Below are 136,989 nucleotides of genomic sequence, written 5' to 3'. Positions count from 1 at the left end.
CTTTCTCCAGGTTGATCATTCAGAGACCGGTAGATCATTATAGGAAACGTCTAAGTGAAGGTATTTCAGCCAAGGGGAGGAATAGCAGCTATTACAGCATGGGATGTCCTAACTTGTTCCTCACAAGACAATTTGCAGTTCTATTATTTTCATTTTACAATCCAGTTACATTTCTTCAGTTTCATTGGCTCTGTTATTTTACCTCCATTTTCAGTATTGTTTACATACTCAAGATCAAATGTCCAGATGTTTAAAAATATTAAAAATGACAAAGGTTTCATACAGTGTCCTAACTTTTTACATGGCTGTACAGTTAGCCAGTTGGCGACCTTCTGAATTAGATTAGCCTAGCATTGCCTTTTGTTTTACCATGGAATCAAAGAATAGCCAAAGGCTGACAGAAGATGTGTTAATTCCCTCTGTGATGGTTTTGTAGAGCTACAGCTTCTGGGATGGATTAGGTGATTTTTTTTTTTTGTCTTGAGTTGGCAGACGTGTTAGCCAAGCTGCAATACATTCAGATGCTGGCAGTTTTTTGTGTTTTTTTTTAGAGATGGTGATGCCCAGGGAAAAGGCCTGAAGCATCTTAACTACTGTGACATTGATTTTCTGTTGGGGTGATTTAGGGTGTTTTTTTTTTGCAGAGATCCATTATAATTTTCTGGTGGCTTTTCTGGTTGTTTAATGCACAGGAAGCTGCTGTACAGTCCCACCTCTCTTGATCCCATTTGTGATTAGTGATGTTGAATGCTGCTATCACTAGAATTCTTAGCAGGAACAGTATTCTCACAAAGGGGTCACTTGAGGTATCACCGTGCGACCTGCATGGTCAGCACGGGAAAGGTTAGCATAAAGGACCGCTATCCGGCCTAGCAGGCGAGCATATAGGCAAGTCAGGTTTGGCGGCCATGTATAAAGCCTAGCAAAAGACATGGGGAGATGTACTACATGTCCAAATGTTTGTGGACACCCCTTCTAATGAATTAATTTAGCTACTTTAAGTTGCATCCACACTCACCTAGCTTGTCTAGTTCCTGTGGAGAAGTACTGCCAATAGAATTGCACTCTATGGAGTAGATGGTGGTCCATTGTAGATGCCTTGTAGATGCCTTGCCTTGCAAGTAAACTGATACCCATGAACCTATTGGCACCATGACTAATGGAAGACATGGGCTAAAGGGGTATAAAGCCCCCCAGCATTGAGCTGTGGAGCAGTAAAAGAACTGTGTTCTCTGGAATTACGTTCATGGTTGATGCTCTATCCAATGCTTTTGGGATGAGTCAGGGAGTTGAAGATGAGGTGAGGTGGTGATCATCTAACATCCTGACCTCACTAACGCTCTTGTCACTGAATGCAATCTAATCCTCACAGCAATGCTCCTCCAGAATCTAGTAGATAGCCTTCTTCCCTGGAAAGTAGAGACAGTTACTCCAACAAAAACAGGATAAACTCAGAAGACATAACAAATAAGCAGGTGTCCCAATACTTTTGTACATATAGTGTATGTTTAATTTGACTTTTTTTAAATGAGGCCTAAATGACTGCCACTTTATCAGAAGCGGATACGTGTATACGCCTAACGCCAACAACAGTTGGCTAGGCCTGATAGACTTCCTGTGCTGTATATGACTTATCAGTAATTGTAAATATAAATGGCAAACACTGTAAATGAAAAAGAGCTGTTGAATTCCATCACAGTGCCACAAATGCAATGTGAAAATGAGAAGCCTTATCTATCTAAACTCTCACTCCCCATCTGAAAGGTCTTATACTGGATTAAGATCTGGCAACATGGAAAGCCACAGAAGAACATCAACCTCAATTCCATTTTCATGGAACCAGTTTGAGAGGCTTTTGCTTTGGGCCATGGTGCACCATCATTCTGAATGTAGCCGTTAGAAGTTGGAACAGATGTGGCCATGAAGGGATGCGCATGGTCAGCAATAACAGTCACTCAAATAGGCCCAAATCCAGCCATGGAACACATTCCCCACACCAATACAGCAAGACCTCACCTCCACCAGCCTGGACTGTTCACACAAGGCGGGTTGGATGCATGGATTCATGCTCTTGGCACCAAATTCTGGCCCTACCATCTGTTATGTTTCTCCAGCAGTCTTCAGCAGTCCAGTGTTGGTGAGCCTGTGCTGAGCCTCACTGCAGCCTCAGCTTTCTGTTCTTGACTGAAAGACGTGGAACCCGACGTGGTCTTCCGCTGTTGTGGCCCATCCTCCTCAAGGTTGTGCAGTACGAGATGCTCTTCTGCTCACCACGATTGAACAGACCGGTTATCTTGAGCTTTTCTGTCAGCTACAACCAGGGACCCCTAGCTTCCGTCTATGGAACCACGGCTGCCTGGGTGTTTCACCTTTATTGTGCTGAAATTCCCAGGAGATCAGAATATTGCTGGTGACCATTCCTCACCTTTTGTGGAGTTATGACATCATTTATACCTATTTACACTACATGGACAAAAGTATTGGGACACCTGCTCATTAATTGTTTCTTCCGAAATTAAGAGTTTATCCTGCTTTTGTTGGAGAAGCCGTCTCTACTGTCCAGCTAAGAGGGCTTTCTACTAAATTCTGGAGGAGCACTGCTGTGAGGATTTGATTGCATTCAGCGACAAGAGCGTTAGTAAGATCAGGGTGTTGGATGATCACCACCCCACCTCATCCCCAACTCTCCAACTTAGTTCCACTGCTCCACAGCATCAATGCTGGGGGGCTTTATACCCCCACTCTAGCCCACACCTTGCATTAGGCAGCACGGTGCCAATAGGGTCATGTTTATTTATCTGTTCCAGAGAGGCCTAATCTATTGGCAGTACTTCTCTACAGGAACTAGACAAGCTGCGTGTGGGTGTGCGTTAGCATCATCTGTGTCAGTACTGCTGAATGCATTCATTAGAAGAGGTGTCCACAAATATTTGGACACAGTGCCAGTTTATGCTCACCTAAATGAAACCAGAGTCATTAAGGAAGCGGGCAGTAAAACCAAAATGACCTTGCCAGTATAAACACACGGGCAGCACGCAAGAGATTAGATACAGTGAAATTGTAGCAAGTGACGTTTGTAAATAATGTATTTTGGTGAGGGTGAGAATAACTTAAGCATCCGGCAGTATCCGCTGGCCCCGGTTTCTTATCGCATTAGCAAACTCCCTATTCCACAGTGCTTTTGTGTATGTACAATGCACAATGTGTGTGTGTGTGTGTATGCAAAGTCCACACATTTTTGCCACTGCTGCTTCATAAAGGTAACTATAGTGAATTGTTTGCACACTGATTGCACTGACGGCTAGGGTACATTTCATAATCAAACCATGATCAAACAGGGTTTGAGCTCAGTGCAGATTTGGAGCAACACTGGAACCTGGTTAAAGCGGTAGATTGCTAAAAAAAAATGTTCTAGAGGGGTTAATGTAGAAAGCACCAATGTGTAAATCCTACATTTGGGGTCAGCTTACCATTGATAATCACTCTGTACAACTGTGATGAGCAGAAAAGCATCTCAGAACGCTCAACAACTCGTCCAACTGCAGAAGACCATGTCTGGTCCCACTTTTTTCAGCCAAGAACCCAAAGCTGAGGCTGCAGTGAGGCTCAGCACAGGCTCGCCAAAACTGGAGAACGCTGAAGATCGGGGAAACCAAGCCTGACCTGATGAATCTGGATTCCTGTTGAGGTCCTGTCACAAATGATGAGTGAGATTTTGCCACCAACAGCAGGAATCAATGGATCAAACATGCCTGATGTCAACAGTCCAGGCTGGTGGAGGTGGTGTCAGGGTGGGGAATGTTTTCCTGGCACACTCACTCACTCGGCCTGCTAATACCAATTTATCATCTGTTGAAGGCCACAGCATGTTTGAGTGAGTGCTGTTGCTGACCATGTGCATCCCTTCATGGCCACAGTTTACCCATCTTCCAACCCATCGTCAACATGACAATGAGGTCAATGTTCTTCAGTGGTCTTCCCATTCCCTGGATCTGTGTCCAGTAGAACATGCGATCTTGTCATCATGAACCAGAATCTCAAACATCTTCTGGAATCCATGCCATGAAGAATTGAGGCTGATTTCAGAGCAAAAGGAGGTTCTACTATGCTTTACATTTTTCCCCTGGTGACACAGCCACAAAAACATCGAACAGCTAATATTAAGAAGCTATCCAGCTTCGGTTAAGAATTTTCATTCCACCTTAAATGGCTCAGCAGTTCCATTCTGGAGCCTTTTAAGGTGGAACGAGCAATAAGAAGCCAGCCTCAGCTTCATCCCAGCACCATAGCTGGTGTAAAAACCACCGTGAGGGGCCCCAGAAGAGGCTGATGCCCAGAAACCCTTGTTCATGTGTCCCTAAGCAACAGCGTGTGTTCAATGCAAGAATACACTGCAAAACTAAGCCAATAGGCAGTTAAATGAAGACCACAGCCACACAGATAACGCTGTGGAAAAACAAATAGTTTCTTTTCAGCGTCAAAATGTTTCGCTCAGGCTTGAATTATTTGTTTTTCATTCTTCTCATGGCACCAGCATTTTCCAGCAATCTGAGTTTGGTCAGATTAAACTTCGGCTGACCCAATTTACTGTCCAAACAGCAGCATAAAGTGGGAAGGGGTCAGCGGACATCACCCAGGCTCTGTTCGCGTCTCAAGAATGCCTCAGGACCAGTGTTCGAGGAAACGGAGCGGCACGGACGGCAATTGCTGAAGCGGCCCTGTTGTTTCCAAGCAGCTAAAGCGTCTTTTAACCTTGTTGTTGTTGTTAAACAGAGGCTTGAAACATGTTGTGATAATGTGCAAGCCAATAGCAACCCTCCCCCTCCTCCCACCACCACCACCACCACCACACACACACACATACATAATACCAGCTGCCTGGCGGGCCCAAAAGGTGCATTCTGTGAGAAGAGGAAGTGGTTCCTGGAGCTTATTATCTAGAATGGCTCGGCCTAGGAATAAATCTAACTAATTGTCCATTAGCCCCACAGTCTTATTCTTTAGGCGAGCAAGCAGGCGGATCAGAAAGGGTCCCATTGACCCACTGAAGGGGGCTTATCACCAAATACAGGAGTGAATAGAGGTGGCAATGAGGTGTGAACCAAACTTACAGAGACTAATGAGGGACAGAGGCTGGAGCAGAGGAGAAGGGGGGAAGGGTGAGCGAGAGAAAGAGAGAGCAAGAGAGAGAGAGAGAGAAAGGGTGAGGTTGTAGGGTTTAGACAAAACGACGCTGAACTAAACCTTAAATAGTGTTTCTCTGTTGCCATGGCAACAGCAGGGACATTGCCATTAGGGACGTTATGAATTAGAATGCTTTCAGGGATAGTATAACCTACCAATACTATGCATTCATATTGTCCTGTGAAATCAATATAAATTGACAAAAGTATTGGGACACCTGCTCATTCACAGTTTCTTCCGAAATCCAGGGGTATTAAAAAAAAAGTTGATGTAAAGTTGATGAGTTGATGTAACTGTTACTGTTACTGTTCAGGGAAGAAGCCTTTCTACTAGATTTTGGAGGAGCACTGCTGTGAGGATCTGATTGCATTCAGCGGCTAAAGCATGAGTGAGGTCAGGGTGTTGGATGATCACCACCCTTCCTCATCCCATACTGGATGGAGCACCGTCCATCATTCCAGAAAGAACACTTGCACTGATCCACAGCTCAACGCTGGGGGGCCTTTATACCCCTCTAGCCCACGGCTGGCATTAGGCAGTACGGTGCCCCAGAGAGTCCTATTACACTGCTGGCAGTGCTTCTCTACCAGGACTAGACAAGCTGTGTGTGTGTGTGTACATCTGTGTCAGGAATGGGTTGCCACTTGAGGCAGCTGAATGCATTGATTAGAAGCGGTGTCCACAAATATCAGTTGCCCAAAGCTTGTCCTGACTCCATATATAAAAATTGGACTCTGATACGACATGTGAGTCATTCTGCAAAACTGATGCCAAATGGACATGCTATTTATTTTCTTCCCCAAGTCAGAGACCCACAAAGACAGGCTTTCCCTCCAGGAAGGCCTTGTTCCAGTATATTCAGAACAAATGCGAGTTGGTTTCACTTGGCGAACAAAGACCTTGGCGAAGCACGAAGTCTGAAAATCAAAAGTTGTCTCGCCGGATCAAAGTGAAGCGCTCGCGTTCAGCTGTCATTCCCAATCCCTTCATGCTGAGTAGCGCCAGCGTCAACACAAAAAGCGCAATGGATCGGAGCGGTCTCATCTGTTCGCCATATTACGATCCATATGAACTTATGTTCGCATGCTGACGTCTGTTTCTGGAGTCCTCACATGGCTCTTTGATACTGAACTCAGCGCCGAGCCGAGCCGAGCTGAGCTGAGCTGAGCAGAGCTGAGCAGGGCTGAGCTGCTGTGCCTTTGATTGCTAACGTGTGTGGTGTGCTGAGTGATGCTGGTAATGCTTTTCATCAGCAGACTCCACATGTAATCTTGGCTGTCACTAAAAGAGATGTGAAGACGCCATGAAGAACATCTCTACTGCTCCAATCAGGCCTACGGACCAGTGCTTCAGAAGTGCGCTCCATAGCAGCAGGCCAGCTGTTGGGAATGCCTCATTCGCACAGGCAATTTAATGGGACTTTTCCCTGCGAATATGACATCGGCTACTCACGTCCAGAAGCGCTGCCATTGCAAGCTAGCATGCTAATGCAGCTAACACTGTTAGTCTGTTGAGGTGCAGAGTGACAATATAGGTTTTAAATAAAAAATGCCTTATGAATTTTACAGATGTATTTAACCCATATTTCCTTTCTTGGCTAATGGTGGCTAACGCTATATAGCATATAGCATCATATAGCATCTTTAAAAATAGCATTTTCTAATGCATTTCAGGAACCAAACCCTTCAAATAGCACCACAACACCCCCCCACCACCACCACCTCACGCCACCCAAAAAGGCCTGTTTACACCTAGTATGCAATTTCCGAGATCCGATCCCGTTCGGATTTCACTTGCCCACATGAGAAGCAGGATGTAAACACCCCCAAGATTCCCTGTGATCCCTCAAACCACATTCGGAGGTGGTCAGAGACGGATCTCGTCCTCATTTAATACCAGTGTAAACGGAAATGCATTTTCTGTGATCGGATTTCATCAGGGAAGCGGAAAAATACCAAACACACAAATACGAGTAAGAAGTGTTGTGAATTCAGGCTTCTCTCGCGTCCTCTTGCTCTCTCTCTCTCTCGCTCTCTCCCCTCGCTCTCTCTTTCATGTGTGTGTATGTGTGTGCCGGTAGATGAGAGCAGTATTACAGAGTTTGTTCCTTTAAAAAACCTCTCTCACTGCTGCTGTCCATGTTGCCTTCTCCAGCTGGATTAACAGAAAAGTCTGAAAGTATGAATTCCGATCTGGCCGTTCAGACTCACTCAGTCTCACTGTCGCGCATCGGACATGTATCGGATTTCCATAGTACAAATCAAAGTGGCTCAAATCGAAAACTGAAAATGTCTGATTCTGTGTGTTTTTGGCCGTCCAGGCTGCTGCACAGGTAACACACCTGGGTCACAGATGATGAAAAAGGTCAAATTTGGGCCACTTTTACCTGCTGTGTTAATGTAGCCTAAGCTACCTACTGCCAAATCATGATGTCATATGTTCTGAGCCCACCACCTGACTCTGATTGGTCATCATAGCTACCTCGTTTAGATATGAGCTGTCCCCCTAATTGGTCCGAATCATTCCCTTCTTTGTACTTGAACCTCCCCTTGCCTACGATTGGTTCTGATCACCATATGATTTGTCCTAAGCCCTCCCCTGGACTCTGACTGGTCCTAATGACCACATTGTTTGTTCAGGGACCTCCCCTTGACTGCCATTGGTCCTAATCACTGCTATGGCGGTTCAGAGACCTCCCCTTTACTACAATTGGTTCTAATCAGTGTCTCATTTGTTATGAGAACTGCCCCCCCCCCCCTTGGGATTAGTCCAAATCATGGACTGAGTCCTCCACCTGACTCTGATTTTGATCCTAATTAGTGCATCGGTTTAGCCTTAGACCTCCCCCTGATCATGATTGGTCCAAATCGTGATGTCATATGTTCAGAGATCTCATTCTGATTGGTCCAAATCACCACATTGTTCAGGGACCTACCTCTGACTGCAACTGCACCTGTCAGCTGTGACTGATCCACATGTCTCATGATTGGGCGCTGCACACAGTGGATGATACTGTAAATATATATATATTTTTTACAGACTTATTTTAATTAACTACATTTATTACAGCAATGCTATTATAGAAATGCATATTTTATGATGTATTATGAATTATTTAGTATTTATTATTCATTATGATATTATATGTATTATCATAGTGATACTTCAATTTTGTTTAATTCTTTGGTCATCTGAAGCATAAATAAATAAATAAACAAATAAATAAATAAAAACTTGCAATTCTAGGTTAACTTGGTCCTAAAGTTCTGGCTAATCTGTTTTATGGGCTGTAAAAGGGGCAGAACACAAAGCGTTTGCTGTTATCTGACCATTTGAAGCAACATCTCACACATTCTGCATCTCTAATTGCACGTTTCCATTCTGGACCAAACAGCTCTTGCACTCAAAGTAACTAAATGGGTGAAAATCGCTTTAGAGCCAAGGGCCTCCGATAAAGACTTGGTTAGACACCCACTGGAGAATTTCATTTGTTCCACAACATGGCTCGGATCGATCAACATTATTGACCACAGAACAATCAGTGTAAAAGCAGAAGCTTTCCTCTTCTCACAGCTTGGCCTCATGCCTGTTGTAATGAGAACGGCGGAGAGTCAGAGAGTTTTCCAAGGTCAAACCGAGGATGTAGTCATTACCTAATTCGATTTAGGAGGCCGTTCATTTGAATATCCACGTCCATCAAGTCAGACTTGTGTCTATTAGAATGGACAAATGGCACAATGCCACACCATTATCCTCAGCAGTAGTAGAAACAGTAGTGTTTGTATCTTTATTTTATAAAAAATGTCACATAACTATTAATAATAATATTAATATAATTAATCCGATTGGTGAAAAAGGCTTGACGAATGGTAATAACCTAGCTGACATGTCCATGTGGTGCCGGTATGGGTAGCCCAACTGTGAACCAGAACGTTTTGTCCTCGGGTTCCAGGTTGGCCCCTCATAGGCATGCCCACCAGGGTCAGTCAGTGGGTTGTACACTGCATACTGGGCCTACATGAGACCCTTGTGAGATTAAGGTGGGCTGTAACAATGGAGCCCCACTGAGTCCCAGTAAAAACATATGTACAAACCCAGCGGAACCCACCTGGCCCACATTCCACCCACATGTAGCCCACACGATCATGCTGGCTGAGAAAGTCCACCTTGTCACACCTCTGTATCAGTGAGAGGAAGATGAATGACTATATCAGACCAGCTACAGCTCTGACTCTTTGAGGCACTGACTCCACAAGACCTCTGAAGGTGTCTGTCTGTGGTATTAATCAATGCATTCAGCTGCCTCAAGTGGCAACCCATTCCTGACACAGATGTATACACACACACAGCTCGTCTAGTCCTGGTAGAGAAGCACTGCCAGCAGTGTAATAGGACTCTCTGGGGCACCATAAGACATTAGCAGCAGATCCTGATCCAAGTCCTGTAAGTTAAGAGGTGGGGCCTCCATGGATCTCATCAATGAGCCTTGGGCACCCATGATCCTGTTGCCTTGGAGCACTTTCTGTAGGTACTGACCACTGCATACCGGGAACGTCCCACAAGACCTGCCTGATGTCCTGGAGACGTTCCCACACAGTCGTCTAGAAGATACAAACCGTTGCATCTTCGACTTTTGGAGCCTTGGGAGCAATTCTATTGGTCCATTCATATATGCACTCTATATGTCCAAATACTTGTGGACACTGCTTCTCATGAATGCATTCAGCTACTTGCTGACACAGATGTGCAAATGCACACACACACAGCTTGTCTAGTCCCTGTAGAGAAGTACTGCCAATAGAATAGGACTCTCTAGAGCAGATCAACATGAACCTATTGGCACCATGCTGCTGCCTAATGCCAGGTGTGGGCTAGAGAGGGGTATAAAGCCCCCCAGCAGCACTGAGCAGTGGAGCAGTGGAAGAACTGTGGTATCTGAAATGATGGTTGCTGGTGCTCCATCCAGTACTTTTTGGGATGAGATGGGGAGTTGGAGGGGATAAGGTGGGGTGGTGATCATCCGTGAACATCCTGAACGTACTAATGCTCTTGTCGCTAAATGCAATCAAATCCTCACAGCAATGCTACTCCAAAATCTAGTAGAAAGCCTTCTTCCCTGGACAGTAGAGACAGTTACTCCAACAAAAGCAGGGTCAGCTCTTTTTAATACCCTTGATTTCAGAAGAAACAATGAATGAGCAGGTGTCCCAATACTTTTGTCCATATGGTGTGCATATATGCAATGTGCTACTAGAATGAAATGACAGAAAGAAGCGACACATTAATTTGCTATTAACGTCTCTGTGTCGCCACATGAAGCTCACTGACAGTTCAAACACATTCTTCAATAACCCGCAGTCACATGAAACACTCACACGAGGCCATAATCTGCCCTGCGTATGTGTGTGTGTGTGTGTGTGTGTGTAATCAGCCTCAGAGAGACCATACACAGGCAAACTTCTAAAGTGCACTGCCTGCTGCTGCCTGTGACTCATATCATGTAATAATAAGTCACGTCTTGTGCTTACATCCTCAGTTAAATATTCCCAAGATGAGATTCCTTCAGTGTGAGTAAACGCTTGTATGACTCCTGCAGCTTGATTTAGTGACTCAGATATGAAAGTCTTGAGGCTAGAAAGTGAACAGAACCACTGACACTGCAGGTGATGCTTTTCAGACTGCAGCGTAAGCCAGGTGTTGAGGCAAGTCAGACAATCCCAGCAGTGCTCTGGCCCAGGGTAAATAACCTTACACTAATTGCACTCAACCAACACACAGCGGATGGGGGCAGTCATTCAGCCATCACAATGGTCGCATCGCCTGTGCACACGTGTGTGTGTGTGTGAGTGTGTGTGTTGGTTTTTATATATTTGCAGGATATAGAAAGTCCTGATTTGGTAGAACCAGAAAAAAAACTATAACCTACACTGCATGTCCAAATGTTTGTGGACACCCCTTCTAATGAATGAGTTGCACCCTTTGCTAACACACATGTGCAAATACACACACTTGCACACACAGCTTGCCTAGTTCCTGTAGAAAAGTACTGCCAATAGAATAGGACTCTCTGGAGCAGACAAACATGAACCTGTTGGCACCATGCTGCCTAATGCCAGGCTTGGGCTGGGGGGGTATAAAGCCCCCCATTATTGGTAGGGGCTCCATCCAATACTTTCGGAATGAGTTGGGGAGTTGGGGATGGGGTGAGAAAGCCTTTCCAGGTCAGCAGAGGCAATTACTTCAACAAAAGTAGGACAAACGGAAGAAACAATGAATGATGAGCGGAACGGTGTCCCAATACTTTTGTCCCAATACATTCTGTCTCATGCACACTTATATATCTACACACACTACATCCACTACTAAGTAAAAGTATTGGGACAGTATCACACACACACACACACACACACACACACACACATATATATATATGTATAATAGAGAGCTAGCGAGAGCAAGACAGTGAGGTGTGTGTGTGTGTGTGTGTGAGAGAGAGAGCGAGAGGGACAGAGACAAATGGCTCAAACCACGGGGGCATGGTGTCAGGAACAATGAGATGGTTCTGGGTGGCACAATAAAGCTGTGTGGAATTTTGCAGAACAGAACAAAGACCTGAGCACGAGGAGGCTTTTACAAGCTGGGAGAGAAACTGCAGAGTGGGTGTAGTGGGTGTTAATGAGAGATGACGAAGACAAGGGCACCATACACACACACAAAACAGTATAAAGAGGTAATAAAACAGAAAGCTTTGTATTATTGAAAGTGTATATAATCCTTGCTTGTCTGACTAATGGTTCAAACAAAGACTTCTCTCTTCTCGCTCACTGGTCCAGTGTCTTTAAAGTGATCGTTTTCGGCAGCCTTATCCAAAGACTGGTCCATCAGCCATGACGTATAGTTGCCTGCACTGAAGTGATGTGGCTAATGTGGCTAACAAGTTATGGAGGCTAATATCTAGGCAATTAGCACTGTACAAACTGTATGCCACCTAAATCTTCACACGTAACTAGAATTGCATCAAGTTGTTAAGTTATATATATATATATATATATATATATATAAATATAGTATCTCAAAGTAGTGATAAGGTTTATAGTGATAAGGTTTCTTAAAATATCTATAACAGACTAATGACTTATTTTAAAACTTAGCATCTTAAAATGTAGTATCTCAATACAATACAATAATATATTATCTCAAAATAATAACTTAGTATCTCAAAATGATAGTATCTCAAAAATTGTAACTTGGTATCTCAAAAAAAATCTTAGTATCTCAAAATAATGATAGTGTCTCAAAAAAACTTAGTATGTCAAAGAAATCTTATTATCTCAAAACAATGAGACAGTAACTTATTATCTCAAAAGATAGTACTACTAAAAGATAGTAACTTAGTATCTCAAAATAATGAGATCATATATTAAAATAATGAAAGAGTATCTCAAAATAATATCTTAGTATGTCAAAACAATCTTAGTATCGCAAAACAATGAGATAATATTTCAAAAATGTAACTTAGGATCTAAAAGTAATAACTTTGTACGTCAGAAAAGATCTCAAAACAATGAGATAGTAAATTTAAAACATGAGATCTCAAAAGAATGAGGCAGTTCCTCAAAATAAATTCTTTTTTATGTCAACATAATGAGATAGTATCTCAGGAATTTACTTAGTTAGGTGCTAGATTTCTTTCTTTTAAGTGGTGGGAATGGGCTTCCATACATATCATACACTCTCATCTGTTTTTGGATTCTGACTGTATGATACTTTTTAAGGCCCCAAAACTTTCACTTGGACTTTGATGACATTTCAATAGGCCAAGAGCCTTTTCACTGCCTTTTCACTACAAACACCTGTCGCCAGACTACCGTGCAGTGCTACAGGCGTCTCATTAACCACGCTTTCTTTTCAATCGGTCTGTTGATCTTGCTTTGCCTCATAATAACTCCAACTTCCACAGCTGGATACCTTTCTTTCGCAGCGAAAGGGCATTCTCCGGATACTAGTAAAGACAGGAACGCTCTCATCCGTGACGAGGGAAAGAAGAGAAAGCCACAAGTTGTCAGCAGCGCAAACAGAGGTGGGCTGGAGGGCCTTTAACGCCTATCCTAAACAATGTGGCTGACTGAGATTTGCATGGAGATTTTCATACCCTGCTTTACCGACTAACTGCTTGTGATGTCTTTCGTATTCTCATGCTGCTCCCGCTGTTGACAATAAAGGAGCCAAACGAGTTCACTGGAGCTACTTCTTTTGAGTTTCCGAACAACCTTTCAATGAATGTTTTATAGAACCACCACAGGGTTCTTTGGGGAACCTTCTTTCATGGCATTACCAGAGGTAGGTTCAGTTCTGCAACATGGTAAACAGACCAGTACTGTAACTTTCAGTGCTTCATTTAGTTTGTATCCCACCTGGAAGTTAAGCGAACTGCTGACTTGAGTAAGGCAGGCAGAGCTGCTGTTATTTAACAAATAAAAGTGAAGAGTTTCATCCAATGTCATCACTGAAAACCCTCATGAAGCTGGCTTACTCACTCACATCCTCACGTTTAGCAAGCTGAAGATTTTCCATAAGAGGGCGCTGTTAGTACTCAAATTGCTTTTGGTGCTGTGGTGCTTCACATCAATAACACTGCGTTGCCACAATAATTGCCCTTTACATAATGTGAACACTTTATGATGAACTGACCAATAGAAATGCTTAAAAAGTACATAATAATAACAATAATAACAAAAATAATAATAATAATATGGCCAGATTCATAAAAACACTCCAAAAAGTAAGGGGTTGGGCGATATGCTAAAACTATTATGTCACAATATTATATATTGTAAGGCATTTCCATGATACACAATATTTATTGTGATATTTGGACACAGATTCTTAAAAACTGCTATCCAAATACTATCTCATACTCCACTCCATCCAATTAAACATTACATTCATTCATTGTAAAGAAATGTGCAGTCGGTTGGTGTTCTTCAAGCACCGATGATATCTGTGACTTAAAAGTACATTGTGTATCACAATAACAAAATGTATCACAATACGATATAATATTGTCATGTCGCCCACCCCTACCACCAAGCCATTTACACTTATGATCATTGTACAGTGTTTTTTTTTTTCATTTCTAGACAAGGATGACTGACCTGTTTACCTTTATTTTTTACTTTTTTATTTTTGGTAAACTACCCCCACTCTTTTTCCTCTGCTTGTGTCGTTAGCGATTCATAAACAACACTATCATGCAAAAAATCACCAACTGAACACGTAAACATACCCCTTTCCGCAGGATCCTAAGCAGTCTACATTTCTGCCATTTGATTAGCTTTTTTCCTGTTAAAAATGTAACCCTTCTCTGATGTTGCATTTACTTCATATGCAAGAAAAAGCGATCTGTCTGAACATTTAGAGCACATTCAATAAACAATGTTCAAACTGTGCTATGAATGAACTTGTGTGCTCACTCAGGAAAAACATAGTGTATCCATCAAGAACATAAACCTCATAGATCTTTTACTTTTTATCCACAGCAATCAAAACAAAAACAATATTATTGTGATGATTCTTCAGGCTGATTTCACGGATGAAATGGCCTGCAGGTACAGCCTACATGATCTGATATATAATGCATTGTGCTTAATACGATCAGGGTCATGAAGTTAAGAGATAAAAATATGCATATTGAAATTTTGTACACAGTGTAGAGTGTAACCACATAGGCTTTATAAGGCTGAAAACACTGATTCCAAAGGTTTGAGGGGTGCATGCCATCCATGGTGAGGAAACCATTAAAAAACGGATTGAATAAAAGCTTTAGAAATATCAGTAGATCTAAAGAAGAGCGCAGTATACTTTGCTTTACAATAATCAACAATGGACAACTGAGCTTCCATACAGTTTGAATGGCATTTGCTGGTATCCGAGATGAATGAAGAGCTCATATAGGTTTCCATTAATCGGCTTCCTAAGCTGCCATGCTGCTACCTTGGAGAAAGAGAGCGAAATGAAGTGGTGTTTTGTATTCAGCCTGCTTAATTTGATATTTGGGAGCACAGAGAATGGAGATTATATCCTTTCAATGGCAGCCGCCATTCTGCTGGATTAGACGTGGTGTGTGCTCATGCAGGCTTGGGCACGACCTGTAACATCCCTTCTTACTAACGGCTCTGGGTGTGGGCCACTGTCTCCAAGTTTAGCAGCTGGAAAATGATAGGGGAGACTTTATACCATAGCCCCAGGCAGACGTTTTCAAAAGAGGGAGGGTTGCAGAAATGAAAAGCTTGAAATATGCTCTTTGACATTGGCCCTGTACGCTGCATTAGAAACGGTGGGAGGGTGGATGCAACCGCAGTATGCAGACGCGCTGTACAAGGAACTTTGTTACATGCAAGAAAAGGAGAGAGATAGTGTAAACAGGGGTGTAAACAGATAGCCTAGTAAACAGAAGCACAATGGGAAAGAGGTAGATGTTCGTACAGGGCGCGTTTCAGGTAGGCCTGTCACGGAATCGGCGTTCTTAATGAAATGGAAATTCCTGGTGGGCAGCTGGATGGTGATACTGCATATTTTAAACTCACCTGCAGGTCTGTTTTACAGTATGGAATAGAGACCTATTAACACACACTTCTATATGAATTTGCTTTTATATACACTAAAGAGCCAAACTATTTACTGAATATTTCAAACTGCTGATTGACGTATAAACAGCAAATACTGTTGACTACTGACTTTTGTTTAGGGGGAAATAATACAAACCCATTTACCACCCTGTTACTTTACCTCGGAATTAAACACACAGATTTTTCCTTTTATTGAAGACTTTTAAAAAAGCTCTATCAAGACCAATAGCCTGCATAATTATAGCATAGTTTTAATACTGTCACAAAAACACAGATAGTGCTGCTGTCCTCTCATTGTGTCCTCTCAGCGCGCAGTTGTGTAGAGATTGTAGCCGCTTAGCTTCTAGCCTTGCCCTCACTCGCCGGCCATTGCTTTCTCTTTTGAAGTGTGTTTAGCTCCAGTTTGGCTCGGCTGATTTGGGCTACCCATCAATATGTCCCACTTACTGGCTACAAGCATGCGCAAATCCACAATTTTGAATGTTTTCATGTGTTTTTTAAGATAATTATTTTTCTTAGGTGTATTGTGCAATCTGAACCATTCATAAAAAAATGCTCACTTCGATTACCTGATATTTACCCTGATATAATGATTAATGCTATCCTAATATCTTTCCTATACTTCTGCTGAGAGCATTCTCTGATATGGAGCCAATAGCCCATCGAAATATCCCACCTACCGGTTTATTTAGGCAGCTTTACCTATAGATATACACTACAGTAGCATGCTTTTACAAGTTAGCATTTAATAAACCATATTGTTCTGCATGGGTGAACCTAGGGTGACCAGACGTCCTCTTTTTTCTGGACATGTCCTTTTTTGGGGATGTGAAAAATGCGTCCGGTTGGGATTTCTAAAAAACACCTGTTAAAGTCCCTCCTTCTCATCACCACTGTTGGTATATATGTACCTGTATCTACATCAACCATTGGTCAAACTGCTTAAGTCCCGCCTTCTCACCGTTGATATTGGTCTATATGTCCCTGCATCAATTTGCAGCCACTCATATAACTGCTTCCCAGCACAAAAGGTTGGCCATAGCCTATAATACTTGAACGCAAGTGTGAATAAACACAAATCAGTTCGACTTCACCTGACTGTTTAAATTTATTGATGTATTTATTCATAATTCTTTACACTGGCATGTAAATGTAAAAAAAATAATGTAACAGGGTGGTAAAAGTAAAACTTAGCTGCTTTATTATTTTACTGGTGAGACATTCAAGTTGAAATGAAAGGAAATATTTTTGCCATACTAAAGTTATTGAAAAGTTGTGGTAAATTAGTCAATTTTAATGTACTAATAATGATTTACATAGTTGGATGATTTTAGAGATATGTAACTCCCTCCTTAGGCCTACTTGAAGGTGAAAAGGTGCAAGTATCTGTCACTGTACAGCGAAATATGTCCTTTGACCCATTTGTGATAGTAAACACACACATGCTAGTGAACTAGGGGCAGTGAGCACACACACATGCAAAGCGGTGGGCAGCCAACTCCAGCACCCAAGGAGCAGAGAGAGTGAAGGGCCTTGCTTAAGGGCCCAACAGTGGCAGCTTGCCGAGCCCAGGTATCGAACACAACACAACCCTGTCATCAATAGCCCGGAGCTCTAACCTCTGAGCCACCACTGTCCCAAGAGCCCCTGACCAGAACGGACACCCATGTGTCCCCAGTCTCCTTTTTTAAATACCTACAATACACTGATAAACCCATATGGACATCGAGACAATCATGAGACAATCATGAGACAATCATGAGACAAACTCGACTTTCTGACCCCTTGGGTCATGAACATCATTTCAGTGTTCGTTCAACGGGTGACTGGGTTTGCTGGGAATATTATTGTATTATTGCTGATTATGAGGAGAGTATGCCTGTGGGTCAAGAGAGGACTGAGGCTACATCGCTTCTATGAAACATACAGGCCTCGGATTACATTCCCATAGTCAATAACATTCCTGCTGTCCCTTTCCAACAAATATAGCAGCAATGTCCTCACTACCCTCATTCACTCACACACACACAAACACATGCCAAGTCAAGAAGGCTGTAAACACCAGCAATTACAACAAACGCCAACGCCAAGAAAAGAAATAGCACACAGTGCCTTTCCCTTGAACCCTTCCTATGCTTCTTATGATGATGCAATGGTCTATGGCGAAGCTCCACTGCCTTATAGGCTACAAATGCTTTTTGGAATGAACCCCGAGATTCCGATGTTAACACACGCTGAACTGCCACAACAACGAGCAGTTACACGCTGATTTAGATCAGCCTGCTCTCTGCAAATACGCCCTTTTGGCTTCACTCTTCTAATTACTCCCAGACCGGTGCAGGGCATTTCACAAACAACACGCTAACAACTTCAAGACATCATGACCAAAGTTAGCAGCAGAAACTTGTTTTCAATAACATGGCAGAGTGGGCAAAATAACAGGCTACAATGAAAGAAAGACCCCACCCTGAGGAACAATTATTTTCTACCAAATAAAAGCTGCGTTTAGGAAGGAACAGCACCAGCCATCATACACTATGTGCCCACATGTTTGTATGTTTTGTATTCAGCTACATTAAGCTGCACCCATTGCTGACATAGATATGCAAATGCACACACACACACACACACACACACACAGCTTGTCTTGTCTTGTAGAGTATTGCCAAAGTATTGCCAAAAGGATAGCATAGGCTTACACTGTAGCATGCTGTATGTATGTTGATGACATGCTAACATGCTAGCAGAATTAGCCTACAGCTGGACAACCAGCATGACTTGCATCACCAAGCCGGTCATCCAGCATGACCAGCAACACCAAGCCGGTCAACCAGCATTGACCAGAAGACCCAGCTGGACAACCAGTATGACTTGCATCACAAAGCCGGTCAACCAGCATGACCAGCAACACCAAGCCAGTCAACGAGCATTGACCACCAAGACCAAGCTGGTCAACCAGCATGACCAGAAAACCCAGCTGCACAACCAAAATGACTTGCATCACCAAGCTGGTTGACCAGCATTGACCACCAAGACCAAGTTGGTCAACTAGCATGACTACGCTGATCAACCAGCATGACCAGCATCACCAAGTTGGTCAACTATCATGACTACGCTGATCAACCAGCATGACCAGCATCACCAAGCTGATCAACCAGCATGACCAGCATCACCAAGCTAATCAACCAGCATGACCAGCATCACCAAGTTGGTCAACTAGCATGACTAAGCTGATCAACCAGCATGACCAGCATCACCAAGCTGATCAACCAGCATGACCAGCATCACCAAGTTGGTCAACTATCATGACTACGCTGATCAACCAGCATGACCAGCATCACCAAGCTGGTCGACCAGCATGACCAGCATCACCAAGCTGATCAACCAGCATGACTAAGCTGATCAACCAGCATGACCAGCATCACCAAGCTGGTCGACCAGCATTGACCACTAAGACCAAGCTGGTCAACCAGCAAGTGATGTAAGTGGTGTGAGCCAAGGAAAGATTGCTAATCAAATTACATTGAAAGTCAGGTTGCTAAGTTTTGCTAAGTTTACTGACAAGCAGGTTCTATTTGCCATCAGCAAGCGAACAGCTGTCCTGGACTGGATGCCACATTCTTCTGAGATGTTGGTGTGCATCAAACAACCATGAGGAGTTTGTTCAATAAAAAGAAGAAGAAGAAGAAGAAGAAGAAGACTCATGCAAGGCTAAATGTAGCCTAGCCAGGTGGTGAAGAAGAAATCAGCTAGAGGCGTATAAAGCCCCCGCAGCTCAGTGGAACTGTGTTCTCTGGAATGATGGCTGGTGCTCCATCCATTACTTTTGGGATGAGTTGGGGATGATGAGGTGGGGTGGTGGTCATCCAACAGTAGAGACAGTTACTCAATTTTGAACACCCTTGATTTCCGAAGAACCAATGACTGAGCAAGTGTCCCAATACTTTTGTCTTTTTACCGTACAAATAGAGTTTTTACAGATAATGGCTATAACTGTTACTTAATCACAGTCCTTCCTGAATGTATATATATTTACGACAAAGGAATTAGAACATACAGACATTACGGAGACTGTACGCTGCAATTTACAACATGTACACTACATGTAGGCCATGCCTCTTCTCTATCTGTCTAACACCACCCTCACCACCCTACTTCATCCTCTGCCCTTTAACCAACGGCGTGAAGGCTTAGCTGCACAATAGCGTCTCATGTTGAAGGAGTTGTCTTCTTCTGTTAAGTGTGTGGTCCTAAACTCCATCCAAGAATGTGGGTGAGGCACCGAAGAAGCTTTAACCGAACCTGGAGGGATTGAACCCTTACAGCAATATAATTACACAGACTTGTGTGGATCTCCACACCTAGAGAGCTGCCTACACAGGCACTTGTCTGGGTAGGCCAAATCTTCGGCCTCCGTCCAAAATAAATTAGCTTAGCCTAAGTTTAAGTGACACAAATAATTGATTATTCATCCTTTTTTGCTTTATATTTTGTCATTTAGTCTTTTAAGTTTATGAGCTTGATCATGTTAAGCACGATATGTCGTAGAACATCATATTAAAGACATTTACATATCGGTTTGATTACTTTTCCATGCGCTAGCAGTTTGTGGACGCCCTTCTAAGATGTGCAAGTGCAAATAGCCCATGTAGAGAAGTACTGCCAGTAGAATAGGTCTCTTTAGAGCAGATAAGCAAGAACCTATTGGCACCATGCTGCCTAATGCCAGGCACGGGCTAGATGGGGTGTAAAGCCCCCCAGCATTTAGATGTGGAGCAGTGGAGCTGTGTTCTAAGGAATGATACTGTTGGAATGAGTTTGTTGGGGAGTTGGGAATAACACTCTTGTGGCTGAATGCAATCAAATCCACACTGCAATGCTCCAGAATCCAGCAGAAAGCCTTTCCTTGGGCCAGAGCAGGATTTGATTTTGTAAGAAACATTTAATGAGCAGGTGTCCCGATACTTTTGTCCATTCTGTGTACCTGTGGAGGATTTAGCCGCTTGCTTGTGTTTACGTAGACGTCCTCTCACAGAATTGTGTGTTCTGTCAGGGTCCTAGCATATACGTGTTACATTTCGCAGTCTGAAATATGCTCCAGGAATGCGAACTAGCCAGAGCTAGTCAAACAGTTTGACAGAGGTCTGAACAAACCTAAACTTAAAACCCCCTTTGTGTCATTTTCTCCTCCTCCCTGTCCACAGCTCACCAACGGGGAGCTGCGTGAGCGCTTTCACTGTTTAATATACTCCAGTCTGCGAATGCATGTCACTCCGATGCATTCCTGGCCTGTCTGAACAGGCCCATAGCTAACATCATACAGACACTGCATCCCAGCGCCATACCTAGACTGTTGCACATACCTGCTCCAGGAAAGCTGTGCTACAGAAGACTGCTGAACCCAGATCAGGAATCACCAGCAATCACTAATGGAACAATAGCAAAAGCCCAAGGCTGCACCGTGGGAAATGGAGAAGTACTCACAAGCCCTGCACAGTCCTGCGGTAACTGTGGCTCTGTTTCAGCTATGGCTGAATGTGGAGCGTAATTAGAGCGAACACTGGCTTTTATTGTGTTACATGAGCAAACAAAAGGAGACCAACCTTAAAGCAACAGTTCAGGAAATAAATGCTTATGAACATGTACCGATAAGCCAAGACGCGCTGGGTGAGGTCGGAGCTGCTATTCCAACGGATTTTCTAACCAACATTACTTGAAATTTTGTGATCTACACTACATGTCCAAATATTTCTGGACACCCCTTCTAATGAATGCATTCAGCTGCGTTTGGTTGTACACACTGCTGACAAAAATGTACAAATGCACACACACACATACAGCTTGTCTAGTCCCTGTAGAGAAGTACTGCCAATAGAATAGGACTCTCTGGAGCAGATCAACATTGCACTGAACCTATTGGCACCGTGCTGCCTAATGCCAGGCATGGGCTAGATTGAGGATATAAAGCCCCCCAGTATTGAGCTGTGGAGCAGTGGAAGAACTATGTTCTCTGGAATGATGGTTGGCGCGCCATCCAATACTTTTAGGATGAGTTGGGGAGTTGAGGGTGAGGTGAGGTGGGGTGGGGTGGTGATCATTCAACATCCTGACCTCATTAACGCGCTTATGGCTGAACGCCATCAAATTCTCAATGCAATGCTCTCCAAAATGTAGTAGAAAGCCTTGTTCTCTGAACAGTTACACCAACAAAAGCAGGATGGGCTCCTTTTAATACCCTTGATTTCAGAAGAAGCAATAAGCAGGCATCCAAATACTTTTGTCCATACAGTCCATAAGTATTTACTTACATACTTGACATGTAATGTCACAGTCCTTATTTCTAGTAAAGCTAAGTAAAAGAAAAACAGTAAGTAATGAAAGTTAAAGACTACAGTACAGTAGTGCAAGATCGGCCTCGCCCATCATCACTACTGGCCGGTGACTTTGTCCAGCATTTACATTTACGCCATTTAGCTGACACGCTTATCCAGAGCAACTTACAAGGTTACTGGTATTACAGAGGAGGGCCAATGTAGTGTTAGGAGTCTTGCCCAAGGACTCTTACATTGGTGTAGCGCATCATAGCCACCCAGACCAGGAATCGAACCCTGGTCTCCCACATCGTGTAATATCTCACTGGCAGGTAGTGGTGTTATCTGTTGCGCCACACCAACCACATCACTACTGCAGTGTTTTCATCGCCATCACGATGTTAGCATCGCCACCGCGCTGGCACAAGCCAATATTCATGAGGTCCAGGGCCCTTCACATCTAAACACAATTATGTGAGCAATTATGTTGTCTACATCTTAAGGCTCTGAGGGCAAGGCTTGAGCCCTTTACCAGCAGGGTCACATTAAATGGAACATGAATCATAATAGAGTTCATTTTATACCACAGAACCTTTCTTGGTCCCAAACTCCCCATTGTTGAAATGCCATTTCCGATTCTATGCAGCCAGTGGTGGGCCGGTAAAACTAGGCTTGCCTGTTTTTTCTTGTTTTAAGATACTCTTACTTATATTATTGAAATGCAAGAAAATGTACCGTCAACTCTAGAGTAAGTAAGTAAGGAATTATTGAGATAATAAGTCAGGAAAATAAGTCATTAATTCAGGAAATTAAGTCAGAAAAATAGTTTAAGATACTATTGATACTGATAGGCAGTTTGAACTAGCCTGTTTCCTGGGTTTTGTCTAATTTTGCAGGTTTGAGGGAGGTGTAAATTGATTTAGCCGTGACGTTAGCATGATGCTAATCAGCGTACACAAAGTTCCACTATTTGTTAGCTGGAGTCAGGGTAAGGCCTAGGTGGTTTTTGTTTTGCCTCTGCATTGATGGCTATATGGCTATTCCCTGTGAGGCCGTCTTGGCATAGTTCTCAGTACCTTGTCAAAGGTGACACTGTTTCTCTGCCTTTAACAGCACTCAAATCCTGTTGTACCTGCTGAACCCTGTGCTGACACCGGACCTGAACTCGAACCCCTCCCCCCCATCCCAGGCATGTCTTTCTGGCACCTTCCATCTCCTGTCCAGGAGGCTGCATGTCACCTAAATCATCAGAATGACAAGATGCCTTAAATCAGGAAAACAATGATTGAATTACCTCCTTCCATTCCCCAACCCCCCACTGCACCCCCCCTCCCCCCCTCCATGTTTTCTGGTGCCAATGAAGCTGTCCCTGTAGATTAGATTACTGGCCACTGTCCCCCTCCCTCCTAGGCCCTACAGAAGCCATTAGGTAATGCAGGACTGCTCTTCCAAAGGGCCGCTCTTTGAAGGGGCCGCCCATGGAACGCTCACTTACCAGATTAAGCCTGCATCAAAAACAACCCCACAAGCTTCTGGAGGAAGAAGAGAGGGAGCCGAGCCGTGGGGAAGAAAGCAGAAAAAAACAGAAGAATAGAGCAGACAAGTAGACAAGCAGATACAGACTCGAGTGCGCTTAAAGGAAAAGTAGGCACCGAGTTTCAACACGCTGTCTTCTTTGCCTGTTAATATTTATGATTTAGGTTCAAACATGGGCGAGCTTACAAGAGAGAGTCAGTGTATCCAGGAAACAGAAAAGGCACCGGGAATACATTTAATGCATTATTGGCTGTGAAAAATTCACTGGGATGTATTGTTGTGATGTCCCTCTAAATTCAGCCATGTTCATCTCCTCTGCTGCGTTCTCTCTTCACTGGCTTCTTGTAGCTGCTGCCCACCTCAGATTCAAACCACTAATTCACTGTACACAGTTTACCAGTGTGGAGTTGGGATGGCCAGAGGACATGGGGTGTTTCCAGTTTGCCTAATCATACCTATTGATTGCTACAGGCTACATTGCCAGTTGAGCATGGCTGGGTCAGGTCTCAAAGTTGTGGGTTCTAGTTATGGTACCAAATTTAGTTGTATCATTTGGGCCTGGTCAGGTCAGGTCTTAGAGTTAAGGGGTTTGAGTTAGGGTTTAAAATTGCAATGTATCACTAGGGCCTGGTTGCGTCCTGTCTCTGGGTTGAGGGCTTCAGTCAGGGTTTCGAATCTAGCTGTACCACTGGGACCTCACTGGGGTCTCAGAATTGAGGGTTTAAATTAGGGTTTCAAATTTGGGAATACCTGTTGGGCCTGGTTGGGTCAAGTCAGGGTTTCAAATTTAGTTGTACCAGTCAGGCCTGGTTGGGTCAGGTCTCAGTTTTGAGGGTTCGAGTTAGGGTTTCAAATTTAACTGTACCATTGGGCCCTGGTCAGGTCAGGTCTCAGATTTTGGGGTTCAAGTTATGGTTTAATGTTTCGCTGTACAAGACTGGTTCTGACCTGGTTGGGTCATTTCTCAGAGTTGAGGGTTCAAATTAAGGTTTCAAACTTATCTGTACCAGACAGTCCTGGTCAGGCTGGTTCAAGTTCGAGTTAGGGTTTCATATTTAGCTGTACCAGTTTGTCCTGGTTGGGTCAGTTCTCAAAGTTGAGGGTTCAAATTAGAGTTTCTTGTTTAGCTGTACCAGCTTGTCTTGGTAGGGACGAGGGTTTTAGAGTTGAGGGTTCAGGTTAGGCTTTCATATTCAGCTGTGCCAGTCAGGCCTGGTTGGATCGAGGGTCTCAGAGTTGAGGGTTCAAGTTAGGCTTTCATATTCAGCTGTGCCATTCAGGCCTGGTTGGATTGAGGGCCTCAGATTTGAGGGTTCGAGTAAGGGTTTATTGTTTAGCTGTACCCATCTGGGTTGGTTGAGTCTCAGTTGAGGGTTTGAGTCAGGTCTCAAAGTCTGGGTGGTGACTGACATGAGGTTGTAATTTCATTCATGCACCTGGTTGGGTCTCCATGTGTCTTCATGTACCCATCCATGTGCCTCTAGAATGGCTAGAGAGGAAGTGTGGAGTTGGGATGGCCAGAGGATCATGGGCCTAATCATACCTATTGATATCTAGATTTTTCTGAAGGTAGAGGTGCAGAGATGCCTTAAGGTCAGCTTTAGTAGGTTCTCGGGCCTGAGAAGTTTTCTAAAATGCATGTAGTAACGTATAATCCACCATCAATGATTTGAATGGCTCGAATTCCACCTTTAGGGGGACTTATTTCAGGTCTTGAAGGTTATGAAGGCCTTCTCCAAATAAGAATGAAATAGTTACTATGAGTCAAGTTTCCGCCGTCCGTTTTTAAAACTCCTTCTCTGAGCCCAGTGTCTGTTTGTGTGATCTGGCAGCGGTGCTGCCTCTGAGCTAGCTTTGGCACGGCAAACATCCTGTCCTGTTCGTGAGCCTGACCAACTCGGAGAAGCAACAGGCCCGCTCTGTGTTTCTGCTTCTCCTCTCCGGCTGCCGACGACCGTAAACACGTTTCGAGGGAAAAAAGGCACTTCAGCACAGCGTCTAAACCCAGACTTCTGTTTTCTCAGGGCATTCGTTGAGGTTTGAGGTCCATCGTGAAGGAAGTGGATTTGCGGAAAGTCGCGTTTCTTTTCCAAATAAATCGTACTTAACCAAGCAGAATTGGAATTCTTGCCCTTGTGGTATTTTCCTGTCTGTGCTGCTGACCAAGGCAGATTGAGAATGAGAGCAGAGCAGTGCAGTGCAGTGGCGGCTGAACCCGTGTCCCTCGTTTCAGTCAACATGCTGTCTCTTTAAACGCTCCTGAGAAATATTTCTCTGTTCCCATGATGGCAGCCTAATCCACTTTGACTGGTCTGGCGTGCAATTTGTAAAAGTGGCCGTGGACGAGAAGCCGCGGCTGAGAGAAAACCGCAGGTTGTTTTGGAGATGTACGTCCACTAGCATGTATATGGCAGATATTTTTCAGAGAGGGACGAGAAACAGATGGCCTTTTATTGCTACTGTCCAACCAGCTACTGGCATCCACATTAAAAGAGGGTCCAGCACAGTTCGGACAAGTTCGGCTACGTTTGAGAATAGAAACAAAAACTGTGGGCATAAAAAAATAAAAACTTCGACACCTTCATGTGTCTCAGTTTCATTGGAGAAACTAGCTTTCCACCAGGGGGCACTGTTTGAAGCCAGGTTCAACAAAACACTAATTGATGGAGCTGTTCAACAGCATATTCGTCATGACCGAGAAAAGAAGCAGACTTCTGTGTTCAGTAGTATCTAAGCTTAGAGGGGTCTTTGGGATGCTAGTCTTTACAAACTAGCTAAGGGTATTTTCGGAGTGAACAGTGAAGCACTTTCGTGAGTAGTAGACACCAGCGTCTGCTAAATGTCTTAAATGTAAGTCTACATGTATCACTTTTAAACCATAAATACAATGAAGTAAATGGTTAGTGGGGACAATAAACCTTTATATTATTATCTGCATGTTTAATTACAGATACGTACTGTCATTTTACATACATTTGATTGAAGTTAAGAAAGCAGAAAAGTACTGTATAAATAATATAGTGAAAGAAAAAAGAAGATTAAGAGTACTAGGCACACTAGGGGTCCTATTTTAGCCATCTTTTGGCAAGCCGCCAGTTGCTTGATTTAGGGCGTGTCAGCGTGTCTTCGCTATCATAACGACGGGAAAAAAAAGCATGCCCAAACCAAATTCAAATGCAATTATTTATCATAAAAGTAGTATTGTTTTTACAGTGTACAGATACCTGGTTGGCTCAGCACCACTGGAGCAATTGGGGGTTAGGTGCCTTGCTCAAGGGCACCTCAGCTTCCTTCAGCCCCCCACCCCCGGCGCACAACCCCTGCTGCACATTCCTACCAGTCCAGGGGGTTGAACCAACAATCTTCTGGTTCCAAGCCCAAGAGGCGTTGACATGCAGGTTTTAGATCTGAAACTCACAAACATTGACGATTCTGATAGCATGTGAGCATGTGTGAAGTTCAGCCAAACCACTGAGCTCCTTTAAACACATGCCTAGAAATCCAAACAAATAAATACACCTTCTGAGGTTCTAAATAAATGACTGCGCCGCGCTCACATGCTATCAGAATCGTCAACATTTGTGAGTTTCAGATCTTCAGAACCTGCATGTCAACGCCTCTTGGGCTTGGAACCAGGAGATGAAGGAGGTGACGGTCTGAAGATCAAAGTTGGAGGACGGTTATCTAAAAAACAAAGCCTGGTGGTAGGCCGAGCCACAGTCCATTTTTTTTGTTCTTATTCCAAAGCTGTGAAGAAGGTTGTTTAAAAAAAGCACTGAAACCAAATCAAAGTGCTGGCTCTTTTCCTCGATGGCAAAGGAACCTTCATTCTTTTGAGCGTAAGTCTTTTTAACTGGGGGCGCATTAAACCCAACGTTTACCACTTCAAAGGCCAAGATATGTTCCTATTCAAACACACACACACACACACACACACACACACACACATACTTATCAAAAAAGTATAAAAAGCAGGTCCTTTTTAGTTTGCCCCTCATTTCCCTGCAGAGGGGCATGGGGTTTTTATTAGCGAAAGCAGAGCAACAGAGAGTCTTTCAGAGCGGATCGAGCCCGGGCCTCAGAACAGGCAGCCGGCCATATTTCTGCCCTAACACTGCCGGTGCCATCTGAAATGAATCAGCTCGACCGCTGTTACGTATTAGCCAGCAAGGATATGATGGCAGGAAGGCATACATACACACACACATACACACACACCCACGCACGTACTCACAGATTTATTTTTTTTCCCCCCGTCAGGAAGCAAGGCCTGGTGCCAGTATTTCCCATGACCCACCTGTAATGGGATTAAGTAAAGGGACATCTGTGTTAGGCCCATCGTCTGTTAAAGAACTGCGTAATGAATAGATTTCATGGCATGAGTGGTCTGTTCATTATGTTGTAGACAATGTGACATGCTGCACATGCCTGCTACCTAACACACACACACACCAACATGAGTGTCCGGCACTAACGTACGCAGTCCTTATGTGTTTGTTTCCACGACAACAATCTTTTGATCAATTTTTGCCTCATTTTCTCTGTATTTGGTCCTCCCAGTGAACCCACCCGTTCATAGCTCCCTCTAGCACTAGCCATGCTCCCGACACTAGGGGCCCTATTTTAGCGATCTTTCGGTGAGCCGTCAACAGTGTTGACAATTCACTGCCAAGATAGCAACGAACGTCTGACTGTTGACGTCTGCCTAGGTTGTTTTCAGTCTGTGGTGCTCCTGTGTTTTCTGTTGCTAAGATAGCAATACGCCAGAAATTGACCTCAGTCACCCCTTATTTCGAGACCACAGCACTCACAGGGACATTGGTGTCTCAGCGGTTAGAGCGCTGGGATATCGAAAACAGGGTTGTGGGTTCGATTCCTGGGCTTGGCAAGCTGCCACTGTTGGGCCCTTGAGCAAGGCCCTTTACCGGCTTGGCTGCCCACTGCTCTGGGTGGCTGCCCACCGCTCTGGGTGTGTGTATTTACTGCCCCTAGTCCACTAGTGTGTGTGTTTACTACCACAGATGGATTAAATGCAGAAGACATATTTCACTGTACAGTGACAAATACGTGCACCTTTACCATTGAAGTACATATATTCACAAGCAGTGCTGCTGTTTAAACAACGCAGGCGGAGGGCAAGAAAATAGATGGTTGACGGGGTGTAAGATTAGCATGAGATAGGGCCCTGGGAGGGTAAGGACTTAACACGTGTCTCGATCGTCTCTTTTCGAAACGCTCAGAGAAAAGCGCTGGTCTCCAGCCCCAGCTCCACCGCACCAGCTAACAGAGTAATTAGGGGAGAGAGCTCTTTCGACCCATTGGCAGAGAGGGCACGGACAGTTGTGCTGTCTCTGACTCTGGCTGCTGATGGCAAAGCGTAGCTTTAAAAAGAGATGTTGGTGGTCTGATGAGGCTGTTGAGGTCTTTGATGGTGACGGTGGTTGTTGCTCAACCAGGTTGCTCACGTTGGTCCTGCTGGTAAACCACCTTGGTCATACATACTGCTTGATTATCTGGAGTAGGTCGATGAGGTTGTTCATGCTGGTATGAAACCATCAGCTAAACCATTGAAATCAATCAAAACATGCCCTTTTCTTTAAAAAAAATATGAATACTTCGTACAGAATTATGATGATGCTGCTAGTATTCGTGGGTTCAGGGTTGTGTTATCACCGTTTTGGGGTTGTTGTTTTTTTTCGGCTGCTGTCATATACATGTTTACAGACTGCATTAGAGTGAGCAGTACGTTTAAAAAATGTAAATCATGTTCATACAGTGCCTCAGAAATCGTAGTAGTAGTGATGTGTTAACGCCAAAAGCACTCTGTTTCCATCTCTCCCTCGTGGATAAGCTCTGCTGTTCCCCACCTCGCATATTGTGAAGCGTCAGCTGCAGTAAGCTCCAGATGGAAGCTGGCTTTGGTCCAGGCAAGACCCTAGATGTGGTGAAAAGACGTACATTCGCACATGGAGCGAAAGTCTGGGCCCAGAGCATATGAATGAGCAGGGCTCACAGCTGAACGTGAACCCCGTGAAGAAGGGGTATGTTGAAAATGAAGGAAGCTGTGAGTGAGTGGGCTGTACGTCAGCAGCAGCCCCCTTCACTTTCCACTCTTGTCCGTCTCAGCTGAACGACTGGACTCTGGCTAGGGCGCCGGCGAACATCTGGACTGTGTCGCTGCTCTGAGAATGATCCTGTGCTTTTTCCAAGTACTGGGAGGCCCATCAGCCAGGGTGTCACTAGGCCATTTTTAGGTGGGCTTCAGAGGGGCATTGGAGAATCAGATTGAAATCAGACTGGGTTATGTTCCTTGGACAATATGAAATAAGCTACACTATCTATGTTATGTAGATAATCAATAATTTTGTAATACGTTAAGAATTTGTATTAATTTTTTTCATTTTACCCCACTTTATACCCAACTGGAAAGTCAAGTACCCAATCCTGGTTCATCTGAACTCAGCCTTTCACTAGCAATGCCCCCAATATTAGAAGGGTGAAGACTAGCATGGCTCGCCAGCTTTGATACCCCAGCTAACAGGAAGTGGCAAAAATTCAACTTTTCTTTGACTCAGATTTATTTTTTTGAATATACGATGACAGTTTTTCTTAAATGTACTTATATATTCATATTTTTATGCCATATCTTGCTATATCGCCACATACTGAATCATAAGCCCTGTATCAAGGTACGTTCTTGCTAATGCACAGCCCCAACCTTTACTGGCCTTAATAGAGCACTGATAACTCACAGCAATCTCTGCACACTGGTGGTCAGCTCAAGCCAGTGGCATGCCTGGGCCACCCACCCACCCACCTTAACTGCCACTCAAAACACCCCTTTCATAACCCACCCAAGTTTAACCCACATATGAGTTTCCCTGTTTCCCCTTAAGCTGTCAGGCTGTGGTTCCGGCAATGCATGTTATCCCAGCCTGTCCTTTTGCGGCTCTTTTGCCTCTTGTCACTTGTTTGTTTTGCTGTCATAAAGCTGTCATGACACGTGTGGCACAGCAGGAAGTCACAAAAACTCTGCCTGAGGGTCTCTGCATCTGCCACCAGTAAGCAATGAAGGCGCCCAGAAGTGTTCTTTAGAGCAATACCATGCAAAAAACCAAAAGCCAACCTCTGAGTGGGCGGTTCTTTAGAGGAACTCTTTTTGTGAATGAGAACCTCTCATTGTTTAGCATTTACAGTTACAGGTTTAGGCAGATGCTCTGATCCAGAGCAGCTTAAGGAGTAAATATGTTACATAGGGAGGAAATGGCAGTGTTAGGACTCTAGGTGAGCTTTCACACCTACCTTGTTTGGTCTGGACCAAAATAGCAGGTGTGAAAGGTGCCTAAAGAGGTGGTCTCAGTCCAGATCAAGTTGAGGTAGGCCATCGTCTCCCTGGAAGCACATGGGGACGGTTCTATCTGTCTACGACTACATAACTGTTGTAGAAAGACCATGTTCATTCAGTGAATTGGAACTAGTCTCGAGTACTGCGCTCGAAGTTGGTTCTGCTGGTAGTGATGCTATAACAAGGTCCTTCTCTGAGGCCATCTTTGCAACGCCACCAGGCAGTTCTTTCCGGCTCCTGACAGTCAGATTACCGTTTCATATTCATATTTTAAATCCCAGATAAAATTTGATGAAAAAATCATTACAATAGTTTATACTGTTCAGCTCAAAAATGTACAAAAGAAAATTTGCTACTGGACTTGGGGGGTAATCAGCAAGTTGTTTACCAGCTGTTTAGTTTAACCAAATCAATCAGTGCATTAATTTTTCTTGAGAAAAGCGACCCGCCAAATTGACAATACGCCAACGTCAGAAACACAACCTTCTACAAACCAATCAGTGCCAAGAATACAAAAAATATAAGCCCATGCAAATATATGGACAAAAGTAATGGGACACATGCTTATTCATGGTTTCTTCAAAAATCAAGGGTGTTAGATGAGATTTTATCCATCTCATTCCCAACTCCCCACATCATCCCCAACTCATCCCCAACTGCCAAACTCATTCCCAACTTCCCACCTCATCCCCAACTCCCAAACTCATTCCCAACTTCCCAACTCATCACCAACTCATCCCTAACTCCCCAACTCATTCCCAACTCCCAAACTCATCCCCAACTCCCAAACCCATTCCCAACTTCCCAACTCATCCCCAACTCCCCAACTCATTCCCAACTCATCCCTAACTCCCCAACTCATTCCCAACTCCTAAACTCATTCCTAACTCCCAAACTCATTCCCAACTTCCCAACTCATCCTTAACTCCCCAACTCATTCCCAACTCCCAAACTCATCCCCAACTGCCAAACTCATTCCCAACTCATCACCAACTGCCAAACTCATCCCCAACTTCCCAACTCATTCCCAACTCATCCCAACTCCCCACCTCATCCCCAACTCCCAAACTCCTTCCCAACTCCCAAACTCATCCACAACTCCCAAACGTATCCCCAACAGAATTGGATGAAGACACTACATAACAAATACATACTTTGGTCAAGACTGTCAGGTGGCGAAATGCTCCAAGATTAATTTCCAAGACTCTTGTTAGTATAGAATGGTGGGCTTGATGGAGGATCAGACCCTAATCTGCCACATGGAAGGCAACAGTGTTATCCACATAATAGCTCAGAATGTAAAGGTGTGAGAACTGTACATCTTAACCAAGATACATTCAGAAACCTTAATGTTTAAGAGAGTAGTGCAGCAATGTCAGCCTGGAGTAAAGCAAAAAGGTATACTATGTTATGTTATGATAGTTCAACCCTTTTTTGGCGCAATGCAAAAACATTTTTCAGAAGGTTCTGTATAGAACCAACTACAAAAGGTACAGTATTCCACCCATGTGAAGAACCCTTTAATCAGCCAAAGGACCATTTAAGCATCCAAATGGTTATTCGAGTTGTCATGGTTCCCATATAGGATCATCGCTTTTACTGCAGAACCCCTGTCAAACCATCACCTATAGCTTGTGTTGTGTTTCTCACATCATCGGCTCATCATTACCATCACTGTTCTGGCTGTCTTTCCACACATAGACAGATTTTCCGAGAAGACGAGGTGATCATTGACCAGCGTTAATTGACACTAGCTCTTCCTCAGCAGCCTGATCTGCCACTAGCATCGACTGCCACTAGTGTGTGTAAACACACTTAACGACATCTCCATGTTATCCCCTGAATGCAGTGTCCAACACTGAAACTGGACACTCCTACAAGAAAGGACAAATTTAAGGGGTCATTTGGGACTTGGAACTCGTGTCCAGAACAGCCCTTTCCGCCCAAACAGGTGGACGGCCTCTGGAAGCAGCCCCGCAGGCTCTTAGCATGTGCTGATTCGCATGAGTGGGATGCTAAGTCAGAGCAGCAAGCTGCAAATGAGTCAGAAAAACAAACAGGGCAAATGCCCTGCTGGCCAAATCTGTTAATGAACACTGCAAGTGTGTTGCAAAGCCAATGGCAGTAGCAGCATCCATCTAGAAGCCTGAATTTGGTCTGTACAGTTGTTCAATTATACAGTGCCAGAAACCACATAATCAAGTCTGCTTGGGGGGATGTAAAGATGCCCTAGAATGTTCAGTATTTTGTTCAGTCGTTTGGTGAATAAATAGTAAGTGTGTGACTTTGGTTGGGGACGAAAAATGCTCAGATGTGGTTTAACAAGCCCATTTACAACCCTGTTATTTTGCCTCAGAATTGAACATGCCGTTTTTCCTTTTACAAAGAATTTGTGGAAAAACAGCCCACAGCAGCATAGCATAGCCTACCCTGGCCTAGCCTTAATAACCCTGCTGAAAAATCCGGCTCAAGGTCAGCTATTGTGGTTGCTGGTTTTGGATGGTCTAAGCTGGTCTTTGATGGTCATGGTGGTTAAAAACTTACCCTATGCTTAAGCTAGCTGTTTCTCCAGCTCTTCAACAGCGTAGTGTATGTTGCATTTGATTTTGGTCATGCTTGGTCATGTCATGCTAGTCACTGTGGTCATCTAGCTTGGTAATGCTAGGCATGCTGGTTGTGTAGCTTGGTCAGGTTGCTCATACCTAGCTAGTTAAACCTTCAAGAACTAAGCTAGTCAACCAGCTTAATCTGCTTGGCCAGTTCTGTAACAAGAACCAATCGTTTTTTGGAATTATTCCACTAATCCAACCTATAGGGGCTAAACTGCAGTAGGCTGAATAAGTGTATGTTTGTAAATGCGTTATTTCAAGAATTATTTCCTTATATGGACAGTATGGACCTACACTGTTCACAGGACTATAGCATTAACAGGATCCTGTCATGCTGGCTATTGAAAAAACATGCTGTTAATCTGGATTCTGTGCCACCAGACTACTTAATACATTTCATTTGAAGTTACTTAGAGTTTAGATTTGGCCTCACTTCCCTTCATCTTCTCCTCCTTCATAAATTTCTCCAAGCCGTGTCTTTCTCCCATCATGCATCGGCTTCACTAACCCGCCAGGGTGAAGGCCAGAACATCTCCTCTGGTGCATGAAATCCCTCACCATATTTGGCTCACTTGGGTTTTTCAGGTTGTCATGACTGCAGGTTTTCGAGTTCTTGGTGTTTACACTTTTGCACTGAAACTCATCCCCAACTCCTCAACTCATCCCCAACTCCCCACCTCATCCCCAACTCCCAAACTCATTCCCAACTCATCCCCAACTCCCAAACTCATTCCCAACTCATCCCCAACTCCCAAACCCATTCCCAACTCATCCCCAACTCCTCCCCAACTCCCAAACTCATTCCCAACTCCCAAACTCATTCCCAACTCCTTAACTCATCCCCGACTCCCAAACTCATCACCAACTCCCAAACTCATTCTCAACTCATCCCCAACTCCCAAACTCATTCCCAACTCATCCCCAACTCCCCACCTCATCCCCAACTCCCAAACTCACCCCCAACTACCAAACTCATTCCCAAGTCCTCAACTCATTCCCAACTCCCCACCTCATCCCCAACTCCCAAACTCAACCCCAACTACCAAACTCATTCCCAACAGTATTGGATGAAGACACTACATAACAAATACATATACTTTGGTTCAGACTGTCAGGTGGCGAAATGCTCCAAGATTCATTCCCAAGGAATATTCATAATGTTAGTATAGAATGGTTATTCGAGTTGTCATGGTTCTCATATAGGATCATCGCTTTTACTGAAGAACCCCTGATTGTCACCAAATTCATCTTTTCTTTTAATATTGAGTATTAAAACGTTTCTCAACCCACTCAAAACTCGCCCAGATCTCCCCTTGTTTCACACAGACTAACTGTTGTGATTTAGAATCTAGTATGATTTGGTTTAGAACCCAGTGTGATTTACTTTAGCCCATGAACACATGAATATGACATAAGAATGGGTTCTTTGCATGGTTGGTGGGCCACCTTTCGTAGATGATTCTACGCTGCAAACGAAAAGCATTGCAATACGTCATTCCAAATAATGAGGAAGCTCACATTTTGGTCTTGGCGCACTGGAAAGTGGACCCACCACAGGTAAGACGGCCGAAAATAATGACATGTGCTGTCCATACCTCGGCCTGCCTAAGAAAGTCTGGACTTAAGAACCCAGCACAAATATAGAACACACACTATAATTAAAGGTAACATTTATAATCAGGCCTGTGAGCCGTTAGCATTTTGCGTTGGACGTGTCCGGTGAAGCAGACGTGTATAAATGAGGTAAGCAATGCGGTGTGGTTAGCAGTGATGCTCACTTTGGGTAAAGTCGAGGGGTAATAACAGCTTTTGAATGGTGTGAAGGAAAGAAAGAGAAAGAGCTGAAGGATGTTTTTGTCTTTTTAATAGCACCTCATTTTCTTTTTACCAGTCCAGCTGTTTTCGTGTGTGGTGATGGCATTTCAAAAATAGCGTCTGAATAAGGCGGAGTAGGAGGAATAAAGAGGGCTTGAGGAAAATAAACTCCTTCCTCCCCCCTCTGTCTTTAGCGGTTATTCATATCCTTTTACCATAAACCTCGAAATACAACAGCATTGACTAATTGAGCTGAGGTGGAGGGTAGATGTAGAGGTCAGGACAGGGCAAACACACCGGTCTGGCGATTGCATTGATACAGCCTTGACCTGTTTCTGACCTGTCCATAGCGACACGTGCGGATTTGTATTCAGTGCTTGTAGCCAAGCGTAATGTCCATGGCCTAATGTTTCCCATGGCAAAGCAGTGTTCACGCTTCCCAGAATCCAAGCTGTGTGCTGCTCCTGCAGAAACAATCAGCTGAGTAACGGGGTGGTGCGCTCGTGTGCGTTCGGCCAGGACGGTCCACTTAACAGGCTTCTGGCCTCGCTGGAGTTCAAAACACATGCATGGAAAACCACACTGGGAAACACCCAGACAGAAATGTGGAAATATTGGCTTAGATGAAAGTCGTAGCTACTTTGAACATGCTCGTATAGTCGTCCACAGAATTCCTCACATTTTTCGTGGCAGTTTAACAGCTAGTTAGGGGGGGTTCATTTTACACCCATTTCCAGTCACCGAACAGATCTTCCAATTCCACTTGAGAACCTTTTTGGTGCACCGTTAGGACACGATAACCCCATGCTATCCCTCTGATCACAGGAAGAGTTTACAAGACTGGAACCTGACTTTTTTTTAGCATGCAATAGAGATTGTAGTCGGTCAGCTAGTTAGCTTTTAGCCAAGCACCACTCCAGCTTCCTCCAGCCCGCCATTCTGCCTTCTTCAGTCAGCCTAGCATTAGCTTTTAGCCTTTTTAACCTCACTTTCGTTTTCTCCCAAAGTAGCCGTTGCATTTAGCCTTAAAGGGCTTTAGGCATTTTCAAATTGTCCCCAAATTGTTTCATAGCTCTGTTTTGAATATGCCAGATTTTGTCATCTCTATGTACTGAACTTGTGTTGTGCAGCTATATAATTTTTTTCTTACCATGCCTTTAAGATTTATGTAAGATTTATGTATTATTAATGCCCTCCGTTCTGATTGGTTGCCTTGTATTGTGCCTTGTTCAAAAAGCAGTCCAGGCTGAAATAGACCTTCAGTGTAAATGGGCGGGGCTAAACTGCTGTAGGCTGAATACATGTATATTTATAAATGCATATAATTTCCATATATGGACAGCAAGGAGCGACATTGTTCACAGGACTATAGCTTTAACGGGCCCTGTTAACAGACCCAAGCTTTTAGCTTTTAGCTTTTAGCCTCACTTTTATATTCTCCCAAAGTAGCCGTTGCATTCAGCCGTGAAGGGCTTTGCCATGTAAGTAAGAGTTCACAAGGCCGGAACCGGACACTCCTGCACTAGAGGAAGATTTTAAGGGTTCATTCGGGACCTGGAACTCGTGGCCAGAACAGCCCTTTCCGCTTCAGCAGGTGGATAGAAGCCCTGGAAGCGGCTCAGCAGGCTCGTAGCATGTGCCGATTCACATGAGGAAGACGAGGAGCAGCAGGCTGTGAGGAAATTAGAAGAACTAAGGTTGTGTGTACCCTGTTGGCCCAAACCATGGAGTTGATATGGTTAAGGCATCTCTACTTTTAGTGGAGTAGCACTAAACATAAGCTTCCCTAAGCGTCTTCTTGGGGTCTGCTAACAGAATGCTAAAATCACTGGTTAGTGGTGCATCCAATCTGCTTGCTTCCCTTTACATTTGACATTTGTATTCCAACCAAAACACCATTATTCCTATGGCAGGATGTGGGTTCTGCAGGCAAACCATTCATAATCTCTACTCATGTCCCAGCTAACATGACCATGTGGGGCCTATATGGGTAGCCCAACTAGGAACCAGAAAGTCTTGTCCTCAGGTTTCACATTGCCCCCCACATGTGGATGCCCAACAGGGTCAGTAAGGGGGAACAGTAGGGGTTATACATAGGCCCCATCTGGGTTCTACACTGCATATGGGGCCATGATTGAAGTGGTCTGTAACACCACATGTAAAGCCCACTTAGGGCCTACACTCACTGGGAACCCACCTAGCCCACGTTTCATCCAAGGCTGGCTGGAAGGCGTACCCTCACTAGGCCTGGTTGCCTTGTACCTCTACTGGCCTGCACTCACTTAGTGAGTAGCATTCCAGGCCCAAGCATGCTTACATGGCAACGCTGCTCTTCGGGCTGAGGAAAAGTGTTGCTCACCTGCCCATCTAACAATTGAGCTGTATGCACATGGATACACAGATGAACACTGATCAGTTAATTATGCTGCAAATACGTTTTTCTTTTACTGGAGAAAGCAACGCTGACCCCAGGTGTTCTGTGCTAGAGGACTTAAGGACTGGATTGCTGGTGTCAGCACACTAGAAAGGTAGTTTTTTCCTTCTTGTCCCAGAAACACAAATAGTTCCACACCCTGGACTGATTTTGGCCTCATTATTGCTGGTTTGCGTTCATATAACTCCATACGAACTGTGGCTTGATTGTGCAATTCCAATGGTCACTTTTCCAGTGGAAAGTAGGGCCTAGATTCATACATTAGTTGATTTTTCCATCACTCCCTGGAAACAAACACTCAGGCTGCAGAGACCCCACAAGCAGCCCGGATAGCAGACAGCTTCTACATATAAAGACCTACCCAACCTGCAGTGTAGCACATCCTTCCTACCATGGCTGGAATGAAGGAATGAGACAAGGTCAAATTTTCCCCACATTTTATTTTTTGTAGTAACATTAAATCATTGAAACTAATGGTTCTCGTCCTTGACCAAGATGGGGCCCAGAGAGACTTCGGTTTCAAAATACAGATCTAGAAAATTAAAAAAAAAAAAAATTAAACAGTTAAACAAAATAAATCAATTCCTGGGCTGTGTTTTACAAAAGCAAGGTTTCTGTTGGCCAGAACATAAACCTGAAGGTCAAGCATGTTCCTCAGCTCTTCTAGTGGACAGTCTTAATATCAGACTGTCTTGGCTTTAGTCTTTGCAGTCATGATAAACCGAGAAATTCAAACATACCTTTGTCAGTAGACGCACCTCTTCTCTGCCTGGAAGGACAGCTTGTATCACAACAGCTACAAGCCTGGTTATCCTCATCGGCAGCAGCCCACCTTCGAAGCACAAATATGCAGCAGCTTCAGCACAAACCCAGACAAACTAACGGTAAAATGCATTGCTGCATTAAAGCATACCCATTGGCTGTGAAGGAGCAAGCCTTGTTCTCAGCATCGGTCGGCTGCGAAGCCGCAGAGCCCTTCAGGAAACACGTGATGTACAGCTGCAAAGGAGAAAGTTGCTTCATGAGGAGTCTGGAGGTGCTGAATGAAAGATCTTCATGCCACTAGATGATCTCACGTACCGAGCTACCGTTGCCATGTTCAAACCTGAACACTTCCAGCTGAAACTGCAGCTTCTCGCCTTCAACCCGTTTCAGAAACTGAGAGTCGGAGCCTGTAATCTTGGCATCAATCAGACATCTACAAGGAGCACATTGTTAGGCCCTGCATGCTTGTATGCTCAGGTTGGTGGAAGCATTACTCACCCATGGTTCTCAATGAAGGAGTATCTAGGAACTGCATTAACGTCAGGAACTGCAGTTGCCACGCAGCGGTCCACAAACACACGAAGAGGTACATGGTTAAACTTAATCAAAGACGCTTCAATCTTCATGAACTCGCCAAGGAAGTACTGGTTTGATGGCCTCTCATACTTCCAGTCATCTGCAAGTTGAGAAGTAGCTTTAGATTTTTAGGGTTTCTGGGCCTGTAGCAGCATCAAGCTAGGGTTGCTAGTCTACTAGAGCACAAATGGGTACGCTCAGAAGTAGGACGGACAGGTGAAACAACCCTGGAACCAATACAAACCGGTCATGAGCTTCAGGGAGAAGACCAGTTGCTCTTCTGCTTCCACCGTAGAGGAATAAGGCACCCATGTAGGTGCCACAGCATTGCTGCTCACATTGTGCTTCCTGAGAGAAGGAAAGAAAAAAAAAAAAAATTATCAAGTTCATGCAAAACATCATGAGGGTCATCAAAAAGAGGTAGTCAGGTAACAGCTCACCTCCAGTAGTGGCACGTAATATGAACACTGACGGTCCCTGTCCGGACGATGGGAGTACCAGCGAAAGGTTCTGGGTTGTAGAGGAGGTTAAAGCTGTAGACAAGGTCGTCTTCGGTCATCTGGAATGGCAGTAGAGCCTCAGTACTGCGTTTGGTGTGCGGAAATACCACGACCCCACTGCAAGCGCCCCATTACCCGACTTACCATTAGCACACTGCCACAAGCCTGGAGCTCTGAATGAAAGATAAGCACTCGGGCTGCAGAATCCAGAGCTGCTGCTGCACAGCCTCCGAGGGTCAGAGAAGTAGGGTTTACTAGATGCCCAGTTCCAAAGAAGTCTTGCTTCACCTCCACATGCACCACACTCTCCCCACATGCAGCAGCCACACTGTTGGCTGGGGTGGGCTGCCGCATAGCAAAGGACACCGGGGGCTGGTGGGGCTTCTCTGGGGCTTTGGGGAAGCGCCACGTCAGCGGCTTTATGGGTTCAGTAGGTAAGCGCACTTGCGTTTGGAGAACCATGAGAGGATCCTGTTGCAGCAAAGCTTGGGGTGCCAGAACAGGAGCCTGATCCAGACTCAAAGCCGAGGATAGCGCCGGATTCAGGAGTACAGCACTTAGACTGCTCGACGGTGCAGGACTCAGACCAGGTGCTGGCACAGGTATATGACCTGGATCCTGGGCAGGCACCAGGACAGTGCTTGGATCGCTCATCGGCGGAAGATTCGGGGCAGGCGCCGACACAGGATTCTGAACTGGATCCCAGACAGGCACAGTGTGTAGGCTGCTCATCTCTGCAGGAGCCTGGGCAGGCACTGGCAGAGGATTTGGAACTGGTTCCTGGACTGGTGCCAGCACAGGCTTGTGAACAGGTGCCGGCACAGGAGTCTGAACCAGATTCCAGGCTGGTGGGTTTAGATTACTTGCCAGGGCAGGATTCTGAACTGGATTCCAGACTGGTGCAGGCATTATACCATTTGTCAGCACAGGATCCTGGACAGGTGCTGGCACTGGGTTCTGAACCAGATTCCAGACTGGTGGGTTTAGATTACTTGCCAGGGCAGGATTCTGAACTGGATTCCAGACTGGTGCAGGCATTATACCATTTGTCAGCACAGGATCCTGGACAGGTGCTGGCACTGGGTTCTGAACCAGATTCCAGACTGGTGGGTTTAGACCAGTTTCCTGAACTGGCATCTGCTCATGATACTGTACATAATCTTGAAAAGGATGCGGGACTGGTGTCAGCACATGATCCTGAACAGGACCCTGGGCTGGCATCTGCACACGATTCTCTGCAGGGCCATGCCCATAATCCAAACCAGGACTCTGGGCTGGCGCCTCCACCTGACGCTCTGCAGGTTGCTGCACATGATCCCGATCAGGACCCTGGGCTGGCATCTGCACAGGATGCTCTGCAGGGCCCTGCCCATGATCCCAATCAGCACTCTGGGCTGGCACCTCCACACGGTGCTCTGCAGGTTGCTGCACATGAGCTCGATCAGGACTCTGGGCTGGCACCTCCACACGAGCCTGATCAGGACCCTGGGCTGGAGTCTGGACTGGTGCCAGCACAGGACTCACAGCTGGTTTTAAACCAAATGCCCGAGGGTAAAACCTAACTGGTGGTTGAGCTGTATTCAAGACCCTACTCTGCCCACTCCAGTTGGAGCCTTTAGCAGCAGTCATCCTGGATCCATGCGGCAAAAAGGCTTGCGGGTAATACCCAGGGTGCTGAGAGTAATACCCCCCAGGAGACTTAGGATTTAGCCATTTGACTGAATTCAAAGAGTCCCCTTTCGCTAAAGTAACCACACCAAGCAGTAGAAGACTAACTTGCATTAACCTCATGATCACACCCTTGTGACTGACACCCAGCATGACCCTTCCACCTAACCCAGAACATAAACCTATGCCTTGGCTACCCCATTTTGTAGAGCACACATGAGGGTGGCTCCACCCATCAACAAGTGGACATTTTGAATGTGACAGGTGAGGTCAATTATGGTGCAGTGAGAGGCGACTTGGGTGGATCTCATAGGTTTAGTTGCACGTCCTTGCCAAGGGCAGTTCTGGGGAAAAGATAAGAGCCAAGGGCTAAGGAATGGACACCAAGCTTGCCTGTCCAATGGGTCTTACACTTAATCCTAAATTTCTCTGTCAAACACACGTCATTCGAGAAATTATGGCTGGTTTCACCTAAGCTGCAGTTCATTCCTTATTGGGGCGGAGCTTCACTAACGAAATGAACTCAGCCAGCCAGGTTGCACCACAGATGCTGCCTAGAGAGGAAAAGCTGGTGTCGCTGTTTTTAAAAAGGTGGGTTTTACTGAAGGTTCTTTCATTTTTCTCATCTGTGAGCTGAGACGCTTGCCTTCAGAAGGCCTGGAGGGCCCAATTTTTATGTTTTTTCTTTAGTAGATGTGTTAGAGCAGGGAAATTAGCAAAGTGTGCTGGACTCCGGCCCTCAGGTTACTTACGTTAGCTCATTCGTCTTTTTGTCCAGTTGCTTTGACTGGGGTTGTGGTGGGCGTCCGGAGCCTACCTGGACTTAAATCGTTGGGCGCAAGGCAAGCATACTCCCTGGACAGGGAACCAGTCACACAGACCCATTGATTCAGACCTAGAGGCAGGTAAGCATAAAGCTGGCTCACCTAGCATCCTGAGCTAACTCCGTGAAAAGCAAAATAGGACCAGTTCCAGAATGTCTGCAACACCTGCCAACCATCAGTCTACCCCATAGCCTTTTATACATGCTGTCTATGGGGAAAAAAAACATAGTGCATCTCACAACAGCACAGAAATGATGTGAGGGAGGGGAGTTTAAACCATGATGCATCTGTACTCTGTCTGGAAACTCACTGAGGTGAAGAAACGTCCCCCATCACCCAAAGCAGCCAGCAAATAAAGCACCGACCGCTAGGCAAGCTAGTCTCACACTGGGTAAGTGGGGAAAGGAAGGACCTGAGACTCATGGCCATGAATGGTCTTTTTGGGTCCCACAAAGAGATATTTCCCTGGGACCCACAACTCTTACTGTTCTGCCAAAATACTCAGTTAATACACTTGTTTGGGCCCCTGTGAGTCACAGGCCCTTAGAGTTGTCTTAACCCTTTTCCCCATACTGCACCACTGGCTGTGGCACTGGTAGTGTCCTGCTCAGCTCCAGGGGTCTGGGGTTGTGGGTTCCCTGTGTCTGTGTGGGTTTCACTCAAAAATACATGGTAGGTGAACTGGCTATGCTAAACTGCCCCCGATGGCAGGTGTGGTACCGTGCGACGGACTGGCCCCCTGTCCAGGGAGTATTCCTGCTTTGCTCCCAATGATTGCATGTAGGTTCTGAAATGGTCTAATTAAATTGTCTAAATTTGAACTAATTTAGCTAATTTGAAAGAAAATAATCTGCCATGACTGATCAATATATATATATAATTAGGCCTTACATTCAGATGTGGCTGTTTTCAATAGGAGTACATGATAGTTGGCTTGATATGAAATATACAGATTTGCACAGACTGGTCAGGAGCGCCATCTGCTGGCAGCTTTACTTAAAAACAGCACATTCTCTAGCTGAACCTACAAAGAGGTCTTGCCTCCTGAAGGGTTTCAGCCCATTTGTGGGAATGAACTTTCTGTACATTGTGTCAAGGTACAGTTAAAACCTATGATTGACCTCACTCAAGACAACTGATATAAAAATGTATTTACTCCCATGAATGAACATGATCGTATGAAGAGTTCCTGAGGTGGTTTCCATCCTACAGTCCAAGCAGAACCTCAGTTGAGTTCTATTACTTGTCCTACTACAGTCTTTCGCTTGGCCAAGCAGAGCAGGGGGTCACTGAGGGTTAAGCAGCTCCAGCAAGGCACCGTTCTTGAGGCACAGATCTGCAGGTAAGCGTGATCTTTTATCCTTCATGCTTCTCAAGACAGGACAGCTGGTCAACAACAACTTGCACACGTCCAGGTGGCCCTGCTCAGCAGCCTATACACACACACACACACACACACACACAACAGGGGGCACACAAATATAACGCCATGGTTAGATCATGTTTTGTGGGAGCATACAGATGCATCACATTACATTTCGATTGGCAGATTTGGAATGTCGAGATGTTGGCCAGAATAATGGAAACATCTGTGTATTCTGTGTATTTTATGGAAGGTCCACCAGGCCTTTTTCTGAGATGGTCAGGGAGTAAAATGCTTGATTTTGTAGCAGCATTTCTCAAAATGGATATTTAAACCACTATGGCCCCCGGGGGGTCATGGGTTCGAATCCCGAGTCACACCGTTTTGCCATCAGCAGCTGGAGTCTGAGAGAGCACAATTGGCCAGACTCCCACCCCTAACTGCCGAGGACTGGTTGAAATTCTACCAAATATTTTGTTGTGTTCCTGATGATGACTTTCAGCAATCTTTTCAGCTACTGATAATTTTTTACCTTATGCAATGATGTTGATCCATCATCATCAGTGAGGCTGGGGTCAGCTCCGTGGGTCAGCAGCAGCTTGATGATGGCAAGGTGGCCGCAGTAGGCCGCTCGGTGCAGGGCAGTGGCCCCACCACGAGTTTGGGAGTTAGCACAGGCCCCATGGCCCAGGAGCAGCTCACATACTGACTGGTGTCCTGCTCGACTGGCATAGTGCTATAACAGAGAACAAGGATTGAGGTTTCTTAAGCCCAGAATGTCATTGAGATGTTCTGAGAATGGCTTTTAAAGCTGTAATGAACCTCACGCCAGGCACTACATCCTTAAAAAGAATGCATTCTGAATTTTTTTCAACATCTTTTTAACAATGTTTTTCTCTGGAACTTGTTGGAACCCACAGATGGTACCAGGTATAAGTCACAACATATTAAAGGTATTATTTATTGCAGAACAGGCTCCTAAGGTCCCAAGTTTCCTGGACGTCCTCCAAATGTTTTGCAAGCCAAAACATGTAGAGAAATGATTTAAAAACTGTCCAGACATGTGAAATAGTAGGGTAATTAAAGATAAAATACATAAAATGTAAACCTTAAAAGCTAGCTAAATAAATAAATAAGACAAATATATACAGAAATAAAAATATAAAAAATACATATATAAATGAAAAATATAAAAAATATAATTAAAAATATTAGATAGGTTAGATTATTGTTATGGCTGACTGGTGTATATGACAAATGTGTCTGCTGTAATTTATTGCATTTCTTTTTTGTCCACAAATTAAATGCTGCCAATTAACCCACCTGTCTGTAACTTCCGGTCTGTAAGAGGGTAAGGACTTAACACATATATGTGAAACCAGCCACCGCCTCTTTTCGAACTGCCACCAATGTGGAAAGCTCCGGGTTCCCAGCACTGCCACACTACCAAGCTACCAGACGCCTGTGCCAGCCAACATCATTTAAGAATGCTGAAGGGAGAGAGCATCGTCTACCCACCCAGAAAGAGCATGACCAATTGTGCTCTCTCGGACTTCAGCCGCTGATGGCAAAGGCACATGGCTCAGGATTCAAACTCTCGACCCCTGGACTACAGCGGGAGTGCATTAGACCGCTGAGCCACTCGCTGAGCCCAAAGGTTTTCAATGTTTTCATATGTTACAGAAATCCTCCCACCCATACAGCCTAAACACTGCCCCACTGCACTGGGGTTGCTGCTCACCAAAGCAGTGTAGCTGGCCTGGTCTCTGATATTTGGGTCAGTCCTATTTTTCAGGAAGGACCTGACCCTCTCCAAGTCCCCATCCAGAGCTGCTGACCATATCCCTGTAAAGAGAAGGGAGCTTACAAGAACGTGCGCAATCACAGCAAATCAGAAACGAGATGCACAGCGAGTTAAACGTGCAAAACCTCACCTCTCTCAAAGTCCATCTCGTCAAGGGTTTGATGGACGCTTGGGGTGGAGCGGTGGGCACTGCAGGAGCACTGCGTGCCGTGGGAGACCATGCTGAGGTCAATAACAAGAAATAGACAGTGTTACCAATGCGAGAAAAGGTGCAGTCATTCTTGCAGAGCTGTTTATAGGGGGTCTCATTACTGGGGATGGAGTAGGACTGTTAGTTGTCAGTATAGAGTTTCGCCTGATCATATGGTTGTGGGTTCGATACCCACCTCCACTGTTGGGCTCCTGGCTTTCTAAGCTTAGATATGCCTAAGGAAGCATTTGACTGGCATTAAAGGGACATTATTCATTACAAGACAGGGTGAAGGGCCTTGCTCAAGGGCCGGGGTATCGAACCCACAACCTTGTCATCAATAGTCCTGAGCCATCAGCAGTTCGAGCACCTTCCTGAGGTGAACTGAGTGAGTAAGGAGAACCCCAGCTGATCAATATGATTGATCAGGAAGGGATAAAGCCTTTAATTATTATTAAAACATATTACAACCAGGTAAACACAGGTTAGCCCTGGATTTAGTGTCAGTGTTCAGCTGGGAGAAAGTGTAGAAAGAGGAAAGGTGAGGAAAGGTGATGCTCGGTTCAATGAATGGGTGTAAATTAGTGCAGCGCCCAAAATACACAAACAACACGATTCTAATACAATTATTTCCTTTAATCTACTTTACCTGACTTGGATATGCAGCAATCAGCAGCTCCACTTCACTCAGACCTGCTAAAATATCGACCGAGTTCATAAAACCCCTCAATTCTGCCTCAGGAAGCGCCGCTTCTCACAGACATAAACAAACGCACGAGTACACGCAGCTAATAGCGCTGCCGCCTTCCAAAATAAAAGTCCCCCCCCTCCCGCCTCCTCACCACCACGGCAACACGGAGGGACGAGTTTCATAATAAAAGTCTTTTTTAATTAAATTTATTTATTTATTTATTTATTTTAAATTATTTTTTATTGTTTAATAAAACAAAGGCCTCGTCTAGAAGTAAATGGAATTTGTGATATGTATGATGGTAAGATTTTTCACTTTTTTAATTCATACCGGCTGTTTACACTTCAGCATATGTATATATTTTTTAGACGGGAAATGATTGTTTTTTAAGATAAGATAATCCTTTATTAGTCCCACAGTGGGGAAATTCTCAGTGTCACAGCAGAAAGGGATAGCAAGACACTCAGTTACAAAAAAAAAAAATTATAAATTATTTACACAATATACACAATATAAATAATAATATATAAAAAAGCAATAGCAATATTATTTACAGGTTATTGCAAATGACTCTTAATTGCACGTAGTATTGTTGCATTGAGGGATCTCTGTTCCCTGAATATGTGTGTGTAGTTAAGTGTGTGTGTGTGTGTGTGGTCCGCTGGGAGCAGTGCTGGTTGTGCAGTCTGACGGCAGCAGGAAGGAATATTCAATATTCAGAGATGGGGCAGTTGTATTTAATGATTTTGGGGCTCTAGGCCAAAGACAGGTGCTCTTATACCTGGTGGCACCAACCCGACTCTTAAATTTTGGTTTTATTTACTTATATTTATGAAACAACAGGCTTAGCGTCTATGGCAACATTACCGAGAACCCTGCAAATCGTGGCTTCACTCTTATCAAATACTCCATGTTCTGTGATTTTCAGATTTCCAAGTAGGTCCCCCTTGTGTCACCACAACAGACCTGAACATTTGAGGCATGGACTCCACAAGACCTCTGAATGTGTCAGCAGATCCTTTAAGCCTTGTAACTTGTGAGGTGAGGCCTCCATTGATTGCATCGAATGTGCCTTAGGTTCCCTGGTTGTCCTTTCTTGGAGCACTTTTGGGAAGAACTGACCACTGCATACCTAGAGACCAAACCACAAGACCTGCCTCATGTTTTGGAGATGTTCCGATAAAGTGGTCCAGCCATCAGTTTGGCTCTTGTCAAAGTGTCTCAGATCCCAATTTTCCTGACTGTTCACCTGCTGCCTAATATGTAGACCCCTCCCTGTTGTTTTTCCACTTCACCTCTCAGTGGTTCTAATGTTATGGCACTAATATCATTAGTGCACATATATCAGTTTAGAAATTCTAATTTGCCTCTAAAAATATGGTTTGGTAAGGAAAAGATCTTTAGAGAAATAAGACAAAGTGAAGGCACTGTGAAAGCACTGGATTTTATTATGCGTCTTGATCAGTCATGGTACTGTACATCACTCCCGGCTTCCTCTGTCAGCTGGACTGGCCTGTGGAGAAGGACAGAAAACCAAACTTTATAAATAATCTATTTATGAATGAAGCTTAATCAAAAACAAATCCATAATTCCATACCCACCAACAACTCCTTCAGCCTGGAGAGTTTATTACGCGGGGAATCGTCCACATAATCATACAGGTAGCTGGAGGGGCCTATTTTAGGTACGTCATCAATGATCTGAGGGGCACATTGTACAGGACAGTAGTACAGTTAGCTCAGCCTAATAGAACAACAGTGCTGGAGTTTTATAAGTTATAAAGTGAGCCTCTGTGAGGGATGACCACTTCCCATATTAAAATATACAATAGTAATAAGGCCTAATTACTGTAGGCCTTACCTCCGGCAAAGGGCCCACCAGGCTCTCCACTGCACGTCTGCCTCCAGGGCTCAGGCCATATGACCAGTGCTGACCATTGACCTGCAGCACCGCAACACACACCATCATCCCCAAGAGAGCATTTCTCACTTTCATCCTAACAAGATCAACAGAAATCAGCCGTCTTAGAAAATATGATACATTTTTACTTTAGCTTAAAGTTTTCAAAAATAAAAGTCTCACTACCCCTAAAATTAGGGAAACCTAATTGGGCAGTAGTGTGTGGTTGTAGATGCAGATACAGCCTCATTACATTTGTACATGAAGGTGGTCAAAAGTATCATACAAATATCATATAAATAAAAACATTAAAAAATGATCAAAAACATACCGTCCAGAACAAGCATTGCAGTAAAATTGAGCTTTTAGAAATACTGCTCTATAGCAGATCAGAAGAACGCTTAGCTGGATCTGACTTACCTTTGACTGGCCGTGGCGGAGGATCTGCAGGTCACAGGGCTGATCTCAGGGCTTTTAACACATTTGCCGTCAGTACAAGTGTTCTTATAGTGCCCCTGCTTGTCTCTCACACATATTTCTCCAGCCCCTAACTGCAGGGGGCTAAGAGCATGATGGGAGGATGATGAAAGTCTCAGACACTTCCCACTGAGCGTTTTAAAAGATTAGTCATAAAAGGCGAGCGGTCGGGTTTTTAAAGCACTCCACTGTGTTTGAATTAGGAGAAAACTGGGATTTGTTGCACTAAATTGTGATTAAATTAGATGCCAGATGTTCGGCCATGTCAGGCTAATATTGCTGCTACACCAGTGTCTTTGGTCTGAATTGTCCAAATGAAAATAATTGTGGATAAATCAATTGATTTTAAATAAATGAGAAATTAATTTTAATTAGTTTTAAAATAAATCACAGATAATTTCATTGTTTTCAATCATTTTAAAATTATTTATGAATAAATAATTGTATAATAAATGTATAATAATCTTAATTAAATTATGGATAGATCAGTTGTTTTTCAATTACTTACAAAATATATTTTTTTTATTATTTACGGATAAATCTATTGTTTTAAATAAATTACGGATAAATCAATCAATTTGAAATTAATTACAGATCAAGGGACTACTACACAAAAATCCTTCATAGAATAAGGGTTAATTTATTCCATATTATAAAATAAAATAAAAAGATTTATAAAGCTCAAAAATTAGATTCTAATAATACATTTTTCATTCCTTATACGATTTGAGACTTTGTTTAAAAATACATAAATAAATAAATAATAAAAACACTGATCGTTTGCAGTGCTTATGGTGTACACACACTTTTGCACATGATATATTGATGATTTTCGGTTTTTATTGTTTTATATTATGAAAGACAGAGGATCTAAACTCTTGCTTGGTCTCGTTCTGATGATAGATAGATGCTGTACTTTGACTAAGACACTTCATTAGATGTCTTGTGGTCTGCTCATGGGCGGACCTTCCTAGGACGGCCTGTCCTGGCCATGTTAGCAGTTGTTTCACTTGTAAATGATTTTTGAGGACAGTGGAACGGCCGATTTAATCTGATCGTTCAGAGATCTTTTTAAACCCCTTCCAAGACTCATCTGCAGCTAGGACCTTCTTCCTGAAGGCCTCAGAGTGATCTTCACCACTCACGTCAACAATCCATATCAAACCAGACTAAATGCCTGAGGTTTAAATAAGTCAGACTCCTCCAGAATCCTCTCGAACCATGTTCTTCTAATCATCTGCAGCTGATGTTCTGCACCTGGTTCTAATTTTAGTCATAAATGGAGTGTTTCCTCATACTTTATAAATTATTCATTTTACAAATGATGTTTAAAGGCATTTCTTCGGTTGTATGGGTTTAGTTAGATTACCTCCATCTCTCAGTATTGTTCAAGTGAAGATCAATTGTCCAGATGTCTTTCTGGACCTATTTAAGCAGGTTTTCATGGAGGGTCCTAATGTTTTCATGAGCATGTATTATGCACAGCCCTGGGTAGACACACAGAAGACAGAAAATTAAAAGGGACAAGAGAAGACACCAACCACTAGAGTTTGATAACAGTCTGTTTATGGAAATACACTTCCGTAATAGCGAGTGCAAGATAGTGAGGTTAAAGTAGAGGACATCTCTTCTCTTCCACCCGACATAAATACAGCCTGACTACCTACCTACCTACATACATACATACATACATACATACATAAATAGCTTGCTCCCCTTCCTTGAGGGTCCAATATACATAGAGACTCACACTTAAAGTGCAAAAGTCTGCTTTGATTGCCTTCATTCAACAGGAGTACCTACAGTTATACATCAACAGTATATAGGAGTAATAACAGCGTATGGAATCCTGTTTGCTTTAAGCTATTGCCAGAAATCAAGTCCGAGTTTGACTGCAATGGTCAGCTTTCCCATTTTCGACCACACAGCCATATTCCAGGTCGGCTGATATTAGCAGAGGTCGACAGTGAAGGTGATGCCTGAACAGAGTTTCACTGTTCAAGGACTTTGGTGAAGACTGGACAAAGCTACGGACAATAAATCAACAACACGTGTGCTAAGTGCTAAGTGGTCGTATGATGGAGGACCACAACTCTGAAAGAGAAAACTGAAAAAGATTTAAATAGTTCCTTGAGAGATGCAGTAGAAGAAACTGACAAAAGTATTGGGACACCTGCTTGTTTATCATTCTTCCAAAATTAAAAAATGAAAGAAAAAAAATAAATAAATAAGGAGTTTATCCTGCTTTTGTTGGAGTAACTATAGTCTCTACAATCCAGGGAATTTTGGAGCACTGCGGTGAGGATTTGATTGAATTCTGTGACAAGAGAGTTACTGAGGTCAGGATGTTGGATGATGATCACCCCACCTCATACCTAAACTCCTCAACAGCTCAATGCTGGGGGGCTTCATACCCCTCCACCCCCTGCATGGCATTAGGCAGCATGGGGCCAATAGCTTCATGTTCATCTGCTTCAGAGAGTCCTATTCTATTGGCAATTCCTCTCTACTTAAACTTAAAGTAGCTGAATGCATTCATTAGAAGGGGTGTCCACAACTATTTAGACATATTGTGTACATCTCCACATGGGTAATACACATACACGCTTCATTATTGAACCAGAAGTGGTTCTTCTATGGCATCGCTCAAAGAACCACCTGAAGCACCTTTATTTGGTGCACCAACCAGTTCTGTATGATGATGCCTCGGGAAGCACTATATCCGACACGGATAAGGTTAAACACCCCATTCAAAGCTTTTTGGTTGATCATTTTTAAAAGTAGGATAGGTCACGTTGAAGGGAGTTTGGGGTCCAGTGGGTTCTTGCTACTGGTAAATCGCTCTGCATATTAATTCATAGACAAGTAGGCTAGCTGTTACACCCCAAGCCAACAGCCACTAGGCTCAACACAGTATGCATAACTCAAAAATGCGACAGCAATTTGGTAAATCATTCAACCTACATTTAGCTTCAATCCACTCAAGAGTCTCAGAGAATCCAAGAGAATTACACAGCACTGACGACGGCCAAACAGGTCAGTATCATAAGTGGGAGGTAGATTTGGACTGAACCAAGAAACAATAGACAGCGATACCATCTGCTGTTTGAGGGCACTAATAACAACACACTTCTTATATTGCATATTGAATCTGAATGCCTAACCTAGAAAATGCAATGGAAAGGTGGTGAGGTTATGGGACCTCCCATCGTGCCTTTTTTTCTTTAATATGCTACACAGATAATATCATGTTGCCTTCTTAAGCATGCAAGATATCATATGGCTTCAAACTGAACCTCAAGTATGCTTTGAAATAATAAAGCTACCCACTCTCTTAGCCTGACTGCAGAAAAGCCTCAAAAAGAGCCACTTCGCCTGGATATACTTCATCAGTTACGAACTGAATTGGATATAATATCCCTACAATATCCCAGAATTCCAAGATGCTAAATGTACTACTATACCAGCAACGGCAAAGACGGAAACTTAATGCTCTGATCTACATTTACTGGTATAGAAGAGCTACTGTTTAAGCCCTAATCAACGGTCGCAAAGCAACTATGCCTAGGAAGAAGACAAGAGACATGGCTTTTAAAGCCACAGACTTTAACAGTAACGTATAGAAGGTATAGTAGATTATTATATATATAGTTCTGGTTTGGAATGAACTCCGCCCACTATATCAGCTACTTTGTAGTTTGCTGTAGTGCTCCATATGTTTGTCTGCACACTTTTTTATTAGCCTCTCCCTTCACCCTTTTCCTCAGTGGTCCGGACCCCCACTGGAGCAGGTATTATTTGGGTGCTGGGTCATTCTCAGCACTGCAGTGACCCAGATACGGTGGTGGTGTGTTAGCAGTGTGCTGGTACGAGTGGATCAGACGCAGCAGTGCTGCTGGAGTTTTTAAACACCTCAGTGTCACTGCTGGACTGAAAACCAGAAACATCCAGCCCACAGCATCCTGTGGGCAGCGCCATGCGAGCAGCGTCCTGCAGGCAGCGTCCTGCGACCATTGATGAAGGACAAGAGACCAACACAAACTGTCCAGCAGCACTGCTGTGTCTAATGCACCACTGAGAATGACCCACCACCCAAACACAGATGGACTACAGTCTGTACAGAGCTGATATAATGGGGCAAAGTCATTCCAAACCAGCACATACACATATATAATTTATATAATATATATATGACCGAGAGAGCACATGTACACTCTTTCTAAAACAGATAATAGATATTTGGTTGTAACCATCTCTTACTAAATATGCTTACTTCCACAACTGAAGGAAAACAAAAGGTTACATTCACTAAAAACTGACAAACGTCTAACACTTCGGGTTGTTGGGTTTCCTGGATGAACGTGTCTAGTGCACGACTTCACTTCATTAGTGTCTGGGGAAACCGATCGCTCCCCTGCCCCCACGTGGATTAAATCCAACATAAATATAAACACACAGACACATTCGACTACATTTGGTATAACAAATGCTCAAGATGGACATATTTGGAATCCTACGAGAGGCTTTCGCCAATTAAAGACCCTGGATGTGCACTAGTGCAAGAGAGTAAAGCTTGGTAAGGGAGAGGGGCCTGTATTGCATACGGTTCCAAAGGGACGAGGCGGGCGCACAACATTCGTGAGGGAGGACTGCCACAGACTGGCTGCTGACACAGCAGGGGGGGTCTTGTGGCGTGGTTATCTCACACTCTGGGACATGTGCAGCGGAGTCAGCATCTCTTCAAAAATGGCTCCCTTTACGTTGGAGCCACGCAGGTTAGCTTCCTGCAGGTCACAGCCTGAGAGGTCACAGTTCTAGAAAAACAGAGAGAGGCGCAGGTTAGTAGTCATACACGTCAGTGGAGTTTAAAACAAACAAACAAACAAACAAACAAACAAAAAGCCCACATAAGTCAACTAATACAGACACTGTAATGAATGTAATGGTTTTTTTTACGAAATAAACATAGACGAAAATATGCAAAACTAAAGGTGAACAATAGGACACTGATCATAATCATAATCATTTACATAACCCATTCACCATGGGTTTTATCAACTGCATGGAACCAGATGCCTGCCAGATCCAGTAGCAGGTACTAGTACTTTCAGGAATTTGAGGTCCATATATATTGTAGATTTTAACATTACAGGCCTAAAACCAACTCCTATGACTTTCCACTGGCTTAATGGTGAAATCCTGCTCTATTTAGGATCATAAGGCCAAGCATACTCCAGTACAGAAAACATGAGGTTAACGTTTTTCCAGACATTTTAGGTTCCAAAACCTGTAGAGCTGCTTTATTACTGAACCCATTTAGAGAAAGTGAAAGCACAGGTTCACCAAGATCCTCAACAGCGACATGAGGAGCATCGCTTATTTCATAGTCAAAATGTGAATACTTAAGGGTACATACTAAAAGAGAGACATACCACCTCAGGAGAGAGGGTATGCACCTGACGTCACAGGTGGCGGGTGTCACAGACACCACACCCACCGATTGGCAAAAATACTGACTGTGGCAGCATTAGTGTTCAGGGGGAATGCTGCTAAAACACAAAAGCAGGAAAGAGCTGTTGTGCCACTGACTGTACAAATGATTCAGCAGGAATTCAGCGCTCTCCTTTTACAAAGAGATGAGAAACAAATAAAATAAAATAAAACCTGTAGTTGCAGATTTAGCAACATGCTAAGTTCAGGTAAGCGAGAAAGCTAGCACACCTAGATGAGTCAGTCTACTAAGTCAGCCTGAAATCAGTGGAAAACACTGTTAGGGACCCTTCACTCAGCTCTGCGCTCTCATATGAGGCTTTACCCTCTGAACGGGTGTGACCTGAGCCTCAGTTAGCTGGACGTTCCTGGCTACACATCGAGATCCATGCACAGCAATTTGGATGGATTGCTGTCGAGTCCAGCTGCCTTTAACTTGAGCAAATAGCCTCTTCATGATCGCTTCGCTCCCGGTTTGATCGTTTTCCCTGATAAATCAGAATGTTTGGCCACTCAGTCAGAATGGCCAAGCCATTTACCTGATGTGAAAAATGACTATTTCATGTTCTATGAAATATTTAGTGTCTGTCTACTGTATTATTGCCATATCGTCCACCATTACTAAACGTTTATATGATAAAAGTCATTCCACCTCTAGATCAGTGCCTGCTAGCGTAGCCCCTCGCAGGTTGCAGTTCTTCAGCTTGGCATTCTTCAGCGTAGCCACACGCAGGTTTATACCAGTCATCTGACTGCCCTCCATGTCCACCCCCTTCAGATTGGCACCTACCACACACACACACACACACACAACACACTTAACATATCACGTCTTTATGTATTGAGCTGTGCTGTAGCTGTGCTGTGCTGTAGCTGTGCTGTAGCTGTGCTGTAGCTGTGCTGTAGCTGTGCCGTCAAACCAAGACACACAGCACATGTTGCACACCTTTCGGTCCCTTGTACAATGTTGACATGTTTATCAAGAACCAGAACCATTTTCTGGGCCTTCCCTCAACAAACCAGCCTGGTCCCGAACTTCCTTTTAAGGCAAGCAGAAATGTCTGTACCTTCCAGGTTGGCTTTGAGTCCAGAAGGGTCCTCGAAGTTGCAGCCCTTCAGCGAGGCACCCTCAGCATTGGAGCACAGCATCTTAACACCCTGCAGGTTAGCACCCTGCAACAAAACCACAGCTTCAAGAGTTAGGACTTCGAGATTAGACAGAGAAACTGGAACTACTTCTCGAGAGCAAGGGAGGTCACTCATGGAGGGCCACAGCATGGCAGAATTTTGCATTGTACTTACTGCTACTGTTTAAATGCATTGGATTAAACAAAGATCCAATGCTAACCCCCCGTTCGTTGGTCCCTCTAGCACTAGCAAGGCTCCCGACACTAGTGGGGTAAGGTCTCCGATACAAAATGCCCCGATGCAAACCCAGCCACCGCCTCTTTGTGAACCGCTGCCGATATGCTCTGAGGAAAGCGAGCACATGTTGTGCCAGCCAACATACCTTGAGAGTGATAAGGGGAGAGAGCACCATCTACCCTCTTTCTGATGGCAAAGCGGTATGGCTCGGGATATAGTGGTAGCGCATTAGACCGCCGAGCCACTCGAAAAAGTGCCCTGACAAAAATTCTTAGCTGGTCAAGCAAGCATTACACTGAACACACTCTCTACCAGTTAAGATGATCTTTACATTCAGAAGCTTTTGGGAAACTCAGCCCAATTTACTACAAAGACCTTCAGGAGTCGAATTTATAGTGTAAGAAGAGGGAAAACACTGCCATCTACTGAACTGTGGCCTCTAGGATTTGAATCTAATGGAGCTTTAACATTAACCCTGTTACTTTTGGCATGCCCCTGCACCCAGAGTTAGCTTTGGTTAAGGTACAGAGAAATCACTCACATCCAAGTTTGCCCCAGAAAGGTCCGCCCTCTCCAGGTTCGAGCAGCACAGGTTTGCGTAAGTGAGATTACAGCGGCTCAGGTTAGCCATCTTGAAATTGATGTAGCGCAGGTCCAGTCGAGAAAGGTCCGCCCCACTGAAATTCAGACCCTGACAATGACAGAGAGAGAACAGGCAATAAAATCACAGCTTTCCTTCCCAAACTGTCATATACAGCACATCCACGAGTGACTTAACGTACCTGACAGCGCAGCTCTGACTTGGTGGGCGTGGCAAGCAGAAACCGTACAAACTCTTTTCGGGAGATGGGAGAGTGATCCTCAGGAGGGTGAGAGTTCTGCAGAGAGGTGAACTCAAATCAGACACCCGTAAACGGGACCACGGACTGTGTTTACACCTGGGTCATGTCATGTGACTGGTATCTGGATCTGGATCAATCGGATTCCTGATCAGATTTTCGCCATTGCTATTATGCTGGGAGGGGTTTTGGTGGTGGAATTCGTCTTGGAGAGATGGCTGTGTTTACACTGCTGTAACATGTGGCTCAAGTGTTCTCAGGCCACCTCCTGAAGTGGTTTGAGGGATCGGATTTGTATCTGGTTTAAAATTCGTATTGGGTGAGTTTACACTTGCACTTTTATGTGGCTTGGCTTTATCCAGATACAGTCCTGATACTTAAGAGACTTGGGGGAAATGAGGTCACAGAGATTTTTTAATCCATCATATGAGCAGGTTATACCTTAATTGCAACTTCCAGCTGTTCAGCAAGCTGCTCGATTCCAAAGAACCGAGCTTCTTCCAGTACCCCTGGAAAACAAACAGAAATGAAGACTAAAACATGAGCACTACTTTACACCCCCCCCTCCAAAAAAGCAGCCAATTTTGTCTAAGAGAACACCTGCGAAACATACTATTGCTCATGTTTTACTTTTGCAAAATACCAAATTGTGACATAAAAACTAAAAAAAAGCTGCATTTTCAGCTTCAATGAGTCCCATTAATTACCTCTCAAAAGAAATTAGAACCCATGGACACAAGGAAAGAATGGTAGAAACAGCTAAACCTCACTCTCACAGTAACATGCCCTTTACAACCTGATATATGTAACCATGAATGTAAACTTTGGACATGAGGTACTGAGCAAGCGTCTCTGTATCTGGGCACCAAGTGTTTTTTTACTCTGTAAAACACTAACATGAGCTCAGAGGGGCTCAGCCGTCTAATGTGCTCCCACTAGGGCCCGGGGATCACGAGTTCGAATCCTGAGCCATGTCGCATTGGCCGTGCTTTCTCCGGGTGAGTAGATGGTGCTCTCTCCCTAAATCGCATTGAAAGCGATGTTGGCGTCTTTCTTCTGAGTGTGTCGGCTGCATCGGCAGCAGTTAGAAAAGAGGAGATGGATGGACTCGCATGTATCGGAGGAGACCTGTGTTAAGTCCTTACTCTCCTGGTGTCGGGAGCCTTGCAAGTGTTAGGGGGCGTACATTACATATAGCATATATTACTAATGCCAAATTAGGCCTGTTGATTCACGATAATCTAGAGGTTGCTGCTCTTCTATATACTGCCCTTGGATTATTCAGACATGAATCAATACATGTACGTCACTCCCATTTTCCTAGACTCAGTGATGTTTTGACTGCGGGGGCCCGACAGTTGGACAGCAGCAGCTTAGCAAGCTGGAGAGGTGGGAACCCAATAAAGAGCTTGACCAAGAGCTTGACCCTTTGTCGCAGTGTAGGCCATTTCCCACTGCAATTTGGTCTATTTTGCAACTACACTGCAACCAGAGTACAAGAAACCGAGAAATGGAGGCACACTCACCCAGTAAGTTGATTCCTTCATTGACGATGAGCTGACCATGCCGCAGGTAGTTCAGAATAGGCTCAAAGTACTCTGGACTGCGGTCAATGAGGTAAGCCCCTCGCTCATCTTGCTTGTTGCCCCACACATCTGCAACAGGGCATGAGAGCAGTGAGACAACATATTCTCACCACATCTGATGAATTAATTAAAAACGGAAAACGGAATCATTTAATAATTCAGGCAAAAGGCCAAAAAAACCCTACCCAAAACAGGCAAATGTAGTTTTAATTATTATTATTATTATTTTTTGTATAGCCTACTCTAAAAACCCACCCAAACGATGGGACTGGGACTGTGGAAGAGTGAGGAGAGAAAGAGAGAGAGGTCCAGGAAGGTGGTCTGGGCCATGTGGGATTACTGCAGACACGAGGCTTTATCCCTTAAACGTGACTGATTGGAGCATCAGTTAGCTGGACAATCAATCAGTGATGGCTGTACATCAATGCCCATGGACCATTGGTTCTTTGGCAATTAGGATAGACTGAGTCAAGTCCAGCTGCCTTTAACATTCCCTAATAAACGCTGCAGCAGAAGGCTTTGCCGCTCAGTCTGACTAAAGAGAGCGTGTTCCAGCGGGAACGTGGCATCAGTGCACACCCTCTAGTGAGGTGGGGGCTAGCCAGAACAGGAGAGCAGAATTTAAAGTTTCAGATGTGTATCATTTCTCCTAGAAAACACAGTGGACATATCCGCCATCTTGGATTGTAAGAGACTTACCCTTCTCTCTGAACATATGAGCCAGCATGCTGTCAGGCTCCTTACTCACAAGAGTGCTCCTAACGGGAGAAAGATAACGATGGAGAATATTAGCAATACAGTTACAACATTTATACAAGCTGTCAAAAAGAGTGTGTATTCCCAGTAACAACCAGAACTGGAGGAACACGATATTGCAAAAAGAATCATCATCATCATCATCATCATCATCTGGGACATAAGCTATCCATCTAATACCCTAAAACAGACAGTTGGGCTTGACCACTGATTTAGCTAATGAAAAGCAGTGTATTATAGATGGTCTGGGTTTCAGTCTGCAATTAAGTCATCACCCATTCACAAAGACACACACAGTCAGCTCTGCATCATCCAACTATACAAAATGTAAAGCTTTACTGACACAGATGTGCAAATGCACTCAGACAGCTTGTCTAGTCACTATAGAGAGATGCTGTCAATAGAACAGCACTCTCTAGAGCAGCCTATCAGCACCATGCTGCCTAAAGCCAGGTGTGGGCTAGAGGGGTGTAAACCCCCCCAGCATTGAGGAGGCTGTGGAGCAGTGGAAGAACTGTGTGTGTTCTCTGGAATGAGGGTCGGTGCTCCATCCAATACTTTTGGGAGGAGTTGTACATGTGTTTTACAGGGTCCCAGTTGGGCTTCCCAAATTCCCAAATATTGTAACACACACCTTAATCTCACATGGGTCCATCTAGGCCCAGTATGCAGTGTGCAACCTGGATGGGCCCCATGTTTAACCCATACTGGTCCCCATCAGTGTCCCTGGTGGGCATTCATATGTGGGGCCAAATATTATATATTGTGTACGTATGTATGCATGTATGTTTATACACATAGATAGACAGATGGTGCTCCATCCAATACTTTTGGAATGAGTTGGGGATGAGGTGGACGGTGGTCATCAAACACCCTGACCTCATTAATGCTCTTGTTGCTGAATGCAACGCAATCAAAATCTTGTAGGAAGTAGAGCTGGGCAATATGATGATATTTTATCATATGGTGATAAACTGTGTTATTGTGATAACAATATGCTTTACTGTTAGTGCTTAATAAACACTGAATTTTGGAAGAAACAATGAATGAGCAGGTGTCCCAATACTTTTGTCCATGTATCGTATAACTAAAACAAACCAAAAATCTGGTCAAAAACATCAAGAGTTTGCTTCTCAGACAGGGTTTTAGCCTAGTCCTGGACTCCACAGCATGCTGAATGAATGTTCCCCACCGAAGCAACAAGGTAGTCCAGGACTGGGCTTAATCCCTGTCTGGGAAACCTGCCCCGAGGGTCTTTTTCTCAGACAGGGATTAAAGCCCAATCATGGACAATATTCCCCTTCCAGTGGGAAATTTCCATAAGACATGCAGTGTAGTCCAGGACTAGGCATTGATCCTTGTCTGAGAAAACACCCCTGACATTAATCAAACATCACCCAGCATTAAAGGACTCTACTTGCCGTGTGGTCGTAAAGAGCCGCCCACCAATATTCAAAGTCAGCCAATCTGTGTGGGAGCCTGAGGGGTCATCTGCTGCCTTTCCCTCACTCTGGGGATCTGAAATTTACACACACACACACACACACATTCTCTGTTCAATAAAGGTGCTCTGAGGACACTTTCAGCGGATCCCACATTGTGGTTTCAGGTAAATGAGGAACTGCCAAACTTACCGACAAAGGCGTCTCCCTCTGACACATACAACACATCATCATCTCTGTAAAACAGAGTCACAAATGACTCATCTTTGTTGAGCAAAGACAAACAATAGGTAACACTACCAGGAACCTCCGTCCGTACGTGACCTTACCTAATGAGGGCGATATCATCAATGAGTCCTCCCTTGCCGTTGTACAGATTACTAGCCCTGATTCCCAGTTTATTGCTGGCGACGGATAAGAGATCCGACAGAGTGCCATATACAGCTACGACCTGCAGGAGGAAAGAGAGGAGGGGTCAGGATGATGTAAACAGGCGAGCTGATGTTAACTGAACTTTGCTGAGGTATAGCTAGCTGTAGTAACCTAGCTCCTAACAGCACATTTTAAAATCCTGAGATGTAGAGGTCACGTTCAGTTTACAGGGAGTGTTTGTTTCCATTAACATTCATGAGCTTTGGCTGGGTTCTTATGCAGAGCCATGTAACACAGGTAGGCGAAGCACAGTGCTGGGGGTTTAAGGACCACAGGGTGTGCTTGCTCAGTCAGGCAACTGAACCCTTTGATAGGGCATTTCCTGATCTGCAGTCTAATGCTTAACCACTGAGCTATAAGTGACCTTACCCAAATGTACCAAGTAGACCTCAAAGGGATAAACACTAGAGGAAGTGAGACACGGTCCCACCACAATAAGGCAGTGCTAGCTAACTTCTCTTTCGTTCCCAGAGAACAAAACCAGAGGAGTCTGAACCAATCCTGCAGCAAATCCAGCCTTTAGAGATTGTCCGCTGTGCGTTTCTACCTGAAGGACAGTTGAAGGTTTGAGAAGGTCAAATATGAGTCTACTTTTTAGGATGCTCATCATCAGTAAAGTGCTTAATTAAACATGGCGCCTTTTAAAGCTTACCCAGCCAACATGCTCATGTGGGGCTCACATGGGTGGAATGGGGGTAGGTGGGTTCCAGGTGGGCATGGGCTCTGAGTGGGTTTGAACATGCGTTTTTACCGGGACCCAGTTGGGCTTCCCAAATGGGGCCTATTGTTACACACACCTTAATCTTACATTGGTCCATATAAGCCCAGCATGCAGTGTGCAACCTGGATGGGCCCCATGTTTAACCCATACTGGTCCCCATCAGTATGTGGGGCCAAATATTATATATTGTGTATGTATGTATGTGTGTGTGTGTGTGTGTGTGTGTGTATGTATGTATACATGGACAAACAGAGAGACATACATACAGACAGGGAGACAGATAGAGACAGACAGACAGAAAGACAGAGAGACAAGCAGATAGACAGACCGACAGATAGATAAATAGGCAAACAGACAGACCACTAGATAGACAGATAAATAAATAGACACAGAAAGACAGATTGTCAGACAGAGACAGAGACAGACAGACAGTAGAACAGACAGACAGACAGACAAACAGGGAGACAGAGACAAACAAACAGACAGACAGACAGACAGAGACAGACAGACAGCAGAACAGACAGACAAGCAGATAGACAGACAAGCAGATAGACAGACAGGCCAACAGACAGACAGATAGAAAGACAGAGACAGATAGCAGAACAGACAGACAGACAGACAAACAGGGAGACAGAGACAAACAAACAGACAGACAGACAGACAGAGACAGACAGACAGCAGAACAGACAGACAAGCAGATAGACAGACAGGCCAACAGACAGATAGACAGATAAATAGACACAGACAGACAGATAGAAAGACAGAGACAGACAGTAGAACAGACAGACAAGCAGATAGACAGATAGAGACAAACAGAAGAACAGACAGACAAGCAGATAGACAGACAGGCTAACAGACAGATAGACAGATAAATAGACACAGAGACAGATAGACAGACAGACAGACAGACAGAAAGACAGATAGAAAGACAGAGACAGACAGTAGAACAAACAGACAAGCAGATAGACAGATAGAGACAGACAGACAGGCCAACAGACAGAGAGACAGATAGAGACAGACAGACACAGACAGAGAGACCGATAGATAGACAGGCAAACAGACACATAAACAGAGAGGCAGATACAGATGAATAGATAGATAGACAGACCGAAAGACAGAGACAGGCAGTAGAACAGACAGACAAGCAGATAGACAGGCCAACAGACACAGACAGAAAGACAGACAGCCAAACAGACAGACCACACAGCAACACACCTCCCAGTTAGGTTAAACGGTGGCTAACATCAACCGTTTTAAGCAATTATGGACTCTCCTATCATCGATAGTATGTCTCATATTTCTAAAACGATTGATAAATAACCTGAAAATTAATTTACATATAAAATATAGTCATTCTGAAAGTTCAGCACGAAGTTACGACCTGCCAGCCAACAGGCCTGATTAGACATTAGCTGCGATCGTCGTGGCTATTGTCTGATAGCTTAAATTAAAAGACGGTGTAAACCAAGTAAACACTAGATACAGACCAATATGGGCCGCGATAAACACCATTTACACAGACAGTAAACACAGAAAGAGCCACAGCCTCTATCTAAGCAGACACAGGCAGCATGCTAGCTAACTTTTTACCCATCCGGTCCAGAAGGTGGAAATCCACTCCGGGATTTTGTACTAACTGCCTAGGCGGCTCTGCTGCAGCACAGCTGCAGCAGAGCCGCCTAGGCAGTTAGTACAAAATCCCGGAGTGGATTTCCACTTGCCGGATCCGGATTTGCCACGTTCGCCTCTCAAGCCGCACAACATCGCTGTCCCAAACTCTCCAGTCCTCACCTTGCCATTTTTGGAGGAGCCGTTGACAAAAAGCGTAACCCTTCGCATTCTTTGCTTAAGCTGGGATTATGTACAGTATTGCGTTTAGGGACAAAAAACGAGCGATTCCTACACCAAACTCATCCCACAGTCAGTCATTAACAAGCTAAACCAGCTATACTCGGGGAGCCGAGCCGAGCTCACGCAGGCGTCGTCCAATCAGCGTGCAGCTATTGTTACTAGCCTGGTGAGTGGACCAATCACGACGCAGCATTACACACGCCGGCATGCGGGACCAGCCAATCAGACACAATTGTGGCGTAGCGTCACTCAGGAGGAATTTGCAGAGGGAAAGAATGACCTCAGCGCGACCTCGGGGACCAGAGGAGCAAAGGCTGCTGGCTGGGCGAAGCAGAGAGAGGAGCTTAACTACAGTTACTCATGATTCATCATTTATATACTTTTCTACTCCTAGTTTAATTCATCTTTGCTGTTTTTATGATTACGATTTATTCAATTCAAGGGATGAATAGTTAAAGTAAGGGAATTATTTATTATATTTAGATAATAGATTATTAAACTAAGGGGACGAATTTATTTAATTTATAAAGGGAATAATTTGTGCAATTGAATGAACAATTTATCATATTAAAGGGATTTTTATTATGTTGAGGGAATGATTTATTAAATTAAGGGAATGATTTATTATATTAATGGAATTGTTATTATATTAAGGGAACGATTTATTAAATAAATGTCATTTTTATTATATTGAGGGAATAATTTGTGCAATTGAATGAACAATTTATTATATTAAAGGGATTTTTATTATATTGAGGGAACGATTTATTCCATTAAGGGAATGATTTATTATATTAATGGAATTGTTATTATATTGAGGGATGATTTATTATATTGAGGGATGATTTATTATATTATGGGAATGATTTATTATATTATGGGAATGATTTATTATATTGAGGGATGATTTATTATATTGAGGGAATGATTTATTAAATTAAGGTAATGATTTATTATATTAATGGAATTTGTATTGTATTGAGGGAATGATTTATTAAATTAAGGTAATGATTTATTATATTAATGGAATTTTTATTATATTGAGGGAATGATTTATTAAATTAAGGTAATGATTTATTATATTAATGGAATTTTTATTATATTGAGGGAATTATTTATTAAATTAAGGGAATGATTTATTAAATTGATTGAATGTTTATTATATTGAGGGAATGGTTTATTAAATTGATTGAATGTTTATTATATTGAGGGAATGGTTTATTCAATTAAGGTAATGATTTATTAAATTCAGGGAATGATTTATTACATTAAGGAATGGATTGTTAAATTTAGGAAATGATTTATGAAATTGTGGGCATCATTTATTACACTGCCGTAACAAATAATCTGAGGGGATAATGTATTAAATCGAGGGAACGGTTACTGTCTCTAAATATAGTTTTATTATTTTGACACCTCCAGGCTCCATATTCTAGAGATGCTTATTCATACTAGACAGGAAAGGATTACTCAGCTCCATTGTACATTTACTTCCTAACTCCTTTTTTGGGTTTTTTATTGGTAACAGCATTTGTTCTGCTTTTCTGTTGCTCACCTCTCACCTTTGAGCTTCATTGTTTTAGACCTAAAATGGTATTGAGATACTAGCCCTCATATTACTCAGTATCACAGTAAAAAGACAGTCAATGGAATTGACCGTCTGTAATTCCTCTGGGAAAATCTCCTTTTTCTTCTCCACTAGATGGCAGAACAGGGATACACATCAGCTCATGGACTGTGGCCTCACAACTTCTAGATATTTTTGTAATCCTCAGGTGTACAGGTGTAAACCTCAGGTGTCATCCTTGCTTATTTAGCTAGTGTACTTTGGGCACATCCAGTCAGGCACAGGCTGTAATTTGAAACCCTCTATAAATCATCCTGAAGTTTACAGGTAGGCCACAGTTGTCCTGAGAGCAATAAGGCTTATCTGTCAAAATTAGCCTACGTGACATAGGAGCCATTTTAACAAACATGCAGGCTAACCAAGGCGCTCATTATATATATATATATAAGCTGTTATTAATGCTGATGCAGGAAAACCCCAACTGTGTGTGGATCTGTGTAGGATTTCTGTGTCATTCTGTCACATTTCTGTGACCAAGCATAAACCAACATGTGGCTAAAATCTCATCAGGATACAATCCAGATACTGATCACATGATCACACAGGTTTAAACGAGTCTTAGATAATTTTGCATGACCTCTGCTTTTATTATTGTGACTTTGCATGTAAATGAGCTCTATTCTGATTGGCTGATTCTGATTGTCCTGTATAAACAAAACAACACAACATATTCACCATTTGTGTTCGACGTTTCTGGATGGAATTTGGTCCGGGGGGCAGGGAGGGTTAAGGGCCTTGCTCTTAAGCCCAGGGCCCAACAGTGGTAACTTGCCGAGCCCAGGTATCCAACCCACAACCCTGTCATCAGTAGCCCAGTGCTCTAACCACTGAGCCACCACTGCCTCCTAAAATATCAGGGGAGAGCATGAACGCAGTCCCCCAGAACCAAAAATTATGCAGTCGAGATTCCCACATGTAGGGAACTCGCAAGGGTCAGCACAACCCAAGTGCAATGGCTCGAGTCTCGCCCTGGGTGAACCACGTTTGTGAACCTGGTATCACCTGCCAGGATTTGAACTGCCGCCGTTGGGAGGAAAACGCCAGGTACCCAGCCCATGTCGGCCAACATCACACTGAAGAGAGAAAGAGGCATCTACCAACACGGACAGAGCAAGGCCAATTGTGCTCCCTCAGGCTCCGGCTGCAGATGGCAGGGATCCTCCAGTCATAGTGGCAGTGTGCTGGACCACTCTATTATATCACACAGTATTTCTACTTTGACATGAATCTAAAACAAATCTGTGTGACCGACCTGCTGTAGGCTAAATAGACGATTTTTTTCAACACAGGACGACTTCAGAACTGAGCTTTTAACAGCTTAGTTCCCATATATGGACTGTGTGGATCGGGGACATTGGTAAATACCAATGTTACCAATGCATATTTATTTTTTAAAAAGACCTTTGGCCTTTTATTGTGTCTTCTATTACCTGACTATACCTTAATATCCACCATATGTGCAGGACAAAAAAAAGCCTGTTCTGACATTATATTACATAGTTTTTACATTGTTGATTTTTCTTTCATGTTATACAGGGTCTGTCAAGCTCAGCTTAACTACCCTGTCACGCATATTAGATAGAGTTAATGTATTAATATACAATTTGACACTGATGATTTTTCAAATTGATTGGCATTGATTTTGACAGCAATTTTAGGATGGGATTTACCACCCCGTCACACACCACCCCGTCACATTTTCTTCTCCAGAGCGACTTACAAAAGTGCTTCACTGTTCACTCAGAAAATACCCTTAGCTAGTTTGTAAAGACAAGGATCCAAAAGCTACCTCTAAGCTTATATACTACTAAACACAGAAGTCAGTATGGAGACCATAATAGTCATCATACTGCACTTTGCCCAAGTACTCAGTATTCAGTTGTCGTTTGAAGACAGCCAGGGGATGTTCGTTCCACCACTTCAGTGCCAGGACAGAAAAAAAGCCTGGACGCTCGTCTTTCATGGATCTTAAAGGATGGCGGGTCAAGCCGAGCCGTACTTGACGCTCAAAGGGCTCTTGGTACTGATTGGTTTTTAACCACTGCCATCAAGTACAACTTTTGAGGGGCTGGTCCAGTCTTGGCTTTGTAGTGAATGTGGCTCCCATATCTAAATAAAAAGAGTAATACGAATAAGGCTTTTATTCCTGAGGTGGGAAACTCTGTTTTTTAGAAAGTTGAACCTTGAATCTCTCATGTTGTGGATTTGTGGAAAATGTTGAGAATTGCAATGTGGAAATGGCACATCCTGAGATATATGTCATTAGAGCAAATCATATTAAGGGCACACTCAACCACTCCCACTTTCCCGGTGTGGCCTAATAACGTGGCTCGGATAAGCCACGACTAATAACCTAATTAAATGTCAAACAAGTGTGTTTGCGCTTATGTGTTTTTTTTTTTTTTTTAGGCAAACTGTAAAAGAACACGCGTAGCAGCGTTAATGAAAAGCATTAAACAATCAGGGAGTGAGAGACAATATCCTGTTTACAGCTGAGTGACTCTCACATAGGGAGCACAATCTTATCTTCAGTGGAGAAAAAAGTGCTGTTTTTCAAAATGTCACTGCATGTCTGTAACTGCTCACGCACTCGGCAAACACACACAGCAGATAATCGCCTGCCTCGGTGTCCGCTGTTGACTGTTTGGCTGGGAGACGCAGGGAACTTTCCCATTGTCCGTGTCTCCATGTTTGGGGAACGTGGGCCGAGCATTATCTTCTTGAAGAATAAATGAGATAAGGCAGCCTATGTACGCTTGGTGTCTGGTACAGAGCAAAGCCTGCGATTGACCTTGGAAGTCTTTCGTTATACAGAAAAGCCCGGCCAGCGTTAGATGAACTCCTACAGCTGGTTTTGTGGACAAGGGATATACCTTAGCATCCTAGGCTAATGTTAGGTCGCACTTTTTCCAGCTATATCCAGCTGGCCACCATCATCGATAGATCTGGTTGAATGCAGGTTGTGATGTCAGGTGACCAAAATTCAATGTCAGGACTGATGCGATTTCCCCCAATTTTCTCCACCAAATTGGACCGCCAATTACCCAACCCGTCCGTTATCCCCCCCCTTTATCACGCATGATGCCCCTGACACCAGTAAGGGCAGACTAGCACACACCCCCTCCAACGCATGCTCAGTCTAGTCGGAAAAATGGGGGCTGAAAAAACTGTCAGTAGTGATATTGTATTACAACTGTTATAAACACACATGATAGCGTTAAGACCTGACCTTAAAAACTGATCTCATGTTTTCTGGACTGGATCTTGGAACATTAGCTTCTTCATAATGCTTTGCAAAACGGCCTAAAGTGATTAGCGGACAAGATAAGGGTGTATCCATGAATTTCTGGCACTCATATACACTCCTCCCCATAAATGCAGTCTCTCAGCCAAGCTCTGAAAAGGCCCTGGCTGAATCTCATAAACTCATCAAGCCCCTCCAGTAAATTCAGCTCCTTTTCTTGCCCAAACATTTAGAATTAAAAAAAGAGTACGCGTCTCACAGTTTAGCCTGGCCGCTAACACGGCTTCTGGGGAGTGTTCTCTGTAAGAACCTGAAACCTTGTCTGCAAATAGTATTGGAAGCTCTTATAATGTAGACCCGATTCCTCAAGACCCAAGGTCCTCCTTTTTTAAAGTGAGATGTTGAGTAATGTTTTCAGGCTGTTGGGTTTTGTAGCATAAGCTAGCTAGCAAGTTAACGGCTGACAAATAAGTGCCATACCTGGATACAATTCAACTAGAGAAAAGTATTGGGACACCTGCTCAGTCATTCTTTCTTCTGAAATCAAGCGTATCAAAAATTATCCTGCTACTAGATTTTAAACCATTGCTGTGAGTATTTGACTGCATTCAGCGACGAGAACATTTGTGAGGTCAGGATGTTGGAGGATGATCACCACCCTATCTCATCCCCAAATTTCAGCCATCATTCCTGAGAATACACTTCTTCCACTGCTCCACAGCTTAATGCTGGGGGGCTTCATACCCCTCCAGCCCACACCTGGCATTAGGCAGCATTGTGCCAAGAGGTTCATCTTTATCTGCTCCAGAGAGTCCTATTCTATTGGCAATACTTCTCTACAGGGACTGGACAAGCTCTAGGCTCTGAGTATGTTCGTACTTGTGTTTTTACTGGGACTCAGTTGGGCTTCCCAAATAGATCTTATCATTACAGCCCACCTTAATCTCACCTGGGTCCCATCTAGGCCCTGTATGCAGTGTACAAGCCAGAGGGGGGACCCATGTTTAATCCCTACTGGTCCCATCACTGACCCTGGTGGGCATTCATATGTGGGGCCAATGTTGGGCTACCCCATGTTTGCTGGGCTGTGTGTGTACATTTACACATCAGTGTCAGCAATGAGTGCATTCATTAGAAAGAGGTGTCCACAAATATTTGGACATTTAGTGTATGATTTAGCGCTTTAGAGCAGCCCCACTTTGTGGCCACAAGTAGTTTATTCCTGTCTTCAGTGTTGTAAAATTACTCCACCTAGTCCTTTGTGGTTCCTGTAGCCATCGCATACAAAATATTACCATGGTCCCAAAAACGGCGCCGCCTACGCAGTGTGACATCTCTATGCATGTTCCACCGACTGTCAGTTAAGGACATTCTTGACTATTCTTGGCTGGCCTGCTTGACGGCCTGATGAAAACATGTCATCTGCCCGAGTGGGGCGGTGTAGCATGGCAACAGTGTAGGCTAAATGTAGATGCCAAAAAGAAACACTGAACAGTGGTTAAGGGGGTCTTTTAGGAAAGGTATGAATCGCACACATCTGCCTGTGCTAAACTGGTGTCCAACTAAAGAAAGCTAATGAAGTGTTTAGCCTAGCAACCATCCATGAATGTGTATTACAATCACACATTTTTAAGAAAAGGTTTCTTTTCTTTTGTTTGACCTGGTGTACAAAAAAAAACTAAGCTAATGAAGTGATTAGCCTGGCAACTAGGTTGCTAGGTTAATTATATCATTGGCTTTTTAACACAATTACAATCACCACTGTAAAGCAGATGCCCAGCCAACATGTCCATCTGGGCTCAAAATGGGTTAAAGCTTGGTCGTCAATTAGGCCCACAAAGATTTATCACCTCCATATAGGCCATGTGGGCAACTAATGGGACAGGTGAGGGCAATCATCAACTGGGCCCATATGGACCCCTTATTGTTTTCCTTTTTTATTGCTTATGTGCCCCTCAAAGGTGGCCCAACTGAGGCCTACAACTGCCGCCCAACTGGAGCCTAGAACTGCAGCCCAACTGGGGCCTACGACTGCAGCCCAATTGGAGCCTAGAACTGCAGCGCAACTGGAGCCTACGACTGCAGCCCAATTCGGGCACATAATGGTAATCAAACTGCTCCCCAAAATGGTAGCCCAACTGGGGCCCACAATAGAAGCCCAACTGGGGCTCACAATAGAAGCCCAACTGGGACCTATAATGGTAGCCCAACTGGGGCCCACAATGGAAGCCCAACTGGTGGCCCCAAATGGGACACACAACTGTAGCCCAATTCGGTCCCATAATGGTAGTCAAACTGGGCCCCACAATAGAAGCCCAACTGGGGCCCACAGTGGTATCCCAAATGAACGTTAGCTGAGCTGTGTGTGTTTATTTGCACATCTGTGTCAGCAATGGGTGCAACTTAAAATAGCTGCCCAAATATTTGGACATTTAGGGTATGATTCAGTGATTAGACTGATGAGAACGGTCACACTTTGTTGCCACAAGTCATTTGTTCCTGTCTTCAGTGTTGAAAAATGACTCCCCCTAGTCAAAGTCGGGTCCATAATGGTAGTCAAACTGGGCCCCACAATAGTAGCCCAACTGGGGCCTGATTGTCCTATTCTTTTCTTCGCTTACTGTGGGAAGTTACAGTGCTGATGTGATAGAGGCTATCACTGTGAAACCTGTGGTCTCATTTGAGTGCTTGAGTACATTCACAGCACTAATTTCTCAGCGTTGTCTGACCACGACCCCGAAAAGTGAAGAGTTTCTCCGACTCTTAATTAGTCTCTGTGAGACTAGACGGGAGAGAAGGAGGGGGGTCGGGAAGAGAAAGATAGAAAGAAGACGACAGAGAGAGAAGCGGTTAAAAGAAAGAAAGGACAGAGAGACAAAAAGAGGACAATAATATAGGTCAAAGACAGACAGAAAAAAAAGACAATGAAACGAGAGAGAGAGAGAGAGAGAGAGAGAGAAACAGGGGAAGGGGTAGATAAAGAGAGATAGGAGCAAAAAGAGAAAGAAAGGGGTGGTAAAGAAAGTGAGACAGAAAGACAGACAGAAAGAGCAGTACAGAGAGAAAGTGAGAGAGAGAGAGAGAGAGAGAGAGGACTCTGTAGCATTACAGAGAGTGAGAGAGAGACCCTGCTGTGAAATAAGGGAGCCAATTCACTGGAATAGACTTTGATATCAATTATTAAATAAATAAGTAACACACACACACACACACACACACACACACACACACACTATATTGCATTATCTAACCAGCATGACCACATTTCACATTTCTTCAAAGCAGCACATAGCATACCAAACAACAACAGGCCTCATGCCATGTGAAAGCTCCACACACAGCTGGAGAAACAGTGCACCAAGGGCAGCACACACACTCACACACACACACACACACACACACACACACACACACACACAGCATCAGTTTACCACAACTGACCTGATAAAACTCATGTAAACTGACACAAATCTAGAACTAGGGATTCAGCCCGGTGCTTTGTATGGGCTAAACCTGTAGGACATGGTCGGACAGTTAGCATTATGCAACATTACGCTAATTGGTAGATACTTGCTTCCATTAGTTGTTAGCGTAATAGCTCAGAAAGTTGGGCTAATGCTTTTAAATATGAAAGACTATTCAATAAAGCACCACCTTAATAAAAACTACCCAGACATGCCTTCTAATTAGCAAATTCAGCACACTTTAAAATCAATGAAATGAAGTGTAATCACTGCTAACTTTGCTAGTTGATCAGTCTCTGCACATATTAAACACGATTTATCATATTGTCTCATTTTGGAGACAAAATTCCTGTTTTTCTAGCGTCTAGCTTCCATAAAAACTGAGTTCCTAATGCTAATTGTTGTGTGTTAGCTTCCATTGCTTGTTAGCTAATTTGGCCTTGTTGTCCAGCACAAAACTGAAGACGCAAACAAGTTCATTTTCACTGTTTCTTGATTTTCAAGATTTGTCAAGCGTAGTAAAGCAAGCTGTGGATGTACAATGTCTGAGTTTTTCAGAATAAATTATTATTTAGTGCTACTTAACTCGATAAGTGGCATACAGTTTGCGCAAAGCTAATTGCTAGCTAATTGTTAGCTAATTGTTAGCGTCTTTAGCCTAGTAGCTAGAGCCGCAAACATGTCTTGGCTGCCTGGGTGCAATTTGGGTGAGGAGAAAACTGCGTAAATTACAATTGTCAAGTGTATTCGAGTGTAGTCAAACAAGCTTTAGGGGTTTTGACCCGTTGTCTGACCTGGACAGCACACAAAAATAAAAACTGACTGGGTTATTTCATGGTTTGTGGGTTGGTAGCCCCTCCAGATACCCAAATGTCCAAACACAAATATGCAAAAGTTATAATATGTCCCCTTAAAGGGAGCAGCAGGATTAGCCATATCAAATTCTGAATATACAACACGTCCTCTGTACTACGTTTATAGATAACAGTGTCATACAGTATCAGAAACCTTAGAAGAAAGTGTATTTGTAAGATTTGAGACAGTATAGGTGCACAGTTTGCTCAATGCTGATGTTCTTTAACAATTGTTGTGCCGATTGAGTGCATTTTGGGTGAGGAGAAAACTGTGCAAATCGACTTTCAAGCATAATTTAAGTGTAGTCAAGCAAGCTTTGAGGGTTGAATCCCCTGTTTGTTGTTGAGAAAAGAAACAGTCTGGGTTGTCTTATTCATTGGCTATGGGTTGGTAGTCACTCACAAATGTGAAAAAAGTCAGTATTTCATAATATGAATATCCAGTTTTGTTTCTTTCTACATTTATAGATGACACTATATTATTGATTGTTAGAAATCTCATAAGCCAGTCTATTAGAAGTTCCTTAACTAAGATTTGAGATAGGTTTGCGATTTCTCAAGCGTATTAAAGCAAACTTTGTGTTTTAAATGCCCTGTTTCCCCGTTTTCTGACCTGTGCAGCCCACAAACAACACATCGGCCTGCCTTATGTGACAGTTTGTGGGTTGGTAGGCATCTCAGATGTTTGAGCAACAGTATAGAAAAAGTCTGTATTTCATCGTATGTCCCCTTTGAGGAAACAGGATTACATACTAATATTGGATTAGTATTGAATATTGAATTCAATGACTAGTAATAATGTAACTAGTAAATGGCCACCCAGCCCGACCTGCTGAAAGATTGAAAGATCCCCTCTACCTGTGTCAGACCAGCTGCCACCTACCAGTAAAACCAGCAGGCCCCGCCCCCACCACCACCATGCCAGACCGGCGGCACACCCTCCTACCACTGCTACCTGCCTAATGACCATGTTCAAACCTAAATGGACTCTTAACTATCTGCCACTAATAATATCACCACTATTAACTATCATTACTCTGACCATCACTACCATGACTATATTAGGTTATACTACATCATGATTATTATATTATGATTCTGATCAGAGCAGTTCAACAGTATAGATGGTTTAGTAACTTTTAGTTCTGATCAGAGGAGGATGGGTCGGGTCTCCCTTGTGAGTCTTTGTTCCTCCCAAGGTTTATTCCTTCAGCTCTGAGGGAGTTTTGCACTGTCGGTGTTGGCTGCTCATAATAATACCAAGTCAACATGCTCATGCAGGGCTTGTTTGAGTGGAACATGACCTAGGTGGGTTCCAGGTGAGCATGGACTCTGCATGGGTTTGTATATGTGTTATATATATATATATATATATATATATATATATATATATATATATATGTGTGTGTGTGTGTGTGTGTGTTTATATGTGTTACTGGGACCTGGTTAGGCTTCCTAAATGGGTCCCATTGTTACAGCCCACCTTAATCCCACAAGGGTCCCATCTAGGTTAGGGTTAGGGTTAGGTTAGGTTAGGTTAGGTTAGGGTTAGGGTTAGTGTACAACTCAGATGGAACCCATGTTTAACCCCTCTTGAACCCATCACTGACCCTGGTGGGCATCCATATGTGAGGCCAACATGGAACCCATGGACAAAACGTTCTGGTTCTTAGTTGGGCCACTCATACAGGCCTCACATGGCCTTAACTGGGTAGCAACTAGTAAAAAAAATTGAATCCAGTGTGCCATGCCGTGCCAGAAACCACATAAGCAAGTCTATTTAAGATGATGTAGCTCAGTAAGATTTGAGGAAAGTGTGTAATAGTTTGTGACAGTGATGCTAATTGTTGTACATTGAGTCTAATAGCTTAAAAAAGGAAAGCCATAAACATGCCTAGACTGATCAAGTGCTTTTTTCAAGCCTATTCAAGTGTAGTCAAGCAAACTTTGGGTGTTGAAAGTCTCTGAGACATTGGACCACAGGTCGCTAAAGTGCCTACCGTGGTCGCCACCTTGGGGATGGCCCCTCTGGGCCTGTGGTGGAGACTCTCTGTTGGAAGCGCTTAGCCGCTCTCAATGTGTAACACAGAGAATTTAGCGGGGGAAGAGTGTTCTCCCGCTGTTCTGAGTGTAAGTGCCTCATTTGGGTCGTTACTAGGCAACTGTACCTGTACAGTCGGAAAGTCACAAGCATCTAATGCCTTGTTTGAGGGAACGGAAGGGTTGTCATTTTCACTGGGATCAAAACAAGGGCTCCGGTATGATGCCACTGATGTAAAAAAAAAAAGGGGGACGTTCATTCCATGTTTCCTCAATGTTTCCTGAAGGTTCCTTCAGTGTTCAGACAGTGTTAAGTGGTGTGCGGGGGCAGGTCCCGTAACATTGAGCCGCTGCCCCATGAATAAAGCATCATGGAACCATGCTGCTAGCTTTTTTATTTATTTATTTTTTTTACCAACTCTTTGAAATAAAGTGAGGTAGATGAATAATAGATGCAACTACTCAGAGAGCAAAGAGGTGACGAAAGAGTCTACATGTGCAGAGAGACGAAGAGGGATTGGAAGGTCAATGTGATGGCTCAAATGAAGACCACCAGACAGTGATCTCTGCTTCAGAAATGCCAAACTCTTGAGCATGGCACATGGCATTTAATCGTGATTTCAGGACAAATTCATAAAACGTGAAATGCTATCTCTAATAAATGTCAGAGGAGTTTGGGAGAACTGTCACAGCAGTGCCTACAGTAGCAGTTCTCACAGACAGGTCCTATTAAAGAAAGGACCACATTGGGCCTGTATGGGTAGCCCAACTGAGAAACAGAAAGTTCTGTCCTGAGGTTCGACGTTGGCCCCGCATGTGGATGCCCACCAGTGATGTCAGTGATGGTACCAGGAGAAGTTAAACATGGGTCCCATCTGAGTTGTACACTGCAAATGAGGCCTAAATGGACCCATGGAGATTAAGGGGGGCTGTAATGATGAGGCCCATTTGGGAAGCCCAACTGGGGTCCAGAAAACGCTTGTACAAACCCACTTAGAGCCCATGCCTGCCTGGAACTTGCCTTGCCCACATTTCAGGACATTAAGGCAAAAAATAGTCCCAAAAGAAAACTTCCAAAAAAGCTAAATTGCAAGATTAGGACGCACCTAAAATTTACAGCCTGTGAATGACAAGTTTGGTTTTCAGTCAAGTCAAGCCTAACTCATTTGTTCAACTTAATTCTTAATGGTGACTCATTATCCAAGAGGCCTCTTTCCAGTCTGGATCTTCTTCATGTCTCAATTTCTAGCCAGGCGTCTTGACTTCAGTGTCTGTTTGGCCAGTCCATTACGGGATGTAGAGTGCCAGCGAGTGTGAGAGGGAAAGCCTGTTCAATATTTAATCAGAGTATTCACCCAGGTGCACCACCGCCTGTGGCCCTCCAACATCTCCCGCATCTCCAACATCTCCATTCAGTCAGAAATAGAAGAGTCAGAATGGATGCAAACACAAAACAACAACACAACCAAACAGTATGAGCTTTAAAAAGTGAGCTACTTCTCTATTTCTTACATTTTATTCAGTTCACTTCCACAATTCAGGCTGAAACGGAACTGATGTGCACTTACATGTACATGTGTAAGTATATGTATATGTATTATTTCAATGTTTTAAAGATCAATAATTTAGTAATAGTAACTACTCATAGTAGAGTTCAGTAACACTGAGATAAATAACTGATCAGCACAGTGATTTATCAGTCTACTCAGGCCTTAGTAGAGTTCAGATACTGAGATACATAACTGATCAGCACAGTGATTTATCAGTCTACTCAGGCCTTAGTAGAGTTCAGATACTGAGATACATAACTGATCAGCACAGTGATTTATCAGTCTACTCAGGCCTTAGTAGAGTTCAGATACTGAGATACATAACTGATCAGCACAGTGATTTATCAGTCTACTCAGGCCTTAGTAGAGTTCAGTAACACTGAGATAAATAACTGATCAGCACAGTGATTTATCAGTCTACTCAGGCCTTAGTAGAGTTCAGTAACATTGAGATAAATACCTGATCAGCACAATGATTTATCAGTCTACTCATGCTTTAGTAGAGCTCAGTAACACTGAGATAAATAACTGATCAGCACAGTGATTTATCAGTCTACTCAGACTTTAGTAGAGCTTAGTAACACTGAGATAAACTGATCAACACAGTGATTTATCAGTCTACTCAGGCTTTAGTAGAGCTCAGTAACATTGAGATAAATAAATGATCAGCACAGTGATTTATCAGTCTACTCAGGCTTTAGTAGAGTTCAATAACACTGAGATCTATAACTGATCAGCACAGTGATTTATCAGTCTACTCAGGCTTTAGTAGAGCTCAGTAACACTGAGATAAATAACTGATCAGCACAGTGATTTATCAGTCTACTCAGGCTTTAGTAGAGTTCAATAACACTGAGATCTATAACTGATCAGCACAGTGATTTATCAGTCTACTCAGACTTTAGTAGAGCTTAGTAACACTGAGATAAACTGATCAACACAGTGATTTATCAGTCTACTCAGGCTTTAGTAGAGCTCAGTAACATTGAGATAAATAAATGATCAGCACAGTGATTTATCAGTCTACTCAGGCTTTAGTAGAGTTCAATAACACTGAGATCTATAACTGATCAGCACAGTGATTTATCAGTATACTCATGCTTTAGTAGAGCTCAGTAACACTGAGATAAATAACTGATCAGCACAGTGATTTATCAGTCTACTCAGGCTTTAGTAGAGCTCAGTAACACTGAGATAAATAACTGATCAGCACAGTGATTTATCAGTCTACTCAGGCTTTAGTAGAGCTCAGTAACTGAGAACTCTCCAGCAAACAAAATGTAATGTGAACTGAATAGAAACGTCCAACAAACTAGCATGGTAATACAGTGTCGGTATCACTGTATCGCTGTGCTGAGAAAGCTCCATCCACTACCCGAATAACATCTGGTCAATCTGACCAATGTGCAGAGTTTGACTGAGCCATTGTGCAGCAGCAGATGGGCTACAGTGAGCAACTGTACATCTGTATAATGACCTATAAAGAAGATGGAGCTCATCATGAAGTGGCCACTAAACAGAAATACAAGGCAGGAGTTTCTAATAATGTGGATGAGGAGCTTATTCATCTTAATCTGTTCACATGATGTGACACATTTTTCATTTTCACGTCTATTAAGCTACATTATCATCGAGTTACATTGCTGGTGTGTCCATTATAATTTGCTGTTCTGTAGTGCAATCCAAAAAAACCTATAAAAACAAAACAGCTAAAGCTACATTTTTGCAGAGTGAAGTCAGTGAAAGTCCAAAGCTTTCTGTCCTGTACAGACCTGCTAATGAATGAAATTGGAAACCGCTGCACTTTGGAGGCTTTGTTGTTTTCACTTCCTTTCCCCACATTAATTCAAATTCAGAGTACACAGCAGATGATATTACAACTGCCATAAATCAAAGCGCTTTTATTTGTCATGGTTTTATTGTGTCTCTATAAAAGGTAAACAGGGAGGAAGGGTGCACCATAAAGTCAGCAGGCATAATGCTGTACAAATTCAGTCATGGTTGAGGCCTGTACCAGAAAATAAAGCTAGGCAAGGAGCATTATTTTCAAATCTGCTTCGAATGAAATACTGCTGTATCCTAGCCTGCGTTCAATCTATGTCCCAGGCTTTCGTCTGCGTGACAGTTCTGATATAAACCTGTGATGGATGGCTCAGTATGGCAGTTTGTGTGAGGGCAATCTGTCTCAAGACTCAACAGTAAACCCTTTAACCATCTCTTCAGCGTAGTTCATCACACATATGAACCGTGACGGCAGCTATTTATCTTTTTTTTGGAGGGGGGGGGGGTCTTTTAATTAAGATGCATAAGGACGTCTAGCTCTCTAATTAAATGTCAGGGTGTATCATAAAGGGGATTTTTTTTTAAGTCATTAAGAGTGGTTTGATGTGAAATGCACCAAATGTTCCAGAGAACCTATTTTATGAATAGTATTAACATCCATCATATTTGTTATGTTTTCATGGTGACTTTAGGATGTCCGGATCAGGTTATTTTGCCCCCTGATCTGATTCAAGTCTCTTAATGCAGAGTATCAGCCGATACCGGTCCGATCTTTGTGTTTGTATAACTAATCCAGTCCCAGAGTTTAGATCAGATGAGCTGCTGATTAAGCCGTTCAGTAAAATCCTTTAATTTCATATCAGTTTCTATAATCTGTCTGATTTAGTGTAGCAGAGACTTTTCTTAAAATGACTGTATTATAGTGTTTAATATCCTATAATCCAGTCTGACTCTCCTCCCTGAGCAATCAGCTCCCAGCTTCTTTACAACACTGCAGTCTAATCACTTCCTGTGTGTGTGTGTAGTGGTACACACTCTGGACTGATATCTGCTCGGTTCTGAATGGGTTCTTCAGTGCTGGTTTATAAACAGAGAAAGGTGAGCGGTTCTCCGGTTCTCCCGCTGGTAAAACAGAGCGTTTCAGTGAGAGTTTTATAAAGGGTCAGATATTATGGTCTGTTTTTTATGTTCCACTATAAAATAGCTCCACACTGCAGAACCTTAACTCCTTTATTTACCCTCTGAGAACGTCCCCCCTGCTGTAGCTGACTGGGCAATGATTTCAGTTACTCTGAACACCGTGGTAAAAACAAAGACTCGGAACTGGATTGAGATTAAAATAGCCGATACCCAATCCATTAAGTCCCTCCACATTTACACAGAAACAAACACTGCCATGACATTAAAACCACCTGCCTAATATGGCGTAAGTCCCCCTCGTGCTGCCAAAACTGGTGTGGACTAGCCATTGCTTACCGCGAGCATCAGTGAGCCTTGGGTACCCAAGATCCTGTTGTCGGTTCACCAGTTTTCCATCCTTGGAGCACTTCTGGTAGGTACTGACCTCTGCATATTGGGAACACCCCACAAGACCTGCCATTCTGGAGATCTACAAGAAAAGAAAATGATTCGTTTTGACCTGACAATTTAAGATCACTTATAATTGGACAGTAAGCTAACAACAATATTTAAAGTTCAATAAAAGTTGTAGACCAGACTTTTACTTAGTTAAGTTATGCAGAGCACAGACAGCAGGTGGATGCTTCTAGAGATGAATAATCCCAGCGCCTGTCTCATTTCCTTTCTCATCTACGTTTTCTGTCAACGCGGGGTGCCAATCAGGAATGACAGAGCTGACAGCCAGGATGTTCAATTTTAAACAGACTCTGTCAGATCTGTGGCCTGAACTTTGTATGGTTAAACCTTCACTTATCATGGGATGTTTCTTTAATTAGGGAACTTTTATAAATACATGTTTGTACATGTTAGTTGCTTTATTACAAAATAAACAGCTTAGGTATTAAATATATTATTTGTTGCACCACCATACATAACGACATACAAACATCCATATTTTAGCCATATCTCTGTTTCTGACCACAATATGGCAAAATACTGATGTATTATATTAACTTCAGATTTATTATAATATAATAATTTTCTTACCAAAATTAGTATTCTCTCTATCTATCTATCTATCTATCTATCTATCTATCTATCTGTCTGTCTGTCTGTCTATCTATCTATCTATCTATCTATCTATCTATCTATCTGTCTGTCTGTCTATCTATCTATCTATCTATCTATCTATCTATCTGTCTGTCTGTCTGTCTACCTGTCGGGCTGTCTATATATCTATCTGTTTGCTAAGTGTCGTAAATGTTTGTCTATCTGTCTGTCTGTCTGTCTATCTATCTGTCTATCTCTGTCTGTCTGTCTATCTATCTGTCTATCTGTGTCTGTTAGTCTATCTATCTATCTATCTATCTGTCTGTCTGTCTGTCTACCTGTCGGGCTGTCTATATATCTATCTGTTTGCTAAGTGTCGTAAATGTTTGTCTATCTGTCTGTCTCTCTGTCTGTGTATCTATCTGTCTATGTCTGTCTATCTATCTGTCTATCTGTCTGTCTGTCTGTCTGTCTATCTATCTATCTATCTATCTATCTGTCTGTCTGTCTGTCTGTCTCTCTATCTATCTATCTATCTATCTATCTATCTATCTATCTGTCTGTCTGTCTGTCTGTCTGCCTGTCTATCTATCTATCTATCTATCTATCTATCTGTCTGTCTGTCTGTCTGTCACTATTTCAAAATAAAAGTCAAAATCTCAAGAAAATGATGAATATAATAATAATAATAATAATAATAATAATAATAATAATAATAAGTAATAGTAAATTACCTTATGCAGCTGAGGTGAAATGTGGTTTCTTGCAGGCTGCAGTGTATATTTCAGCAAGCACAGCCAACCTGAGGCTTTATGTTATGTTTATTTTAGGTTGAGTCATTTCTGCCCTCACCCGAAATAATAAGAAGGGTCACTGGCACGTGTTGACTGAAATCAGAGGATTTTCAAATCCAACTGCACCCTCTTGGCATCTGTAAGACCTGGATTAGGATTCTGAGCAGCGAGCCACAGCCACAGCCACATCTCTCCTGAGAGCACGCTTCAGAGAGCAATCTCACATTCAGCCTGTGGTTGAGAGACAGTAGAAAGTCCAGAAGAACTTTTCAGGAAATTGAGATTGATCTTTTTTTCCCTGCCTGAACACACTGACCAACTAAAGTTAAACAAACCGAGACCCCATGCCGGCTGACATTGTTGAAGTGGTGTTCTCCTGACATTACCTCTTCATGATAAATTATGTATGAGAGAAAATATTCCATGCATGTATCCAGAACGAGGCTCTCCGTGTTAAACTACTTCCAGAAAGTCGAATATTTAATTTTCTGGAATTATTATTATTATTATTTCAGGCAAATGTTGCAGCCTATAAACTATAAAAATGATGCTCGATTGTAATGTAGCACTGGGTGATTATCTATATCGGTACACTGTGATATTGACACTGCGTTATTGCTTTTCTCGCTCAGCCATGTATTTGATGGATACAGACATGCATGATACAGTATAATGTCCATAAAACAGTGTTGTTTGAATGCTCAGCTTGTCATTCACTGGGTTTCTCGGACAGGTCAGAAAGAACACTAAAGAAAATCATCATAAACCATCACCACCATCATAAACATCACCAGAATCAATATAACCTAACCTAATGCTAATTAACAAGCTATTAACCACGTTAGCGTAATTAACGCTAGCCTTAACCTGCAACTTTTACAACACTAGCTCAGTTTAGAAGAACTATTCATAATAACAGCTAATGTATAACTTACTAGCGTTTAGCTAATGCTATCTCAAACCAATTTACCAGAAACATCAATAAACTACTAAAAGAATAAAACTTTTAAGCTATTAATGCAGCGAGTGTTATAGCTATAAATTAACTAACCGCCTTAAATCTCGTTAGAAATATTATATAAAAACATTAACACTGAAAAAAAACCTACATTAGCTACTTAGCTAGGTCATATAAAAATATATAACGTATAGCTTGTCAGCCCCCTAATAACGTAGGTTGCGCATCTAGAGTGGAAACGGCACTACGCTGAAGTGGCCGAAATTGGGGACGGCCATTGTTATGGGACTAAATGCTAGCTAGCTACATTAGCTACTTAGGTCATCTAAAGCTAGCTTCAACACAGCTAACGAGAAATTGATGATGTTGTCACAAACAGGGATTAGCGTTACCTCAGAAATACAATATATACACCATTTCTTCATAATTTCATAATTCATAGTTTCAGCTTTGAAATTAACAGTGTTTGTTGGCTAATATTCACCACGTTATGAATTCTGAAATTCCCATTTTTTATGCTGCCGTGCATTGGTTCCCGTGGGCCCTAGCGGTGACGTAAACTATAGCCAATTTCATAATTTTTCACAAAAGAAACATTAGTATATTTTTTCTTATAAATCGAATATTTTCGAATCAGTAGCTGCGTCCAAACCTGTGCCCTATTCGAGACAAGACAACCATATTCATCATTAGTGTTGGACACCCGATGAAATGAACCCATCCATGCAGTACACACACACATACTAGTGATCAAACACACACACAGTGACAGTGAGCACACATGCCCGGAGCAGTGGGCAGCCATTGCTGCGGCAAGAGGATGTAGGGCCTTGCTCAAGGGCCCAACGGTGGCAGCTTGCCGAGCCCGGTTATCAAACCCACAGCTCTGTCATCAATAGCCTGGAGCTCTAACCGCTGAGCCTCCACTGCCCCACTGCTTCCTTATAGTTCCGCCATTTTTTTTGAGGTGTGTAAACACGTAGTGCCGAACCTTGAACGCGTCATCTTTTTTCAGCTCTCCTATTTGAATTAGGTTACATCAGTTTTACATTGGAAACAAATTCCTCTCATTAGTGCAAACCATGAATACTCATTTGTCTTGGTTGGAGGGCATTGTTTCCTATCTCCTCGTTAAGCTCCACTGATCCCACCTGGCTAATTATCTCGGCCTTTTAGCAAGTAACAGACAGTGCAACGTGGCGTTTCATTCAGTGTTACAGTGACTGATCCTGTGAATATTTAACAGCCCCGCCACACAATGCAGGATCTCAAATCCAAAAGACTCTCAAAAGCTGCATGTTAAACATCACAGTGTCTTTGTCTCCGGAAGATTTCTTTAGGATGCTTTGCGCTCAATAAGTACGTCAGCGAACTTGGGGTCAAATATTTTAATAATTCCCCTTCTTGCCCCCAATTTAGCTAATCAGACAGACAGGTTTTGGTGTCTGCAGTCTGAAAATGCATTTATTCAGTATTTGATATATTAACTGTAAGTATTTAATTGGCCATCTGCTGTTTCACAAGTCTATTTACAACCCTGTTACCTCAGAATGAAACTATATCTATTTTTATTAGCCTAGCCTAGCCTAGCTTAGCACAGTGACAAAAAAAAGAATGTGTGCGGGTTAGTTAGCGAAAAAGTCCGTACCAGTTGGGCCTTCTTTCTTCTCATTGCCAGATTTAGCTTTTAGCCTTTTAGCTATTTAGCCAGTTTGAAAATGCATTTATTCAGTATTTAATTTAAGTTATTTGCTATATTAATAGTTAGTATGTGACTTTAATTGTGTTATGCTGTTTTACAAGTCTATTTACAACCCTTCTGGAAAATAAAAAAACCCTAATAAGCTTAATTTTTCTATTTGTATTAGCCTAGCCTAGCGACAAGAACAAGAATGTGTGCGGGTTAGCCAGCGAAAGTGATCGAGTTAGCTTTTAGCCAGTTTGAAAATGCATTTCATATATTATGATCTGATCATCACTACTGTGATTATATTAAGCTATACTACACCATGATTATTCTGATTATGATATTATGATATTATGATTATGCTGCACCTGAGCAGTAGAACATTTCGAATTTTTACAGCTGTGATTGTTTCCCAGCCTGTCTTTATCCCTATTAAAGAGACCCTAGAATGAAAAACTGTATGTATCTGGGCGTAGTTCAATAAGGAGAGGTCAGTTCATGGATCCGTGAACCTTAAACTTAAACTGTTGTCTTGTTTTGTTATATTTACACCGTCAACATTTATTGGCACCTAGTCCACTAGCTAAAACCCTGTTAGGCCCTTAGGAGCACAGCCAAAGGCCCTTTGGAGAAAGCGATGAGGGACACGGCTAAAAGCTAGCTAAACCCTAGCCGATAGTAATGGGGGAGAGGGAGGGCCATGGTAAGTAATCCAGTGAGGCTGTCTTGTACTCCTGGGGCCTGTTTACACCTGGCACCAACATGGGTTTTGTATCCAGCAGTAGAACAGACTTTTATCCATAATTAATACATAGTTCTGACCAGAGGAGGATCCCCCTAATGAGTCTTCCTCCAGCTTCCTCCACCACTGTCGTCTTTGGCTTGCTCACTGGGGGTCTTAGGTTTTCATGTCTTCTTATGTTGTTAATTTCTTGTCTTTTTACTGATTATATAAAGATGCTTTGTGACAACGCCAGTCTTAAAAACGCTATACAAATAAATTTGATTTGATTTGATCAATACAAGAACAGGACCAGAGCAGTGGTGGCTCAGCGGTTAAAGCGCCGGGATATTAATAACAAGGTTGTGGGTTTGATTCCCGGGCTCGGCAAGCTGCCACTGTTGGGCCCTTGAGCCCTTTACTCTCTCTGCTCCCCGGGCGCTGGAGTTGGCTGCCCACCGCTCTGGGTGTGTGTGTGTACTCACTGCCCCTAACACATGTGTGTGTGTGAGTGTGTGTTCACTACCAGATGGGTTAAATGCGGAGGACAAATACGTGCACCTTTACCTTATATTGTGCTCCAGCCTGTTTAACTACATCAGATATCCATGTTACATTTCCCCCTGCATATCGTTTGTGCCATGCCCCCCCACACACACACACCCAGTCTCCCCAATCTCCACACTAGAACTCCCACCTCCAGTAGAAGTAAAGCAGACCTCTCTCTCTGCCAGTATATTTTCGCACTCTTGATTTATTCATTTAGTGAGGGCCTCAGCTCAAACCACAACTCCCATATCCAATCACTTCTGAATCCAACCTTATAAGCTCCTGACCTTACAGCCTTAAAAATGTGTGCAGACGGTGCCTTGTGGTGTATACTGTGGCTGAATTGTATAAAATCCCGAACCCTGCTCTCTTTCTGGGAGAACAATCAATAGAAAGGCTCGCGCCAGAGAGCTGTTATGTCTCTCACCCTGGGCTTCACGGAGAAAACAGGGATGGTTTCAGTCTGTAAACAGCACTGAGTCCATTTCAGTGCCAAGTGCTGTCGGACACAGCTGGGTGATTCAGCAGCTAATTCAAAAAGAAGATATGCGGATACATCTCCTGGAACGCGGCTTTAAGTAGACAGCATTTATCACAACCTGAAGCCGTGACTAAGAGTGACTGCTGATGATCACAAGCAAGAAGGGAAGGTTCTGCGAAGCCATTTCTTGAAATATTTACCCAATATATAGCTAAAACACTGTGTGTAATATTACAGCCGTTGTTGTTTTTGTTGCTGTTGTTGAATTGTGTGGGTTTATGTACCGAAACAGCTGCATTTTTACAGCTGTGTTGTTTCCCAGCCTGTCTTTATCCCTATTAAAGAGGCCCTAGAATGAAAAACTGTATGTATCTGGGCGTAGTTCAATAAAGAGAGGTCAGTTCATGGATCCGTGAACCTTAAACTTAAACTGTTGTCTTGTTTTGTTATATTTACACCGTCAACATTTATTGGCACCTAGTCCACTAGCTAAAACCCTGTTAGGCCCTTAGGAGCACAGCCAAAGGCCCTTTGGAGAAAGCGATGAGGGACACGGCTAAAAGCTAGCTAAACCCTAGCCGATAGTAATGGGGGAGAGGGAGGGCCATGGTAAGTAATCCAGTGAGGCTGTCTTGTACTACTGGGGCCTGTTTACACTTGTCATTAAAATAGGTCCCCAGTGTGACCAGTTTAGAACCGGAGCTTCATGAATAGGAAAGTCATTACATGTTGTAGCACCATTACTGCTGACTTTTATGAATCTGGCCCAGAGTGTTGCTAGCAATAAATGACAACGGCATACGTGACAAAGTATAGCCATTACACAACCTGTCATAAATCTGCGTGTCAGATAAACAGCCCGGTACCTCAGTCAGTTTGATTCCTTTAGTGTGCTGCGGGTTGTTGGTTCATTAGCCAGCCTAACTCTGCTGATGAAGCGTGCCGTTAAAACACTCTGTCATTGCCCTGCGTAGAAAACCTAGCGTCTTGGAAACTATGTCGAAGGAGATGAGAAAAAAATTATTATGATAAATATATAATATAATAAAACAACAACCCAAAAACCTACAACACTTTAAATGAAGCGAGCTCTTTTTTTAGACATCAGAGGGACGTCAGCCTCCGCCTCCGTTAAATGGAACAAAACAGCAACGCGAGACAATTCTCAAATGTGAAGTTACGAGGTCTTCTGAGTACAGCACGAATATGAAGTAGCAAAAGGGTGTTGTTGTCAGAGCCACGCTCAGCTGTGTAGTGTGTCGCAGGAGGACTCGGGCCTAATTTTGAAAAACACAGTGCAACATAGTGCCAAAGAACTTCAAGTAGTTTAACCCCGGTGGGCCGAAAGTGTTCTTATAAACTTTACCAAGGTATAGCCCCACCGGTTCGTACCGATGTCTTTGTAGTTAGTGAACTTTAGGGCCTTAGGGACCTATTTTAGCGATCTTTTGGCGAGCAGTCAACTGTGCACCGCGTGATTTAGGGCATGTCAGTGTGTCTTTAACGATGGGAAAAGTACGCCTGGCACGGCTCGGAATGCACAAAAGACGTGTATTGAGTCTTTTAATTAATCATGGGTGTGTTTTGGGCGTAGCGTGCAATAAACCAATCAGTGTGTCGCTCGCTGTTCACTTTAGAGCCAGGTGCGGTCTGACTTTGGCGGATTGCTATTTCAATGGCGCTAAGCGGGGTGTGCTGCGCCTGTGTTGACGATTCACTGCCAAGATAGCTACGAACGTCTGACTGTTGACGTCTGCCTAGGTTGTTTTCAGTCAGTGGAGCTCCTGTGTTTTCTGTTGCCAAGATAGCACTATGCCAGAAATTGACCTCAACACACCTTATATCGAGACCGCCACACCCAATGGCGTAGACATATTCACAAGCATCGCTGCTATTTAAACGAAGCAGGTGGAAGACGTGAACATAGACTGTTGGTGGGGTGGAAGATAGCAATGAGCATTGCGACGTGCCTTGCGCAGGGTGTATTAAACCTTCTGCGTTAAGAGGTTAACCCCTTAAACAGCCTGTGGACCACCGGCATGCCGAAAGTGTTATTACAAACTCCTGTTTCCGAGAAATAGCCCCACCAATCTGTACAGAAGTCACCTCCCTCTAGCTTCTAGTGTTGTGACGTTCTGGAAGGAAAATCAGTGATAGCAAGTGATGGCCCAGAGCTCTGCTACCAAAATACAAGAAAAATATTTAAAGGTTCTGAGGTTTGGTGATAACGGTGCTAATAAACAACCGGTTCCTCCACATCCTGCTCTCCTGTTATCGGAACATGCATGTTGTAGGTGGTCTGACATTCATATCATGAGCTCGAAGCTCGCCGTCCTTAAATCTCCTCTTATGGCTGAAACGGAGGTGCCTAGGTAAATTTGACTACGATAATTAATACACTACTGGCTGCAATCCCTGAAGAGAGCGATAGCAAGCCGAGCAAGGAGGAAAGGAAGGTGGGAAGAAAGAAGGAAAGAGAGAGGATAGAGAGTGAGAGGTACAGGCAGGCTGGTTGCTGAGACAGGGAGAGAGAGAGAGAGAGAGAGGGAGAGAGAGAGGGAGGTATGATATGACCCCAGGCCTCATTAATTTATTTCACATTCCTATTTACTGTTTTATACAATATCTCTCTTTTATCTTGGCAGATTGCTGCTGTGAACTTCTGCAGAGGTTTGCTGAGGTCGTCTTCACACTCATTACGTCTCAACTTCCACCACTCCGGCACGGGGCATGCTCGCTCTTGCCTGACTGGAGCCAGATTTTGCACTTAGGCCTACTTGTGTGTATTTGTGTGTGTGTGTGTGTGTGTGTGGTTTCACAACTGCATGTGCTTTGCATAAAATGAGAGTTCCATGCAAAATCACATTTGTACAATTATCTCCGGACCCCAAATGTCGTTGATCTGCCGAGGCAAGTTCTGTAGTCTGCATCTCTAGTTTGGAACTGGCGCTACGAGGCTACAGTCTCTCAGGGAAGCTTACAATCTAAGCACAAAGGGTTCTGTGTAGTACTGAGAAGGGTTCTTGGACTTTTTGGCAACCCTTTTTGCTGCTCTATAGAACCATCTACAGAAGGTTTCCCAGAACCTTCGAGAACCTTTGCCAATTCCAAAACCCCAAAACTGTTACGGAACCCCAACATTTACGCAAACCAGCCCGCTAGCTGACCTGCCAAGCTACAGCTGGCAGAACAGGGAAATGCAAGAGCGACGCCAGGAGATAATGAGAGCAGGAGCAGCTCATCACCTCCAGACTCTGCTAGTTATGGGAATATGGGTTTGCTACCAGGACTTATGACCATTGCTTTTCCTGTGCCTGCAGAAGGGAAGCTCAAACTCTGGCTAGCTGGTGCTAGCTTTTACCATCTCTTCTCACCATCGTACGATCCCAAACTGGACTACCTCGGTTGAACCAAAGTGAGGCTAAACTCACATCAGAAGGGAGAGCAAGGCTTAAGACTTTAGAGGGCCAAACCCAGGGCAGCGAGCCAGGGCAAGGCTAAAAGCTAACTGGCTACAACCCGGCTACTGGAATAATTGTAGTTTGTGTTTTTGCTATGCTATAATATAATTTTAGTCTTGAACTTTAGTCTCCAGTGCCATAACCAGTCAATGAAAGCAGAGTTTAATGTGTTTGATTCTGAAGTACAATAACAGGGTGGTAAATAGGCACTTTCCACCCCAACCAAATATATCTGTCCAGCTAGCATGTCCATGTGGGGCCTGTACGGGTGGCCCAAATGGGAACCAGAACGCACAGTCAGGGTTCTACACTGCCATCTGGGTTGTACACTGCATATGAGGCCTAGATGGGACCCATGTGAGATTAAGGTGGGCTGTAATTTAGAGCCAATGCTCACCTGGAACCCACCTAGCCCACGTTCCACCCGTGTGAGCCCCACAAGAGCATGTTGTCTGGATGGTTGCCTGCATTTGGAGAAAGTGGAAAATTACGTAGATTATTTTTTTAACCCAAACATCTTTTAAAAATCAGAAAAGGTGTGTGTTGTGAGTATTCCTATGCCTGTATCTGTATATGTGTGTGTGTGTGATGCTGAGGTGTTACTCTTTTCTCTCCAGGCATAGTCAGAGATGCATGGCTTGATGGAGCAGACACCTGCACCTCCTCCGAGATGTGTGGAACAGATCTAAATCCCAGCAGGAGCCGCGCAAATCAGAATTTACACTGCAATCTGCGTGTCATCTCGCCCTGCTCTCTCCTTCCTCACACGCTCTCTCTCCCTCGCACTCGCTCGCTCGCTCGCTCCCTCGTTCTCAGCTCCCCTGCACCACAGCATCTTAATTATTCGACACCTCCAGAGCTAAGGCCACATGTTTCCTTTTGTTCACTGATGTTCACTGATAGCTTAACGCCGCTGCCGAGAGAAAGCGGAGGATTTCGAGCAGGCGGTTAGCGGGGGTCTCGAAATGAAAAACATAATGTTGAACGTCTTGCAATTAAGGCAATGGGTTAGCCAAAAATCAAATGTGCACAATTTCCCCCTTAACACCAACGCAGTCTATCAGCCAAGACATGTTTGGGGTCTTAAATTGGCTTTTTTTAACTGCACTGTCTGGAGGCTAATATCTGGAACACATAATAGACGCTTATAGCAATTAGCATCGTGCAATCTGCATGCCCAAATCGTTAGAATCCTGCACAAAAGAGTCTCAGATAGACTTGCTTTTGTGGTTTCCTATACTTTGCAGAATGCATGCTGTCTACGGAAATGGACTTACGGACAAAGCGCTAGCTTAGCCGTTAGGTTTGTTGCTACGTCTGATTTTAGCCCTGTGACACAGCCTACTTTCACCTGTTTTTATAGATAACCAGTAAAACCTCATTTTTGCCCAACATCAAATACGGATACTGACGGAGCCTTCTGTCCGTACGCCACGTTCATTTCATCCGGATTTGTGCACGTTTTCTGAAAGCTGACCGATACAAATGGAATGGAGCAGTACCACTGGAAATTGTAGGGGCAGTTTAAGCAAACATGACCACTGCCATATGGACACAGTGAGGACCCCTGCTGAAAACTCCAGCTCAAGAACAGCTGGTTTCAGAGGGTCTAAGCTGGTCTTTGATGGTCAAGCTGGTTGAAAAGCTGGTCACCCAGATGAAAACCCTATACTGGTACGCTAGCTGGTTAACCAGCTCTTGACTAGCTTAGTGTATGTTGCATTTGATTTCGGACAAGCTTGGTCAAATGCTGTCAGATCAACCAGCTTAGTCATGCTGGTCAGGCTTGCCAACTAGCTTGGTCTTGCTGGTCACACAGGTCACGCTGGTCATAAACCTAAAATTCTCCTGCAAGTGCAACTGAATTGATGGATGCCACATAGCCTCCACTTGAGGGCCTTAAGGATGACCTCCAGGGCAAGGTCAGTCCATGCAGCATGGTTAGCGAAGTTAGCGTACACTTGCCATACCATGGATACTTCTCTTGGTATCCAGGACCCCCAGCCACTTGCCTCATTTTTGGTGTCACTCTCTTAGCTGTCTCTCTACCATTCCTGTAGGCACTGGCCTTTGGCCAAATCGTCTCTAGAGCACTGTGCTCATATTCTGGCATTCTGTCCATCAGGATCTGTAGTGTTTTTCCTTTCTGAACGAGGCACGGCTGGATGGTCATGGTTGTTGCCATCAACCATGTGTGGTGGCGAGATACGAGTATTACTCAACCCCCATTACCTGGAGTTGAGTAAGACTGCTAAGACTCCCAGGTGTCCTCCATAATTGTAGCGAGGAAGGTATACTCTTGCTGTTAGTGGCACCTGGCTCGCCAGCTCAGATGCTTTCTCATCGTCTTCCCTAAGCATCCTTGGGCCTCACAGCTGGCAGGACCAGCTGTCTGAGGGCAGGCATAGCTCACAGTACCCCTTTCCCTGCAGGCGATGCTACTGTCTTTGGCCATCTTTGCCTTTAAGTTCTTTGTTCTGCCATTCGATTCGGTTCATGACCATGGCACCCCACTTCTGACACCAACGTGCAGAAAGTATAGGTCATTGGAAACCAGGGGCTCTTTAGTTAGATTGCCTTACATGAGTCGATTTATAACCAATGAGACACACAAAGGAAACTTAGAGGATAGGTAACCTAGAATTCCCCCTCTGCTCTCCCAAGTTCTCACCTTCCTGTTCTGATTTCACTTCCCATGGAGCCTCCCAAGGCAGTTACCACCATGGTATTTTTAAATTTACATTGCGCAGTGTGCAATAAAATGTGCTACATGCAGGACGTACTGTAATCCTCATTTATTCGCTCATTTAATTCATAGCTCAATTTAATAACCACACAGTTTACCGCTCTAAGAAAACACTGGCTTTACCAGCATACAATCAACCACAAAACCCGACTACATTTGATGTGTTTATTTGTATATTTTCCTCCAAAGCCTTTGAAGTTTCCTCTCAAAGTGGTTGATTGACAGCTCTGACATTCAAGATTCACCCAGTAACGTAGCAAAACTCACTACCGGAAGCCAGGGGAAATAGCTCCAGATGGCAATGTGAGATCGGGCACCACAAAGGCCACCACAATACAGAAGAGGTCTTTGAAACAGGCTCAGTGGAAATCAGCAGAGGAAGGGACGTCCGTAACGATGGCCAAATGTTCTGGACCACTGTGAGAAATCCACAGTGCTTTTCTATGGAGCTCCACAGAAGCATTCCCATGTAACACCTTAGGCATCAGATGTTCTGCTGCTGGGTGAATGACAAAAGCAGCAGGCCTGTAGAGCTCCGTGAAATCAGGACAATGCTTCCTGTTGCTTTTTGCTACCAAGTATTTGGCTTCGGCAAACATCACCGGGAGTCAAATTTACAGCGACAGCGAGCCAGCTCCAGAGCCACAGGACGGCCTAATGCGTTTCTTTTCAGTCGCTCTGCTCGAGATGAAGATACAGCGTCATGTGTAGAAAATCGTGAAGTCTTCGATGAGTTAGTTGAGGAGGCCTAGATGATCCTCACGTACTTCACGCCACAAGGGTGGGCAAGGAGGTCATATGTCATCTTGAGCAAAATTAGCCTGTCTCAGGTGTCTACGCCCTGCCTGGCCCACACTACAGGGTAATCAGGCCGGTTCTGAGACCGATTTGCTCCTCCAGGACGAAGAAGTTAGGGTATACTTGCCGTACCACGGATACTCGTCTTGATCTGTACCACTCTCTTCTGTCTGTGTACCATTCCTGTGGGGGCTGGCATTTGGCCAAATCATCTCTAAAGCTCTGTGTGCATTGCCATCAGGTTGCCATCATGCTTGTATACTGGCATGGTAATGCCTAGTGTGGTGGCAAGACATTACCTGGAGTTGAGTAAGGCTGGCAAGACACAGGCGCCCCCGCAGGCGGCTCATTCATACTGTTTGAGGTGAATACACATGTACAGACATGCTTACAGGGACGCTTACAGGGCGATTCTAAAGGGCCTGTGACTGATAGGAGCCCTTAAAATGGATTAACCCCTTTATAACATGCTAAGGTGTATTACTTAGTAACTACAGGGTTGAATTGGACAGTTTTACAGCAGACCTTTTTTTTAAGGAGGAGCAACAATGTTTGAGGTTCATGGTTTCTCACTTCCATGTACCAACTATGCTAAGCTATATACAGTTTTCCATTCTAGGGTGCCTTTAAACCAGCTGACTGCAACTGCATCTCCTACAGTGGAGAAAGACTAGATACAGCTGACATTTTCTTGAAATTACTTATCATTTCTTATTGCAAGGCACTGTTCCACCTTAAAGGGTGCAGCAATTCAATTCAGGCTCCGACATTTAAGGTGGTCCAATAAACATAGTTCACCCAGAATTAGAACAGAGTGACTGACGGAGTGAGCAGGTGGGCAGTGAGAAGTGTGGCCAGGAAATGAGCATCAGTTTGTAACATATTAACTGTAATGATCATATCATATATATATTTTTTTAATTACAGTCCTCATTTTATTACTAGCTGCTCATCTTGCTCAATTATGACGATTATCTAACATTTGTACACATTGCATTTTACGTAGTCTTGTGCAGTGTTGTGTTGCTCTGTGGTGCACCATGGACCTCAGCGGTGGGCTTGTATACAATTAAAATGACAATACCAGCCTATAGACTTAAGATTATTGTAGCTCATTAATAATAAATAATAGTAAGAAATGAAGAAGATGAAAAATATGAGATAAAGCTGTTGCTTTTGTTTTTATTTTTGAAAAAGTACAGGTTTTGGGATGGGCTGGTCTGATCTGCATCATATACCTCCAGAAATAAAGAAATCAGCTCCCTTCTCTCTGGCTTCCTGTAGCTGCTGCCCGCATCAGATTCAAAAGCCTAATGTTGGCCTTCAAAGCCAAGAGTAGACCAGCCCCTCCAATCTTGATCGCAGTGGTCAAAAGCCGAACAGTGCAAAGAGCCCTTTGAGCTTTAAGTACAGCTCGGCTCGACCCGCCATCCTTTAAGATCCACAGACGACGGGCAGACAGCTTTTTTCTGTCTTGCACCGAAGTGGTGGAACGAATTTCTCCTGGGTGTCAGCTGTCTTCAAACGCTCCTCTTCCGAGCATACTTGGGCGAAGTGTAGTGTGGAGTATTGTGGTCTCCGTACTGACTTCTGTATTCAGTAGTATCTAAGCTTAGAGGTATCTTTCGGATCATAGTCTCTACAAACTAACTAAGGGTATTTTCTGAGTAAACAGTGAAGCACTTGTGTAAGTCGCTCTGGAGAAGAACGTCTAAATGTCTCAAATGGAAATTGAAATGCACAAAATGACATATACTTATTTAGTTTCCTCAGGGGATTTATAAGACCCCTGTTGCTGTGCCTCATTAAAAATACGACGGAAAAAAGTCCATTTAAACCTAGATTCAGGTTTTGAGCAAAACTACAGCACGTGCCACGCAAGTTCACTACAGGCACTACGTTTCCCATAGTGCCCCGCTAATGCTTTTAGGTAATTTTTTTCCTGTATTTTTAATGGACATAAATATATATATATATAAAAGGTCAGTCACGCAACAGGCAAGGTAATGCTAGCTTATCCGTATAACCAACATCAACTACATATTAGACCACCAAAGCAAAGACATTAATTAAACTAGCTAACGCAGCAATTACATTAGCATAGAATTTATAGCCTATTATTTATGCTAGCTAGTAAACGGGGTCTAGATATAGGCAATGTAACAGTAAACTACTCAAAAGCCTGTGTGTTTGTGTGTGACAGTAATATTATAAATATAATAATAATAAAAACAATAATTATACCAAGTTGTATTATTACTAACATTAACTTAGTATGATTATTATTATTATTATTATTATTATTAGAAAGTAATGAAATGTAGGGTCAGGTATTATGGTCTCCATGTTGACTTTATGTTCAGTAGTATCTACGCTTAAGAGGTAGCTTTCGGATGCTAGTCTCTATAAACTAGCTAAGGGTATTTTCTGAGTGAACATTGAAGCATTTTTGTAGGTTGCTCTGGAGAAGAACGTCTGCTAAAAGCCTTAAATGGAAATGTAAGCTAGTAATATTTTTAGGCAAGCAGAGGGGTACAGCTGTGCCCCTCTAAATTCTGCATGTGCCCCAGAACAACTTGGTGTAGAAACTTGTAGGCGAGTGTAGTGTGAAGAGTCTTGCAGCACCGACTGTTGCTCGTAAATTCTTCTTCACAGCTCTCGCAATGTTTATGTCACCAACTGCTGTTGTTTTCCTCGTCTGAGCGTTTCGATGTCTGGTTGTTGGCACACCAGTGTTTTCTTTCTTTTTCAGGATGTTTCAAATGCTTGTATTGGCCTTGAATTCCCCCCTTTTCCCAGCATCCAAATGGTTTGCTTTTCTCCCACAGACAACACTTTTGTCTTCATGTTGGTTTATCCTTTTTAACGACAGATTCAGGCTTCACAACTAAAAGCCAGGCCAGGACTTAAACCATGAGTAGAAATTCAGAGCTATTGACTGTTTAAACAAGCAACAACACCTGAAAAATAAATGGGTTCAAACAGAAGGTACTAGTTGTAAATATCGAGGAATAAAAGCTGAAATTCTGGTCTGTCGTCTCATTTTCGTCACCCAAATTCAGCGTATAGCAAAAACAATGGGATTGGCCTTCCTGTTCCAGTACTTTCAGAGGACACTGTATCCATGAATACAAACCATACCTGAGATTCTTATGATGAAATGAAATGCTCATTAATATGGATTCTGCAAGAAAAAGGTGTTCATGTGATGAATTTAACTGCTATAGGTGTCATAAAAAAAGCCAACAGGCCTCACTACATAAAAGATATGTTCATCTGTATGCATAAAAAAAATCCTAATTATTTTATCCTTCTTATTCAGCCATAGAAGCCAAATTCAAAACAAACCGTGACAGGGTGGTACATTTTTCATCCAAAAATGTTGGTCTTGGCTGCTTTAATAGAACGAACAATGATACTTTTAAAGCAGCAGTACATCATTTCTAGACAAAACGAGTTAGTGTGACGGGGTGGTAAGCACACAAACTGAAGGACACAAACAAATCATAAAACTTTAACAAAAAATTATTTTCTTTTTTTAAATAAATATTTATAAATCTTTATTTTATAAAACACACATACAGTCCTGATATTGGAAATAATATAAAAAAAAAAAAAATTATTCACTGACATTTTAGATGCAAATGTCACGTTGATCAATTCTGCAAATGTGAAAATGGCCACATATCAAAGAAAAATGACTAAAAATAGTAGTAGTATGTTACGTTTTGCAAATTAGTATTTTCTCATATACTGTTAACAAGAACCCTATGAACACTTAATTGCTTTAGCATCTCATACATTTTAATCTATTCACCTAAATTCAAACGCCAGAAAAACAAAACACTGTGACGAATATTTCAGTGAACAGGTCTTCAAGTGTTGTGAGGTTTTTATGATTATATCACCCACCTTTACTTGCCAATAGCTCAGCATTTCCCAACCAATGTAGAAAGAGTGTGTACGGCCTCCGTTTAGAAGCCAGCAAGCATTAGCTCTGTCGGTATGCATGGCTGCAGAACAGTGAGAGGTAATAAGTATGTGTGTGTAATCAAGTATCTCTTATGGGACCGAATTCATTTAGCTTTAGCTCTTGTGTGTCCCCACATGTTTACAGCCTATCAGGCCTTGGGAGCTTTGCTACTGCAATGCGTGTTTGGCAGTAGATTAGCTTTAGCTCTATCGTGTAACTCAAGATCCACATAAGAGAAGTGCTTATTTACACTTGAACCATCCGTTTAATGCCTTCGCACTGCTCGCAGCTGAGTCCAGCTGGGACTCGCGTATGTGCTCAGTATGAAATGAATGGCTGCTGATATTTGTTTTGAAAGACTTTCATCAAATTCCACAAAATGTTGTTTTAGGCATGACCCAGTGGCGTTCACCCTTAGGAAAACAGCGAAAAGCAGCTAAAGGCTGTGGAAAGCAATGGAAAGCAGTGGAAAGCAGTGCAGGAAGTATTGCATTACTCAAGCAAGGTCACTGCTGAACGCTATGCCTTTCCGAACGAGAATGAGGTGAAAGCAAGCAAAGAGAAAACTCAGAGTCAAGGTTCGGACCATTTTATTATACACTGAAGAGCACATTCAGGAATCAAAACCATCAACACAAGACAGAGTGTTACAAAACGTGGTCTTTTTCTATGTACAATAGCAGGAATGTTTCATGGCGGAGACAGTGAAGCCTACGCGATAAGGCCTTCCCACCAGCCTTGGCTGACTCGACTCAGAACTGGGAGCTCAGGCGGGTAGCCATACAATTGAAGTAAGCTTATGGGTAGTTGCATCCATTTCATGTGTTGTACTGAACACCACACTGCACAAAACGATACGCTGGCTGGTGGAAACATCTTGGATGTAGGCAATAGGCAGAATTCTTAAAGTGCACCACCAGACCAAACCGTGATGTTCTGCATTTTTGAGGTTTTTGACTTTTTGAGAAAATGTGAATCTGGCAGTTGCTGTTTACATAGAGTCAATATCTTATGGTTAATGAACCAATAAAAATGCACCAAAATTACCTGGAATAAAATCTTACATTGACTTCCATCGAAAGTTAAGAGAGTTTTTGTATAGAGGTCATTTCTAAGTTTGCATGACAGCGACTCTTTATAAATATAAATATATATATATATATATATATAGAGAGAGAGAGAGAGAGAGAGAGAGATAGATAGATCGATCGATAGATAACACTATCGATAATCGATAACACTGTTTATCAGCAGTTATATTGTCCATAAACAGCAGTATCTATATGGTTGCATTGGCAGACATATATATCTATGCCAGAACAGTGCCTCCACCATGTTTAACAGCTGATGTGGAACTGATCCCTTCCTTTTGGTTTCATCTGTCCAAAGCACTTTTTCCTTTTTCTAGCCTTTTCTAGCGTTCTAATCTGACCTTTATGTTCTTGACTGTTGCCAATGGTTTCTGTCTTGTCAGTAAACCCTCTGTATTTTCATTCTGGGAGGCGTCTCTTAATTGGACATGTTGGCAATGATATGCACATCTCCTCGAGAGTGTAAGGAAAGAATTCTGCTGAAAATGTGACATGAAAACATACTTATTATTCAACTCATGGAGACCTTTTTTATTCCACTACAACTTTACAAAGGTCTACATCATCATGTCTATTGGTAACCCATGACATCTTGACACGATGTAAACAACAACTGCCAGATTCAAAAAGCGAAGAAACAAGTGTGACAGTGGGGATATGTTGTGGTACATACAGATTTCACTTGTTTGTTTGGAGGGAAGTGATGCTTAATGCTTGAAGGAGGGGAAATAATGTACCAGTGCAGTAGTATCACTTGACATATACAAGAATATTACGAGACTGTCATTATTAGCCACATTCAAGATGTTTTTATTTGCCAAGATAATTGTATATTATATATTCACACAGTGCCAGTTCAAAAGTTTGTACACACTTAGTGCTGATCATCACCCAAAAAAAGAGATGACACTGGGGACCACCGCAGATATGGTGTATCGTGGCTGGAGGGGTTCTAGTAGGTCTAAGTTGTAGGTTAAACTGGAAGGAGGTTATCTGCTCATATAGGCTATTAAGGCTATTAAGGCTATTCACTGGTCTGTTAACTGAGTAAATGTGTGTGTATTACTGTACCTTAACATGCTGTAGCTGCATGGTTTGAGAGGTATGTCCACCCGTGCACATATACATTGCCATGGTCCTACAACTTAGTAGAGGATCCTACTTGTAACCCCCAACCACAGCTTCCTAACTACGGTGGATACACTGTAAAAGAGTCCCCAGTGTCCTCACCCCAGCATTCGGATCAAACGTTTGTTTTTTTTAGATGATGATCAGCACACATTCAGCCAGGTGCGTCCACACGCTGATTTGACCGGTACTGTATATATTAGTATTTTCTCCGAAAAACTTCAAAGTCATTATGTAGCATTTCTATTGGTCCATTCAGCAGGAAATTGTGAGACTCTATATGTAGCTGCAATCCAATGAAAAACATGTATCTCCATTTTTTTTATTTTTTGCCTACCCATTGAAGATCCCACTGTATTATTCAGTCTTTCATATCTCTTCAACGCCAGACCTGGCTCTCCACTACCCTGGTGCCCGCTGTCCTGCTCTAGGGCCTCGCATTGATTCATCCTCACTTCAGTGCATGATTATGCTTGTGGCTGTTTACCTGCATGGACTTCATCAGCTCACTCACGTTTTCATCTTGTATGGTTCGACTGCACATCGACCATTTATTTATTTTTTTTGTTTTATCTTTGTTTTTTCCTGTTTTGCTTATTATTATTATGGTGCTCTCCCGTGTCGACCTGAGGAGGATAGGTTCCTCTCAATGTTTCCTCCTCCCGATCTGAGGGAGATTTTCCTTGCTGCTGTCGCCACTGGTTTGCTGAAAAGAGGCTCGGACCCGGACCTTCGTAAAGATGTGTTTTGACAACATTTGCTGTGGAAAACCTATAGAAAAAAATCTTTTTTTTTCGAAAAGTTTTTCGATTTCTCCATGGTTTGCACCCTGTAGCTGCTCTGTACACTGTGTGAATCATTCTGGATAAATGATTTAAAGTAATTTAGGAATAGGAATCTAAATTACTTAGAATAAGCTCTAATTTTACACTGACTTCTGTTTAAAGTAAAGAACACATTTCCCTTTTTGGAGATTCATGTTTTTCATTGGACTGCGATGATATGTATATATATATATGTATATGTATATTTATGTATATATATATATATACACACACACACACACACACATATATATATATATGTGTGTGTGTGTATATATATATATACACACATATACATACATATATACACACACATATATATATATATATATATATATATATATATATATATATATATATATTGTATATATAAATATATTGTATATATCTCAGGACCTTTATTTTGTAAATACTTTGAATAACTAAGAGAACTAGAATAAATGAACATATTCAAGTGCTACAACTGCTCTCCTCTTTCTAATAACCTCAGAATAAAGTCAAAGAGAAATTGACATTTCTGTATTCTGAGAACAAATGAAACAACAACATCATAAAAAAAGAGTTATTTCTAAGTTATGTTTGTGCAAACTGTTTATGCATCAGTCTTTATCTATGCGTGATCTATTATACTATACGAACTGTGCACAAGCACACTAAGCACTGCATGAGGGTGGAGTTCGTATACAGTAAATCATCGTACACTGATAAGAATGATGGGCTGTGAGAAGTCATATGAGCATGTGCATGTCTGTGTGTGGCTTTAGTATGTTCAATACACACAATCAGCATTTCATAAATCAGCTTCACGCTGACATGAGGCTGTGAACATTTGTATTGCTAGCCTTTTGATAGCACACATGCTAAAAGACAGTCAAACATTCTGTAACTATTAGCCTGGACCAAATAAACTAATCTTACACTACCTACCTCCAATCTTAGACATTTTAGGTACTAATAAATTCAGGAAAATTATTAATTATATTTTACAAAAGATTTTATTTTATAGGACTTTTTTTTCGCTTCAGATGTATGCGTTTAGATTAGTGGTGTAAATTTTTTTTTTAAGTTGAATGGCATTAATCACAATAATATTCTGTAATAAATTATGATTAATCACATGCTAAAATGCTAGCTAGCATCCTTGCATTTTTGGGCGGGAAATCAAATAAATGTGTGGTATACCTCGAACACGACGAAGGAGATCTACATAGACACTTTAATCGAGAAAATGAGAGTTAATTATAACATTTCATCCATATTTCAGCATAAATAAATCGTAATCTACCCCCAGAGATCAACTAAAGTGACGCTGTGTTTACATCGCTAAGTAAAACCGCTAATGCGTCACTAGCCTCTGTAAAGAGATAGACCTACAGGACGAAGCTGGGTACAACCTTGGTAAGATGATTAATTTGCGTTAAAAAAGGTTAACGTGTTACAGTTTGGAGATTAAACTTGTTTATTAACACATTAACGTTGACAGCACTAGTTTAAATATGCTTAAAAAGTTAGCATTATTAGCGGTTACACCAGTTGATAACAACGCATTCTGCTGTATTTTGTGCATCCAGACACCCTGGAAACACGTCCACCGATAGACGTTGGACAGGACTGAGTGTACGACTGATTTAACGAGACACAAACAGATAGAAGTGCTGAAACTGTACAACACTACTGCTGTTACTACTGTCGATGTGCACTGCGGCCATCTTTGATTTTTAACTCGGGGATTGGTGAGGCTCTCCTGACTTTCCGAATATGAAATCGGACTAGTGGGTTGCGTTTTCGTTGAAATATCCCACTTAGAGCTCTGACATTCCGACATCCCAGTTGAAATGTTGACACAGCATTTGTTTACAATGAGAATGGCTAGGCTAACGTTGCTAACAAGCACTTGACATGGCCGGTCATCAAGCTCCTCTTGGTAAATACCGGCCAAAGTCTTAATACTGACTTTTACAAAGTTTTTTGTAAGTTTTACAAAGTAAAATTTAATAAATAGTCTTTATTTAAACATTTAAGGTAAACTGGAATGGTTCCTCCCAATTCTGCCTCATCGTTCAGCTATTTTAAGACTTTTTTTGGTTGTTTTAGACAAAACAACCACATTCGCCATTAGTGTTGGACAGCCATTGCTGTGGCGCCCGGGGAGCATAGAGGGTGAAGGGCCTTGCTCCAGGGCACAACAGCGGCAGTTTGCTGAGCCCGGATATCGAACCCAAAACAACCCTGTCATCAATAGCCAGGAGCTCTGACTGTTAGACTCTGTCCTGTAAGATAAAAGAGCGAAGGCGAGATACCAAAAGTTAAAAGATCTCTTGGCAGTCTGATTACATTGTGGGTCAGTGATAAATCATATTAACTTGAAATTATTTTTTATATATTTATATATATATTTCCTATACGCCACGGCCCATATCATAAGCAAGGATTCAGCAAGGCGTTTGCTAGGTCTTTTAATTAGGAAAAAATATATATATATTCTTATTGGATAAAAAAATAACCTTGGTTTTCTTCACCACTGTCAAGTATAGCAATACAAGTGTACACACACATGTATGCACACCCAAACACTTCCACAGAGGGACTGAGCTAGATCAAAGTGGGTAAAGATGTAATATTCGTACATAATAACTGAAGAAAGGAAAACGGAGAGTAAGAATAAATTATTAATTCACACAAATACTTCAAAGCCATTTCCGCACAAAGTAATAGAACTGAAAAATTGGTTTTCCATATAACTAAGCGAAAAACCTGTTTTCTACCTGCCAGTGCTTTCTTTAGGCTATTGTTTCACTGAGAACTTCACGTTACATTCAAGACCACTGTGGTGTGGCAGTCAGTTATACTCTATTGCATTTGGAATAGGGGCAGTGACGCAAAAGCATGCCTTTAGGTGGACAATTAGGAATGCATTGTTGTATCTGTACTGCTGCATCTGCATATACATTCTTTGGATAGTTCCATATAAACCTGACCTTGATTTACAGTTTTAGAAGAGTGTACTTAGTCCTGACTGACTGCATCACATGCCCATGTTAAAAATGATAGGGAATATCAGTGACACCCCCCACCCCCCCAATCACACAACACCACCAACTCCAATCTTCCATCATTTACAGTTTTGCAGTCAGCAACTTGCTGACTAGCTAACGTGTTGAGTGGCTGAGGGAATAGTAGGGTCATCTTCCTCACCCAGTGACCATGAGGCCCAACATACCTTTTTTTGGGCTTCTGGCCACAGATGGCTGTGGCATGACCGTCGACTGAACCATTTGAATTCACTGTTGTTCCATCCCCTGGTCGTAATGTTCCTTCTGTATGTTTCTGTAGTTGCAGGTCCATTACCGGCCACACAGGGCGCTTTCCCCATAAAAAAGGAAGGCATGACACCACCAGGAGCGAGACATTTAGGGCTCCTCCCCTTTGACAACGACCTGAAAGGACATCCTGTTCAGACCAACCCGGCACTCCACGGGTCAGCTCTGTTACACTTTCTTTTCTTTCAGGTTCAGTAAGTTGGGTCTGCTGAATCTGTCTCACCCTACTTCCTCCATTGATTGAAGCCGCGGTCACAGTGGGTGGCGTAAATTGCCATGGCTGCAAACGGGGCCAGAAATCAGAGGTGTAAACGGTCCTCCCTTTTGGTTCAGCGGCTCCGCAAACCAGCTAGCGTGCTCTAACCCAAACTGCTAAAAACCCAAGAAGAAAAAGTTACCATCTAATCCCACCTCTCGACTGACTGTGTACCCTCCTAGCTCCTGTTTTGAAAGCCCAACAATCGGCTCAGACAGAGCAGACAGTACAGGCCGTGTCATAGGTCACACTGCCAGAGCAGCACTGCTATTGGTCATGGGATGGGAATTCAAACCAAACCAAAGCTGAACTCGATGCGAATTTTTCGTATGCAAACATTTGTGGACGAAACCCAGCGTGGCCGCAGCTTATCAATGAATCCTTACTGGTTAATGCAGCATTACGGTGTACCGTGTTTGGTCTGAAAGAGACGGCCAATGGGTGGGCCAGCAGGAAGTTAAGTTCAGGTAAGGTAAGTTCATGATTCGCATTGCTGTTCCAAATAAGTTTGACAGAATGTACATCATCACCAACACCACTGGTCTGGCAAGGTCCATTTTAAGTATCAGCACTGCAGAAACGAGGAGCTCTCTTATTTTTGGCTACTAAATATAACTATGACTCATATAGATCATCCTGTTTATAATTACCACAAAATAGCAAAGTATTCTAAGGACAACTATGAGTATGTCTCACTATGTACATGGACCATGTCCTTGAGGTCAGCATTAAAGAAGTTGCTGGTTCCAAATCTACCTACATTTACAGTTCTCACCTCGGAGGCATCTAGTGATCTGGAAAGTGATGACCGTGCCGATCACCTTCCACCTTACCAATCGCTATGTCTAGGACGGGATCACACATTGAGGCAAAGGGAAAGAGGCAATGCAACCTTAAGGCCTTTGTAGAACACAGTTGCTACAAGCTTGGTCTCCTTCAGTTTTGACAGGGTGCCCTTAAACCTTTAAGAGACATTCTGCGAGCACAAGGTTCTCTTTGTGACTACAAGCAGCAGTTCCACTCTTGCAATCAGACAGATGTGGGTCACACCACCGTCCAGTCAGGGTTCTCAACTTGCAGACCAGACAATGAAATTGCAGTTGGCAGATCTGTGCCTTGTGCCTTATTACTGCATTCAGGTCATACCGGATTACGGCGCCATCTTGAACTGTAGAATTACAAGCCAGCACACAACCAACATGGGCAACTGCAGCTCCATCTAATGGACATTTCCTATGCATTGATCTCCAGACTCTCTTTCTCCTGTTGCTGTTGCAAGACATTGGTGCTGACGGAGCCGTTGCTTAGAACGGAGCCCTTGGTTATGTCCGTGCTGACGGTGGACAGTGGGAAACTCTCGTAGTTCTCCGGCGCCCCCCAGCAGCGGCACTGGTACAGCAAAGACTTCAGCTCCTTCTGGAAGTTGTTGTTGAGGAAGCCGTAGATGATGGGATTGACGCACGTGGACGCCATAGCTGTGAGGTGGCACACCGAGAAGACCACGTTATAGCACGCCGGCATGGCCTCGTGGTTCCAGTCAAACACAGTGTTGAACACCGTCATCGGCAGCCAGCAGAGGGCAAACACCGCTACGATGGTGGCTAGCATGATGTTGATCCGCTTGGAGTGCTTGGCCTTCCTTTGGCGCGCGTCTCGAGTCCTCTCGATGATGTCTTTCCGTCGGCAGAGGCGGAGGAAGATGCGCAAGTAGCAGAAGGTGATGAGCACCAGTGGCAGGCAGTATTGAAAAATCAACAGCGACGTCATGTAGGCTAGCCGGTTCTCCGGCGACGGCCAGTCCTCCTTGCAAACTACGTGATCGGCGGATGAGCCGGCAGGAAGACTGAGGTTGTGGCTGCCGAGGTGCAAGGTTTCGAGCACGTTAAAGGGGAGAAAAGGAAGGGAAATGAAGCAAGCCACTATCCAGGTGACCGCCACGGCCAGATACGAGTGCCCAACCACAGGCTTCCAACCAGTGGGGTGTATGATGAGCTGGTGCCTCTCCAGAGCGATCAGGACCATGGTGAAGATGGAGGCTGTGATGCACGAGCACTGGACGAAGGGCGAAACCTTGCACAGGGCTTCTCCGAGGATCCACTGGTCCATGAGTGTGTAAATGATGGTTGAGGGCAAGCACAAGATGGACATAAGGATGTCGGAACACGACAGGTTGGCAATGAAGATGTTGGTGACGTTGCGCATTTCCTTCTGCCGTAGGATGACGGCGACCAGGCAGGTGTTGCCCAGCAATCCCACCGCAAGCATGGCACTGTAGGCCACGATGAGGAAGGTGGTGCCGCTGAGCGAGGGGGGACAGGAGTCCCAGTCTCCCAGCAAGGTCCCAGTGCTGTTAAGGTAGGAGCGCTCCATCGGCAGCTGTTCATACACACAGATCCGAAAAAACACAACGGTCCGATATGTAGGTCTCTTTTTCCCCAGGCAAATTTCTTCTCACTTCCCGAGACGTCTCATTTTCATTTCTCTCATGGCACTTGAAAGGACAGTCGTGCGCCTGTCTACAAGACCTGCAATAAAACGAACGAAGAAAAGACATCAGGGCTTGCAGCAGGAAGATCTGCGACATAACTAAAATATAAGACAGGAGGTGTAGAGGTTATTAGAGCAGGCAGTCTGACATACCGAGCACAATTCCACAGTACTCTCTATTCTCTCTCTAATGTTAAATTAAAGTGGTGAAGAAGACTCTCGAGGGAGCTCAGGAACAAAGGTAGATTTATCCATTGTTTTATTCAGCTGATCTTATCGTTGCCTTTCCTTCTCATCTCAGTTCCTCTTTCTGTGTTAGATAACCCGTCTATTTTCTACCCCTTTCTGCCTTTTCCTGTATATTTTGTTTATTAAACTCAAAATTCAAAACCTCTCAATTAGCAAAAAAAATAATTAATCATAACTCTCGATGTAGCCCACCTGAGATTCCAACAGCAGAGACAGCTGACTGCATTCAAGCTTTGTGTCTTTCATTAAACTTTGACTTAACTAAACACGGTCATGAGTTTTTAACAAAACGCTGTGGTGGGGAGAATATCTGAAGGACTTGCACAACACAATCTACAGAACTTAGTTACAGGCTTTAGAGCCGCGCTGGGTGAGACTATTAAACATCCACCATGGGCTACACTATTTTTACTGCCGGTAATTAGGCCATTATCCCATCGTCGACATGAATTATTGATCTTTCACCTCACACAGGCTGAATACGCAATGAAACTACACATCCAGGGCCTGTTTCAACTATTGCGGAGCGTGGCCATATATTTACGCTTACAGCATTGAGAATGACGTTCATATCCAGAGCAACTTACACTTGAATTATGTTACACAGTAGCTGAAGGTAATGTTAGGAGCGTTCCCCAAGGACTCTTATTGGTGTGGTGTAGGGTTTGCAGCGGTATATACCAGATTTAGGTATTGGACAGTTAACCAAATTAAAAGATGCAATGAAATTCTAAATAATCCCAATTAATCAATTAAAATGAGAAAATAATCAATAATCATAATGAAAATAATCTTTAGCTGGAAACATTCAAAAGAGCTTCACATCATGTGCAGCTTTCTTATTTATTTATTTTCAATTGGAGAGATTTTACATTTACTTTCATTAATACATTGTTTTAATTATAGTAAATATTTTATTTAAAAAAAAAAGTTTTTCATTCCTTTAAGGATCAGTGTATAATTATAATAATAATAATAACAATAATAAATAACAACAGCCACACAGGAAGAATAGTTAAATACCGCACACCAGGGGCATAATTAGACTCTCATTTTTTAGGGCATGTATAACTTACCGAACTTACATATTAGACCATTAAAGCAAGGGCATGAATTAAACTAGGTAACGCATCGGTTACTTTAGCATAGGCTTTATTTATGCTAGCTAGTAAAAGAGGCATGAATAACACAAGCTTGCAAAATGAGCATCGTGATACAGCCTACATAACATCCTGTGTAATTTTTTAACCTGAACTGATGACGTAAAGACAAAATCATAATTTCACATGTAGTTTTATGCTGCAAAGGAAATAGTTCAGGCATGTGCATGACAGTAATATTCCTAATATAATAATAATAATAAATGAGTAATAACGTAATAAGTAATAGTAAATAGTAAGTAAAAATTTATAAGTAATAAATAAGGAGCAAGCAGGATATCGCTTGCCGCTTGTAATTTTACTGTACTGCCTCAGTCCACATGCTTCTTCTTTACCTTTTAGTAAGGATGTATCTCTCAGCTCGCCCAGAAAAACGTGCCCTTTACAAGTTACACTTCCCGACTGTAGAGGGAGCTCAGGAGCAAGAGCTCTGGTGGTACGCTCTGACCTGATATCTTCTATTTGTTGTTTTTACAGATGTGAGGATCTGTGTTTCTGTATGCTGAATACTCCCTGATTTGGTTTTCTATAACATGACTGACATGAGCCGGTCCCTGCTGGTAAAATGAAGAATTTCCAGCCATAATTCAAGAGTAAAGACGTCAGGGGAGTGTGTTTCTCTACGTGACTTGAGTGGCATGGCTAAAAAAAAAAACACGAAATAGACAAACGTCTGGAGCAAAATCAGCTCGAGGTCAGTCACAGCACTAGAGCCACAGATATTTTGTTAAGTTGTCATTTTCCACTGTACAATTTATCCAACCTACAGACTCCTACAGACTACACCGTTCTTTAACCTTCTGAGAACGCTTCTCACTGCTGCGGGCTGGGGAAAATGTCAGTGAAATGCCGCCTACGAGACGCTGGACAGGACCCAGCAGTAAAAACAAAGGATCAGAACTGGATCACAAGCGCACAACAGCAAATTCTCTAGCCAATACAATATGCCAGGATTGGCCCTGATCCCGATCCACTGACTCAGAATGGTGCAAGCCTCCTTTAAACTGTGGCACTGTATGAAGCGGGTTGCAGGAAGATTGGCTAGCACAATATGTAGGCACACGACTGGAAGAGAAAGTAGTCTGCAGCGGAAGACGCTAAATGGGATTTGCAATCCAATGTGGGAGCGTATTCTGTAGCTCATCAGCTATTCATCTGAGAGAAGAATCGGTCTCTTCAAATCCTTTCTTCTCAGCCTCCAGTCCCACTTGGCCAGACACTGCCTGACAGCTCGATGACATAAGCCTTCTAGCATCCGGCATCTGCTTTAGTTTCAGACCTATTAAAGACGTGCATTTGTATTCTTTTACAGCAAATACGGTCATCAAAATGTGCAGTTCTGCCAATATGGCTTCATCTACTTAGCATCTGGAGATGCTACACTATAAAAAATAAAGATGCTCCAAAGGGTTTTTCAAGGGATGCTACAGAAGAGACATTTTTCATAAAGAAGATTTAATAAAGAACCAAGATATGTACAGCATGTGTCCAAATGTTGGTGGAAGGCATTATATGCAGCTTGTCTAGTTCCTGTAGAGAAGCCTTGGCAATAGAATAGGACTATCTGGGCCTGTTCACACATGGCATTAGGATGCGTGATTAACCTGGGTGATCTGATTATAAGTGGTCAGCACAAAGTACAGGTGTGAACGGGTGTAATCCGATCATTCAAACCACATTCAGAGGTGGTCAGAGACAACGCAAAAGCACCTCGATACAATCGTTAAAAATGACAGATGTAGGCGACCCCCATTGGTCAAGCAGAATAAGACGCTATGACTATGACCAGAGGATCGCGAATTTTAACTGGAGTTCGGCAGCCGGGCACGGAGAGAGCACAACTGACCAGTGTGGTGCTGGCCGCCACTTCCATCTGCTGGTGTACACAGTGCTCCCCTTCAAGTGTGTTGGCTGCCTGATGACATTGCATCATCGGCAGTTCATAAAAAGAGGTGCTGGCTATACCCGTCAATTGAGACACTGGCTCTCCCAGTGTCAGAAGCGTTGCATGTGATCTGATCTGGGGGTAGATTATGTATTTCCTCACCAACACACCAACATTCACCTCCCCTGGACAGTAGAGACGGCTAGTCCAACAAAAGCAAGATACTCATACTAACACTCTTGATTTTGCCCTTGGAAGAAACTATGAAATGAGCAGGTGTCTCAATACTTTTGTCCAAGTAGTCTGGGTGTGAGAAACCTTGCATAGGTTTAATTACAAAAATGGTTCTTGTCTGGCATTGCTCACCCAAATTTTTAAGAGTGTAACGCGACACCACAGAGGGTCAGGGGCCTGGGCTCGTAACTCAAGCTTCTACGTGTCCAATCTGGGGTTGGCTGCAATTCCAGCTCAGCCTGAAGCGAAGATCTGCCTGACTGCTGCTGGATAATGTATAAAACGGTATAAAAGTTCTGATATGAAACATATATTACTTTAAATTCTGCAGCGTATCGAATAAACGTCTCAGATTCCTTGTGCTGCTCTGCTGTTGAAGAAAGGCATGCCGATAAAATCAGGCTTAAAAAAAAACAAAAAAAAAAACAAGGCCCATCAACATTCATTATTTTGAATTTGTTTTGCAATATCACGTTAACTGTGGCCTACAAAGACGGCAGAAATCTGCAGCGTGGCGAGTGAGTCATGCTCTTCTTTGTTTCTTTGTCCATTATTTATTTTTCTGTGCAATTAAAGTGATTTTCATCCATTTGAGTCCAGGGGAAAAAAGGGGATTCGGAGCCAGTTCTGTCTTCACTTTAGATTTAGTATTCAGATAAAACCAAACTGATAATGGCAGGTTGATGCCATAACTTCAGGAATAGATTTGGAGTTTTCTTTGAAGCTCCAATATCTCTCTGTTGCGAGTCTGACAGCTGTGAAGTCCGCCTGAAATGCCAAAGCGCTCCGGATCGATAAGTCCAATAGCTGCCCGCTCCACTTCACCATTCTCGGGCTTCATAATCAGCGCTGAGGAGCAGTTAATTCAGCCTACACTAATCTACTCCTTCCCCTTATCTCCCCCTCTCCTCTCTTTCACTTCTTCAGCTGGCCTGTATCGCTTTCCCTTATCCATCGCTATCCATCTCTTTGAAGCCTCCTCCTCTCTCGTCGCGGCTTCACAAAATCAATTAAAAGCCATCGACTTTCTCCCACTTCAACTGAACCATTGTTATTTGACGTTGTAGCGCCCTTGACCCCAAGAGAGATCTTGGGTAGGAACATGATCCAAACGCTGATCAAATTAAAGGTGCCTCCAATGGTTCTTTAAGTGAAGCCACAGAAGAACCACTTTTGCTTTCATCAACAACCATAATAAAGATGGAGGAGCATGAAGACGTCTACAGAACCTTCACTTGATGCATCCCAAACCTCTACTGCAAGCATGCTTGTTGATGAAGCCAAAGGTGGTTCTTCTATGGCAGCGTTCAAAGAACCCTTTGAGGCAACTTCACGTCAATGTACACTGATCAGCCATAACATTAGCACCAGGTCATGTCTAATATTGAGTAGTCCGCCCTCGTGCCGTATCTGTGGTATCAGGCACCAAGACTAACATTAGAAGAAGATCCTTATATGTCCTATATGTTGTGAAGTGGGGCCTCCATGTGAGTCAATGAGCCTTAGGTGCCAATGACTCTGGGGCCAGTTCTCTGATTGCCCTTTCTCAGAGCATTTCTGATAGGTACTGACCACGCAACTCCAGAAAAAAAGCCCACAAGACCTGCCTGATGTTTTGGAGATGTTCTGACCTGGTCGTCCAGCCATCACAGTTCAGCTCTTGTCAAAGTAGCTCAGATTTTCATGCTTGACCATTTTTCCTGCTTTGACGCATGACTGTTCACTCGCTGCCTAAAATGTAGATCCCACGCCTCGAGAGATGCCACTGTGGATGAAGATACTCAATGGGTTTTTTTTTTGGTTCACTTGTGTTGGAGACTACAGTGTTGGTGGTCTCCAACCATCCTTCTGAAAAGCCACCTTCTAGAGGGTTTGAGCTCCATCTCAAATCTAGCATAACATATTCCGACATTAAGGAAGACCCTGTTTACACCTGGTCACTTCATGTGAGTCGTATCTGGATGGTATCCTGATGAGATTTTGGCCACATGCGTTTACACTTGGTAGTCAAATGCGTCTCTGGTTAGTCAGACTGAAATCCCATCACTGTGTGGGACGGAATATGCAAATTTGCTCATTTCGTGGCAGTTCGGGTTGTACTGGGAGGAGTTTGGCATTAAATGACTGGGTGTAAACGGGATCGCTACTGGATCCGGGTTGCGGTGGATTATGGTTATAGCTCTACAGGAGCAGGGTTGGCAGATACAGTTCTTGTCTTGATGGCAACGATCCAGGCCTACAGGTATTCACTCTTAAACCAGCACACCTCCCAATCCTACATTAGTTTAGCCCTGTCGCTAATGAGGCTTGCAATGAGGGCTGGCAGTTTAACGTTTTGTGAGAATGTAATTTCGGCTTAATCTTTCTGTCCCGGGGGCCAATCTGATCTCCTCAAACCGTGCTCTAACGAGAAGCTCCAGATGCTGTTTTTTTTTTTTTTTTTTTTCTCTGATTGTTGAAGATTGGAAGACTGATTTCCCGAGCAAATAGTGGGCCAGAGGTGAGGTGAATGCAGAAAAACGGCACATGTCTGCCTAGAGACGGACTTTGGTCACAGTCGGGTTAGTGCTGTATAAATAAGTATTCAATACTGTAAAAGAGAATGTGGCGTCCTCAGAGATGTAGAAACGTCCGGATGACAAATAGCACCTATGAGACTGCATTTACCCAGGCAGCTATTCCCGACATGGCGAGACCAGTTCTTTCTGGGTTCCTGAGGTTAAGACTGAAGACATGCTGTTAATGCATTTTGCCATTGGGCATATTACACTTACTGCATTTACACCAAATAAAGCCACCTGTGTGTAACATGGTGTAGGTCCCTCGTCTGGGCACGGACTCCACAAGGCATGGCCAGCATTGTTGCTTCTTGTGTGATGCTCCCCATGAGTCTTGTGTCCAGTCACCGGTTCTTCTTCCTTGGAGCACTTTTGGTAGGTACCGACCACTGCATACTGGGAACACCCCACAAAAACGACCTGCCTGATGTTCTGGAGACGTTCCAACCCAGACGTCTAGACGTCACAATTTGGTGTTTGTCAAAGCGTCTCAGATTCTTATGCTTGTACATTTGTCCTGCTTCCAACACATCAAATTCAAGACTCGTTCACTTGCTAACTAATACGTAGAGCCCACCTTTTGACAGATGCCACTGTAGCTAGATACAGATGTTCACAATGATTAGATATACATATATCAATTTCTCTGATTAGCTGAAATGTGTCCCCTCAGGCTTGGAAATACCCAGCAGAGTAAAGGCGTTCCTTTACCACACCATAACCCAAATCCTCTGCGATTACATAAACACCCCAGCAATTATGACTCTCATTACCATCCATGAATAATTCATTAAGTTATTCTATGCTAATATCCATATTTAGACTTGTGCACTTTGACTGTAGAGATGAAGATCTTTATTCAGTTAGGGCTAATTAGGCTATCTAATATTTGCATCTCCAAAACAAGGTCTGACTTCTGGAGGGATTGTGTCCAAAGAGACTTCTGCTTCTTTTTCTTCTTCTTTATCATCATTATCATCATCTTCTTCTTCAAATGAGATGGCAGAACTATAGGTACTATGTGCATGCTTTTGTCAATACTCAAATGCTTCCTCCACTAAAAATCACAGATTTACTCAATTATGGTGCCTACTGGAAATTCTCCCATTTGAGAGGTCAGAGGTTTTGGCCGTTTATTGTTTGAGTGGTGTTTTAACACCTTAGCATGTGAATAATGCTCCGCTCTGTAGCAAATTATAGACTTAAATTAAAGCTAGGAAGCTTAAATTGCTAGCAGACTTGAGTTCAATGCTCAGCCTTTCTCTTAATCAGCTCAAACCAAACATACCAAACCTACAAATTTTACAGCAGAAAAAAAGGCCAAAAGGTTTGCAGGGTTGACCGGGGGTTAATATTTCTGTATGTTGAGAAATGTGCTTTTATAAGTTTGTGTTTTTAACGTCTTTCTAACGTCTTTTCTGCTCCATCGTACCTAGGAGCGCCAACGCAACTCTGGGTAATCGATGAAATCACCAGTCACTACTTTGCATATCAGTAGAAAAGCAAAACGTCTGTCAGACTGCAGATAAGATTCAAAGTGACTACAGATCCATCAACCTCCGAGCGCTCATCACGGAAACCGAGAGCGCGGATGTGCGTCCGATAAGCTTCCTGAAATACTGTCTCCTCAATCTTCTTCCACTTGGCTCTGAAAAAAGGCCGCTTGTTATGTCCCCGACAGCGGTGCTTGACTGGAAAGCTGTGTTATGGGGACACTGGAGAGTGAAGGTGCAAAGACGGACGGCCCAGCGCCCGGAAGAAAGTGCGAGCCGCGCTGTTTATTACAGCCGCGAAAACCCAGACTCAATCGATGGGCCATCCGTGCGGCCTGTCAGGTAAGGTTACGGATGGCACGACGAGGGGACATTTAGGTGTCACCTGTGGCGACAGATGCGAGAAACATGGACGCACTATTATTTCTACTGCTAAAATAGAAGCCGACGCCTCGGAATTGATGGCAAGTGTTCCCTTGCTGTTTTCTGCAGCGTTGCTGACAGAAGATGAACAGCCTGAGGAAGGCGGCGGGTCCCTGTTGACTGGTGTAGAAAAACAAGTCTGTACTTTTAAAAGGGCCATGAGAGGGGTGTGGTGGGGTGGATGTATACAACTCTTTTGGTTGTATACATCCAAAAAATGATGTTAACTGGAAATGACTTCTACTTAATGGATAAATATCCTGTTGTATCAAATGACTCAAAAATCTTCATTTTTGTTTGTTCACTTTTTGACATGTCTGGTAGTTGTTCTTTACATTGTGTCAAAATTTTATGACCAACAGACCAATGCTGCAAATTGACAAGTTTTCTGATTTTCATGATCAGATTTTGTCAGGCAAGCAGAAGTACTGCCAGCCCATGTATCCAGATATTTAGGCTCACAAAGACGAACATAAAATTTATCAAAGAAGCAGCATAACAGCCAAAACAGACCTAAATACAGCGCAAAGCTGAAGCACATTTTTTAATAACCACAAATATTTCTTACTGGTAGAGAGAGCAGGTCTCTAGAACTGATTTGCACAGGAAGAAAAATCTAATTGGAATAAAAATCCTACGCACTCTTATGGCAGATAAGTTAAATTGCCATTGCTTTTTTTATCCAAGTGTGTTAATGTCAGCACTTCTGACACAAAAACACTCAAATTGGAGCTCTCAAAAATCTTAACCCTGGAGAGAGCGTGTTCATGTGGACTGGAGGACAAAACATAGACCAAACCAGATGTTTCTTAAATCCCGCAAAAATGTCTGGATATGTGTGAACAGGGCCTGAATCTATTCTAGTTACATGATTCAGGCACAGGCATCTGTTAGCTTGTTAGCCAGAGTGCAAAAAAGAGGTTTGTGTATATCAGAGGAGTCCTTACCCTCTTAGCGTCCGGAGCAAAGCTAGTGATAGGGTGGGTTACAAACAGGTGGGTTTACTGGCAGTACCAAATTGGAAGAAAAAAAAAACACAAGGTTTTGATGAGACAGCGTCAATGTGGTAAAATCCTGTATCCCGCACATTTCTGCCACACCACCCACTCTTAATGCATTTACCAGAAGCCGTCCACAGGCCTGACGAAACGCAGCTTGTTGCAAACACCATGCAGCGAATACCATGACTTTCTCCTGACGGCTGGTGCGGAGCGTGACACAGGCCCATAAATAAACTCCACATGTTCAGCAGCATCATAGCAGGGGGTCCCGACATGCTGGAACCATCGCGGATCATCTAATGAGCTCATGAGCACTGGCTTTGATTGTGCTTCACACGGAGAGGCAGTGTGAAATGGCCACAGTCAGCATCAATGCGAACCACAAAAGGGGAGGTAATGAACAGTGGCGTGGAGAGGTGGGAGCTAGAGAAATGTTTCTGGCAGTGCGGCAACTTTGATTGGCTCGGCTCAATCGGAGCGTCGCGTTCGTTTCTTCTGACGCGAGAGCGGCGGATTGCCTTTGGTAGAAGTTCAAATACGATGAGGAAACAACAATGCGGAGCCCTGCTGGTTTGTTCGCTGCTTCGGAAGAACAAGGAGACACATCGCCTACAGATCTGCTGCATCTCTAGGGGGAATTTGGACAAATTCAGAATCTGAAGAGCCATGGCAAGCCAACGGAGCACGCTCCGTAACGACACCTCCTTTCAAAGGCCAGCTGGCTTTTCCCAAATAGCTGTAATCATACAGGGAAACAGCAAGAGACCGGTGTGAGATCTATGGGGCAGTTTGGCTTCATTTTTACATGAAAGAGTGAGATAGTCGTGTCCCCATACTGTTTCATAATCTACCGTTCACATTCCAAGCATATATAGACGTGTATCGACGAAAACAGCCCATTGATGTCACTAAAAACAACCCATTTACAACGCAGTATACCCACCTATTCGGCCTACAGATGTTAACCCCGCCCATCTACAAGTCAGAAGTCATAAGGAGTGTTTCAACAAGGCCTGCTTTTGGAACATACACAGGCACAAAACAGAACAGCCAATGAAAACAGAGCCTATTTACATACATATCTAACCTTAAAGGGACAATAACCAAAACAGCCTGTCTAAATCCAAGAGCCTGTGTACACCTGGCATTAACGCGTGGTTTTGGTGATCGGATCATGTTCGGATTTTGGTGTTAACGCCCCCTAAGATCTACTGTATCACCACATTGTAGGAGAACCTTCAATTTTGATGAGAAGTCATTGTATACAGGAAGTAAAGAGGAAGTGAGGCACGAGTTGGTGTGTTTTTTACACGGGGAAGTAAAGTCAGATCTCATCTGGTCCCCACAAGTGTAAACAGAATCGGGACAAAGTAGCTCCTGACTATCTGAGACTGCCTGGATACAAAACCCATGTTAATGCCAGGTGTAAACAGGCTCTTAAGGGATAATGAGATAATGAGAGGTTTGCGAAGTGTGGACCACGCTCGCTTGGCTGAGGCATGGTTTGAGTTCTGGGAGGATTGGAGCTAATGGGCCCCGAAGCCAGACGCCCCCTTGCCAGGCCGAGGTTGAGCATAATTGGACCATCAGGAGGTTCAGGGGTGCAGATTTTCATAGCAGCATTATAGTGTGTAGTAAAGGAGAGGAGTTTGGGCGTGGTCCTTCTTCTTCTAAAACGTTTGGGTATTACCTAACTCTACCTAACTCGAAAAAATGTACGAAAATATATAAATATATACATTTTTGCATGAAAATCCATAAAACCTTCTTAATAATAATAAGAATAATAATGACAACAAATCCAAGAGAAATATTACCTATATAATCTCTGTTATATAGCCCTTTACATTCTTGGAGGAATGCCCAGTAGACACATCCCTTACATCTTCTCTTTTTGGACTGGCTTAATTTTGGCCTCAAGTGACCTCAAAATGCCCCCCAATGCCCCCCTGCCTAAAATTTGTAAAATGCCCCCCAGCTGAAGAATGACCACCACTGACCGAAGCTCTAGCATCGCTTCAACATTACAATTCCTATTGTATCGTATTCGCATTGTCCTTCTGTCTGAAGAGCCACTTCACACTCAGCCTTGATTTGATGTGCTACATTATGCTGGAACGTGTGTGTGTTTGTGTGTGTGTGTGTGTATGTGTGTGTATTCAAAGTCAAACAGAATAACACACTTAAACCAGTGTTTTCTGTACTGTTCTGTCTTTCACTGGTGCACTTTTGGTAGTTACTGACTGCTGCATACCAGTACCAGCCCAGCAGCCCAGCCTGATGTTGTGGAGATGTTCTGGCCCAGTTGTGTAGCCATCACAGTTTGGCTGTTGTTGTCAAAGCCCTCCCTCGACTCTGCAACCGTCTCAGTGGTTTTGACTTTTAAATGCAATCAAAATGAATCGCTCCATTTGGCAGAATTCTGGTTTTATTAGGGCACTGCTGGTTGATTTCACTTAGCATTCAGTTTGCCAGCGTCATGTTTAAACTGCTGTTCTACCCTAAATGGAGGCGTAGTTACGTATTTAAGAAACACAACCTCTAGCGGTTAAGAGACAGGGAACACAACGACGCTGGAACCAGTTTTCCTTTTAGATCCGCCTTTCACTCCGGCCATTTTCACAGAGCATAAGCTAAGCCTCTCTACAGATTCTTCTTCACACAGGGGTGGGGTTTGGACAGAGCAGGCATCAAACTCCTTTGTCTAAGGGGCGTGATGGTGTTAGTGTGTTACCCTGATAAGGCATGCTGCCAATACAACGTTAATTACGCAAGGTCTGTCACTTACAGTACAGTACAGTAGAGCTTTGCAGTGTCCAGCGTTTCCTGTTGTGACTGTTCCTGTTTTTGGGCAGCACAGTGTGTTTGCGTGCACAGCGATGCAGGGTACAGAGATAAGGGTGGAGTAATGGGTCGTTGAGGAGATGAGGATGGGGTAGTGAGGCATTCAGGAGATGAGGGTAGAGTAATGGGTCATTGAGGAGAAGAGGATGGAGTAATGGACCATGGAGGAGAAGAGGATGAAGTAATGGACCATGGAGGAGAAGAGGATGGAGAAATGAGGCATTCAGAAGGTGAGAGTGGAGTAATGGGTTGTTGAGGAGAAGAGGATGGAGTAATGGGTCGTTGAGGAAATGAGGGTGAAGTAATGGGGCATTGAGGAGATTGGGTGGAGTGATGGGAATTGAGGAGATGGGGTGGAGAAATGGGGCACTGAGGAGAAGAGGATGAAGTAGTGAGGCATTCAGAAGATGAGAGTTGAGTAATGGGTTGTTGGGGAGAAGAGGGTGGAGTAATGGGTCGTTGAGGAGATGAGGATGGGGTAGTGAGGCATTCAGAAGATGAGAGTTGAGTAATGGGTTGTTGAGGAGAAGAGGGTGGAGTAATGGGGCATTGAGGAGATTGGGTGGAGTGATGGGCATTGAGGAGATGGGGTGGAGAAATGGGCATGGAGGGGATGAGGGTGGAGTAATGGGTTGTTGAGGAGAAGAGGGTGGAGTAATGGGTCGTTGAGGAGATGAGGATGGGGTAGTGAGGCATTCAGGAGATGAGGGTGGAGTAATGGGTTGTTGAGGAGATAAGGATGGAGTAATGGGTCGTTGAGGAAATGAGGGTGAAGTAATGGGGCATTGAGGAGATGGGGTGGAGTGATGGGCATTGAGGAGATGGGGTGGAGAAATGGGGCATGGAGGGGATGAGGGTGGAGTAATGGAACATTGTAGAGATGGGGATGGAGTAACAGGGAGTTGAGGAGATTGGGGTGGAGAAATGGGCCGTTGTGGGATAAAAAACATCCTCAGAATATTTACATATTCTGCAGCCTTTTGATATTACTGCATCTACACCAACATTCCAACAGTGAAGCATGGGGGTGGCAGCATCACGTTCTTTTTTAAAATCCAGGGAGAGACCGCAGGCCAACCTGCAGACAGTCTGCTCAATCCAATCAAGAACCTGTGGCACTATTTACAAACTGTGGTTCACAAGCATCATTCAACCAACCTGAAGAGCCTGGACCAACAGACCCCTATCGACAGCGCAGCCCTAAGAATTAGGCATCTCTGCGGACAGCAACAATACCCCCCCCCGTCCTCCCCGACCATCCGCTGGACTCTGCGACTGGAAGTGCTGACAGCAACACTTCGACACTCCTTAAATCTGACAAGTGACAGCTAATCTAGTGCCTGCATGAACATAATTCCCCGCAATCACGCTGTCAACCTATGAGTCACACATAACGGCATCGTTTGTCAGCGTCAATTCTGGATTCCGCTTGAAAGTCGAGCAATTACAAGAGGCCACTATTCCAGGAGAGCAGATCAAACCCGGCCTTACGCTGCCTGCATCCGTCAATAAAGAAGCCCCAGGCCTGTACGGAGCTTAATCCTTGCCTGGGAAACCAGCCCCCAACAGTTCCGATTTAAACCCTTAACCCATGGGAACACGCTGATCCTCCTGCACAACAGGCTCTTCAGAAGACGTGCGGGTTGTGCTTCCCATTCCCGGTCGGCTCCATTCCGAGAATCGGAAAAGCGGTGAGACTTGTGGGGAGACGCCGCACTAGATGGACAAAAGGATGAAAGGAGTCCTTCTGAGATCTCAGACAGCTAATATGACCACACCTGTTAATGTGTGATAAGCGGCGGCAGTTCAAACAGGTCTAAGAGGGTCCAGATATTCTTTTTATTTATTTTTTTTGATGCACTTAGGAAAGTAAATAACTAAAGTGAAACATTATGTACACCGTATTAAAAAAAAAAAAAAAAGAACGGGCGCAATTTGCTTGGTTCAAATGTGCACATTACTTCCACCTGAATGTACAAACTGAGGTGTACAGTGCCTTCCAGGGGTATTAGACCCAAGCCAAGACTAGACCAGCCCCTCCGATTTTGATGGCAGTGGCCGAAAGCCAATCTGTACCAAGAGCCCCTCGAGCCTCAAGTGCAGCTCGGCTCAACCCGCCATCCTCTAAGATCCATGGAAGACAGACAGCCAGGCTTTTTTCTGTCCTGGCACTGAGACGGCGGAATGGACTTCCCTTGGGTGTCCGAACAGCAGAGTCCAATGCTCGCAGACTGAAGACCCACTTCTTCCGAGAGGACTTGGGCGAAGTGCAGTATGTCGAGTATTATGGTCTCTATACTGGCTTCTGTATTCAGTAGCATCTAAGCTTAGAGGTGTGTTTCGGATCCTAGTCTTTACAAACTAGCTAAGGATACCGTCCGAGTAAACCGCGAGCGTCTGCTAAAGGCCTTCAATGGAAATGGAAATGATTTGCGTGTCCATGCATCAGAAAACTGTCTGCATGGGTTGCTGTGGTAACGATGTGGACGTAGGCGCTAACAAGCTACTAACGAGAGCAGGAGAGATGAAGGTCACTCTGGGTCGCATTACGAGTAATACAAAAGACACTCTGAAATCCGATTTCAGCGTCCAGAGCGTCCAGACTGAGACACATCGGCACAAATTCCACTGTAATTGCATTTCAAACCACGTTCCTGGATTCTCCTGGATTCTGTATTGGCCTTCCTGTGGTCTGCGTGAGGAGCCGGACCCTCCTGGCAGGGCCATATAAGGGGCTTGAGGGCCTAGAGGAGGAGTTTGAGGCTTGGTCCTTTTTTCAAAATTCATTTAAGTCATAACTCCAGTTATATTGCTGGACTACTGCAGTAAAATGATGAATTTAACAGCATTTGAAACCATGAAATGTATATGTACGAAATCAAGTACCTAGCCATGCAGTCAGCCTCTACACACATCAGTGGAGGAATAGTAGGCTCTAAAGAGCTCACTGAACTCCAGCACGGTTCTGTAATAGGAGCCTCCGCGGATCAGGATTACACCTGGATGATCTGCAGATTCAAGTGTGCAGCCCCCAAGACGCAAATCTGATCCCTGAAACCACTTCAGGTGGTGGTCCGAGATGCATTTGAGCCACGTTACAGCAGTGTACACCCCACAAAAAGGTCACACATCTGTAAATGTGTATTTTCTATATATATATATATATATATATATATACACTATGTACTATGTACTATATACTATACTCATCATCGTCATCATCGGCACTGGTCTACAATTCCCATATCGACACATCCCTAGTTTGGTCCCCAACCCACAAAGACCCTGGCCTCCTGAGGCTTCAGCAAGAAGGTCGTGGGACATCTACAGATGGTTCACTGCTGAGGGCCACACAGGCTTTTCGGGATCTGTTTAGTGCGTTGTTGCATAATGTGCAATTTGCTTGTATGTGTATGTGTATGTGTGTGTGTGTGTGTGTCGGCTTGGCTTGGCTGTCGATAACGAGCAGAGATGCTGTGTGAAATAATGCTCCTGTCAGAAAGTGTCTCTCGCACTCTCTCCAGTAGGATGTGTGAAGGCGCTGAATGTGAATCAAAGCCTTCGCTGCACTGCATCGCTCTCGCCTCAAAGTTAACTCTCGCGCTTTGATAAACTCGTGTTGTTTGGCGATGTTGGCTACGAAGCAAGAAAAATAGCTGCAGGGTCGGGGAGGAGGGGAAGAAGGCACAGCGTCTTTTAAGCACTGATGGCTAGGCGCTATAATGATCATGCTGGAATCTATAGCTAGGATTTGTGCTAAAGCCAGGCATTTCCAGGCTGCATTGGTAACATACACTATATGGACAAAAGTATTGGGACACACCTCGTAATCACTGAATTCTTGTGTTGCATTCAGTCCTACTGTCATAGGTGTATAAAGTCAAGCACCTAGCCATGCAGTCTGCCTTTATTACACGTTGGTGAAAGAGTGGATGGTTCTAAAGAGCTCCCTGAACTCCACCTTATGAGTATACCTTGAGCATCAGGATTATATCTGGATGCAAACGCACCCAATCCGATCCCTCAAACCTCTTCAGGAGGTGGTCTGAGACGCATGTGAGCCACATTACAGCAGTGTAAACGCGGCCGTCTCTCCAAGACGCATTCGATAGCCAAATCCCCTCCCAGTTCAGTACCTAGGGGCCCTAGATATTCCACCATCAGCTGTAAAGGCTGTGTATTACTAAAAAGGAGTGGAAGCGTTTAGGAGGAACCAGAGAGAGCAGCTCAGCCCCCGAGTGTCAGACCACGCAAAGTTACAGAGCGGGGTCAGGGCCGAGTGCTGAGCTCAGAGCATAGCGTAGAAAAGTCTCCAACTGACTCAATAACTGCGGAGCTCCAGACCTGCCGATGTTAGAGCTGCAAAGGGGGACCAGCTCAAGTGCATGTGGGTGGTAGTGCGGCAAAATACCCCCCCCCCATAATTTACCACTATTACATTTTAAACTGTGTAGGTTCACTGATCATCTTGGCTATGATGGCTATTTCTGAGTAAACCACCACCAAATCACCACCACTGTGAGTAAAAGCACAGCTTCTCTACAGTGAACCACTCCACATCAAACCTGGATGAGCTTTGTTTACATCTTACAGATTAAATTATGCAGAAATCTTGAAAAATCTGCGGAATTCCCCATTAATGTTGGGCTGGAAGGGGAGATGCGCTACCCTGGCTTGCATACATTTGCATATTAATAAGAAACCACATGCAAACGAATGTGAAGTCTTCCACGACTGGCATCATTAGGAAGTTTTCTCCATGTCAGACCTTCAAACTGTATTAAAAAAATAATAAAATAATCACAGAAGATCCAACAAAGATGAGCCAGATGAATGCTCCTCTTTTCCAGTCGAGTCAAGGCAGTGTCTGGTTCATGAGGATGGTGTTTGTGATGAATTCTAGTCTAGAATATGTTCATTAATACTTCTTAGGGTCGAGATCATCTCCACTGGGCCGTTCAGTGTGATTCTCGCTCAACCCTTTATCAATCATCTGACTACCAAGACGCTTTTGAAAAACCTGGCTCCTTTGAGAGATGCCACAGAAGAACCACATTTGGTTCCTTAAGGATCCAGGTTTGAAACAGAGATCAATGTATTCTAAAGTTAGGTTCTGTTTCAATTTATGGGTTCTTGGAGGAACCGTTGGTTAAAAGGTTGGCTGAGGGAACTGCTTCCTCTATTAAGGATTAAAGGAACTCGGGAGCTTCTGTTACTTTCGGCTGTCAGATTTCTCCATGTGTCATCAAGTTAATGCCTAAAATCCCCAGCTTACACTTTCCAAGCACACTCTCAAACATGAAGGTGCCACTACGGGTTCTTGGGTACTTCAAGTGATGCCAACCCCTTTTTCCTTAAGTGTTTGGAAAACAACAACAACAACAACAAAAACAACATCAACTACAAAAAAGATGCCAGTGTGAAGACGCTTTCACAAATGGTTCACAAACGTTCTCCGGTTCTTTGGATTTTGAGGCACTCCACCAATGTGTGACAAGGCTTAAAGAACCTTCACGTAATGAAAAGGTTTTACACCCTACACTGTTAAAAGCAGAAGATCCATGAATAACCTTTGGAGGTTCTTCCATTTGAACCTCTTAAGGTGTTTTGAAGTACCTTCAGGGAATACTTTTCTTCTAAAAAAATTATTCTTGAAGGTTCCTCAAAAGCTCGTTAAGAGGTTCCTCCACAGTTTCAACTTGAAGAACCTCCAAAAGCTCTTTTTATGGCTCTTATATGTGTGGGTTTCCAGTAGAAGCATCTTCATTAAGGTCAGGCAGACCTGTCAATATGGTACAGGCAAGGATGGATTACTGACCAGGCCAGTTAAGCCAGAGGTCAGGGCTCTCTGACTGCCAGAGACCTCACCAGGCTTCAGACCACCAGGCCCAAACTAACTCAGGTACTTAAGACCATCTATTGCAAATCAGCAGTAAATATTAGACTAGTTTTGTAAGAAAATGAAATGAATGAAGTAATATTAATGTTAATCATAAGTCATAGGTTTTATTTGTACAGTGCATCGCAGTGTTGGATATGATCAATCACACAGTGAGCTTTTGCTCATTTTTACAGCTCACAGTGAGTCAATACTGACTATTGACTTCCAGTAATTGTTAGCAACATTAGCCGTAGTGCATTGGTGCTAAACTAAAGAAGCAGAACTGGGACATCAAAGGATACATCTAGGATCTAGGAAATATGATTTTCCACCATTTGCTCATTTGACACATTTTTGTTCCTTGCAGAACCAAAATCCAGCCTCTCTTTAGTGTTTTTTTAAGCAAGCCTTCACTCTAAGCAAAAGCGGGTCTATAGAGTACTGGAAAGGGGTTTGTAAGAACAGTGGAACCCTTATTGGTGCAATATAGAACATGTACAAAATGTGTGCCACCAATCCAAAAAGCCCCAGGTTTAATCAATCAATCAATACATACATAAATACATAGAAACTTCAACACTGTTCTTTGGGTTGTCATGAGTCACACATCACATTTCCAAAAACTGGTTCTCCAAGATACCATGGTTCTTCAATGTCATCATATGAAGAACCCTTTCTGCCATCTTTAAGGGTCCTTTCTGAAAACCTTCTGATTGTATTGGGAATTGGTAAACCGGTCAACGCCATGCAAATACCTTTAGTAATCTAAAGAACCATGTTTGAAAAGGAGAGCTGTGAGTGTAAAGAACCTTTACATAACCTAAAGGTTCTAGACTATCTCTTCTTTAAAAAGCCTCCCAATTTTATGGTCCTTCCTAGAACCTTAAGATTGTATGGAGGTTCTGAGAACTCTGTAAAAAGACTCTTCATGCTTGCAGATCAAATTTACAAAAATGATTCTGCACGGAACCATTCTTTTAGGATGTGGTTCTTCTATAACATCATGCAAGAACCCTTTCAGGTCTCTTTATGAGAATAACAGGTAAAGGAAATGCAGCCACTCTATTGGTTCTAGTGCTATTTAACAAGATTTTTTGACAAAGATATTTGTGAAGAGAGTGAAGAACCTTTTGAAGCCGTAAAGAACCTTTGCGTGACATAAAGGTTCTATACTTATATAACCTACCAGTTTAAGGGTCCTTCCTGGATCCTTGAGGTTGTATGGAGGTTTTGTGAAAAACAGTTCTCTAAGGAACCATCCATTTATAAAGGGGTTCTTCTGTGACATTAAGCAAAGAACTCTTACTGACATCTTTAAGAAAATGGGAGGGGCAAGCAATGCAGCCGACGTAATCTAAAGAACCATCTTTGAAAAAGAGATCTGTGAGTATGAAGAACCTTTTAAAGGCTTAAAGAACCTTCACTTGATCTAAAAGGTTCTATACTCATTTTTGATATAAGCTACTAGTTCAAGGGTCCTTCCTGGAACCTTGCGAGTGTATGGAGGTTCTGTGAAAAAAGGTCTCCAAAGAACAATCCTTTAGGATGTGGTTCTTCTATAACATCATGCAAGAACCTGTTCAGGTCTCTTTAACACAATAACAGGTAAAAGAAATCCAACCACTGTATTGGTTCTAGTGCTATTTAACAACATTTTGTGTGAAGAACTTTTTTGAAGGATTAAAGAACCTCAACATGACCTAAAAGGTTCTATACTAATTTATTGATGTAACCTACTAGTTTAAGGGTCCTTCCTGGATCTTTGAGAGTTTATGGAGATTCTGTGGAAAACAGTTCTCAAAGGAACCCTGTGCCAAGTGGTTCTACTATGGAATCATGCAAAGAGCCCTTTCTGACATCTCTAGGGTTCCTTTCTAGAACCTTTAGACTGCATGGGGATTCATGCTCACACTTCACATTTCAAAAAATAATTGGTTCTCCAAGGAACAATACATTTGGTAAGTGGTTCTTCTATGACATTATGAAAAGACCTCTTTCTGCCATCTTTAAGAAAATAGGGGAAAAATCAATGCAGCCACCTTTGGTAATCTAAAGAACCATCTTTGAAAAAAGAGATCTGCGAGTGCTTAAAGAACCTTCACATGATCAAAAGGTTCAATACTACCCTTTTTGGTATAACCTACCAGTTCAAGGGTCCTTCCTGGATCCCTGAGATTGTATGGAGGTTCTGTAAAAACAGAATCCCTTTCGGATGTGGTTCTCCTATAACACCATGCAAGAACCTTTTCGAGTCTCTTTAAGAGAATAACAGGTAAATGAAATCCAACCACTGTATTGGTTCTAGTGCGATTTAACAAGATTGTTTTGTGTGAAGAACCTTTTAAATGCTTAAAGAACCTTCACACGACATAAAGGTTCTATGCTACCTTTTTTTGTATAACCTACCAATTTAAGGGTTCTTTCTGGAACCTTGAGATTGTATGGAGGTTCTGTAAAAACAGTTCTCCAAAGAACAATCCTTTAGGATGTGGTTCTTCTATAACATCATGCAAGAACCCTTTCGGGTCTCTTTATGAGAATAACAGGTAAAGGAAATGCAGCCACTCGATTGGTTCTAGTGCGATTTAACAAGATTGTTTTGTGTGAAGAATTCTGAAGGATTAAAGAACCTCAACATGACCTAAAAGGTTCTATACTAATTTATTGATGTAACCTACTAGATTAAGGGTCCTTCCTGGATCCCTGAGATTGTATGGAGGTTCTGTAAAAACAGAATCCCTTTCGGATGTGGTTCTCCTATAACACCATGCAAGAACCTTTTCAGGTCTCTTTAAGAGAATAACAGGTAAAGGAAATCCAACCACTGTATTGGTTCTAGTGCAATTTAACAAGATTGTTTTGTGTGAAGAACCTTTTAAATGCTTAAAGAACCTTCACACGACATAAAGGTTCTATGCTACCTTTTTTTTTGTATAACCTACCAATTTAAGGGTTCTTTCTGGAACCTTGAGATTGTATGGAGGTTCTGTGAACTTTTTATGCTCATCATGCTCTCACCTCAAACTGGCAAACATGGTTCTCGAAGGAACCTTTCTAGATTTTAAAGACAACAACAGAAAAAAGCCTGTTATAACATCCAGCTTACAGACTTTCAACGCACACAGCAGAACCACTTGGTTCCCTAAAGAACCTCTCAGCGCATGGAGATGTATGTAGGTTCCCTAGCAATGAAAGGGTTCTCCTAGAACCGTTAATCCAAGCCCAGAACCACACAGGAACCAAAGTCTCTGAATATAGAGGAACCTGCAGCAGCGCCGCTGTCATGCGCGCAATAAAGACACGGACACACGCTATTCCCATCGACCACCCCAGCGACCACCACAGCAGGTCCTCAGCCTCAGCAGTCTTACCATGCACTCCTGAGGTATTCCCGGGTCGCGTCGCTGCGCGGCTGGCGGGCTGGCGGGCTGGCTGACTGGCGGCTGGCGGGCTGGCGGGCTGGCTGACTGGCGGCTGGCGGCTGGAGAAGTAGCGTGTGAGCTCCACACAGTGAGGAGAGAGGAGCTCTGAGGCAGTGCGTTTTATCAGCACCAATCCCAAACCCAAAACACGCAGGTAGGAGGTTCCTTCCACGCGCCGAGCAATCGCCTCCCGACAGCCCTGCCCCTCCATGCCCGTATGAGCACTCCTTCCCTTCCCCTTAAAGGGTAGATCCTCCGTCTTTCCACACCGAGCTCTTCCCAAACGCCGCTCCCCACCCGGGCATCCAAACCCCAGTTTGCAGAGGCATCTTAATCTTCTGAAGCTTTTTCTACACAGTCAGGTGGGCACACGTTTATGAGCCCACCCCCCAAAATTCCATAGATGTGAAGACTCAAAGGGCATGATGTACATAAACAAAAGGCTTACCAATTTTAGGGTTCTTCCTGGAACCTTGTGATTGCATGGCTCTTCTCCTCTGAGGCAGCACACATTTGGAAAGTGGTTCTTGTCTGGGATCACTTGAAGAACCCTTTGTGGCATCGTTCAGGATGCACGTTAAAAAGGCTCTTCTCTAAGGAACCATCCATTTGGAAAGTGGTTCTTCTCTGACATCATGCAGAGAACCTCTTTAAAGACCCTTCCTAGAACTTTCAGGTTGTATGAAGGTTCTGGAAACTTTCTGGGGAAAAAAGGCTCTTCATGTTCAGCTCATCAAGTTTCTAAAAGCGGTTCTCTAAGGAACCATCCATTAGGAAAGTGGTTCTTGTCTGGCATCACTCGAAGAACCCTTTGTGGCATTGTTCAGGATGCACGTTAAAAAGGCTCTTGTCTAAGGAACCATCCATTTAGAAAGTGGTTCTTCTCTGGCATCATGCAGAAAACCCTTTTAAAGACCCTTCCTAGAACTTTCAGGTTGTATGAAGGTTCTGGGAACTTGAAAAAAAGGCTCTTCTTGTTCGCTCATCAAATTTCTAAAAGCGGTTCTCTAAGGAACCATCCATTAGGAAAGTGGTTCTTGTCTGGCATCACTCGAAGAACCCATTGTGGCATCGTTCAGGATGCACGTTAAAAAGGCTCTTCTCTAAGGAACCATCCATTTAGAAAGTGGTTCTTCTCTGGCATCATGCAGAGAACCCTTTTAAAGACCCTTCCTAGAACTTTCAGGTTGTATGGAGGTTCTGTGAACTTTAAAAAAAGGTCTCTTCTTGTTCGCTCATCAAATTTCTAAAAGCGGTTCTCTAAGGAACCATCTATTTGGAAAGTGGTTCTTTTCTGGCATCATGCAGAGAACCCTTTTAAAGACCATTCCTAGAACTTTCAGGTTACATGGAGGTTCTGGCAACTTTCTGGGGAAAAAAGGCTCTTCATGTTTGGCTCATCAAGTTTCCAAAAGTGGTTCTCTAAGGAACCATCCATTTAGAAAGTGGTTTCCTCTCTGGCATCATGCAAAGAACCCTTTTTAACGACCCTTTCTAGAACTTTCAGGTTGTAGGAAGGTTCAATGAGCCTTAAAAAAGGCTCTTCATGTTCGGCTCATCAAGTTTCTAAAAGCGGTTCTCTAAGGAACCATCCATTAGGAAAGTGGTTCTTGTCTGGCATCACTCGAAGAACCCTTTGTGGCATTGTTCAGGATGCACGTTAAAAAGGCTCTTTTCTAAGGAACCATCCATTTAGAAAGTGGTTCTTCTCTGGCATCATGCAGAAAACCCTTTTAAAGACCCTTCCTAGAACTTTCAGGTTGTATGAAGGTTCTGGGAACTTTCTGGGGAAAAAAGGCTCTTCTTGTTCGGCTCATCAAGTTTCCAAAAGTGGTTCTCTAAGGAACCATTCATTTAGAAAGTGGTTCCTCTCTGGCATCATGCAAAGAACCCTTTTTAACGACCCTTTCTAGAACTTTCAGGTTGTAGGAAGGTTCAATGGCATGAGGCAAATATTTCTTTCTGGCATTTTTAAAGGTTCTTGCTAGAACCGTCAGATTGCATGGAGGTGTTGTAAACTTTTGAATTTTAGATTTTTTTTTTAACCAGTCTCTATATTGTCTTTTCATCATGGTAATGTCTTTTCACTGTAGTAAAAGATACATATTCAGGTATAACTCACTAGATAATGCACAGAGTATACAGAAACAACCCGTCCCTGGCCCCACCCCGACCCTGCACTCCCCGACAGTGGTTTACTTTCTGTTTATTAATAGGTTAAAAATAAATGAGATATAAAATAAAATAAAAACTCATTATAACAGATAATAAATAAACACAATAACTAGGAGGAGACAAAACACCTGTATAATAAATAAAAAAATATTATCATAAAAATGATAAACAAATTTGTGTAGTGTTTTTTGTAGGCTAATCAATTGATTGCAGGGTAAATTATTTAAATATAGTTTATATAGTAATATATTTTATTGAGACATCTAATGGCTTTATTATTTCTACCACATATATATAATTTATAATTTTTATTTTTATTTTAGGTTTTCTCAGAAAGGTTACATTTACATACTTTTACCTATGTTTAGTAGTGTGAACCTTTATGATACATTTGAAAATAAAAGCCATTAATATAATAGTAAAACATCTAGAAATAATTTTAAAAAATTAAAAAAAGACAAATTAGAAAAATTCAGCTTGTTTGTTTATTTAGTTGTTGTTGTTTTTTTTCATTGAGATCCATATATAACACATTTTTCATTATGCCGGCCCTCTAAAGAAGTGCTCATTAAACCCTTTGCAGAACAATCCATCTTAATTTGTGTAGTTTTCCCATGTGTTCAAATGAACAATCTATTCTCCGAGTTAAATTTAAGGTAACAAGTGGTCCTGGTGGTCTTGTAATTGACGCTTCCTGCCTGTGTGCCTTGTCCCATTGATTCACCTGTCTCAACAAAATTGACAACTGCTGTTGGATTACCATTTCTGCCTGTTAAGAAGCAAAATCATTACATGCTTCATCAGTTTTCCTCAGCGGGTGTGAAGGATACAGAGACCCGAATCTCATAAGGTCAAAGACGGATGTGGCAAACGCTTTAGTGGGGGCTTAGAGGCTTAGCTGCTGTTCATCTGAAGGCCCAGTCACACTAGTGTAGGTTAGCAAACTTCCCCTAACCAAACTACATTCATTTGGTTAGCAACCTCCAGAGAAACGAGCACATAAATTATTGGCCTCTATTAATATTACTACTAATATTACTGTTGCTTTGGCTGTTCTGCTTTGACCTCTGAAGGCGAGGCCTAGCTCTGAAGACTCAAAACGGAAGAGATGCTAAGCTTAGCAGTGCCTGCATGGCTGTTCATTCCCCACCGGTCAGTCAGGAGGATCTTCGGTATCTTCTTCACTTCTGTGATCTTACTGTTTACGACTATGCTAATTGCTAAGCTTGCCAAGCTAGCCATTTTTGTTGGCCAGGCCTCCAGTTTGGAGTCTAATAGTACACCCCCATCCTGGTCTGGCTTCCCTTCCCACGGTTTCTGGACGTTATTTCCGCAGTAGATATGTGTGAATCTATATACATATTTTGAGCAAAAAGCCAACTATAGGGAAGCCTTGCAAGGGAACTAAAACAATGCTAATAATGCTAACAATGCTAATAGGCTAATGCAAGCCAACCGAGCTAACATCCCTGCTCTAGCTGGTTGACTATCCTGGCTCTTGACCAGCATAGGGTATGTGTTTGTTTGACTGTGATGGTTTAGCTGGACTACTAGCATGAGCAACCTGACCAAGTCGGACCACTATGCTGGTCAAGAGCTGCTTAACCAGCTAGCATTTAGCTGACGCCCTTATCCAGACTGACTTACAAGGTTGCTCGGATTACAGAGGTGGGTCAGTGTAGTGTTGGGAGTCTTGTCCAAGGACTCTTATTAGTGTAGTGCAGCATAGTCACCCAGACCGGGAATCGAACCCCAGTTTTCTGGGGTTTCTCGTCTGGATGACCAGCTTTTCAACCACCTTGACCATCAAAGACTAGCTTAGAGCATCCAAAACCAGCTACCAACAAAAGCTGGGCTTGAGGGATAGTGATAACTCCAGCTAATTACCCAACCCTACAGCAGGAGTCATAGGCTTGGTTTTCCGGCCCTTATGGAAGGCTTAGGCCGACAATATATCGTCAGTAAATAACAGCAGCTTAAAAAGATGCTTCCTAAGCCGATGGGAAACGGAGAGTTTTTAAAGCCTGGCTGTTAAAGATTAGCAGCATTACTGTTGGTATTTATTGCACTTCTGCTTCATGGGACCCTTCCAAAAACAGCAGATATTTGGTTGCAGCACGGAAACGTTCTTGAAGGCTCTTAAAATTGTCAGTCCGGAACGTCCAAAGCTGGCCAGATGTGGTGGTGCAGTACTCATTCGCTTAAGCGCTAAAATAAGCATGTTTACCTCCGCTAGCTGGCTCAGAGCACATCCTTGGGCAGCTGTGGCACAGTTTGAGCTGCTTCAGTTGGCTAATAACGTATTTAGCAGCGGTTTGTTTGAATCTGACCTTACGACTGACTGCTCGGTTCCCACCACTGAGACACGGCATCTTTTCCCATGGTGGACTATTGGGAAATGTCACAGCCCCTAAGGGTTTCACTACAATCTTCCAATCAACCACTATCATGCTGCCTCTTCCATCGCACATCTGCCTGACAGACTCTGGAGTCTTCTACGCAGTTCTTGGACATGGTTCTTCTTCCATTGGGTGGAGGTTCTTTAAAGGGCCTATATACTGGAGAACAGGCGGAAACTAAAGCACCATATATGGATGTCAGAGGAGACGGTTATCCAGCCTACAGCAGCGTAGACCTGTCCATTCAAGTTATTAGGACTGTTTCAGTCCAGCCTACCTTTTGAATGGTACATTAAACAGGCCAATCAGAACAGAGCTCATTTGCATAGATCATAAAGGCACATTAACAAAACTCAGGCATTAAGGGAGGTTGCAAAATGGCCACATTCAAATAATTGATGATGTTTTGGTGCATAAACCCATATTAATGGCCTTCCTCACACTTTTTTCAGTACCGAGTCTTTAGGGAGCCAAAAGTCGATCTTCTAAGCCATTGCCCCAAAGAACCTGATGGTAAAAGGCTTCTGCATTAAACGAGCGAGGGAATATTCAGAAAGGGTGAGCTGTCATTTAAAAGCGAAGGACAGATGTAACTGCATCAATTATACAGTAGATAACTGCCCTCCAACAAGTAGGCAAGGCCAATGTCAGCAACTGAGTCCTCGAGAGCAGCACACTGTGAGAGCATTTCTCCTCAGCAATCGCAGAGCAATAGTGGTGCAAGGTGTTGTTCGGCAGGCAGAACTGCAACCACACGAGCTTTACCATCAATAAAAGAGGTTACACTGAAAATGTTATATAGAACTGAATGGAGCCGAGTCCAGGGCCTGATTCCAAACCCTCATTTTCTTGACTTAACAGAAGAAGATCTTGTAAGATGGAAAGGACTTGTGGAAGGGTTTTTGGGACTGCAGGTTACAGAGCCACTGCCTTTACTAAGGAACCCCTGAAAAACTGTGATTGAGCGTGATTGATGACACCTCCTTTAAAAAGGGGTCTTTATTTAAAGCAGTGGCTCTATATAGATCCATGACTACTCAAGAAAACAACATTTGGTTGATTAGTGGTTTGGTGAGGTGTTTGGTGGGTTAGTTGGTGGGTCAGTTGCTTGGGGTGTTAGTTGGTAGTTTTTTGTGGTTTGGTAATTTTTTGGTGTTTGGTGGGTTGTTTTTGGGGGTTGGTTGGTGGGTTGGTTGTTTTTTTTTGTGGTTTGGTGGTTGGTTGGTCGGCTGGTTATGGTTTTTGGTGGTTGGTTGGTTTGTTGTTTCTCATGTGGTTTGGTTGTTTTTTTGTGGTTTGGTGGTTGGTGGGTTGGTTGTTTTTTTGTGGTTTGGTGGTTGATTGGTGGGTTATTTTTTTGCTGGTTGGTGGCTGGTCGGCTGGTTATTGTTTTTGGTAATTTGGTGGTTGGTTGGTCGGCTGGTTATTGTTTTTGGTGGTTGGTTGGTTTGTTGTTTCTCATGTGGTTTGGTGGTTGGTGGATTGGTTGTTTTTTTGTGGTTTGGTGGTTGGTGGGTTGGTTGTTTTTTTGTGGTTGGTGGGTTGGTTGTTTTTTTGTGGTTGGTGGATTGGTTGTTTTTTTGTGGTTTGGTGGTTGGTGGGTTGGTTGTTTTTTTGTGGTTGGTGGGTTGGTTGTTTTTTTGTGGTTGGTGGGTTGGTTGTTTTTTTGTGGTTTGGTGGTTGGTGGGTCGGTTGGCGGGTTGGTTGATTGCAGTGCAGTGGGTAACTCCTCATGGCAGATTAGGGTTTTCAACTGTAAGCCACTCTGGATAAGAGCATCAGCCAGGTTCATAACCTGTTTAAATGCTTCTTCATCTTGAAGAAAAATCTTCTGTAGGTTGTTGTTTAAAGAACCCTTTAAAAAAAGAAAAAAAACTCAACTCTTCCACAAGAGTAGACCTGGGTTAAACATAAAGAAGGCATTAGGAAATGGTACTGATCCACAGTGTTAAACTGGCTAAGCAGGGTGAGGTGCTAGCTGCGGGGAGAATTCACACAGGCCTTGCCCGGATCCCATGGGAAAGAGATGCTAGCGCAGCGTTAACTGACCGATTTCGCAACCTTTCTCACCAGAGACTATTATAGTGTATGAGTCAGCCGGAAAAGAGCTAAAAGAGCAGAGCTATAGTATACTCTGAGGGGCTGTTTTACTAAAGGTTTGCTGCTGTGGTGCTTCTAAACATGGCAGAACAAGCACAAAGTCATGGGAGATTATTTGTGGTTTATTAATATTGGGTACTCCCTGCATTCTTCAGTGGTTCATTAGTGAATTCCACTGCTTTTTCCACTGATCTTTCCACTGGTTTACAACACGCCAATAAAGCCATTTCATCTACAATCCAAAACCACCTATAAACCTACACAAAACTGTAAAGTTTTCTTTGGGGACTCTTTGGGGACCTTCTAACAACTTATCTCTATAATCAAAAAACACCATTTCCTCAAGGTTCTTTAGGTTTTCATCTTCTCCATTCATGAAGAACCATAGCCCACACACTGTACTCTATATCGTCTTTTCATCAGCACCTGTGGACAAGCCACCTTCAAAGCTGAAATGCTGATTCTGATTATAAGTGATGGAAATCAATGGAGGCAATTCCAAACAGTCGTTTTCTTGATCCCTGATTCCAAAAATATTTTTTTGGAATAAGACATATAGAAGAAGATCTGGCTGGAGAACGCTGTTTTTATTTTAGTGTGATTGATAGTACCTTAAAAAAGGGAGCCATCCAGAGGGCTTCAGTAAAAGCAATGACTGTGTAGAACTATAAGAACTTTGGTTGGTCATTTGGTGGGTTGGTTGGTTGGTTGCTGGATCCGTTGGTGGGTCACTTAGTTGTTTGGTTGCTGGGTCCATTGGTGGGTCAGTTGATTGGGTGTTTGGTAGGTGGGTTGGCTGTTTGATTGATGGTTTGAGAAGATGCCTGGAGCTGACTGCCAGGTATAATTAATTTCATGACTGTTGTGTACAAGCCCAACTGCTCCACCTGACACTCGGTTTTCTCCATAGTAGTCGGAACTCCTCAGTACGATGCAACCAGCTAAAGTTAGTAGCCGTCCTGAGTGAACTTGGACAGAGTGAGGGATTCCTTTTGGAGTCTTGCAGATAGCAGATGCTAAGGAAGGCATGAAGACCCTACAGTCGTTTAACACTGTACCTGTATGTCAGTGTGTACAGGTGTGTGTACAGGTAATATGCGCTCATTTCAAGGAGCCTGAGCTGCTCAGTCAACATGTGCCAACCACAGCCAACCACTCATTAACAGCTGTACTCCCTGTTAGCATTTGTGGCACCACTGAGGCACCAAGTTCCTTACCTCAGCTCTTCCACTTTTACGTGTCCTTTGGAACAGTTGGAATTTTACAAAAGGTCGCATCCATAACCGTTACCGAGTTGGGGAAGGAAATGTACTGAATGTGCTTCGGCTTGTTGCATGAAAGAGCTTAAAGAAGTGCAGCGCAGGAAACTGTAGTGCATGGACCCTTCCCATGACTCACTCACTCACTCCTGCGTTATCTGTTCTCAGCTCGGTTCAATCAATCTACTAACGGCCGGCACTACTGCACAACTCCCCTGCCCGGAGAATGAAAATGTGAAATCGGGCCAAGAACCTAGGGAGGAAGAGGAGGAGGAGGAGGAGGAGGAGGAGGGATAGCCAAAGAGTGAAGAGGGAAGCAGAGAGAGATTGTTTGGTGAGGGATAGAGTGTCGTTCCAACACCCAACCTTTACTCCCTTCGCTAGCGAAAATCAATACAAGCCTAATGAAGAGCTCAAGCTGCTAGTTGGCACTGTGGCACCTTCCTCCCGCGCAGTACACAGTCAGATACACTCGTTCACGTACACACACACACACACACAAAGCCCGCCAGCCCTCACACCACGCTATTTATAACATTTCAGTCTGAGGAAAGAAGGCGACGAGCGAAAGAGCGCTATTCCGCTCAGATCAGAGGGGAATAAAGCAGCGATTTTAGCGAAGCGAAGGTCGTTTCTGCATTCAGAGAAGCAGCCATTGTTGCGGTTTCTGAAGAATCGCCCTGCCGGATGTGGCGGAAGTGGCGTAATAGCATTAGCGCCAATATGAGCGAGTGCAAGGATCTTGAGAATCAGCATTCAGAAAGCCAGGTCACCGACCCATTTGCCAGCGATAAATGAGTCTTGACAAGAGCAAGCTGGCTGGCTTCGAAGCCCCTCCGGTCACGACATTTGAAGACGTAACGCAGGGTGGAATTGGAGATGTGCCTTTTTTCCCCCTGCTGTCTCACTGTGATTATTTACACTGCTTGAATGGGATTGTCGGCCAAAGAACAGGCTATGGCCCTTAGCAACACTGGCAAGGAAGTGTTCAAATCTGGGCTAAAAACACATCTGTACAGTCCAGAAATACCACATCAGCCACATTCATGTCTCAACAACCGAGGTTCTGACACACATTAAATGGATTTCTATTTTCTCCCAGGCCCCAACACTTGTGCCATGCAGTCTGTGTTGTCAAGGACGTAGGAAGGAATATCGGGGACCAAATTAATCACAAAGAAATTCTAACTGACTTTGTATGATATACTGTATGAATGGGAACGCTCAACCTGGAAAGTCGCGCCCTTCAATAAAAAGAGCCAATCAAATATAACGCAACTATAAACTCAAGGTTCAGTGAAAGTTAGACACCCAAACAGTGATGAAAAACAGATGGGAATAAAAGTCTGTGTGCTACTGAATGCTGGGTTAAGCCTTTAGGGTCATTTTAGCTTGTTTCCACAGTGCTAATTCATTTTTGAGTAACCTACAGTCACAGTAACTACCCAGCCATCCAGTCAGTAAACCATTAACCCAGCCAACGGGTCAATAAACCAATAGCTGGGCTGTTAATTTACAGACTGTGTCATAGTAACAACCCAGCCACCGGGTCAATAAACCAATAACCCAGCCAACGGGTCAATAAACCAATAATCCAGCCAACGGGTCAGTAAACCAATAGCTGGGCTGTTAATTTACAGACTGTGTCATAGTAACAACCCAGCCAACGGGTCAATAAACCAATAACCCAGCCAACGGGTCAATAAACCAATAGCTGGGCTGTTAATTTACAGACTGTGTCATAGTAACAACCCAGCCACCGGGTCAATAAACCAATAACCCAGCCAACGGGTCAATAAACCAATAGCTGGGCTGTTAATTTACAGACTGTGTCATAGTAACAACCCAGCCACCGGGTCAGTAAACCAATAACCCAGCCAACAGGTCAGTAAACCAATAACCCAGCCACCAGGTCAGTAAACCAATAACCCAGCCAACAGGTCAGTAAACCAATAACCCAGCCAACTGGTCAGTAAACCAATAGCTGGGCTGTTAGATTACAGACTGTGTCACAGTAAAAACCCAGCCAACGGGTCAATAAACCATTAACCAAGCCAACAGGTCAATAAATCAATAACCCAGCCAACTGGTTAGTAAACCAATAACCTAGCCAATGGGTAAGTAAACCAACAACCCAGCCAATGGGTTTGTTAACCAATAACCCAGCCAACGGGTCAATAAACCAATAACCAAGCCAACGGGTCAGTAAACCAATAACCCAGCCAACTGGTTAGTTAACCAATAACCCAGCCAACGGGTCAATAAACCAATAACCAAGCCAACGGGTCAGTAAACCAATAACCCAGCCAACTGGTTAGTTAACCAATAACCCAGCCAACGGGTCAGTAAACCAATAACCCAGCCAACGTGTCAATAAACCAATAACCAAGCCAACTGGTTAGTAAACCAATAACCCAGCCAACTGGTTAGTTAACCAATAACCCAGCCAACGGGTCAGTAAACCAATAACCCAGCCAACGGGTCAGTAAACCAATAACCAAGCCAACTGGTTAGTTAACCAATAACCCAGCCAATGGGTTAGTTCACCAATAACCCAGCCAATGGGTCAATAAACCAATAACCCAGCCAATGGGTCAATAAACCAATAACCCAACCAATAGGTCAATAAACCAATAACCCAACCAATAGGTCAATAAACCAATAGCCCAGCCAACTGGTTAGTAAACCAATAACCCAGCCAACAGGTCAACAAACCAATAACCCAGCCAACTGGTTAGTAAACCAATAACCCAGCCAATGGGTCAATAAACCAATAACCCAGCCAACTGGTTAGTAAACC

The 136,989-nt window shown here is 43.3% G+C and overlaps 5 protein-coding genes and 1 non-coding gene across 7 annotated transcripts; all 6 read right to left on the bottom strand.

Annotated features, from left to right (window-relative positions):
• Window positions 1-38,314: 38,314 nt before the first annotated feature.
• Window positions 38,315-40,193, bottom strand: LOC140557700 (zona pellucida sperm-binding protein 3-like). The gene is made up of 8 exons (XM_072682413.1): window positions 39,848-40,193; window positions 39,644-39,762; window positions 39,448-39,551; window positions 39,126-39,303; window positions 38,943-39,060; window positions 38,776-38,861; window positions 38,603-38,694; window positions 38,315-38,394 (listed from the first exon to the last, which is right to left on the bottom strand). Exons 1-8 carry the CDS (start codon window positions 40,163-40,165, stop codon window positions 38,333-38,335), a joined length of 1,077 nt encoding a protein of 358 aa, XP_072538514.1. The 5' UTR covers window positions 40,166-40,193; the 3' UTR covers window positions 38,315-38,332.
• Window positions 40,194-43,331: 3,138 nt separating this feature from the next.
• ankrd39 (ankyrin repeat domain 39) lies at window positions 43,332-46,314 on the bottom strand. Its single transcript, XM_072682414.1, has 5 exons — window positions 46,202-46,314; window positions 45,493-45,584; window positions 45,300-45,403; window positions 44,091-44,294; window positions 43,332-43,628 (listed from the first exon to the last, which is right to left on the bottom strand). Exons 2-5 carry the CDS (start codon window positions 45,581-45,583, stop codon window positions 43,482-43,484), a joined length of 546 nt encoding a protein of 181 aa, XP_072538515.1. The 5' UTR covers window position 45,584; window positions 46,202-46,314; the 3' UTR covers window positions 43,332-43,481.
• A 1,359-nt stretch (window positions 46,315-47,673) lies between these two features.
• Window positions 47,674-48,706, bottom strand: LOC140557702 (progonadoliberin-1-like). The gene is made up of 4 exons (XM_072682416.1): window positions 48,564-48,706; window positions 48,105-48,240; window positions 47,846-47,944; window positions 47,674-47,756 (listed from the first exon to the last, which is right to left on the bottom strand). The coding sequence occupies exons 2-4, from the start codon at window positions 48,237-48,239 to the stop codon at window positions 47,724-47,726; spliced, it is 267 nt and encodes an 88-aa protein (XP_072538517.1). The 5' UTR covers window position 48,240; window positions 48,564-48,706; the 3' UTR covers window positions 47,674-47,723.
• A 1,404-nt stretch (window positions 48,707-50,110) lies between these two features.
• On the bottom strand, window positions 50,111-79,184 carry kctd9a (potassium channel tetramerization domain containing 9a). Of its 2 annotated transcripts, none has more exons than XM_072682412.1 (12): window positions 79,140-79,184; window positions 60,428-60,549; window positions 60,291-60,334; window positions 60,078-60,174; window positions 58,600-58,658; window positions 57,841-57,969; window positions 56,756-56,823; window positions 56,258-56,353; window positions 56,017-56,166; window positions 55,178-55,283; window positions 54,763-54,896; window positions 50,111-53,434 (listed from the first exon to the last, which is right to left on the bottom strand). In XM_072682412.1, exons 1-12 carry the CDS (start codon window positions 79,146-79,148, stop codon window positions 53,318-53,320), a joined length of 1,131 nt encoding a protein of 376 aa, XP_072538513.1. In that variant the 5' UTR covers window positions 79,149-79,184; the 3' UTR covers window positions 50,111-53,317. The 2 variants fall into 2 exon arrangements, with proteins under 2 accessions (XP_072538513.1, XP_072538512.1); XM_072682411.1 differs by lacking the exon at window positions 79,140-79,184 and adding an exon at window positions 63,043-63,173.
• LOC140557848 (U1 spliceosomal RNA) lies at window positions 65,584-65,743 on the bottom strand. Its single transcript, XR_011979843.1, has one exon. It is a non-coding gene; the product is annotated as a U1 spliceosomal RNA (small nuclear RNA).
• A 20,252-nt stretch (window positions 79,185-99,436) lies between the features above and the next one.
• On the bottom strand, window positions 99,437-126,384 carry npy8br (neuropeptide Y receptor Y8b). The gene is made up of 2 exons (XM_072682410.1): window positions 126,206-126,384; window positions 99,437-105,144 (listed from the first exon to the last, which is right to left on the bottom strand). Exon 2 carries the CDS (start codon window positions 104,987-104,989, stop codon window positions 103,853-103,855), a length of 1,137 nt encoding a protein of 378 aa, XP_072538511.1. The 5' UTR covers window positions 104,990-105,144; window positions 126,206-126,384; the 3' UTR covers window positions 99,437-103,852.
• Between the last annotated feature and the right edge of the window lie 10,605 nt (window positions 126,385-136,989).

This window comes from Salminus brasiliensis, chromosome 6 (genome assembly GCF_030463535.1).
Source record: "Salminus brasiliensis chromosome 6, fSalBra1.hap2, whole genome shotgun sequence".
In the NCBI taxonomy this organism is placed as follows: domain Eukaryota; kingdom Metazoa; phylum Chordata; class Actinopteri; order Characiformes; family Bryconidae; genus Salminus; species Salminus brasiliensis.
This window is presented reverse-complemented; position numbering and strand designations above follow the sequence as displayed.

Bases quoted from the DNA above. Each gene is read 5' to 3' on its own strand.
- LOC140557700 (XM_072682413.1), bottom strand. From the start codon at position 40,165: ATGGTTCTCCAAACGCAAGTGCGCTTACCTACTGAACCCATAAAGCCG. The intron at 39,061-39,125 runs GTGAGTAATGCT...TGCTCCTTGTAG, and splicing joins TCCTTCATTGAGAACCATGG to ATGTCTGATTGATGCCAAGA. The intron at 38,695-38,775 runs GTATGCTTTAAT...TGTGCTTCGAAG, and splicing joins TGCTCCTTCACAGCCAATGG to GTGGGCTGCTGCCGATGAGG.
- ankrd39 (XM_072682414.1), bottom strand. From the start codon at position 45,583: ATGGTCTCCCACGGCACGCAGTGCTCCTGCAGTGCCCACCGCTCCACC. The intron at 45,404-45,492 runs GTGAGGTTTTGC...TTCTCTTTACAG, and splicing joins CGAGATGGACTTTGAGAGAG to GGATATGGTCAGCAGCTCTG. The intron at 43,629-44,090 runs GTAAAAAATTAT...GTGTGTGTATAG, and splicing joins GATCAACATCATTGCATAAG to GCTGCTGAGCAGGGCCACCT.
- LOC140557702 (XM_072682416.1), bottom strand. From the start codon at position 48,239: ATGAAAGTGAGAAATGCTCTCTTGGGGATGATGGTGTGTGTTGCGGTG. The intron at 47,945-48,104 runs GTAAGGCCTACA...TGTGCCCCTCAG, and splicing joins TGGTGGGCCCTTTGCCGGAG to ATCATTGATGACGTACCTAA. The intron at 47,757-47,845 runs GTGGGTATGGAA...CCTTCTCCACAG, and splicing joins CCAGGCTGAAGGAGTTGTTG to GCCAGTCCAGCTGACAGAGG.
- kctd9a (XM_072682411.1), bottom strand. From the start codon at position 63,090: ATGCGAAGGGTTACGCTTTTTGTCAACGGCTCCTCCAAAAATGGCAAG. The intron at 56,354-56,755 runs GTATAACCTGCT...ACCTCTCTGCAG, and splicing joins AGCTGGAAGTTGCAATTAAG to AACTCTCACCCTCCTGAGGA. The intron at 55,284-56,016 runs GTGAGTGATTTC...GTTTTGTTGCAG, and splicing joins TTTCTGGGGCAAACTTGGAT to GGTGCTAACCTGCAGGGTGT.
- npy8br (XM_072682410.1), bottom strand. From the start codon at position 104,989: ATGGAGCGCTCCTACCTTAACAGCACTGGGACCTTGCTGGGAGACTGG.